Source organism: Acipenser ruthenus, chromosome 45 (assembly GCF_902713425.1).
Source record: "Acipenser ruthenus chromosome 45, fAciRut3.2 maternal haplotype, whole genome shotgun sequence".
NCBI classification, from domain to species: Eukaryota; Metazoa; Chordata; class Actinopteri; order Acipenseriformes; family Acipenseridae; genus Acipenser; species Acipenser ruthenus.
Window position 1 is genome coordinate 4,897,620 of NC_081233.1, and position 132,656 is coordinate 5,030,275.

The 132,656-nt window shown below is 43.1% G+C and overlaps 3 protein-coding genes across 4 annotated transcripts; 2 read left to right on the forward strand and 1 right to left on the reverse strand.

Annotated features, from left to right (window-relative positions):
- Positions 1-5,548: 5,548 nt before the first annotated feature.
- Positions 5,549-25,762, forward strand: LOC117401000 (aquaporin-4). Of its 2 annotated transcripts, XR_009319772.1 has the most exons (6): positions 5,549-5,768; positions 17,533-17,892; positions 19,584-19,748; positions 20,434-20,514; positions 22,436-24,348; positions 24,394-25,762. XR_009319772.1 is itself a non-coding variant. In XM_059013462.1 (5 exons), exons 1-5 carry the CDS (start codon positions 5,754-5,756, stop codon positions 22,649-22,651), a joined length of 837 nt encoding a protein of 278 aa, XP_058869445.1. In that variant the 5' UTR covers positions 5,549-5,753; the 3' UTR covers positions 22,652-25,762. The 2 variants fall into 2 exon arrangements, 1 of the variants encoding a protein (XP_058869445.1); XM_059013462.1 differs by having other exon boundaries at positions 22,436-25,762.
- A 5,690-nt stretch (positions 25,763-31,452) lies between these two features.
- On the forward strand, positions 31,453-42,742 carry LOC131720840 (lens fiber major intrinsic protein-like). Its single transcript, XM_059013021.1, has 4 exons — positions 31,453-31,986; positions 35,534-35,698; positions 36,606-36,686; positions 39,119-42,742. Exons 1-4 carry the CDS (start codon positions 31,627-31,629, stop codon positions 39,302-39,304), a joined length of 792 nt encoding a protein of 263 aa, XP_058869004.1. The 5' UTR covers positions 31,453-31,626; the 3' UTR covers positions 39,305-42,742.
- Positions 42,743-42,929: 187 nt separating this feature from the next.
- LOC117401020 (signal transducer and activator of transcription 5B) lies at positions 42,930-92,825 on the reverse strand. The gene is made up of 21 exons (XM_034001411.3): positions 92,530-92,825; positions 74,892-75,017; positions 63,569-63,713; positions 62,313-62,396; positions 59,759-60,002; positions 59,374-59,480; positions 57,135-57,283; positions 54,092-54,223; positions 53,554-53,727; positions 52,528-52,615; positions 51,464-51,586; positions 50,535-50,627; positions 49,517-49,720; positions 48,975-49,069; positions 48,005-48,141; positions 47,610-47,756; positions 46,780-46,837; positions 45,802-45,948; positions 45,542-45,673; positions 44,960-45,115; positions 42,930-44,196 (listed from the first exon to the last, which is right to left on the reverse strand). Exons 2-21 carry the CDS (start codon positions 75,008-75,010, stop codon positions 44,100-44,102), a joined length of 2,631 nt encoding a protein of 876 aa, XP_033857302.2. The 5' UTR covers positions 75,011-75,017; positions 92,530-92,825; the 3' UTR covers positions 42,930-44,099.
- Positions 92,826-132,656: the final 39,831 nt, after the last annotated feature.

The window sequence follows — 132,656 nt, forward strand, 5'->3', positions numbered from 1 at the left end:
GCATAGCAGGAGGGGGTACTTAGAAACACAGAGAGCCACTCCAATTCAAAGGGAACCTGTTGCTATGGCAATACGCTACTTGAGGTAGCTTTGAAATCTGTAGTTAGAACTAAAACTTTGCAGCTCTCCAGCGCTGTCATTACCAGCACCTTAATAATAATAATTATTTATTTCTTAGCAGACACCCTTATCCAGGGTGACTTTCAATTGTTACAAGATATCACATTATACATTATTTCACATTATACAGATATCACATTATTTTACATACAATTACCCATTTATACAGTTGAGTTTTTACTGGAGCAATCTTGGTGAAGTACCTTGCTCAAGGGTACAGCAGCAGTGTCCCCCACCTGGGATTGAATCCACAACCCTCCGGTCAAGAGTCCAGCGCCCTAACCACTACTCCAGTAATAATGATCACTAGTCTAAACACTCCATTCTCAGCTCTCCAGCATTTGACCCTTCCATATTCTTTTAATGTAATTATTTAATACATCTACATCTTTCATGTAGAATCTGAAGTTCATAAATACAGCACTGTTTTAATTGACTTACTGGCAGAGTTTCCAGTACAGACCCAGCAATCTTCTTGTGTGTGTTTCTGATTCCAGTCCAGCAGGGCAGGTGTTTCACACTCAGCTCGTCTGCGTCCCTCTTAGATTCAGCTGCTCAGAAACTACAAACAAACTCAATGTTATCAGAGCAGCAAAGGCTTTCCTCCCAGCCTGTTTCACAATGTCGTCAAGATGTTTAATGAAGAACCCGGGTATAAATAAATACCTTACTTCTGTATTACAGGATTTTGTGCGCTCCTCAAAAATAAACGCTGAAAACACACCGTGGAGTCGCGTACCAGCGTTTCTCATGCTTTACCGAAACAGAACTGCCCCCAAACCCCCACTGTTAATGACATGGCTAAAATATTGTGTTGTGTGTATGACTGAGCCGTTTCATCTGGCATGCCTTGTATAACTGGCACCCGACGGAAAATGAGCTCCACTGGAATGGGAACAGAGAGGTAAAGCAAAGAATAATACTGTATATACAAATCAAAATATCAATAAAACATAAATACGTTGTACAGTCAGACAATCCTCATATGAAATCTCATTCCATTAATGAAGGTTGGACTGTAACATCAGCTTTTTGATGACAGCAAGAAAACTGCAGTATTGGTTCTGCTTTTGTGCTTCCATTGCACCTTCGTACCACTGTCAGTGGCAACACTTTCACACAGTGGCCTTCGTACCTGATGACTGGTATCACTGTGCAATATTTAATACAAATCCAATGCTATTGCTGAAATGCTGTGGTCTAATAATGACTGGCTGTCACACACACACACACACACACACACACACACACACACTGACACTCTCAGCCCACACTGTGCAGTGATCACAGGTGCACACTTGGGATGTGGAAGAGAGCTTTCTGATTATAATGGGCAGGCTCTTGTGATCCTTGCAGCCTCACAGAGAATTAGCAAGTGAATAGGGCCAGGGGCTGACTGAGCGCATCATTAGAGCAGCCTTTGTTCTGGGAAATCTACTTTCTATTCCCTCCAATATCTCTTCACATTCTCCCTGTTATACACTAGGGGGCAGGGTCTCTAATGCCCTGTCTATTGCCTCATTTCCACTGCCAACGGCGAGCCTCCGAAATCTAAAGAGCGTTTCAGGGCTTTTCTCCAAACCTGGCCAACCTTGGAAATACTTTCCGTGTGTTAAAGGTCACTGGGGGATTGTCCAAATAGAAAGGAAGCTGTTCGAAGGAGAGCACAGCCAAACAAGCAGCCAGGGTTTGTCATTGTGTTTATCATGAATAAAAAAAACAAAAAGCAATGCGGCTTCAGACTTGTGTCCTGAGTGCCGGAGCAGCGTCAGCACTGTTCAATTCAACAAAGTTTTCTGCCTTCGGTGAATACACTAAAGCTTAAAGTAAAACAATGAAGAGACTGTCCCATGTGTGCTTTACCTACATGAAAGGAAATCAGCCACAATGGCAGTGATTTCCCTGCCGGTTTCTTCTCCACACGCACCTCCTGGCTACATGATGACACGCTTCCTTTGTTTGGCTATGTTGAGGATGAGATGCAAACCCTGAGCAGATCGCTGCGCTCAGCCGCTCGGGCGAGTCGTGGAAACTCCCGGTTTTACCTCCCGTCTTCTCCCCGTTTCAGAATGTCCAGTTCCGTTCTCTCACTGCAGCAGCTCAGGAGGACTGAAGGTCTGTGCATCCTGCGATCCCCGAGCCAGTCTGAACTCAACGGGCACCTGGCCAGTAGGGTCCACTGTAGCGCATCGAGGAGAAACAGTCCCTGCATCCCTAACCTAGCATCGGACTGGCACTTTTTCATGACAATGGACTACATAAAAACCTTTGTGATTGTGTGACTCATGTATTCCCAGTAAAGAAATAGTTAATTGTGTTATATGAAGGCAATGATCTGAGAATGGGTTATATCGACACTCATTGTCATGCATTTGTCTCCTCTCAACTACTGCAACTCTCTATATGATGGTCTACCGGCACGCACCATAAACTGACTGCAGCTAGTTCAGAATGCCACTGCCAGGATCCTTACCAGATGTAAAAAAAACATGAACACATCACCCCCCGTCTTACCCAGCTGCAGAATTATTTTCAAAACTCTCCTGCTCACCTACAAGGCCCTTCATCACACAGGTACCTCCTCAACCTGCTGACCCGCTGTGTCCCTGCCCGCAAGCTGAGGTCCCCCAACTCTGGCCTGCTTGTTAGCCCCAAGCAAAAGTGCACCACACTTGGAGAACGCTCGTTTAGCTTCATGGCTCCGACTCTCTGGAAGCCTTGGTATGTGATGCTCCCACCGCCGCTCGCTTTAAATCAACTCTCAAGACCCACCTGTTCTCTCTTGCTTTCCATGATCTTTAAGCCTGGTATCTGCTATTAGCTGCTGTGTTGCTGCTACTATTTCATGTATTCTGCACTTTCCACTGTATTTAATTATTATTATTATTTATTTCTTAGCAGACGCCCTTATCCAGGGCGACTTACAATTGTTACAAGATATCACATTATACATTATTTCACATTATACAGATATCACATTATTTTTTTACATACAATTACCCATTTATACAGTTGGCTTTTTACTGGAGCAATCTAGGTAAAGTACCTTGCTCAAGGGTACAACAGCAGTGTCCCCCACTGGGGATTGAACCCACAACCCTCTGGTCAAGAGTCCAGAGCCCTGACCGCTACTCCACACTGCATAATGCAATTTAATGCATTATGCATTGTTTTTTTACAGTATATCATGTTTTATGCATTTCTCTGTATGTAGAGTAATATGGATTTTCTTGTTGTTACTGCATCGTGTAAAGCACTTTGTGATGGTGGTCCACTATGAAAGGCGCTATATAAAATTGATTGATTGATTGATTGATAAACAGACCTCAGCTTTCAGCCTCACTTTTACTCGTGCCAGTGTACCTCATCATACACAGACTTTTGTCATCTATAACCCTTTATATATATAGAAGTATTGTGTCATTTTCTTTATACACCTCACCAGACTTTCTTCAAATGTAACGACTATCAGCGTGACCACATAGCTTGATTTTTGTTTCATCACTCCACAAAGCCTTTGACCAGAACTCGTATCCATCATTCAAATGCCATTCTGCAAACATTAAGCGATTGTCCTTGAAACATTTTCCTAAGAGTGGCTTTTTCTTTGGCCTGCGACCATTGAGACCTTCACCATGCAATACTCGACCTGTGGTTGACATGGAAACCCCAGTCCCACTTACAGCCAATTCACTTTGAATATCTTTGTCAGTCAATCTCGGATTGTTATTAACCTTCCTCACAATTCTTCGACTTGTTCTTGGTGAAAGAACCTTCTTTCTTCCAGACCGAGGGAGCGTTGTGACAGTACCATGAGTCTTGTACTTCTTGATAATAGAAACAATAGTTGAAATTGGGATACTCAAATACTTGGAAATCTTCTTGTATCCTTCTCCAGCTTTATGACAATAAATAATTTGCTGCCTAAGGTCTTCGGATAGTTCTTTACTTTTTCCCATATTAACTTATTGGTAATGACAGCAGTCATCCTTTGCCTAACCCTGTTATACTCTCTAAGAATGTTCACCTACAATCCAGCATTTTCTACTTTTCTAGAATTAGGTTCTGCATTATCATATTGAAATTTCTAGCACCTTGTAGACAATACTATCAAAGCATCAAAGGGTATGAATAATCTTGAATGAGCATTTTGAGTTTTGCAAAAAAAATTGCTGAAATAAGTAATTGTAGACATCTATTTCTTGTAACTTTTACTACAAAAGATTTTTCCTAAAATTCTTTGTTAAATTTGAGATTTTCCATTGGGGTATGTAAATTTTTGACTACAACGGTGTGCTTCTTTCATTTGTTTTGTGTGCAAGGTAATCAAACATGCAATCTTCAGGTGTGAAAAAGTTATTGCCCCCCCCTAGTTAACTCAAGCCAATTAAAGGGATAATTAGTGTCAGCTGTTTGAGTACTTTGGTTAACAACCAGGCCTGATTTGGGCCAGCCCTGCCCAATATAAATCTGACTAACTTTGGCCCTTACCATCAGAATGAAATTGTCAGCACACAGGTTCTAGAGGCACATCATGCCACGAACAAAATAAATTCCTGAAGACCTCCGGAAAAAAGTTGTTGATGCCTATCAGTCTGGAAAGGGTTACAAAGCCATTTCTAAGGCCCTGGGGCTCCACCGAACCACAGTCAGAGCCATATTGTCCAAATGGAGAAATTTTGGGACAGTAGTGAATCTTCCCAGGAGTGGCCGTCCTGCCAAAATCTCGCCAAGAGCAAGGCATAAAATCATTTATTTTCTCCCTGTTCCCAGGTAGAAGGGTCATCAGGACGGAATACAGTTCTCGGTACACAAATCAGGTTCTCACATAAACAGGGTGTTACAGCCGGCAAGTCCAAACAGTCCAAGTCATACATAGATTTGCAAAGTTCAGGTTTCTCTCTCTCTCGGATTTGTCCAAAATGGGCCTTATTTATGTGAGTTGGCCACAACCTGTAGCTTCACCTGGGATTCTGGTAATTGTAGTTCTCCCAGGTGACCATTTTGTCTCTTGTAGGCGCTCTGGTGCTGGACATTTTGTGCAATCCCCTTAAAATATCTGCCCTCACATATCTCCCATTGATCACCCTGCCCCTTGGTCTATCACAATATATATATATATATATATATATATATATATATATATATATATATATATATATATATATATATATATATATATATGCATTATAAATCATGTATGATTTCACCATTCATCAGTAAGTAATTGACAGAATTCCAGTATCTATGTAGAGATGCCGCCCCGTGCATAGAACATACAACACAATTCTAAACTCTTTTTTTATGTGCAATAGAAGTTCCTGAGTCCATGTTTTTGTAATTTATAAATATTGAATATGTTGTGTGTAGGTTGTCTCTTATTACAACAGAAATGATTTTGCAGCGTGTGCAGTCAGAACTGCAAACGATTACATCTCTGCCACTGTTTGTATAACTGTATAATATGACCATGTTGAGCTCTGCAGGTTAATACACACTGTGTCTTTAAGAACGACAGGGGGGCCTGTAACCCTCCCTCCCGAACCTACTGAAGACAATTCAACCAAGAGCTCAGAGCCCACGTTTCAGAGCCACGACTAACATCATCACTGCTTGACAGGGAGAGAAACAGCATGACACTCAAGGAGGTAAGCTCCTCTTTACAGATATATTGAGTATCCTCAAACATGAGTCTTAATACTCTGTGTGAATGTTGGCTGTGTTCTGTTTGAATTTCACGTATCACCTTGGAAAAACTATTTTTCTTTAGATGACTTCTTATTAAAAACCAAATACAGTTGAGTACTGAAATGTTTGTGGGTTAGCACGTTTTTCCACCACATTTTTTTTCCAGAAAATTGTGGAATGAATGCTGATATTGTGGGAAAAACCTTGACTCCTCTTCAGTTTAGAAAATCATAATGTAAGAGATGACTTGGTGAATTTCTGACAGTTCTATACTGTCTTCATTCAGTATTCCCATTGTAAAAGCATAGCACTAACACAGGTAAGTACAGTACTGTGAAGACCAGAGAGGTGCTGTATAGTAAAGCATGTGAGGGACGAAGCGGATTTCATTTAACTGTTCATACTTTCATGTTTGATACAGCAAGGATATTATTCACAAGTGTGTCAGTAACATTCCTCCCCACGGCTGTCAATTCAAAACCAGAGCTCTCAGTGTGAAGAAAGAGGTTCTGACCGTGATATATATCACCAGTATGGACAGAACAGTATAGCAAGGAAGAGTTTGATGAAAACTGGTATTTAAGACCTATATATCATAAAATGAGGTGTTGGTACCATGGTGTATTCAACTGGCTGGGTCACGGTATGTAGATGGAATATCTTATGTGTTCTTACCATACCGTATTCCTTCAAATTTAAGACGCCCTCGATTTTAAGATGCAGCCCAAATTTCTCACCCTCAGCTTGAGGAAAAAATAAAACATTAAATAAAGATGCATTTGCAAAGATACACCCTCAATTACACATATAAGAAAACGACGTATGGAGGCAGTTTGTGGCCGTCTGCTGTCACACAGAGCATTACAGTGATGAGCTGCTTCTCATTTCCAGTTGTAATTTCTTGCACCTGTTTGTCTCTGTGTTTGTGAACTGTGGTATTGCTTGGCATGTGGGTAAATACGGGGTCTGGTCAGCATTTCCGATCTGTCCAAGCTGGTTCTGTTTGTTAGAAACGCTGAAATTGTAAAAGCTTCTCTTTGAATTCCTCAGGAAGCAAATGGCGATTCTCTGAAAATGGCTGTTTGTTTTGTTTTGTTTTGTTTTTATTTGGTAAAAGTCCACATACATTGTTCATAAAAAGAAAGCAGAATGTTGAATAAAATGTAAAAAGTTCAAACCTTAATAAAACAGATCAGCAGTGAGACCATTTTTACAAAGTCCAAAAATATACATAAAAATTATAAAAATAGATAGATAGTATGTCGACCCAATACCAAGGATGACCCAAAAAATCAACTAAGTCGACTTATTTCCTTTGGGGTTCTGCTGAAATGGAAAGGGTGGAAACCACATTAAAGAAGAAATGACATATTAAAATGGAAAGGTTATAATATGAGTCACATGAGCATTCAGGAAGGCATGGTTTCTTCCATCTGAAGTCTCCTATTAGATAAGAATGTCTTTACCACCTTCTTAAAAACATGCTGTTCAAACTCTTCATATGGTTTGGAAGTGAATTCCATACTGTATGCCAGTTAAATAATAAGTATCCATAGCTGAGCTATTTACCACTGGCACAATAGTTATAAATACTATTCCTAGGAGAAGAACTATGCTGTTCTACTACTCTCTTGACAAGGTTATGTAAATAATTACTTGATAAATTATGAATTTTGAAAACATGATTTGGTTTTAACTGATTGACTCTATCGTTGACATTGAGAAGTCCAATACTAATGAATTCTTTCTGTCCAATATGTGAACCAGAGTCCCTGCCTTTTATAAAGAGAATGACTTTATGTTGTGCCACTTGTAACTTGTAACCATTTTTTAAATTTTCCAAATAAAAAAAATACAGCTTGCCTATACAAAAATTTGAGACAAGTTATTTTTCTTTAGAATCATCTGACATTGTTTCATCCAGGATAACGCCAAGATGTTTAACAGAGCCTTTTCTTTCTGTATATACATTATTGCATGACGTGACAAAGCTCACAGTGTGTTTTCATTAACTCATAGAGCTAAAAAGGATAGCGTCAGTCTTTCCCAAATGCAGTGATAGTTTATTGTCTGTAAGCCATTGACTACATGATTCTAATTCAGAGCTTAATATTTTGCCAGTTTCTTGTGGATCTTTACCTGATACTAATACAGCACTATCATCAGTATCAAGTAGACATCAGGCTGTAACATTTTTGTTCGTCTTTTCTCGGGCAATCAGTCAGGTTCCTGTTTGTGTACGCAGCCCATTTTTAAGAAGAAATCATTTGTTTAAAAAGTGTGTCTTAAATTGGAAGGAATAGGGTACATGTAAAAACGTAAGTGTGTCGTACAGACGAGAGAGAGACGCCTCCATAATTCCACACAATCTGAGACGCTCAATATCAAGTTAGATAACATAAATGCCACGTTTCATGACAATTGAAGAAGCTATTTCCAGATATATGTGTAACAGACATGTGTGTAACAGACGTATGTAACAGATATGTATGTAACAGACGTGTGTAACAGATATGTGTGTAACAGACATGTGTGTAACAGATATGTACGATCTCTTCACTAGATATCCAAGTCAACATTTTCTTAGAATATTTGGTATTTTGTGAACCAATTCTTAATCAAAGATATGCTAGTGGGCTCTCAGAACCAGCTAAAGTTACCTGAGTTAAACTTGAGTTACTTGAGACTCTCATCAGAACTAAAACTAGAAATTAGAAATCTGGGGGTCGTAAAAAAAGGCCTAAAATGTGGCAAATTCATTTATTTTTATTTTTATGAAATGATAAACCAGAATGGAAGAGCAACCGGGATATACAGTAATGCAGTAAACTGTACAGTAAACTGGTTTGCAACAGTTTTTTATTAATATATATATATATATATATATATATATATATATATATATATATATATATATATATATATATATATTTTGTGCAACACATTAGCAATTGTGTGGTATATATAAAAAATAAAAAAATTATATATATATTATTGACTATTTTGACTTAATGTTGTGGTGCATCAATGATCTTAGTACAGTGTTGATGTGGATGAGAACAGTATTTTACGTGTGTGTAAAAGCAAGCAGCTAAAGAAATGATTGTCATTTTAATGTAAAGACGCACACTTCTGTAGCTTTGTATATCGCTGCATGCAAAATAACCAATGGTGTCTGAATATGTCAAGTCGCTGCATTATTGATCATTATTGAGATCCACAATCCTGCACTTCTTATATTGATCGCTTAGTTACTAAATAACAGGAAGAAAAGGTCATTGTGATAAATGAAGCTTCATTATGAACGCACTGCAGCTCATATATTATGTGAAAGAAACAACCTGAACGTTAACCCGCTAGATTTTTTATTTATTTAATATTTTTATAATTAAAGTTGTAAGCTGTAGAAATAATTACCATTCAATATTGCTCTTCTGCCGTCTGGCTAGCAGAGCATTCAGCTTTCTATTTACCTTTCACACGCGTGGGCGTGTCTACTGAGGTACGTAACCACATTGGTCATGTGATATGAAAAGGCGGTCCTAACTCTGCTTTGTGTTCATATATATGCAAAGGCTGGCCCTGGTCCTGCAATTGCAGACCCTGAGCCACATCGAAACAGTGGCCTGAATCTAGGCTGCCCTGGGCTGCTTTAAATCACAAGTGTGAAGGGGGTCCTATTATTTATGTTCCAGACACTAAAAGACTAGTCATGCCTTTGTTTTATCTACAATTGATTACTGTTATGCACTTTTCTCTGGTATCCCAAAACATGTGATGTCTCGCGTACAGCTTATTCAGAACACTCCTGCTAGAACTCTGACTAAACTGACAAAGTGAACATATTGCTCCTGTTTTGGCCTCTTTGCACTGGCTCCCTGTGCAGTATAGAATTGATTTGAAGATGTTGCTTTTAACTTGTAAGGCTCTGAGTGGATTCGCACCCAGTTACTTAGAGGAGTTGTTGACCCGCATACACTCCTAGCCGCACTCTTAGATTTATTCGTACTCTTGGATGCAGGGCTGCTGGTTATTCCACGGTGAACACAGGAGGAAGGGCTTCTGTCAGGGAAGCTGGGTCTCTTACTGTTTTTAAATCAAGATTGAAAACGTATTTTTACAGAATAGCTTTTTTATCTTAGTTTTCCTATTTTATAATTAACTGCATTTTCTTTTTGTCCTTTTAAAAATATATATGCATGATATTTTTTTCTTGTCCTATTTTTACAAACTGGCTTTTTATGTTAGTTTTTCAAATTTTACAATTAAACAATTTTTTTAAATATCAATTTTATAACATTTTTGTTTAGACTTTAGGCTCTTAATTGTTCTATTTCTACAAACTAGTTTTTTTTATCTTTTAGTTTTTCTAATTTTGCAATCAATTTCACATTTGTATCTCCTTTTTAATTTCCGTTTCATCACATTCTGTATTGCGCTGTTTCTAATGTAATAGTTTCATTATTAATTTGCATGTGAAGCGCTTTGGAATCGTTGTGGTGAAAGGCCCTATTGAAATGTGAATTGTTGTTGCTGCTGTTGTAGAATATATCAGCAATATTCAATACATTGACATAATACTCAAAAACAAGAAGCAAAACAAATGGCTAGACTGAAAACACCCATTTGTGTTATTGTGCATAGTTAAATATTGTGTGCATTGAGAACCTGATTATTAAAACACAAGGTTTTTTTTCATTAGATTCTGCTATTTCTCATCACAAAGCAAACAGAAACAGAAGAGGCTGAGTCTGGCAACACACAAGGAGGACAGCACCTTCCTGAGCAGCAAGCCAGTGAGGCTCCACACAGAGCTCAGGGCCATCAATTCATACATCCTAATGAGACTTGCAAAACAATGACATAATCACTTCACTGCTGCATCTCTAATGCTAATGTTATTCATGCAACCAGTTTATTTGTTGATCAAACAACATGTTTTACCCCAACAGTATTTTGCCATTTTTAATACAGAATGCAGTAAAAACCTGACTGCATATAGTAATTGATTTGATGAAGTGGTGATGAGTTTTCGTTCTCTGGTTAATTCATCGATCAGTTGTTAGATATAAAGCACATGAAATAGTGTTGTACAGAAACACTGTGTTCAGATAAAGCTGCTCGTATTCAGTGTGATGCTGATGTTTTGGTGCGGGTCGTTCCTTATCGGGTATGCTTTTGTTTTTAGGATTAATCAGTTGCTTGTTTCAAATACCTGCTTTCTATGTGGTTTTGTTTAGGCTGCAAAGAGAAATGCCCGTTGTGTTTTAAAACAGGGTGAGAAATCCACACAAGCCGAGAGGGAGAATCTGATCATGATAACGACTCCTTAAATAGAATATCATTAAAAATAAAAAAAAGTGGAAGAATAAGGTCCGAACAACGGCTAACAAACAGCATTTGAATAATTATACATTTTGGCTGACAAAATTATTTTAAATAGAAAATGTATTATGAAATCCCAGAAATCTTGTTACTGAGTGATGTCTCGCAGCCCTCAAGGGTGTTATTCATACGAATCGATAAGTTGCAAATGAAAGAGCGCAGCGTGAAATATAAGAGTGATCTTAACTAAGGTTGTTTAGAGTAAGTGTGTGTCATTTTCTGTTTGTCATCACATCCTGGTAATGTGACATTCTAAGCTCTCAGAATCATGTCTAACCTCCAGGTGTGTTAGGTAGAGTGTAACCATTCAAATGTACCGTAGCGTACCTTGAGGTCCAGTGCTGCTTTGAAGTTCTGTTTTACAAAATGAATGTAATGCAGTCATCTCCGTGTATAGGAACACCTCCTAAGAGAATACCCTTGTGGTGAAACTGAATTCCATTGTAAATGGTCTGCCTAAAGGGACAGGAACTTTGCATAAAATAACACCTTTTTGGCACTGATATGATAACGAAACTCAAATTCAAGTAGTTTATTCAATCTTTTCAAAATGGACTTGTCATCGTGAGAGTAATTTAGAGCTGCTGTTGCATTTCTTACCATGTGTCAGGGTGCTGTGTTAATAACATTGTGTTCAAATGAATTCTCATATTCATAATTGCTGTTAGAGTCGCTGCTGCCGTATGTATGGGGTGTTTTGTTAATTTAGTTTGTCAGTTACTTTTATTATTGTAGTTTATTAACAGACGCTTGTCTATTGCTTTTCTCTTACTTATTCTGTTCATTTCAAACTGAGAGCACGGTCACAGCCAGGGAAACTGAGAGCACACTCACAGCCAGGGAAACTGAGAGCACGCTCACAGCCAGGGAAACTGAGAGCACGCTCACAGCCAGGGAAACTGAGAGCACGCTCACATCCAGGGAAAATGAGAGCACGCTCACATCCAGGGAAACTGAGAGCACGCTCACAACCAGGGAAATTGAGAGCACAACGAGAACATGCTCACAGCCAGTGAAACTGAGAACACACTCACAGCCAGGGAAACTAAGAGCACGATCACAGCCAGGAAAACTGAGAGCACACTGAGAGCCAGGGAAACTGAGAGCATGCTCACAGCCAGGGAAACTGAGAGCATGCTCATAGCCAGGGAAACTGAGAGCACACTGAGAGCCAGGGAAACTGAGAGCACGCTCACATCCAGGGAAACTGACAGCACGCTCACAACCAGGGAAATTGAGAGCACAACGAGAACATGCTCACAGCCAGTGAAACTGAGAACACACTCACAGCCAGGGAAACTAAGAGCACGATCACAGCCAGGAAAACTGAGAGCACACTGAGAGCCAGGGAAACTGAGAGCATGCTCACAGCCAGGGAAACTGAGAGCATACTGAGAGCCAGGGAAACAGAGCACGCTCACAACCAGGGAAACTGAGAGCACAATGAGAGCATGCTCACAGCCAGGGAAACTGAGAGCAAGCTCACAGCCAGGGAAACTGAGAGCACGCTCACAACCAGGGAAACTGAGAGCACAATGAGAGCACACCCACAGCCAGGGAAACTGAGAGCACGGTCACAGCCAGGGAAACTGAGAGCACGCTCACAGCCAGGGAAACTGAGAGCACACTGAGAGCCAGGGAAACTGAGAGCACGCTCACAGCCAGCGAAACTGAGAGCACACTCACAGCCAGGGAAACTGAGAGCACACTGAGAGCACACTCACAGCCAGGGAAACTGAGAGCACACTCACAGCCAGGGAAACTGAGAGCACACTCACAGCCAGGGAAACTGAGAGCACACTCACAGCCATGGAAACTGAGAACACGCTCACAGCCAGGGAAACTGAGAGCACACTCACAGCCATGGAAACTGAGAGCACGCTCACAGCCAGGGAAACTGAGAGCACGCTCACAGCCAGGGAAACTGAGAGCACGCTCACAGCCAGGGAAACTATGAGCACGCTCATAGACAGGGAAACTGATGGAGCCACAGAACCCAGAACCACTCGCAATTACAAACACAATCAAATAGTAAGAGAAATGAAAAAGCAATACAAATTACATTTGTGGCTATTACTAATACTAATACTAATGCTAATAATAATAATAATAATAATAATAATGTAATGGTAGGTTCCTGAAACTTGACTCTCACAATGAATTCAAGTTTGCCATACATTACGTTTTAAGATAAAATGTTTGTAAAAGTCTGTAGTGTTTCCGTGCCACACAACCCACATCAATGTGGCTTTCTGTATCTCTAGCAGCAACAGAGAGAAACCCTGCTGTGCTGCTGAGGAGCTGAGCCGCTATTTATAGTGAGGTAAACAACCACAACAAACTGGGCCTAATGTTTAAAACTCTAGGATTGGGTGTGACTTATTAAATGCCTTTATGTCATAACTATATCATAATAAAAACAATGACAATTTCTATGGGTAAATCAAATCGAATTACACAGTTTATTTAATAACACTCATTCTATCATTGCATGATTATAGACAGCAGACAATTATTGCAAATGTTTCTTTAGATAAGAAATATTAGTCAGATTAGTTTATAGGATGCCAGCGTTAAACTGGTCAGATCCCCCGGCACACCGGGAGCGTTCTCTCAAGGCAGGGTCAGGAGGTTCTCATCATGAGTTAAATTCCCAGAGTGGCTCACTTGTATGATGAATACTCCTTATTTTATACCTGCAAAACAACCACACTGTCCTAACCCAATGTATGTGTTCTAAGTTGATTGGCGGTCTATACTAGTCCAATCTCTTATAATTGGGTGAGACAGCTGTTGTTATGCGCTCATCCTGCTCATTCTGTCACTGCTCCACTTGTGTTATTCTTCGCTTAACTGGTTTCAGCTAGCTTCATGGTTAGGCCATGGTGGTCCCACCCAACGTGCATGAACTTCATGACCCATATCTACAGAAAATGTCGCTACAAAACAAACAACAAAGCCCAGTGCCCTCTCCCTGCCATCAACTATCAGAATGCGTGATTAATGCAACAAAATAGCTGCTTCCGAGTTTATTTTACAGATCTGTTTAGGAACCCCTATACGTGTTCATTTGAAAGAGGTCCCAGTTTCTCAGATACCTTTGCAGTTGATCCAGCTGATAAGATAAACATAGTTTACCGGTCGGCCATTTTGAATATATTTGAATCCTCGGTCCTACTTTCAGAATTGTGGTCTGATTTCTGCAGGCACCGTTTCCTTCCTTTCCTCTCACTTCTACTGCAGTTGTTTTTGAGGGTGCTGAAACCTGGAACTCTGTGAACTCAGCTGTGCTAATACGTTATTGCGAGCAAGGGGTTTGCCCAATGTGTGGCTCAGGACTAGGGTTGAATCTGCTCTTAATGTAGGGCTACAGAGTCTAACTCTATTATAGACTAGGTTTTGGGAAATAGTCAAGTCACTTGATGTCATGCATTGGTTTTCTTTGTGCAGGATGTAGTTGGAAAGCCTGTCGGCTTCAGTGATCCCGGGGATGGAGAGCAAACCAAGGCCAGAGATAGAGACAGAGGAGTGTTTAAAATATCCAGGAGCCATGGTCAGCTTTATGAATGAGATCATGAAATCAATCCCAGCTATCCAGAGTGGGATTCGTGTTCAGCTTTCTTAAATTAAACCCTTAAAACCTGAAGCTAATGATCACAGAAAGGTTGCTATGTGAAGATCGCGATTAGGGCCTAATATGTGTAGGTTCTCATTTCCTCTTCCCTTAGCAGCCTAGAGTCTTTGTTAAGATAGAAGACGTTTGCCAAACGGCATTGCTGAGCGGTTTTCACATTAGAATAGTACAGAACTAATCTCTCCAATTCTAGATTATTAAACCATTTCAAATCCCTAATTGTTTGAGCTGTTCAATATCTTACAATGCTGTCATTTTGTGCCTCAATGTTAACCAAATTAGCTACTGAACAGAAACAGGTGAAAAACCCAGAATGACTCATTTAGTCCTTTGAGAGATGTATTTTAGATATTTCTGCTTAAAATTAATGATGCAGATTAATAGACGTGCGTCAAAGTGTTTAAAGTCTCCCATTTACGAATGAGACATGCAGCCCATCAATGGAAAATTACCTATATGGTAACAGTATCCTGGGAGACAGTCAGCATGGTTCTAGGAAAGGGAGATCGTGTCTAACTAACCTGCTTGATTTTTTTGAGAATGCAACATCGACAATGGATAAAAGCATATGACATGGTTTATTTAGATTTCCAGAAAGCTTTAGACAAAGTCCTGCATAAAAGATTAATTCTCAAACTGAACGCAGTAGGGATTCAAGGAAATGCATGCACATGGATTAGGGAGTGGTTAACATGTAGAAAACAGAAAGTACTGATTAGAGGAGAAACCTCAAAATGGAGCGAGGTAACCAGTGGTGTACCACAGGGATCAGTATTAGGTCCTCTGCTATTCCTAATCTACATTAATGATTTAGATTCTGGTATAGTAAGCAAACTTGTTAAATTTGCAGATGACACAAAAATAGGAGGAGTGGCAAACACTGTTGCAGCAGCAAAGGTCATTCAAAATGATCTAGACAGCATTCAGAACTGGGCAGACACATGGCAAATGACATTTAATAGAGAAAAGTGTAAAGTACTGCACGCAGTCAATAAAAATGTGCATTATAAATATCATATGGGAGATACTGAAATTGAAGAAGGAATCTATGAAAAAGACCTAGGAGTTTATGTTGACTCAGAAATGTCTTCATCTAAACAATGTGAGGAAGCTATAACAAAAGGCCAACAAAATGCTCAGATATATTGTGAAAAGTGTTACATTTAAATCAAGGGAAGTAATGTTAAAACTTTACAATGCATTAGTAAAACCTCATCTAGAATATTGTGCTCAGTTCTGGTCACTTTGTTACAAAAAGGATATTGCTGCTCTAGAAAGAGTGCAAAGAAGAGCGACCAGAATTATTCCGGATTTAAAAGGCATGTCATATGCAGACAGGCTAAAAGAATTGAATCTATTCAGTCTTGAACAAAGAAGACTACGCGGTGATCTGATTCAAACATTCAAAATCCTAAAAGGTATAGACAATGTCGACCCAAGGGACTTTTTCGACCTGAAAAAAGAAACAAGGATCAGGGGTCACAAATGGAGATTAGATAAAGGGGCATTCAGAACAGAAAATAGGAGGCACATTTTTACACAGAGAATTGTGAGGGTCTGGAACCAACTCCCCAGTAATGTTGTTGAAGCTGACACCCTGGGATCCTTCAAGAAGCTGCTTGTTGAGATTCTGGGATCAATAAGCTACTAGCATTCAAACGAGCAAGATGGGCCAAATGGCCTCCTCTTGTTTGTAAACGTTCTTATGTTCTTATGTTCAGTGCTTGGGTTCCAGTAGCTGATTGATCTCAATCTTAAAGAATCCCAGTGATTGAATATCAGTCTTCTACCCTCTGTCGTGAGTCTGTGTCTGCTTAATTTCCAGCTGGTTAACTTTCAACTCCTTATACCATTTAAATACTTCAGTTCCTCTTTGTTCTAGGCTAAAGAGTTTCAGTTCTCTCAATTTCCGTAACTTATTCCTTTAAGCTGTGGGATTAGTCTAGTAGCTTTTCATTGGCCTCTCTCCAAGGTATTGAGGGGGGCAGAATTGATTCTGGGTGCATCTCATCAGTGCTTCTCCAACCAACCCAATCCAAGGGCTGAAAGCAATGAGCTACCACGATAGATGAAGAAAGTGAATTTACTGAGAACAGAGAACAAAAAGGGAGGGAGGCGGGTTTGAGCTGAAGTCTTTCAAATCTTAAAAGAGGTTGACAAAGTTAACCCTAACCAATACTTTAAGTGCTGAACAGAAACCAGGAATAGAGGACACAGCTGGAAAAAAAGATTGACACTTCTTCACACTGAGCGTGGTGAAGGTAAGGAATGGGTATTATTATTATTATTATTATTATTTATTTCTTAGCAGACGCCCTTATCCAGGGCGACTTACAATCGCAAGCAAATACAAATACATTCAAGTGTTACAATATAAGTCATACAATAAGAACAAGAAATACAATAATTCTCAAGTGTGACAAGCCATGTTGCTGAGGCTGAATCATTGGGATCCTTTAAGACCAGACTTTACACATTTTTAGATCAATCAGCTACTAGGAACCAGACAAGCACAGATCATTTGCCTTTTTAATTGGTTCCCCACCCTGTCTGGTTGCTTCTCTCTCTTTTTCTCTCTCTCTCTCTCTGTCTCTGTCTCTGTCTCTCTCACCCTCCTCTCTCTCTCTCTTTCTCTCTCTCTCTGTCTCTCGCTCTCTCTCTCAAGTTATTTGATGTCATTGGTGTTGGTGCTGTTCTCCCTATAGGAGTTGAAGAGCCGCCGATTCTGGCGCGCAGTCCTGGCCGAGACCCTCGGCTCTCTGATCTTTGTGATGGCAGCGCTGGGCTCCTCGCTGCCCAGTCCAGGGCAGGGCTGCTCGGTTCCCCTGGTCCAGCCAGCTCTGGCGGTCGGGTTCACAGTGGTGGGGCTGGGTCACTGCTTCGGGGAGATCAGTGGAGCCCAGATGAACCCTGCAGTCACCCTGGCCTTCCTTGCCACCCGCAAACTAGACATTCTCCGAACAGCCTGCTACATCCTGGGCCAGTGTCTGGGAGCCACGCTGGGGGCTGGGATCCTGTACCTCACCCTGCCTCTGAAGTCTGCAGCAGAGTGCTATGTGAACAAGGTGAGTGGGAGAGGGAGGGCTATGAAACACTCGGCAGAGATGTGGAGGTAATTGTTTGGGAGTGCTATGAACACACTGCAGAGATGTGGAGGTAATCATTTGGGAGTGCTATGAACACACTGCAGAGATGTGGAGGTAATCGTTTGGGAGTGCTATGAACACTCGGCAGAGATGTGGAGGTAATCGTTTGGGAGTGCTATGAACACACTGCAGAGATGTGGAGGTAATCGTTTGGGAGTGCTATGAACACTCGGCAGAGATGTGGAGGTAATCGTTTGGGAGTGCTATGAACACACTGCAGAGATGTGGAGCTAATTGTTTGGGAGTGCTATGAACACACTGCAGAGATGTGGAGGTAATCGTTTGGGAGTGCTATGAACACTCTGCAGAGATGTGGAGGTAATCGTTTGGGAGTGCTATGAACACACTGCAGAGATGTGGAGGTAATCGTTTGGGAGTGCTATGAACACTCTGCAGAGATGTGGAGGTAATCGTTTTGGAGTGCTATGAACACACTGCAGAGATGTGGAGGTAATCGTTTGGGAGTGCTATGAACACTCTGCAGAGATGTGGGGGTAATCGTTTGGGAGTGCTATGAACACTCTGCAGAGATGTGGAGGTAATTGTTTGGGAGTGCTATGAACACTGCAGAGATGTGGAGGTAATCGTTTGGGAGTGCTATGAACACTCTGCAGAGATGTGGAGCTAATCGTTTGGGAGTGCTATGAACACTCTGCAGAGATGTGGAGCTAATCGTTTGGGAGTGCTATGAACACTCTGCAGAAATGTGGCGAATTGTTTGATTACCATCGATGGTCAATCCTGTACATTATCCTGGCCATGTTATAAAAATACAAAAAGAAAACCCGCCAAATAGATTATTATACGGTCTCAAAAACCTAATAGTTTAGCTTTTCACTTGTATTCAGAAGCTTACATTACTGTCATTCTGTGCCTCAGTAATTGTTCTATTGTCAGATATAAATGAGAGATTCAGCCTTATAATAAAACAAGAAATTATTACATAACATTATTGAGTAATGGTTTTGTTGCCGTGGTGCACCAGAGGGCAGGGTGTCAATTATTATTATTTATTATTATTATTTATTTCTTAGCAGACGCCCTTATCCAGGGCGACTTACAATCGCAAGCAAATACAAATACATTCAAGTGTTACAATACAAGTAATACAATAAGATCAATGTATCATGCCAACAAAATGGAAATGTGAGCATTGCCCCTCCCTAACTCTGAGCACTACTGACTGTCTTGTATCTCAGACACAATGCAGGACGATATCAGCTGTATTGATATCAGCTGTATTGAATTGTGTCACAGTTACATTCACATTCCAGGGGAGCTGCATGGCTGTGCTGGTCAGCCTCTGTATTGTACTGAAGGGTTATCCCATGTCAATCCTCTGTTGGTGCTTCAACACATTAAAAAGACGTTGGTGCTGTTCCCAGGGCTGATGTAGGTCCTGCAGCACGTGTGTAGCTCATTAAAAAGAAGTGGAAACACAGATGGTATGACTCTTTTAACCAAATAAAGGTTCTGTTGTATTGATATGAGCTTTATTGAATCATGTCTCATTTCTAGTGTTGATATGAGCTTTATTGAATCGTGTCTCATTTCTAGTGTTGATATGAGTTTTATTGAATCGTGTCTCATTTCTATGATTCCTATTCCAGGTGAACTCAGAGGGCAATGCTGGCCAGGCTCTGGGGATGGAAGTCCTTGTCACCTTCCAGCTGGTCTTCACCATCTTCTCTGTGGAGGATCACAGGAGGAGGGAGGTGGGGGAGCCAGGGAACCTGGCCATCGGATTGTCAGTGAGCGCCGGCGTGCTCACGGCGGTGAGACACTGCACTTTACCTTTACTGATTGTACTCTGCACAGCATCTCTGCTTTGTGTAGACTTGCCTCAGATGTATCCAGAGTAACGTGGGTTACTGCATGACTTTGTGACATGCAGTAATAGAATGGAGCTGTGGAGCTAGGCTATGTGTGGTCTGAAGCAAGACTGCTAAAATCATTGTGTTCTGTGCTTGTACCTGAAAGCGTCTAGACTCTATACTACCTTCTGGCCGGGATTAACATCTGTCCATTGTTACAGCATCATCAATTACAGGGGCGGGCCACTGTTGCCGTTTTAGATCCTTACACATCTGTGCAGTTCTGTGCAGCTAACTGCTCCTTACGGCTGCACAGATGCATTCAAGCAGCTGCCTGCATAGATCTTGCAATATATATATATATATATATATATATATATATATATATATATATATATATATATATATATAATATATATACAGTGTATGTGTGTGTGTGTGTGTATATATATATAGTAAAAGAAAGTGCTTGACCGGCAAGATTAATTAAATTAGCTACAACCGCTTATGATAGCAATAAGTGAGAGTTATTGCCTGGAGTTATTTTGTAGTTCTGTACACTTTTACGGTAAGGCATGCTTTTTTCGTCTGTGATTTCCATGGTGTTATGTGGCTCACGGCTCCTTCCTTCTCTCTTATGATTCAGGGTCGTTTCTCCGGAGGCAGCATGAATCCCGCTCGATCCCTGGGCCCTGCGATAATCACCGGGATCTGGGAGCATCACTGGGTAAGAACTGGGAGGCTCTGGGGATACTGGATTTTCTGTGGCCAAAAAATCCTGCAGGAATGTGGGGGGTGAAAACCAAATAGTCCAAACTCTGTCTCTCTCTCACAGGTTATTCATTTGTCGACTGAAAAAACACATCTACGGATTCAATAGTATCTCAATCAATCAACCAACATTTATCTCCGTACAAACTACAACACTGTGCATAAACCGACCATCCCTCTCCCCCGGAATATTTTCCCTTTCAAACAAAATAACTGTAACAAATGTACAGGGTATTCCTGGAATATACCGTTAAATATTTTGTTAATCTGATTGTTAATATCATTTTTCCTTTCTTAAGGCCAATAAAATATAAATATTTCACTTTTTTCAACTTTTAAATAATAGCCAAACCTAAACTCACTGTTGCTTAAAATTGAAATTCAAATAACAATAAAAGTACAAACTAGCATGTTCCCAACTCCGACGTGAACCCCTTTCTACACAGTGGAAGCCCAGGCCGCTCTGCGCCATTCGCAAGAGCAAACTAAAGCTGGATTATTTTACACTGGATAACTTGCATCCCTTTCAGTCCTGGTTCTCCTCCCTCACCCCTCACCCTTTCTCTGTTCAATGGATTTCGTCCCATGCTGGGTGCAGTCCTGGCTGTGTTTTCTCTCACTCTCTCCCTGCCTCTCTCCCTGTCTCAGGTGTACTGGATCAGTCCCATGCTGGGTGCAGTCCTGGCTGTGTTTTCTCTCACTCTCTCCCTGCCTCTCTCCCTGTCTCAGGTGTACTGGATCGTTCCCATGCTGGGTGCAGTCCTGGCTGTGTTTTCTCTCACTCTCTCCCTATCTGTCTCTCTCCCTGTCTCGGGTGTACTGGATCAGTCCCATGCTGGGTGCAGTCCTGGCTGTGTTTTCTCTCACTCTCTCCCTGCCTCTCTCCCTCTCTCAGGTGTACTGGATCAGTCCCATGCTGGGTGCAGTCCTGGCTGTGTTTTCTCTCACCTCTTCCCTGTCTCTCTCTCCCTGTCTCAGGTGTACTGGATCGGTCCCATGCTGGGTGCAGTCCTGGCTGTGTTTTCTCTCACTCTCTCTCCCTGCCTCTCTCCCTGTCTCAGGTGTACTGGATCGGTCCCATGCTGGGTGCAGTCCTGGCTGTGTTTTCTCTCACCTCGTCCCTGTCTCTCTCCCTGTCTCAGGTGTACTGGATCGGTCCCATGCTGGGTGCAGTCCTGGCTGTGTTTTCTCTCACTCTCTCCCTGCCTCTCTCCCTGTCTCAGGTGTACTGGATCGGTCCCATGCTGGGTGCAGTCCTGGCTGTGTTTTCTCTCACCCTCTCCCTGCCTCTCTCCCTGTCTCAGGTGTACTGGATCGGTCCCATGCTGGGTGCAGTCCTAGCTGTGTTTTCTCTCACTCTCTCCCTGCCTCTCTCCCTGTCTCAGGTGTACTGGATCGGTCCCATGCTGGGTGCAGTCCTGGCTGTGTTTTCTCTCACTCTCTCTCCCTGCCTCTCTCCCTGTCTCAGGTGTACTGGATCGGTCCCATGCTGGGTGCAGTCCTGGCTGTGTTTTCTCTCACCTCGTCCCTGTCTCTCTCCCTGTCTCAGGTGTACTGGATCGGTCCCATGCTGGGTGCAGTCCTGGCTGTGTTTTCTCTCACTCTCTCCCTGCCTCTCTCCCTGTCTCAGGTGTACTGGATCGGTCCCATGCTGGGTGCAGTCCTGGCTGTGTTTTCTCTCACCCTCTCCCTGCCTCTCTCCCTGTCTCAGGTGTACTGGATCGGTCCCATGCTGGGTGCAGTCCTAGCTGTGTTTTCTCTCACTCTCTCCCTGCCTCTCTCCCTGTCTCAGGTGTACTGGATCGGTCCCATGCTGGGTGCAGTCCTGGCTGTGTTTTCTCTCACTCTCTCCCTGCCTGTCTCTCTCCCTGTCTCAGGTGTACTGGATCGGTCCAATGCTGGGTGCAGTCCTGGCTGGACTCTCTCATGAGTTCTTCTTCGCAGCCAGCGCGTCTCGCCAGAAGCTGATCGCCTGCCTCACGTGTAAAGACATCGAGATCATGGAGACGGCTAGCGCGTCACGGTCCTCACTGTCCACCGTCACACAGTCCGCCATGCGGGCCAAACACACCAACAAGAATGACCACAACTGACCAGGGACTGACCAAAGCAACCAATAACACACCTGACCCAGTGACTGACCAATGTTACAACCTAAACTTACTAGCAACCAAGCACTGATTAGCACCAGCAACCGTCCAGACATTGAATAAGAATAAGATATCCAGCTGGTTTCACAGACCCTGAATAGCACGAATCTTGGACTGTCCAGTGTTACTTTAGGTGGTGCTAATCAGGATCCAGATGATCAAGTCATTAGTCTGCAAATTTAATTACGTTAAGATTCATATGTTAGTCTCCCAGGGTCTCCCCTGGTAAAGGCACGACCATGTGGTGTGCAGGGTGAGTCACATAGTCAAGGGAGTGCAGGTTCCTGGCTGTGTGGAGTGGCTGGTTTTCACTGGGGTTTCCAGAGGGAGCATCACATTGGCTCTGGTGCTCTTGTGGGTTCGGGAGGCAAAACTGGCAGAGACTGTTTCTCCTCATCATGATACAGCGGACCCTACCAGCCAGGCACCCAGGGAGCTCAGAGCAGACACCTGCAGGGCTGGGGAACACAAGGCCACTTTGTGACTTGGAACTTGGTTTCAGGAGACTAGGTTTCAGGCTTGTTCCTGAAAAAGTGGCTTTGTGTTCCCTCAGCTTAAAGTATAAGTCTGCCATCGCTGTAATTTTAAATTAAAATCAAGGATATTATATAACACAGTTCAGAGACCTCTAATAAAACGTTGTATTCAATATATTTAACTGTTTTTTAAAATACAACAATACTCCACAGATAAAAACAGATGACAACGTAATTTTAATTTAGGTACACATTTTGACTTCTAAAAAGCCGGTGTTTAAAGATGAATATATAAAAATCCTTCACAGGAACTCCACAATAAAGCACCTAAATGCTCCTCACAACACTTGATACAGAATGTCCACTCAACTAAATGATCTATCATTGTAACCAGCATATACACTGACCCGTTACTGAGCAAGCATTGACCAGACCAACTACTGACCAACCCCTGACCAGAGAATGACCAGCAGCAACCAGCAACATAGTGTACCTTTTGTTTCATGAGATTTGTATATAGCCCACAGTGCCTCTAGGTGGCTTAATCATGTAATTGTCTTGGAATGTTTTTGAGAGTGACACCAGGTGGTGGGAAATTGTAAACTGCAATAAGCATCATACACAGAAAGTTTTCATTTTTGTTAGTTCTGAACCATACACTGTAATATTTACTAATATTACATGTTTTATTTATTCATTTTTATTTACAATTTAAGTATTTTTTAATATTTTAGTACAGTACCAGGATAAAATGCAGCGATAATTCTCCCAAGTGCAATGAAAGTATATTTAAACCTACTGTACATTTATAGTGGAATTCAGACTTCCCTGGGATCAAACTCCGAACCTGCTTGGCAACCTAATTTGGAGCAGTGTGATTCACAGTCTTTCTGACGTTGGATTTGAATGAATGCGAGATTCCATAATGAAAATGTTATTAATGCTAGAACTCTAAAAAGGCTTTGGTGTTCCGGGGTCACACTAGATAGGTCTTGTACTGTATTGTATACAGGGCAATGCTAACGGGAGGTTCACTCTAGATATGTATTGTACACAGGACAATGCTCACAGGAGGTTCACTCTAGATCTGTATTGTATACAGGGCAATGCTCACAGGAGGTTCACTCTAGATATGTATTGTACACAGGGCAATGCTCACGGGAGGTTCACTCTAGATCTGTATTGTACACAGGACAATGCTCACAGGAGGTTCACTCTAGATATGTATTGTACACAGGGCAATGCTCACGGGAGGCATACACTTATCAGAGGAATAGACGTAGATTGCAAACTATTTCAGGCCTAAGAAAACTGTACTTTTGTAAAAATGTGCACTAATCTAAATTCACTGCAGCCCTCTAACGGACTACATATCCTGTTTGATCACCCGGTGCGCTCAAAACAGACTCCTGCAGCGTTAGACTTTGTCCTCCAGGGGGCGGTGGCTCACCTTCGCTGTGGAACTCCGGGGCGTGAGAGGTGATTGGCTTGGGGACCCCCGCTGACCTTCAGCTCTCCTGAGCTGTGTGGGGATTTGTTGTGGTGAAGAAGCGTTACTGGCGAAAAACAAGGGCACAATAAACTGAAAAAAATCTAAATATCTGGTGTACGTTCTAAGATAAGAAATGCACTGAAGCTACCATTTTAAATGATTGAATTAGCTTTCAAATGTGTAATAATACCTACTTCAGAAATAAATGAAGAAACAGCTCTAAAATGAAGCTTAAATGTAGTCATGTATAATCACAGAATGTATTTCAATGTTTTATTATGGTATGTGTTTTTATCCCAATGCAAAGTTAATGACTCAAAACAAACAAAGTCTCTTCTGTATCAGATAAAGTGCCAAAGTTCTGGTGCAATGCCGAATAATTGGCATATCAAAAGTATTCTGTGCTTTGTATGGATTTTATGAGCTAGTGTTTAAGTTTTTCAAATGTGTAACTTGAACCTTTATTTTTGTATAAATGTATGTATACCAGAGAACTTAATACAAGAATGACTTTATAGTGGTACAGTGCGCACATGTATTAGAACACCCTATTGCTTCTATAAGTGTGGAGTAGTGGTTAGGGCTCTGGACTCTTGACCGGAGGGTTGTGGGTTCAATCCCAGGTGGGGGACACTGCTGCTGTACCCTTGAGCAAGGTACTTTACCTAGATTGCTCCAGTAAAAACCCAACTGTATAAATGGGTAATTGTATGTAAAAATAATGTGGTATTTTGTAACAATTGTAAGTAGCCCTGATAAGGGCGTCTGCTAAGAAATAAATACAAATAATACAGCAGTGTGCACATGTATTAGAACACCCCATTGCTTCTGTATTAGAACACCCCATTGCTTCTGTATTAGAACACCCCATTGCTTCTGTATTAGAACACCCCATTGCTTCCGTATTAGAACACCCCATTGCTTCTGTATTAGAACACCCCATTGCTTCTGTATTAGAACACCCCATTGCTTCTGTATCAGAACACCCCATTGCTTCTGTATTAGAACACCCCATTGCTTCTGTATCACAGCACCCCATTGCTTCTGTATTAGAACACCCCATTGCTTCTGTATCACAGCACCCCATTGCTTCTGTATTAGAACACCCCGTTGCTTCTGTATTAGAACACCCCATTGCTTCTGTATCAGAACACCCCATTGCTTCTGTATTAGAACACCCCATTGCTTCCGTATTAGAACACCCCATTGCTTCCGTATTAGAACACCCCATTGCTTCTGTATTAGAACACCCCATTGCTTCTGTATCAGAACACCCCATTGCTTCTGTATTAGAACACCCCATTGCTTCTGTATCACAGCACCCCATTGCTTCTGTATTAGAACACCCCATTGCTTCTGTATCAGAACACCCCATTGCTTCTGTATTAGAACACCCCATTGCTTCTGTATCAGAACACCCCATTGCTTCTGTATCACAGCACCCCATTGCTTCTGTATTAGAACACCCCATTGCTTCTGTATTAGAACACCCCATTGCTTCTGTATCACAGCACCCCATTGCTTCTGTATCAGAACACCCCATTGCTTCTGTATTAGAACACCCCATTGCTTCTGTATTAGAACACCCCATTGCTTCCGTATTAGAACACCCCATTGCTTCTGTATTAGAACACCCCATTGCTTCTGTATCAGAACACCCAATTGCTTCTGTATTAGAACACCCCATTGCTTCTGTATCACAGCACCCCATTGCTTCTGTATTAGAACACCCCATTGCTTCTGTATCAGAACACCCCATTGCTTCTGTATTAGAACACCCCATTGCTTCTGTATCAGAACACCCCATTGCTTCTGTATCACAGCACCCCATTGCTTCTGTATCAGAACACCCCATTGCTTCTGTATTAGAACACCCCATTGCTTCTGTATCAGAACACCCCATTGCTTCTGTATTAGAACACCCCATTGCTTCTGTATCAGAACACCCCATTGCTTCTGTAGTTTTGATTTGTTGTGCATGTGAAATCAAACCACTGGAGCTGAACATTTTGGAAAATTGTCAAAATAGGTACATTAGTGATTGTCTAATTTAATTGATGACTTTAATAGGCCACATCTGCAATTAATTAAATATAGTAAGAGAAAAGGAACACAGAGCCACAAATGGTAAAATGCATGAGACTTTTTAGAAGTTGTTTAAGATGGCTAATTAAAGCACAAAGCGGTCTAACATTTTCACACATCAGTGTCTAATTGTTGCTATATCACTATTCTCACCCCCTGAGGTTCAGGTTGGTCTATAAAGGATCTAAATGACACATCTTGAGGTGTTCTAATAAATGTGCACACGACTGTAGGTGGCTCTGACTATTCTGACAAATCCTACTGTGGTGTGTAATAACAGAACTGCTGTGAATAGTTTTAATATATCCTTATAATGTGTGGTTTTGTACATGAGTAACTATAGAGGGTCTTTGTTTAAAAGTTTAAAAAGTTTACTATCTGAAATGACGTTGAAATCACTGCCAAAAAAGTTTTCTTTATTGAATATTCAACAAATAAAATATCTCAAAACAAGCCCTTTTCTATTGTTGAATGCAGCAACACAAGTTTGTGTAACGTTTCTCACATATAGCTGCTCATTCCAAATCGAACTATGAAATGCAAGCAAAAAACCATCAGACTTCAGCAGAAGACCTGTGACACATTACCACTCCCACCAGCAGTTTTAAAGACTGCATTATAAAGAGCACAGCAGTCTCATTGGGGTGTTTTATTATGAAAGCAATAACACACAACAGGGTGTTCAAATATGGGACAAAATCCGCATACCTAGGGGCGTTCAGCAAGAGGTGAAGCCAAGTGCCATTAATAAGCCGAGGTCTGCGAGCATGTGAACACGCGCAGTGTGTGATTGCGCTTGTGAAATGACACCGCCCCCCAGTGCTGCTGTACGCACGTAATCATGTCACCCACGATTTAAGCTAAAAACGATTTGACACTGAAAACAAACTTGCGTGTGCTGCAAACTCGAGGGGAATACATAAGAACATAAGAAAGTTTACAAACTTGCTCGTTTGGTTGTTAGTAGCTTATTGATCCCAGAATTTCATCAAGCAGCTTCTTGAAGGATCCCAGGGTGTCAGCTTCAACAACATTACTGGGGAGTTGGTTCCAGACCCTCACAATTCTCTGTGTAAAAAAGTGCCTCCTATTTTCTGTTCTGAATGCCCCTTTATCTAATCTCCATTTGTGACCCCTGGTCCTTGTTTCTTTTTTTCAGGTCAAAAAAGTCCCCTGGGTTGGGGGGCTCCCGAGTGGCGCATCCAGTAAAAGCACTCACTAGAGTGCAGGATGCGCCCTATAGCCTGGACGTCGCCGGTTCGAGTCCAGGCTATTCCACAGCCGACCGTGGACGGGAGCGCCCAGGGGGCGGCGCTCAATTTGCGCCATGCGGGGGGAGGGAGGTTTAGGTGGAAACATTTTGAAACTCTCTCTCTAATTAGACAGTGCCCCCCCCCCGAGCGTGCACACAACAAAATAAAGGCAAACAACAAAAGTGTGTGTTGCCAGCACTCTCTTTATCTTCAAAAGCCCGTGCGCAGCTGAATCTTTTCAGTTCCAGCGCATCCCTGACAGATTGTATCAGCTGCTCGCTCCAGTAAAGAACTTCTCTGTTAATCCCGCAGGGATCTGATGAGGGATTTAGTTTGCCTGAAACTCGCTGCAGAACAAACGGAACAATACAAACCTCTGCCTAATCAAATCTGCACACAACAAACAGGCACCAGAGAGAGAACAGAAAGGGATAACAGCTACATGTGTTTAAATTATTATCTAGTAAAACCTGCCGGTTTGATGGGACGAGGGGGGCATTGGGAAAATGCAGCTGGGAAAAAATGGTTTTGGTTAGGGTTAGGGTTGGTTTATTAAAGATAAAAGGAATTCAAACACACTTTCATCTATTCAATTATCTTACATTTCATTGCAATTCACAGTCAATTAACCCTAGCAGTCCTCTTCAAAGTGTGTTGGCTGCAGGTATGTAAGTGCATTTCTCTCTCCACACTGAACACCTTCCATAACAATTACAATCCCATTACAATCACACGAAGCTCGCGATGCATCCCGATACATGAGAGGGGCCTGGCGGGCGACTTGTGTGATGCATAAGAAGATCAAATGATCATTTAAGGATGGGACTACTTTGAAAGGAGATAGGGAGAGTGCGTATTTATACTAAATATAAAACACACTTATTCAGGGTGGCAGAATTCTCTACAGTGTCTCTACAGTGAATCTATGGGGGCATGCCTTGTGCTCAGTCTTTCGGGTGGGACGTAATTATAAGTGACTCTGCAGCTGATGCATCGTTCACACACCCTAGTCTCTGTAAGTCGCCTTGGATAAAGACGTCTGCTAAATTAACAAATATGTCCTGTTATGAATACATTCTGTGATTCTGAAGGGCATTCACATCGTTATACAGTGTTATGATTCCTTTATGAATCTGTTATGAATACATTCTGTGATTCTTGTGATTCTGAAGGGCATTCACATTGTTACACAGCGTTATGAATCTGTTATTAATATATTCTGTGATTCTGAAGGGCATTCACATTGTTATGCAGCTTATGAATCCTACATTGTGTTCCCATTGAATCTATCTAATTCTGGTTTGATTTCATTGGCTGTATTTTTCCTTTCTCAAAGAGAATGTGCTTCTGCCAGTTTGGAGGTAACAGTTTAGAGTGTATTACCTGTTTGGTTCTGGTTTTGTAAAAGTCTCTATTACGATACCAAATATCACTTAAATACAGTACCTCCATAGACAGCAGTACTATTAGGGTGCCCAGTTATTGTACCTGTTTATCCCCCCAATTAACAATGAACTTTAACTATAAACGACATCACCGCTCTCTAACTATAAACGACATCACTGCTCTTTAACTATAAATGACATCACCGCTCTCTAACTATACATTACATCACCGCTCTCTAACTATAAACGACATCACCGCTCTCTAACTATAAATTACATCACCGCTCTCTAACTATAAATGACATCACCGCTCTCTAACTATAAATGACATCACCGCTCTCTAACTATAAATGACATCATCACTCTCTAACTATAAATGACATCACCGCTCTCTAACTATAAACGACATCACCGCTCTCTAACTATAAATTACATCACCACTCTCTAACTATAAATTACATCACACAAAAGATACAAAATAATTGAATCTATTCAGTCTTGAACAAAGAAGACTAGCGGTGATCTGATTCAAGCATTCAAAATTCTAAAAGGTATTGACAATGTCGACCCAGGGGACTTTTTCGACCTGAAAAAAGAAACAAGGACCTTCAAGAAGCTGCTTAATGGGATTCTGGGATCAATAAGTTACTAACAACCAAATGAGCAAGATAGGCCCTCAGTTCTAACCACTAGAGCCACACTGCTTCCCTCCCTCCCAGTCCCTCAGTTCTAACCACTAGAGCCACACTGTTTCCCTCCCTCCCGGTCCCTCAGTCCTAAGTACTTTTGCAGCCTCTGGTTGGGTTGTGTGGGGGGCAGGGGGGTGAGGGTGATGGCCTCAGTGGCTTTTCACACACCTACACCTGATCTGTGGACCAGAATGTCCAGCCCTTTAAAGGGGAGGGCACAGACCATATCAGAATATGTTAAAGACACACACACACACACACACACACACACACCTGATCGAATCACCTTCTTCCAGCTGTTGATCAGTTCATTATTTCATGACACCTCTCAGTCCTGGCGTGCTCTGGATCTCTAGGGCTGAACTTGTGCACCCTGATCTAAGCTGTTGCTTTCAAGTTCTAAATAAATGCCTGATGGAGCCGCTTTCACAGAGGAAGAAAGGTTTTGTACATCTGGGAATTGAAACTGAAATTAAGATCCAAGTAGAATCCCTTACCTAACAGTAGGTATCCAAGATTAGCTCTAATCGGAGTCTGTGAAACTAACAGACAGTGAGAGGAGGTTCTGCCATGTGTTGTAGCGAAGGTCAGGATTTGGCAGAACTGCAGGTTAGCTGTACCCTAACAAGAGCTAGATTGTGAGCGAGGAGGAATTCAGCGCACAGAAATACCTCGACTGTTGCCTAGAAGCATACCCAGGGTGTGTTTTGATTGTACATTCGAACAAAACTAAAAGTGTAGGTTTTTTGTTTTTTTTTAATTCACACTTTTGGAGTATCAAATTATTTCCTAATAACAGTTTATGACTGATAACGTGATTAGCACTAGAGAGTTTGAACAGATATATTAATAGCCAGGATGTTTAACAATTCACAAGCATATAAACAGATATCAAATATCAACCCTAAAGCCAGTTAAATTTATTCAAGCCCTCAATACTGCTGAATTAAGACATACTAAACCAAATGTAATATATTCAATGACAAATGTTTCGACTAGAAGTCTTTCTCAACGTCAATTGAAAACTTCAAAACATTAGTCATTGAGGTTATTAGGTTTGAGTATTTCTATATTTGAATCATACTTCAAAATGCCCAATTACAATCCCAAGGTAATTCAAGTAGATAATTGGGTCTAAACTGCAGAAAGAACGAGCTGAAACAGTTGTTCTACTAGTTTATTGCAGTTATGCCTGAGCTAACTAACTAACTGCCCCCTCAAAGTGGGCTGGTGGTGAAGGAAGAGTTAAGTTTTGGGTGATCCTGTTTGCATCCACCCCTCTCCCAGTCCCTCCCCTCGGATTAGCCGTGTCATTTACCCCTGAGCCCCTATAAATCCCCCGGTTAGAGGGACTGACAGTCCACAGGAGATGCTAACCCTTTGTCATTTCATGTTCCTGTTTAAAAAAAATAAAAATAAACTAACACCTCTACAAAATATACATGAAATAACTATCCACAGATATAAGATTATTTGATATTTATTTTGGCCTAGTTAATAGCACAGGTAGTTTAGTTTCGCTGAGCTGGTCGTCCACGATGTGGGAAGTCCGTTCCATGGTGTTTTGGCGGGCGGTTTTTGCCGAGTTCTTCGCCACAATGTTCTTTGTGTTTTTTGGTTTGGGCGCAGCACTGCGCTGGAGTGCGGGCCCCCTGAACGTTCTACACATCGCCTTCTGCTTTGGACTGGCAGCTGCCACTCTGGTCCAGTCGGTGGGTCACATTAGCGGTGGCCACCTCAACCCTGCCGTCACCTTTGCTTACCTGATTGGCTCCCAGGTGTCCCTGTTCCGCGCTTTCTTCTACATCACTGCGCAGCTGCTGGGCGCTGTGGCCGGGGCAGCTGTGCTGTATGGAGTGACACCCAACAACGTGCGCGGGAATCTGGCTCTCAATACGGTACGTCTTGAAATGAATGCTTTACCTTGCTCCTTTTCAATGGTTCCTTTTGAGGGGCTCACAAAGTAATACATCACTCTCCATTTAATACTGTCAGGGTGGAGATATCCAAGCGATGGAAAATCAAACGGGTGTCAACCATACCGGATGCTTTCCTATTGGTGACTTTGAATATCTCCACCCCACCCAATCACAGCTCAGCTCAGCTGCTCAGAAATCAGTCAGAAACTGAGAGGGGTGAAACCTGCTGTATAATTAACAAGGTGCTCCAGTGAAGAACCCCAGTCAAGTACTGTACATGGTGAGTGGTTTATTACAGTATATTGTGAGTCCATGAAAAATAAGCGTTGAAAAGGAGTGAGCCTATCTATAACTACAAAGCACTTAATAATTTAGACCTACTTAAGCAAAAGTAGTTTGAGTTCATTTAAAGTGTGAAGGATCTCCTAATGGATCAATCAATAGCACAACTAATAACAGATAGCCATTCCGAATGAACCAAACAACCCCCCTATACCAGCAAATGCTGAAGGAATCGACCATTCTCCTCTATCCTCTCTTCTGGTTTCCTAGCTTCTCTTTCCACATTTGCTTTTTTTTCCAGCGGCATTCACACCTCTGCAAGGTTAATGTCTGATTCAAAACCAGCACACACACATTCCTCTAATGGGACAGTAAGAGATCCGTCACACTTCAGCACTTGGGCATGGCACACCGATGAAGGCTCTACAAAACGTTTGTCCACTTGAGTTCGTTTTGTTAAGTTTTACCTTTCTGTTGAGCGTTTTGAAGTTGCCCTGTTCACAAAACGTTGAGGATGTTTCTAAGAAATCTTTTTTTTAAATCACATTTTGATTAATTAAATCTGTTAGCAGTTCAAGAAATCTTTTAAAACTGTTTTACAAAAGTTTAGAAGTTTATTCTCAGTCTGAATAATTTAATCTATGATAAATGTTCCTCAAATTTTGTGAAGACCATACACAATTATACATCTATCGAAAGTCTATTCCAAAATAAGAATAAGGTTTTGTTGAAAACACACAAAGGATATGTAACGGGTCACATTTAGTCAATACTAATACATCTTAATTATCTGAGCAGTGGTACAATTTACAAACGTGATTTTCTGTGGACCTCATTTCATGTGGGTCTGTTATGCATGTAATATGCACAGGTCAGTAAATCACTGCTGAGGGAAACCACACCTTAGTTAAAGAGCAGTGTTACTTACATCCACCACTGTCTGACCAGGGCTGTCCAGTGAAGGGCTCTTGAGCCATGTAGGGCTCACTGGGTTTCACAATGTAGCACTTCTGATTTCAAGGGGAGGCTGGACTTGTAGTTTGTGGTAGATGTAATGAACTGGCATCTCAGCCCCTTGGATACACACTGCAAGCCATACGGATCAGAGACGAATGCTGATGTCAGCCACTAGGGGGATATCATCCCAAGAAGCAAGTCGGACTGCAAAAACAAACGGATTTAAACATGTAACCTGTCTAATGACCAGTGCAGTCCAGCGGAGCATTCATTTTCCTTTGTTATTTTTGGTTTTGTTTCGTAATGCTCGTTAGAACTCTCTGGTCATTGATGTTGCTCTGTTTTAGATTTAAAAAACTCTACGCGTTCCCTTTAGTTTCTTAAACACCAAGAATAACCACAGCTGATTTTCATCAAACACATGTTTTTCATCAAACACGATTCTACTATATTTGGGAAAGGTTTTAGTACTGACCCCCAATCGATGAACTTCAAAAATAATGATAAAAAGCTAACACTAGGGGTCCCCGAGTGGCTCCCCTGGTAAAAGCATGGATCGTGTCCCGGCTGTGCAAAGTCACCCGTCTCTTAAACATCTCTTATAAGAACATAAGAAAGTTTACAAACGAGAGGAGGCCATTCAGCCCATCTTGCTCGTTTGGTTGTTAGTAGCTTATTGATCCCAGAATCTCATCAAGCAGCTTCTTGAAGGATCCCAGGGTGTCAGCTTCAACAACATTACTGGGGAGTTGGTTCCAGACCCTCACAATTCTCTGTGTAAAAAAGTGCCTCCTATTTTCTGTTCTGAAATCCCCTTTATCTAATCTCCATTTGAGACCCCTGGTCCAACAAGAGACACCCAACACACAACCTATATTCTCATGCTAGGAAGAGATGAGTACATCTTATTTTTCAGTTTTAATTATTATGTTTTATATTGAAAATATACAATAAGAACTTGCAGGAAATATAAAAAAATAGTTAGAATTATGAACAATTGCAGAATAAAAAATATAACAATATATTCAATTAAGATAATAAGAAGTTAAATACAAAACCCAAACATTAAAAAATGCCTAAAAATGTTTCTTTAAAACAAACGTAACTTTTAATTGTGTACTGATATTCTGCTTATTTAGAAATCTATTTTCGATCATATGTCAATTGTTTATGAAACTAAATATAAGAAACTTCATGAAGGGGAGGCTATTCATTCAGCCCATCAGAGCTTGTCTGGTTCCTGATCTAAAAAATGTGTCAATTTGGGCCTTAAAGTGATTCAGCATCAACAACATGACTATGTAGCCCATTCCTCACCCTCATCACTCTGTGTGAAGAAGTGTCTCCTTCCCTCTGTCCTAAGTCTATCTCCACTTAATTTCCAGCTGTGACCTCTGGTCCTGGTTTCTGTGTTGAGTTCAATTTCTTTCAAGTTTGTAAAGACTTCAATCAAGTCTCCACTAACCTTTCTTTGTTCTCGGCTACACAGATTCAGGTCTTTCAGTTGGCCAGGTAGCAGTTTGCTGGACTCATATAATACAGGGGGATTCATAATTTGCACAGTAGAGACTGTGAAGACTGAGGAACTGCAGGCATCACACCTGTTATATGTGAATAGCCAAACAGTGCGTCACAGTGTCTCTGTGAGACATTTTCCCTTTATTATTATTTATTAGCAGGCGCCCTTATCCAGCGCAACTTACAACTGTTACAAGATATCACATTATTTTTACATACAATTACATTATTTTTTAGACGTTATATTTACATACAATTACCCATTTATACAGTTTTTACTGGAGCAATCTAGGTAAAGTACCTTGCTCAAGGGTACAGCAGCAGTGTCCCCCACCTGGGATTGAACCCACGACCCTCCAGTCAAGAGTCCAGAGCCCTGACCACTACTCCACACTGCTTATCCTCCTCCAGCTTTCACGATGCTCTGACAATGTAGCGTGAATTATGAATACCCTGTATATAGCTGTGATAACACCATCTCAAATGTATTTGCATCAGATGGAAATGACATGACATTAAAATAAGCTGTACCAGTTTAACTAATTGTTTTTTTAACTATATATTATAAAAGGTATAGAGTAGATCGCCGTGTAGGCTGATTCTCACCCACTCCGAGTCAGAGCGGTCAGTGATCTCAGTCCTGGGTAGCAGCTCTGACCCCTCGAGGGGGGGGTCTCATGCAGCCCCCTGTAGGATATTCGATCTATTACGTTCATGATGCACTGTCTCTCTGTCTGTCTCTCTGTCTGTCTCTCTGTCTGTCTCTCAGCTGCACGCCGGGGTCAGTCTTGGCCAGGCCACCACAGTGGAGGTGTTCTTGACCATGCAGCTTGTTGTGTGTATCTTTGCTGTGACAGACGAGAGGAGGAACGGCCGCATGGGCTCTGCTGCGCTGGCCATTGGCTTCTCCGTCACCCTGGGGCATCTTCTGGGGGTAAGAGGAAGCGGGGGTCGATGTTCCTGGGAGTGTGAAGGGGTTCTAGCTGATGAAACAAGTCTGTCCGTAACATCCGTCCTCCACTGCCACACTGTCAATTCAAACGAGTGCTACCACTAGGATGAAATGTATAGAACAGCAGGAACAGAATATTATGCAATATGAAATGGCAATGCGCGTCTCCACATACATGCAAACATGTCATTACAATAGTGTAGCGTGACATACAGATTGACGGACGTACAGGCAGACGCACGCGCCCCTATATTCCCAGAATCGGATATTCTCAATAGCTTATGCTAAATAATGTTAATACCAAGGTGCATGACAATTGGACAAGCGGTTCTCTATATGCAAACATGGATGGACTTATGAACAGACACCCCCGCACCCCCATGCTGAAAATCTGGTATTATCATAAATAATGTTTATACAACATGACAGCTGGATAAGCGGTTCATCAGATATTTCCAAAGTTAAATGACTCCATTTTCAAGTGCTTTCAAGTTACAAAGTGAGAACTAAACATACCTAACTTGCTGCATTTATTTCCAGTTTTGTAACTTTGTAACAGGTGCTTTTACTCCTTTTGAAAGTAATTTACTCCCTGGAGAGAAAATCCTCCCCAAAGTGTCTTTAATAAGACAGTGTTCTAACTGCTGTAGGGATAAAGACATGCTTTCAAACCATGCTGTAAGGTTAGGATGATGCAAAAGCTGTTAGTCAATTAACCAATTTGGATTTGTACTTCCTATCTGTTTTAATTTACTGTTTCAGTTTTCAGTTTTAGTTTGTATCAATGTCTTTCTAAATCAGATGCCCTTGAGTGGTTTTTCTAGACAGGCATTGCATCCCCGTCTCCACTCCCTGTGTGTGTTTGTTGAACGGGCTCTCCCTCTTCCAGATGTACTACACTGGGGCTGGAATGAACCCGGCCAGGTCCTTCGCTCCAGCTGTGCTTGTCAGGAATTTCATCAACCACTGGGTAAGCAAAATCCAGCCTTCCTTCTGCCTGTCTGCTAAACTGCATCACCCAATGCTAGTGCCATTGACCTGTGTAATGGGCTTATGACTAGGGTGCAGCTAGAACTCGGTAGAAGGACTATCATTTTGAGTTGAATAGTTGAGGTAAAAACAGTGGAATAAGCTGACTAGTCACCACTTAAAAAAAAAAAAAAGATAATGTCTGGTGCTCTATTTTGAATGTTTCCTAACACTTTGCAGGCTGTGCACTATATTTTAAAACATCTATTTTTCTAACGTTTTATTACTCTTCCAATAGTAATGGACTGCAAGCGCAACTCCATTTGAAATGGCACGCCTGTCAATCACTTCACTTCACGTGACGTGCAATTAGTTCACTACCAGTTTAACTAAAACCAAGGCAGGACAGCACCCCACCTTAGAAATCTCTGCATAGGCTTCCAGTGCAATACAGGGGTGAGTTTAGAATGGCCTTGCTCCTGCTGATATCTCAGAGCTTCTCTTTCTATATGTCCCTAGCTATGCCCTGTGGTCTCAGGGTCTGGTTTATCGGTGGTGCAGGTCCTCTCTACCCAGGGAGTGGGTGTCTAGCTGTGTCCTGTGGTCTCAGGGTCTGGTTTATCGGGGGAGTGCAGGTCCTCTCTACCCAGGGAGTGGGTGTCTAGCTGTGTCCTGTGGTCTCAGGGTCTGGTTTATCGGGGGAGTGCAGGTCCTCTCTACCCAGGGAGTGGGTGTCTAGCCGTGCCCTGTGGTCTCAGGGTCTGGTTTATCGGGGGAGTGCAGGTCCTCTCTACCCAGGGAGTGGGTGTCTAGCCGTGCCCTGTGGTCTCAGGGTCTGGTTTATCGGGGGAGTGCAGGTCCTCTCTACCCAGGGAGTGGGTGTCTAGCCGTGCCCTGTGGTCTCAGGGTCTGGTTTATCGGGGGAGTGCAGGTCCTCTCTACCCAGGGAGTGGGTGTCTAGCCGTGCCCTGTGGTCTCAGGGTCTGGTTTATCGGGGAGTGCAGGTCCTCTCTACCCAGGGAGTGGGTGTCTAGCTGTGCCCTGTATGAAGACTGTATGAAAATCACTCCTGAGGATTATTCAAATTCCATCTAACAGCAGGTTTATACTTCTGGAGATCATTCAAAAAAGTCTGCTGTTTCTTCCATGGTTTGCCAGACAGTCGCACGACTAGAAAAACTTCAAATCACCCTCAGTGATGCACTTTTGTGTACAGATGTCATAGCGTGCTGGAACATATGACTCAATTAAAAAAAAAAGTGTAATAGTAGTTCCTTAGTACGATGGTTGTAGTTATTTACGTTAAGTTATATGTCATGTGTAGGGCGTTTCTTATTAAAAGAGACATCATTTCACACAGCTAGAGCCGGCAGAGCCACGTAATATATACAACTTCCTTCAGGGCATTCATTTGAACTTTTACTGAAAATATCAAATTCTTACATTTACTAGTCTTCCCTATTGATTAACATTTGGTTTTGGTTGAATAAGTAACAAAAAAACGTTTTGCATACATATTAAAACTCTACATATAATTTAGTATCGCCTAAGGGGATGAAAATGGAATGTAATCCATTCATTATAATTCTGTATATTTCCTTCGTTTGAAGCACGTAAATACGGTTAGCAGTGCAGACAGAACACAAGCTAAATAAAATCATGTCAATAAAATAGGCAACTGCTTGGAATAAGCAGAATGTGGCAATGTGGTCACGCCCTTGTGCATAGTTTATGTCTATATGTTACGTATTGTGTGCAAATGTTGGTGTATAGTCATTGGTACACGGGATATAAACGGGTCTGTGTTTCACGTGTGATTTAAATTGTATATTTGTATTTAGGCACGAGGTTGGCACATCACATCACTTGCATTTAAAGTATTAGTATGTGAACACGGGAAAGTGCACTTTAATTAATTCACGTGCAGTTGTACCGAGATTGAATGATTGACTAGCAATCGAGTCTCGGTAGAGCTGCATAAAAGCAGCATGTTTTCACTCACTCGGGGTTGTGTGTTCGGTGAGTGGAGAACGGGTGTGGAGAAGGAGGTAAAACTAATGAGAAGTAAAATAATAGTAATAAGTGTTCTTACTCACCGTGTTTTTCTGTTTACTGTTTAGTCTGTTTTGTTTATATATTTATTTTGGCGTAAGTGCCGTGTCCTGTTTTTGTGTTCTCTTATTTTATTTATTAAATGCTGAGCACAACCAAGTGTTCAGCTTCACCAACCTCACTGTCTGTTCTGTGTTTCTCCCGGTTTCTGGTCTGATGTCACCCACTGCAGCCGTCTTTGTGACACGGAATAAGAGAAAATCTGTCCTTTTTGCCTCATACTACTGAATATTCCTCCGAGCGCTCTCTTCATGAGGAAAGTCCCATTCGATTGCTCTCAGCTGGTGTTTGCTGTACTAACACACTCTCTCTCCCTTGCAGGTGTACTGGGTGGGCCCGCTGATAGGGGGCGCTCTGGGGGCTCTGATCTATGACTTCCTGCTGTTCCCCCGGATGAGGGGTCTTTCAGAGAGACTGGCCGTGCTCAAGGGGAGTTGTCCCCCAGAGGGTGAGGGGCAGCAGGACACCCGAGGGGACCCCATCGAGCTGAAGACCCAGGCCCTATAGACATGGTCTGCACTGCCTCCCCTTCCCCCCCGATTCACCCCCCCTGGACAGACTGAAGAGGCTAAACCTGGAGACAAGCGCACAGCCTCCCCTTCAGAATACTGTAGAGTACTGAAATAGCGATTCACAAGTTCATGTAGATTTTCTGGCATATTTCCTTCGTTCTGGACCGTGTAAATAAGGCTACCAATGCAAATAAAATCATGTCCCTTTTGCATCCTACTATTGAATATTCCTCTGAGTGTCGACGATACGTCAATGCATGGACATTGAAAATAATGTCATGTCTGTACAGTACACTGAAAGGGAGATATTTTGTGCACAGTTGATCAGGAATGTTTATTTTCAAACCACGACAAGAATATAGACCTTCATATGAATATAAATAGATATACAGTTTGTGCTGAAAAAAAAACAACAGCAATCATTTTTCTCTTCTCTTTCAAGCGTTTCGACGGTTAAAACTGGCAGGCGGATTGATTTGCTTTTGTGTATCCTGTAGCAGCAGTGCTGGTGTTTGGAAAGTAGATCCGGCTGGGAAGAAATAGGTCCGCGATGCTCCTCTTTTTTTTTTTTTTTTTTTTTTTGAAGGACCGAATGAGTGGTGGTGCTGTGGCTTCAGGCTTCTCTCCCGCTGAGGAGAGCTGAGTTTGTGTCTGACTCAGGTCAGGGAATTGTCCTGCGAGAAGGGGTGGAGAGGGGGGTGACTTTACTTCAGTCTTCTGTGTCTTGAAGGCAATATATCTCACGTCCCAAACTCCTTCCCCCAAAATCTGTACTTTAATATTCAACTTTGATTTGAACTGATTTATTTATCGATTCACGTCATGTGACGTCAATCACCATAATTCTGTATTCAAGACCCATCAGTTAGGTCACAGTTTGTGGTTGAATTCTGGAAGGGATTCAGACTTTATCTCCTGGCTCAAGGCCTCAACTCTAAGCACTAGGCCCACCAATGTTTGTAGAAATGTAGGTATAGGGGATTTTGAGGCTGGAGTGAGATGGAAGTTACCAAACTCCCCTTTCTGTAAATATTGCGCTACACCACCTCCAAGTCACAGATTCTGCCTAAACAGGTAACAGGTTGGGACAAACCAATGTACCTGTCCAGCAGGGGGACTTCAGAAACCAATTGGAAGCACTAGAATCTTATTCCACCCCCAACACCCCCACCCACCCCGCACAATGTTTCCATTCGCTGTCTTCAGTCTTTCTCTACTTGATTAATACTTCTTTTGATACTGAGAAAGACGTTTGAACAATGGCTTAATGCGTTTTTATTTTAGTTTCTATATATTATACATAATAATACACAGCACTGAAAAGAACTGAGTTCTATTTATTATCATTATTCTTATTATCAATATTCTTATTTATTATTGATTTATTCGTTTTACTGTCAAGGTTTCAAATTAAGGTTCAAGTAAATAGATCCACTCTTTGGTTTGGGGTTCGAAAAAAAAACTTTGAAAATGGAATTGTTCACTTCCAATTTATATTTCACTGCGTAAAAAACAAAGTGATTAACTTGCGATTGACTGCTCCACAGTGCCACCCTCAGTCTTCAGAGTGCAGTTTTGTACTGGAATGTATTGATTAGCCGTGCTTAACTTGTCTTTTTTAGTGGGAGCCCTTGGTTTTAAAATTAAGAAATCTTTCGAAAGTCCTGTAAACTCTACTTTAAAAAAATGCAAACTTTGCCTGCGATACATCTGCTCTATATTCTATATTTAAAGTGATAGTCAAAGTATGTAATTTAGATTAATGCCAAGCTCTTTTGGTGCAGTTAACGTTTCAATAAACATTCAAGGCTGACCGAATTAAGTCAGGGTGCAGTTCTTAATGATATTTCGGGAGGCATTTTCTTGATACCCCAAGCTGCAGTTCTTTAAATGAGCTGCTATAAGTGGATACTTGTTCATTTTAATTCCTTGACTCCGGTTTATTTTTTAAATTGAGTCATTATCTTCTGTTTTGTTGCTTTCTTTGAATTTAAATAATACAGAATGCATGCATACCAATGTTACACGCAGATATTACTAAGTTTATTATACATTCATTATTATCTTATTGACAGATTTGTTGACCAAACTTTGGGTGCTTGATTTAATAAACTATAAACCACAGGGACATGGCGATAAAGTGGAGTCTGTGATCCAAGATCGATACAGGTAAAATCTGTGTACAGGACTACCTATGATAGGAGACAGCCTGCTGCCTTTAAAATTACACTCACTGGTTTTCTTTATGTTTTAAAGACCAGGACCTCTATTTTAGGTGCAAATGTCTTCATATTTTGCCCAAATTACAATAATTGCATGCAATTCCAAGCATTATTGAATTGGTATATAATTGTGTGATATCTGTGCAAACCTGTTCTTTGTACTGACTTTCTTATTTAGCAAACTTCTTTCTTTTCACTCAGGTGAAGCCTTTTCATCCTGCCTGCAAAACTCTGAGTTCCTTTTTGAATAGGAACCTAGATTTCTGCTAGTTGCAGGTGGGGGCCTATTAACTGTGACACAGGAAGGCAGTGAACTTATAGTACGCTAACATGGGCTTCTAAGGTGAAATAATAAGGGAGTTGACAAACATTTGGCTGGTGCTTCTTTGTCTACATGAGTTCTGTTTGAGAGTTTTGGATAATGGATAAGGGCTTCATCTGAGTCAATGAGAAAAGTCTGCAAAAGATAAATACAAAAGTAGACCTATGAAGTGTTGCTTTGATATCTCTAAACATGTGTGGCAAACAATGCCCTCCTTGTACAGTGGGACTGAGGGAGCAGTCCTTCCCCAGGGTGTTGTGTCACATGGTTATTATTATTATTATTATTATTATTATTTATTTCTTAGCAGACGCCCTTATCCAGGGTGACTCGCAATTGTTACAAGATATCACATTATTTTTTTTACACATTATTTTTTACATACAATTACCCATTTATACAGTTGGGTTTTTACTGGAGCAATTTAGGTAAAGTACCTTGCTCAAGGGTACAGCAGCAGTGTCCCCCACTGGGGATTGAACCCACAACCCTCAGGAGTCCAGAGCCCTAACCACTACTCCACACTGCTTCCCCAATGGTTTATAGACCCAGTACATTATTGAAGATTGTGTAAAAGAACACAGTAAGTGTCCATTTCCCCTCAGTACAGCCACGGTAGTCATCTAGAACACATTTGACATGTACCACTTTTATTTTTACAAGCACGACTTGATTCCAAATGTTGAACTGTGTTTTTAATGACTTCTTCAGGATTCACAAGTGATCTTTCTTATTATTTTCTCATGTCTGTCTTTCTTGTGTTCAACACTTACTGTAACACTGTTCCATTTCCACACCCCTGCTCCTGAATGTTTAGAAGTCTTTAAACTTGTAAACTTCTGGAATGTTACAAATTTTTAAAAAAAGGAAAATAAATCTTGGGAATGTTGTGCCGCGCCATCATTATTAATTATTATTATTATTATTATTATTATTATTATTATTATTATTATTATGATTATGTATTCTCCATATCAGCACAATTGACGTCACCTGCTTTAAAAAAAAAAAATGAATTCCATTCACAACGCTGACATCACAATCAGCCGTGTACCGCAGACACAGTATTCTCTTCAAACCTTTACTTCTTTTTAATGAAATTGACAACAGACTGAATACAGGTTGGTAAGGATTAGCAATCAAATACAGCTGGATGTGTAACTTGTGTTAATAATAAAGCAGTATATAATAGAGTTCTGGATGGTGAGTGTGCCTGTGTGAGGGTTATATCAGCACTCAGTGCTTTCAGCCTCGCTCCGTTCACTTCTACTCATGCTGATATTTGAAGTCTCTCACATGTTAGTCAGTAGTAGTTCTTCTCTCTCACACTCAATGCAGATGTGTCCTGCGCATGAAGCCAATATCTTGAAGGGTTGGGTAAAAGTCAAATGACCTTTATATGGTGGCAAACTTAGGTCACAGGGTGAGGGTGTTTTCCAAAACACTTCCAATATGAAGTCGCTTACATGAAATGGGTATTGGCAGTTTCAGTAGAGGCAGCATCGGATTTAAAATTCATACAAGCTCCCAGGGAAGCTTCATTATATCCACAGTGAAGCCTCAGTGTGGTAACCTCTATGACATCATCATGCTAGACTGGACCAACAGTGGGGCTCTAAAGCACATTTACACAAGATATCGCCTTGGATTTCATGAAGGGTCACTCATTGTGAAGTGATGAGCCTTTCCAAAGTCTTCCCTTTTTAGTGCCTTTGACAGAGATTATTGTATTGTCTTTCCTAATATACCAATGACGAGAGTTCTCCACAAATATATTACTGAAAATATTGGTTGTAACAGTCTGTAACCTGCAGTGCTGAGCTACTTTCACACAGAATGAAATACATTTGTGTACATTTTCTAAAAACTGGAAAATCTGTTTTTAGTGTGAAACAAAAAGTAATACCCAAGTTCTGTAATGTAATAAACGTTTTTTTTTTTTTTTTTTTTATTGAAATTCATTTTTAAAATAATGTAAAAGTTAATACAAAAAGGAAATCCCCTTAATAAACCAGGTTGTGATAGCGGTTCACATTCAGTGATGCAATGTGTTTTATTTACAATGAGAGATGTTCTGCATCCCCGATTAGTCTTGAAGCTCAAGGCACTGTAGATTTGTAGTAATAATGTGAATGCTAGTTTCTTCTCCATGAATGCACTGACGTGTGCTTCTTTATACACAGTTTAGTCTCAGTGCGTCCAAATTGTGCTGCAAAGCCTCGTGATTGGTCCGTGGCGTGGTGATGTCACTGTGGGAGCTGGAAGTTGTCCGTGTCCATACGAGAGGCGTCTCCTCCCAGTAACTCCACAAACTCCCAGTCTGTCGGAGGGGGCAGGTCCAGACTGCTCATCCCATGGGAAAAAATATAGCAAGCATGTCAGCAACATCCCTCCAAATAACCACTATCAGTCTGATAGGAAAGACATGTATCAATCACATAGAATAAGAAATGCAAGGATTAGTTTCATGAAAATTAGATAAGTGGTATTTAATATCTAGATTAGGAAAGCGAATGAGTTTGTATCATGGTACATTATTATTATTATTTATTTCTTAGCAGACGCCCTTATCCTGGGCGACTTACAATTGTCACATTATTTTTACATACAATTACCCATTTATACAGTTGGGTTTTTACTGGAGCAATCTAGGTAAAGTACCTTGCTCAAGGGTACAGCAGCAGTGTCCCCCACCTGGGACTGAACCCACAACCCTCCGGTCAGGAGTCCAGAGCCCTAACCACTACTCCACACTGCTTCAAAATGACTGATCTGTGTAAATGTGACATACAGGTGGATGTGGAGACAGAGACACCTCCATATAGCCATAGTCTAATACTCTCAATAACATGCTAAAGAATGTTCTTCCCAAGTTTCATCACAATTTAATATGCCCTTTTCCAGATATATAGATGCCCTCTAAAAGATCACAGTACTTCTGAAACTTGCTTTATACTGTAGCACTTAGACATTGATGGCATTGGGAAAGACTTCTAGTCAAAGCTTTTGCCAGTACTTGCATTGGGATAATGATTGTGTAAGTTCTGTAAATTGAACCAATTCTCCTGTGTGATTCTCTTATTGCTGAGACCCTGAGCTGACTCACTGGTAGTGTGCCCCTGCCTGCCCCTGCTCAGGGAAGGGCTCCAGGACTCCCTGCATCGTAGGGTTGTTCTGCATGTGGACATCTTGCTGGGGCCCTCCTGGGTATGGGAGCTGGTTATATAGCATGGGGTTCACAAAGGGGTGCTGAAACTGGCCCCTGCAAAGAGAACACAGAAATCAGAGATGCACACCCCCCACCATGCTGTCATTGTAGTGAAACAGCCACCATTATCACATGTAAGAATGTAGGACATACAGACAGACCTTATATTCCCAGATTCTGATAAAGAATTGCATTAGGAAGTTTCATCACAATAAGCGACACTCCAGATATAAGTGTGAAAGACAGACAAACAGCCCCATACACCCCCTGATTCAGGCATGTTCAATCATTTGTGCTAAAGAACGTCTTCAGCCAGTTTCATCACAGTTTGACAAGTGGTTCTCTAGATACGCATGGTGTATCTGGAATCAGCTTTCCTATTTATTCTACAAGTATGTTATCTATGTAAATTCATTGAATTTAGTAACTGTCACCAAGCAACTGCCCAGAGCTCTCATGTGAGTGTTTTACGGGACTCACGGGTGTGTGAAGAAGATGTCGTTGATCTGAGCGAGGTTCATCTGGGTGGGGGGCTCCATGGGGGTCTCGCTGGGCAGGGGTGAGGGGGCTGAGGACACCCCACCATTCCCCATGCGGGACGAGATCGGCTCCCTAAAATACACAGCACGGCAGTCAACACACTGACACACACAAATGAAGGGGTGAGTGCTTCTCTTATCTGTTGAAGGCGGGGGGGTTGAAGGGCGGTGCTGTGTTGAAGGGGTGAGTGCTTCTCTTACCTGTTGAAGGCGGGGGGGTTGAAGGGTCGTGCTGTGTTGAACGGCGTCTGGAGGTTCATCTGAGTCTGGTGGTCCAGGTCACTGGGGAGGGGGGACGGGGTGGAGGGGGCGCCCCCACCATTCCCCATGCGGGATGAACTCTGCTCCCTGAGAAACACAACCAAACACGGGGTCACACAGGCCCGCAGCACCCACAATGCAATTTGTACCATTCAAAGTTAAAATGAACTCATCAAAACTGTAGGTCATCTGCAATAAGCTCTGCGATATCTGGCATCACTAACCTTCACATTCGGTGGTCCTGACTGAATATTTGTTACCGTATCTCATTTTGGACATGCAGAGCCTGATTTAAAGAAACTAATTCTCTGATATCAGCTTTTGTAGGTTTAAACATCCTTTCTGTTTTAAACACTGTACTTGTTCTGGAAACACTCCCTGAATGTTCAGAGCGCTGTGGGTACTTCACTCATGGGGACTCGTGGGGTATTTGCTTTGTGGAATAACTACAGGACTCTATGACTGTTCATGGTGTATCGTCTACGTGAATATTTCAACAAACTCTGCTTAATGTGTATTCAGATGTGACGTATGGTGATGCCCAGTGCATATTCTTAGGTTATTTGCCAATTGTCTGTTTCATGCAGTTTATCATGATAATTAGTGGCAGATAACCAGCATCAGTCCTGAAAGCCTCTGCTGCTATCCATGGCTTTCCATGGCTTTGTTTGCTGTGCTGCTGACAGCACTGGTGGAATATGAAGTGTGACATTGAGAAACACTTCTAGTCAAAATGTTTGTCATTGAATTGAAGTTTATTTGAGTACACTATTTCTAAATGCAGCATTATTGAGAGATGAATAGTCTTGTCGTATGGCTCCTGTGTAAAAGCTCTCATTGGCACAGCACCATGGTGCCATCTCAGCACCAGACAGGGAGCTGCAGGATCCGTTCAACCCCAGCCTCCAGCACACTCACCCTGCCACTTTGGTGTGGATCGTCGCTTGAAGGTACCCATTGTTTTTGTTTGGCATAACTGTGGGGAAAAAACATGTTTAAAAGCATATTTGCAGGAGGTTCAATCATCGTTTCCTATGCGGTAACACTGTAACGCTGCCATGCCTGTGTCTATATGTGCAGGTGTAGCTGGCAGAGTTGGCAGGTCGCATGACTTGAATGGAGGGAGGAAGGCTGTTTAGTTCAGCACTTAGGATTCTCCAGACAAGCTCATAATGTCTCAAAGCCAGGCAGGCAGATACGGAGAACAATGACAATAACTCACTATTGGAGAACACATAACCACTCTGAATAATTGCACAAATAAACAGAAAAATCCAATATGCATTACCATCAATTCATCCATCTCACTTTTTCCTATTAGAAAGATGCACACGTGCATTTGCTTTTTAATGGTATTTTTTCATAGCACTTGTACACATTAAAACTGGCAGACTCTGTTTCATGCTGCACTTCCTGTTGATGGAACCAATCTGGAGCAAGCTGCTTCTGGGACGTCTGAACATTTCATTTCTTTAGACAATGACCTATCCTGAGTGCAATCAAGGGTTGCATTGAAGTATCAATACATATTCTTCTCCAAAAGCTTCAAATAAAACACCATTAAAGCATCAAATTCACCTTACCAGAATGTGTGCGCTTTCATATAGGAAAAGACTAGCACAATTCTAGCAATATATATTAGGTGAGAATGACGTTGTTAGCACCATAGAGAACCCCCCAAACTGGTTTAAAAGCATCCTCTAAGCAGAGCTGCTGTCTGGGAGTACAGTTCATGGCGCTGGCCTCACCCGTGTAGTACTTGTTGAAGGCTTCGTTCTTCGCCCGGTTGGGGTAGACAAACTGAATGAATGTGATGTCCTGAATTCGATCTCCCAGAGACCGGATCTCCAGGTCCTTCTTAGTGAATGGCTGGATATTAAGGATCTGTCGGCTTCCTGTTGGGAAACACAGCTGTGTGTTAATACAACATCGGACAGACAGACGCAGTCCTTACTGGTGAACTGTTTTCACGATCTTCCAAGAAGATGAGTTAATAGAATGCTTTACAATACTTGTTACAAATGCCTCATGTAGCTGTTTAGTTTATTATTCATCTGTTGGTAGGCTTCAGGTATGCCACACGTGTTTCCCTTTGCTAGGCTGCTGAGTTGCTCTGCAGTGTGGGTCTCGGTCAGTGCTGTACCTGTGTCAGTGGTGGTGACGTAGGCGATGGTTATCCCTCCAATCTCAGAGTCACTGAATCTCAGCAGGAAGGTTCCATCCTCGCTCTGCTGCAGCAGCAAGTGCAGGTACTGCTTCCCAATGAAACCGAAAATCAGCCTGCAGGGAGAGCCAATGAGGGATCACAATGGGTAAACAAAGAGTTTGGAGTGCCAATAAGCATGCATAACAGGTAAACAAGGAGAGGATGCGTGACTTATCAGCTAGTGATTTATTTAGCTGGCTGACAGTCGCGCATCCTTATTGAACTCGTGCAGACTGTGACCATCTCCCGAGTTAATTCATTCATTAATTGTTGCTAATCGGGAGATGGTCACTGTATATAAACCTGCAGCTCTCTACCCTGTTTATTTGTTGGGCCAACGCGCCTTTTTGTTTAGTGTGTTTTGTGTTTGTTAAACCTTTTGTTTATTTATTATTTAATAAAATAGCTGAGCGCCGTAGCACTCAATTTCACATCCGCCATCTATTATTTGGTTTCTGATACTTCCTGGTCTGTGACATCACTACCAACACGACACTGCAACAGCACTCGGTCACATGCACACAGCCCATTAGGAGCATGCCAGAATCCCTTATCCTACACACACAGACAGGCAGGCAGGCACACACACACAGGCAGGCACACAGACACACACACACACACACACAGGCTGGCGCACACACACACACAGAGGCAGGTGGACAGAGATACAGAGTTAGACATACTAAAAGAAACGTAGAGAGCAACGACAAGCATTATGACTTTGAGAAAGACTTCTGATCGAAACCAAGTTTCTTTTAGTATTTCTAAATGTAGCACTATTGAGTGTTTAATAATTATGGAAGGGACACAGACTGGAGACAGACAAACAGACACACACACAGAAACACATAGACATACGGACATCTCTGCACAGATCCACAGAGAGACATGCAGGAAGGCTGGTTACCGGTCAGTCCAGTAGTTCTTGAGATGTCTTTTGGTCAGCTCCATTACTCCGTCAAACCACTGCCAGAATGTGAAGCCTCGTCCAGGGAGCACCTCCTGCAACACACACACGCAGAGTCACACACACACAGAGTCACACACAGCATTTGTAAATGTTGTTCAACAGGCGCTTAAAATGTGGATGTGAACTTGATATTTGTTTCAGATGTACTATTACAAAAATGTACCACAGCAAATTTGCAGTGTAGTTTTGTTTTTCCCATGCTTATACTATGTATTTACTGTATAGTATTACGGCTTGCCATGTTTTTAAACATGATTTACTATGCCGTTCTGGGTTTTACTATGGGAAACATTTGATATGGATATTATCGTCATTTACTTCCTATTCATCTGATACAAGCTGACCGATACAAGGGGATAGTGTACGTACAGCACACTTTACATTGTTCCATATATCTGAAGAGCTGCGTGTCCATTTGTCATGAAGCCTGTATCTTGCTGCAGTCACTGCAGTGCGGGGCACATTGTGCTGTACTATACCTTGTTGAACTGGGACCAGGACACCATCCGGTTCTGGAAGTCTCCGCTGATATCTGGCTCGTCGAAGATCTTTTGGGCCAGGAACCGGAAGTTGTCGTTGTCAAGACGACGGGGCGTCTGAACCTCCGACATGAACTTGGTGTTCAGCGTGTCGCACATCTGCTGCCACGAGACCCTGTCAGGAACCACGAAGGGGATTCGGTCCTGCGAGGAGACACAGACAGCAGCAGTCAAGCACTGCAAAGTGTACTACAGCACAGCGAAAGCATGGTGAAGCATATGTGAGCAATCATCCCAGAGCTGTATGGTAAAGTAAAATTGAAGACCATGGCAAATCATGAGAAACGATGGTCAATGTAGAACTATGGGAAAAGCACTGAAAAATGACTGTGCAAATGTACTGTGGTTTTTAGAAGGGTACATTTGCTCTGGGTATTGTATATCACAGTTATCTTCCTCAGTCAGCCCGTCTACTCTCTCTGTCTGTATGTATGTAGAAAAGGTGGGGCTGGCAGCTGAACACGATAATAACTCAATCAATGGAGAAACATTCCAGGATGGCTCCAGAACACATTGATCAGACGCACAGTAAACTGCTTACTGTGCTTTTACCAGGTTAGCCACTCGAGGAGCCCAGAGTCGGCTAAAGATTTGGGGTAGACCGAACAGTCAACTAGTCGAATAGCAAAGTGACAGTCGACCTCACAAACTGATAGTCAAAAATCACATGTCACGTAATTGTGAAGTGATTGCATGTGATTTCAGATGGATGGTAGTGCGATTTTTAAATATAGTGCACAGACAAAGTACTATGAAACATTCACAAACAGAGCACCAGACATTATCAAATACTTCCTTGATTAATTAGGGGCGACTAGTTGATTTATTGAACTGTTTCTAAATCAGCTACTCAGGTTAGTAGTTGTTCTACCCATACTGAAGACTAAAGGAAGCTGTGTGAGCAGCATGGGAACAGCAGCTTGACGGTGCAGCTTGTGGGTGTGTGAATCGTTCTTACCATCTCAGAGAAGGCACAGTCCCACAGTATGGTGGCCAGCGCATTGTTATCCTGACTCCCATGGACAATCACCACAATGGGAAAGGAGATCACCTGAGAGAGATTCAGACACCACGACACCATCAGTGACAGTGCAGGGAAGTTATCAGTCATTTGAAATGTACTGGCCATACAAATAACACATTGTACACCCTGCCTACAGTTTAGAAATGTTTTTATTCACACATCACATCCCTGAGGCTGACAGAGGGGAGAGGAGGGGGAGAGGGAGGAGGGGGAGGAGGAGGGGTGGGGAGGGTGAGGGTGTGTGGGAGGGAGGGGGGAGAGAGAGGGAGAGGGAGGGGGAGAGGGAGGAGGAGGGGGAGGGGGAGAGGGAGGGGGGAGGGAGGAGGGGGAGTGAGGGAGAGGGAGAGGGAGGGGGAGAGGGAGAGGGAGAGGCTGGTCTCTCACCAGGATATTGTCACTGTGTACCCCTGTGGCTGACAGAGGGGAGAGGGGAGAGGAGAGGGAGAGGGAGAGGGAGAGGCTGGTCTCTCACCAGGATATTGTCACTGTGTACCCCTGTGGCTGACAGAGGGGAGAGGAGAGGGAGAGGGAGAGGGAGAGGGAGAGGGAGAGGGAGAGGGAGAGGGAGAGGCTGGTCTCTCACCAGGATATTGTCACTGTGTACCCCTGTGGCTGACAGAGGGGAGAGGAGAGGGAGAGGGAGAGGGAGAGGGAGAGGGAGAGGGAGAGGCTGGTCTCTCACCAGGATATTGTCACTGTGTACCCCTGTGGCTGACAGAGGGGAGAGGAGAGGGAGAGGGAGAGGGAGAGGGAGAGGGAGAGGGAGAGGCTGGTCTCTCACCAGGATATTGTCACTGTGTACCCCTGTGGCTGACAGAGGGGAGAGGGAGAGGGAGAGGGAGGAACAGGGACTGGGCTCTCACCTGGATATTGTAGGCCGTATCGCAGCCTGTAATGTTGATCTCAGATGAGAAAAGCAGGGCGAATTTCTCCTCTGTTACTGACTCTGAGCCCTTCCGGTCTGCACGCTTGATCCTCTTTATTGACTGGAGACACACAAAGGGAGAGATTACCCAAGCTTGAATCTGACATGTTTCATTGTCACTGTGGGTGATTGCATTATACTACCTCAGCATGAAAAGACTGAACCCAAGGGAGATATACAGGTGGCCAGTCCCCTGATCCACAGCTGAGTGTACAGCAAGAATGGTAAGATACTGGAAAATGTATATCGATATCTCTACGATAAATCATCTAAAACTAAAATGGAAAGTGTTGGGGAGTAACAGATTACATGTAATGCGTAACTGTAATCTGATTACATTTTTCAGTAACTTGTAACTGTAACGGTTACTTTTTCAGACAGGTACCGAAATCTATTAACAGATTACATTTTATGTGAAAAAAACAATGTGGTTACTTTTCATTACATTTAAAAAAGGACTACGCTAACGCATGAAATCAGAAAGTGCTTCGACAGTGCAAGTCCAGCCTTACATGTCACATGAACACACTTCTGATCATCCTGCTAGAAGAGAGTCAGAGGAGGGAACGAGGGGGTTCCACAGCTGGATCTTCAAAGGATATTTCCAGCTGCAGCCTGACCAAACCGAGAAACGAAACTGTGCCCCTGATAAGTAATTATTTGTAACTGTAACTAGTAATAATTTTGTTCAAGTAACTTATAATTGTAACTGACTGCTTTTTAAAAATAACTTCCCGAACACTGAAACAGAACCAGCACCATGGCTACCAGCTGTTCCTCTCTCTGCCTGCACACGAGCAATCAGTCCATCCAGGAATGCACAGCTTGGCAGTTTGTTGTAAATTGTTGTGATGAAACAGAAGGAAGTAGTTTTATTATGACACGTTTTTAGAATTCTTTTTAAACAGTGGAATTTCCCACTTGTGTTATAATATTGCTTCTATGAATATTGCTTTGTCTCTGTGTGTTATTCTTAGGAAGCTCCTGGGCTGCAGTACCCACCATGTTCCTGAAGGTGGAGCTGGTGCTCTTTGTAGAAGCGTTGTGATCCAAGATGGCCGAGTTGTTGATGAGCTCCCCCACGTTCTCCCTGAAAAACAAAACAGCCCTGAGCCTCTGCTGGGTGCACTGCTGATGCATTCAGACCAGTGATCCCTTCACAAACTAGCCTTCTTATCAGTGTATTATTATACAAAATAACTGCTTTTCTGTTGTCGTTCTAATTTCAAATTGTATCAGTGTTCCCATAATGTTGTTTTTATTGTTCTTTTTATATGAACAGGCTTTCTTTCTGTTACCAAAACTGTCTTATTACAATGGATTGATTATTAACTTTGTGTAAAGCATATTGGGGCCCATGTGACGTAAGGTGCTATATAAATGTGACTAAATAAATAAATAACTGGAAAAGACTGAAGAGACACATATTAAATACACTGGCCAACACTGTATAAGGCTAACAGCTATATTTGCCTTACATATTTTGATAATGGTTACAAGTTTAAGTGTTTCACTAACATTGAAACATTTAAAACTATTAACACCTCAAATGAAGTTGAACTTTGCACAGAAAAGCCTCTTCTAATCTCTTCTAAGGATAGCAGTGTTTTCAGATCACGCTCCCTCCTGCAACAATGCTGGTTTTCTGTTCCCACAATACAACATTCATTTCAATCACCAGCATTGTTGCAGGAGGGAGTGTGAACTGGATACACTGCCATGTTTAGAAGAAAAAATCTCTTTCCCCTGGCGAATGTTCCAGAGTAAAAGTTGAAAGAAGTAATCCCCTAGCTGGTTTACCTATGATGTGGAGACACAGGTGGATGGATGTACAGACAGACAGACAGACACTCCCCCTATATCTCCAGAATCTTATATTATCAATAACTTATGCAAAATAATGTTAATACCAAATGTCATGACAGTTGGATAAGTGGAGAAATGTGTGAAGCGTAAATATCCCTTCCTCAGGGCGTTTGACCCCCAGTGGCAGACAACTGCATCGCTATTACATTTCAGGACTCTTACGTGAGGGAGCCAGGTTGGGACAGGTTTCTAGCCTGAGATTCTGTGATGATCTGAGCCTTCACCACCGCTGGTTTCCCGGAGTTCATCCTCTCCCCCAGCAGGAACCTCACTGTGGTGGAGAACTTGGACTGGGTCTTAATCACCTGAGGAGGCTGTTTATCCACTAGCAGAGCGCTACAGAGACACAGCAACACACGGTCAGAGGCACCCGCTCCAGCTGAGAACTGACCACACTCATGGTCAAAAGCTGTCTGAGAAGCAGTGAGCAGGCCGCTTGTAACATATGCATTTGAGATTCTAAATTATTCTAAAAATAGAATTTCTATTAAAACAATGGATTCATAAACAGAGCACTACATGATTTATTCAGATGTTTTTAAAGAAGCATCTCGTGGACTATTTATCTCTGATTAATCATTGCTGGTTCTAGCTCTAGTGTGCAGCCCCTGTGTGTGTGTGTGTGTGTGTGTGTGTGTGTGTGAGTGTATCTCTAGTGTGCAGCCCCTCTGTGTGTTTGTCAGTGCTGAAGGTTTCTTACCTCTGTATGAGTGTCTTAAGCAGCAGGGCTAGTTTCTCTTGCTGCTCTCTGAAGGGCTCCGCTCCAGACTCTCTCCCCGCGATGATCATCTCCTGGTTCAGCTGAATGTTGATCGTCAGGAGCTGCTCACAGCTGCAGGACACACACACACAACACAAACCAGTCACACTATCTTCTAAGCTGCAATATCGATGCTGCAGGGCAGTGGTATTAAACCTGCTGAGCTCTCCCTGGGATCTACAGTACTGTGCAAAAGTTTTAGGCAGGTGTGAAAAAATGATGTAAAGTAAGAATGCTTTCAAAAATAGACATGTTAATAGTTTATATTTATCAATTAACAAAATGCAAAGTGAGTGAACAGAAGAAAAATCTACATCAAATCAATATTTGGTGTGACCACCCTTTGCCTTCAAAACCGCATCAATTCTTCTAGGTACACTTGCACACAGTTTTTGAAGGAACTCGGCAGGTAGGTTGGCCCAAACATCTTGGAGAACTAACCACAGTTCTTCTGTGGATTTAGGCAGCCTCAGTTGCTTCTCTCTCTTCATGTAATCCCAGACAGACTCGATGATGTTGAGATCAGGGATCTGTGGGGGCCATACCATCACTTCCAGGACTCCTTGTTCTTCTTTACGCTGAAGATAGTTCTTAATGACTTTCGCTGTATGTTTGGGGTCGTTGTCATGCTGCAGAATAAATTTGGGGCCAATCAGATGCCTCCCTGATGGTATTGCATGATGGATAAGTATCTGCCTGTACTTCTCAGCATTGAGGAGACCATTAATTCTGACCAAATCCCCAACTCCATTTGCAGAAATGCAGCCCCAAACTTGCAAGGAACCTCCACCATGCTTCACTGTTGCCTGCAGACACTCATTCATGTACCGCTCTCCAGCCCTTCGGCGAATAAACTGCCTTCTGCTACAGCCAAATATTTCAAATTTTGACTCATCAGTCCAGAGCACCTGCTGCCATTTTTCTGCACCCCAGTTCCTGTGTTTTCGTGCATAGTTGAGTCGCTTGGCCTTGTTTCCACGTCGGAGGTATGGCTTTTTGGCCGCAAGTCTTCCATGAAGGCCACTTCTGACCAGACTTCTCCGGACAGTAGATGGGTGTACCAGGGTCCCACTGTTTTCTGCCAATTCTGAGCTGATGGCACTGCTGGACATCTTCCGATTGCGAAGGGAACTAAGCATTATGTGTCTTTCATCTGCTGCAGTAAGTTTCCTTGGCCGACCAGTGCGTCTACGGTCCTCAACATTGCCCGTTTCTTTGTGCTTCTTCAAAAGAGCTTGGACAGCACATCTGGAAACCCCTGTCTGCCTTGAAATTTCTGCCTGGGAGAGACCTTGCTGATGCAGTATAACTACTTTGTGTCTTGTTGCTGTGCTCAGTCTTGCCATGGTGTATGACTTTTGACAGTAAACTGTCTTCAGCAACCTCACCTTGTTAGCTGAGTTTGGCTGTTCCTCACCCAGTTTTATTCCTCCTACACAGCTGTTTCTGTTTCAGTTAATGATTGTGTTTCAACCTACATATTGAATTGATGATCATTAGCACCTGTTTGGTATAATTGTTTAATCATACACCTGACTATATGCCTACAAAATCCCTGACTTTGTGCAAGTGTACCTAGAAGAATTGATGCTGTTTTGAAGGCAAAGGGTGGTCACACCAAATATGGATTTGATGTAGATTTTTCTTCTGTTCACTCACTTTGCATTTAGTTAATTGATAAATATAATCTATTAACATGTCTATTTTTGAAAGCATTCTTACTTTACAGCATTTTTTCACACCTGCCTAAAACTTTTGCACAGTACTGTACATGGAAATCGGTCTACATGAGCCTTTATTTTGCAGTTATCTGTATTGCATGATACCACAGAATCAGAGGCTACTGCATGCAGGCTACCAGCACAGCCTTCATACTTGCAGGGCAGAAAAGGGTTAACTTTGAACTTTGTTTTAGCCACCTATCCAAACATCCAAGAACATCACTGTAGTTCTTCATGCACACAGAGATGAATAGAGAAATTCGAGCCGATTTGTTTCCCTATCGCACAGAGATGGATTCCCTGTAAGTGAAGCTTATCATTAAATAAATTACCAGGCTGATAAGATCAATCAAGCCTCAACTCTATGCAAATCTCATTGTGAGACCATTCATTTTGCATTACCAAGAGATCTTCAATGGCAGTGCTGACATTAACCAAACTGTAATTTGCGGGCCAAGAAATAAAAAGGCTTACTGTAGCTTTTGTTTTAAACATGAGTCGTTACTAGCTTTTAAAAAACATGCAAAAGACGAGTCTGGAATCCTTGAAGGTACATGTCCTCATGCTAGTAGTGGATTTCCATAGCTACCACTTCCTAGTTTACCCCTAACTAAACCTGCTTAGGTCGAGCCTAAACAGCAAGTTTATTAGAGTTAGAAGAGAACACTGTGTTCATGCAATCAAATTTACTGTTCCATACACACTGTACTTGTTTGATCAGCTGTCTGGATTCTTTTCTGATTTTAGAGCGATGTCATTGAGAAGTCAAGGCAGAAGAAGCTCCAGGTAGTTATGCAAATCCATCACCCGGAATGGGGAAAAGAGAAATCAGAAGTTCTTCTGGCTGAAGTTGCTGGGCTTTCAAAACAGTTCAAAGCACAAAGCACTGGGCTTTTATAAAACATTCCTTATGGAAAAATTCTTTAACGTCAGGGAGGATTCTTTGATCTTTCAATCTCCATCCTCTCTACACCCAGGGGTTCCACAGCGGGTGAGAGCAACCAGCCCCTGGACAACAAAGACCAGCCCTATAGGTGTCTGCTTTCAGCTCACCGGGTTCCTGGCAAGCTGCGACTGTCTAGCGACAGAGCCAATGCTCCCTGTAGAACCCCAGCAAAGACCGACAACCAGGAACCAGAGCACCAGAGCCAATGCGATGCTCCCTCTGGAAACCTCAGTGAAGACCAGCCACTCCACACAGCCAGGAACCTGCACTCCCCAGACTATGTGACTGATAATATAAAAACATGAAACGCCCTCACCAGTTTTGCAGTGAGGACAGGTTATCACTGAAGGGTGCTCCGATGGTAGAGAGGTGCTGCTGTCGTTTCCAGCTCTGAATGTGCAACTCCACTTGTTGCTGGGTCTGTTCCAGAGTGTGTACTGCCTCCTGGATCAGCTGGATCCGTTTCTGTAGAATACAGCACAAGAGGAACAAGTGAGACACTGAACCAGAGAGCCAGATTACTGCAGGGACAGCTGGGTCCTCCTGTAGGAGAGCTCACACTAAGTATTTATTATAGAGTTTAGAAACAGCTCACAATATCAGGGATTAGTAACCAAAATGTAGTCCCGGATGTTGTGAGCTGTTTTTAAACTATTAGAAATCTTACTCCTACACTGGGGGGGGGGGGGGGGAGGTCACAAATGGAGGGAAGGGGATACAGCACAGGGGAGCAGGGTACAGCACAGGGGAGCTGGGTACAGCACAGGGGAGCAAGGTACAGCACAGGGGAGCAAGGTACAGCACAGGGGAGCTGGGTACAGCACAGGGGAGCTGGGTACAGCACAGGGGAGCTGGGTACAGCACTGGGGAGCAGGGTACAGCACAGGGGAGCAGGGTACAGCACAGGGGAGCAAGATGCAGCACAGGGGAGCAGGGTACAGCACAGGGGAGCTGGGTACAGCACAGGGGAGCAAGGTACAGCACAGGGGAGCAAGGTACAGCACAGGGGAGTAAGGTACAGCACAGGGGAGCAGGGTACTGGGTCTTCTGGTTCAAGTCAATAGGGGAAGCAGCTAATTGATTAATGGCAGAAAAAATATGGTGGAGGGGTGGGACAATTTCACCCTCCAGTTGAAATGACCTAGGAAGCGCAAGACCACCTGAAACTAAAGTAAACCAGGTATCCTTTTGTAAATAGAGATTTGTGCGATAACATGCGAGACACATATTACAAATGGGATAGCATCTTCCAAATACATGGCATATCTCCTAATGAAGTGTTTTCTTCTTTACAGTCACTTTGTCTCATGTTCTATTTCAGTCATCATGTTCTGGCTGTCTAAGTACAGCTGGTACACCAGAGTGTAACCATTAACCTGCCCCCTGAAACACTGTCTCCAGTGAATGTAAGAAATACAACTGGACCATAATGACATTTTAAACATAGGGTGAGAAATGATCACGATAATCTAAATAATCTCAAATTATGTTTGAACTCCTATAAATAGGACTTTCTCCATAGTTATTCTCTTACACATTCTTCTGGGAGCAAAGGAATAATCTCCACTCCTGATTCCTCTCAAATGATGTCTGTAATTACATCACAGGTGCTGACAATTGAAAACAAAGGAAAACCCCAGAAAGCTGACCACATCACTGTCTATTCATAGCACCTCCATCCCTAACTGTTTCATATGAAATATACTGCCTTTTGCCTATCCAACAATAGAACTATTATATCTTGATCAATCGTTGCACAGTTATCACACTGTGAAAGTAGCAGCTGCCTAGGAATAACACAGCTAGTCTCTGATCAGCTGCAGGTGTTAAACTCTGGTGCAACGTGGTCATTTACATTTACGGAACTGAAGCAACCACAATCTTGAACACCGGCCTCTTATCGATCAACAGTAATCATTTTTGTCAAATAATTTATTTTTAATACATTTCCTTTCATAAGTGAAAGCAAAATATAGGGTTTGTGTGAAACGGTTTAGATAGCAAAATAGACACAGTGGAAATGAAAGGTACACGGTGTTCTTTATTGAAGGCTTTCCCTTTGTTTCTCCAGGAACTAGACTGCACTCCCCTGACTGTGTGACTCACCCTGCACACCACGCGGCCGTGCCTTTGCCAGGGCAGACCCTCGGGGACCCCTGCGCTCCCCTGACTGTATGACTCCCCCTGCACACCACGCGGCCGTGCCTTTACCAGGGGAGACCCTCGGGGACCCCTGCGCTCCCCTGACTGTGTGACTCCCCCTGCACACCACGCGCCCGTGCCTTTGCCAGGGCAGACCCTCGGGGACCCCTGCGCTCCCCTGACTGTATGACTCCCCCTGCACACCACGCGGCCGTGCCTTTACCAGGGCAGACCCTCGGGGACCCCTGCGCTCCCCTGACTGTGTGACTCACCCTGCACACCACACGGGCGTGCCTTTACCAGGGCAGACCCTCGGGGACCCCTGCGCTCCCCTGACAGTATGACTCCCCCTGCACACCACAATAGAGATGACAGGAGAGCCAGTGAATGACTCTTTACATACAGGAGCTCACCTCAGCGAATGCTTGGCTCTTGAACTCATCCTGCTGGATTCGGTTCTGCAGGTTGTTGCAGCTCTCAGGTAGGTTCTGATCCAGCATGCTGTTCTGTATCGCCTGGGCTGGGAAACAAGACAAGCAAGACAAGCAAGAGTCCATATCATCGGAGCACTATGAAAAGGAACACCTTTAAAAAACAGTCAGGCAGAGACACGTGTTGGCTAGTGTCTTCTTCAGATGCTTCTGAAGTAGCTAGGAGTTAAAGACGTTGTGGGATCACAAATAAAATTCGACAACATTGTTTTGTTCTCGTTGCAACAAGTGATGAACCAGTGTGGTATAACTCATGATTATGAAGGTTGTGTTGTAGTGCCCTTGGTTAGCACTCCTTGAACGGTACCTTGTAGGGAGTCGTAGTTCTGCTTTTCCCAGTTCATGCTCTCCTGAAGATGGTGAATCTCTTTGCGGCAGTTCTGAACCTCCCCGACCCTTAAAGCCAGCCTCTCGATGGCCCTGTGTCTCTCTCTGTCATCACCCTGCTTCCCTCCTGCAGTTGAGGGTGCAGGCAGAGGGGAGGGGGCTGGCGACAGGGCTGGAGAGCCAGCCTGAGGGAGCTGTCCTGGAACCCCCAGACCTGGGAAGTTCTGCAGAGAGAGACACACTTGAAAACAACATCCAACACAGTGCTGTACATGAACTCAGTGAGAACCGTCAGGAGGGCTGAGCTGACACTGACTCGGAATTGCCTTCATGAGGTATTGATCGGCAGGTATTCAATAAATCGATTCATTAATGTGTTGATTTCAAAACACAAAAAGCAGTCCTTCCCTCACCTGTACAACTGAGTGCCAATCAATGACAATTGACTGAGTGTTTTAAAAGTTTATTGGAAGTGAAATTTCCATTTCTTTACTGCTGTACTGAGGCAGTAAAAATATCAGCGCCCTGGATGAGCAGAAAATTAGTTTCCAAATCGGCTTTTAAAACACAGTGCGGAAGTTAATTGCCACTGATTGGTACGCAATTGTAAAGGTGAGGGAAGGACAGCTTTTCTTTTGAAATCAACACATTTCTGAATGGATTTATTTAATACCTGCTGATCAATACTTCTTAAAGGCAGTTCCGAGTATGAATACCAGCACACTCAGCACTGTCAGTAACACTTTGTATAACTGGTTCCACTATCTAGCTTAAAACCCCACTACAGGACTGTTTACTATGATAGTCCATCATGCTGTTATTACTCAAACCACTGCTTACTGGTGACACTCCAGTCCTGCTCTCAAACAAACTCTTTCAGTGGACTACAATTATTATTTCAGGCAAACAAAGGGTTGAAGTAGGACAGTGATAATGGCAGTGCTGTGACAAGTTCCTCATTCAAATAACTGTATTGAGTTTATATACCTCGCAACATGCCACAGCAAAGTCATTATCCCTTCATTAACTCATTTTGTAAAGCCCCTGACTGCACCACTTCACTTAACGCTTCTCAGTTCATATCAGTGAAGGGGTTTTATATTCTGTTTAAAGAGAAATGAGGATGCAGCATGACTAGACAGGGTGGATTAGGGTTTCATTTCTTGTTTAGCTTTAATTTTACTGCAAAGCATTTCATTATTTTATTCTATTAATCATCAGAAGTCTAGGTTAAAACTATAAGAAACTAAGTCAAGTGTTTGTCTTATGACTTCTTCAGTGTACTGATTAAGAACGGTATGTGTTGGTGCTCTTCTGTCAGTGAGGGATGACAGCAGCCCCTGTGAGAGATACCATCATTGTCTGTTCATGAAAGGCTGAGGGAACACAAAGCCACTTTGTGGCTTGGAACATGGTTTCAGGAGACTAGGTTTCAGGCCTCTGCATGGCACACCAGGGGAGACTTTGGGTTTTATACAGCGAAGTTGCCTCAAACTAGGTCTCCTGGTCTCCTGGAACCATTTCAAGCCTCATGAAAAGTGGCTTTATGTTCCCTCAGCTTAAGGAGAAGTTGGGAAATGTTCAAAGAACACCCTGCAGTGTTTATGAGGATCACATTACATTATCTTTGCTGTATCCTGTATTTTCTCTATTGCAGTGTTAGATTTTAAACCTACTGCCAACTCATACATCATGGGCAGGGCCAGATTAAGTTTAATGGGGGCCCCTCTTTGCATATTCATTTGCTTCCCTTTACTGTTATTGTGTCTAATTATTCAGTCTCAGCTGATCCATATTTTACCTGACTCGATGTTTGCATTAGCGCCAGTTTTGAAAATGAGCATTGGCCACAGCGTTAGTTACTGGCAGTTTCAAATACAAAATGGGAAATGCAAACTGCAGACTCTTTTTGTTTGTTTTTTGGGGACCAAATGAGGCAGGCTGTGTTTTAAGACAAACTAAAAACTTCATGGAAACCCGGTTTAAGAAAGCTGTACGATATCAGGTGAGTCACACAAAGCCAAACTGGAACTCTGACATGTTGGTATTGTATTAAAAATCTGAGGCCCTGGGCTGCAGCCCCTAAAGCCCCTGTGTTAATCCGGCCGTGATCATGGGTGTAAATCAACTGGAGTATACATTTCTAAACTTGTGAGCCTTCGCCAGGATAAAGAGAATTTCTCTTGTAAGGATCGCAGTGTATCCAGATCATGCTGCCTCTTGCACAATAAGCACTCAATTCAAACACAGCACCAGCACTGTTGCAGGAGGATGCACGACCTAGATACACTGAGACGCTTAAAAGAAAACATCGTTCTCCTGGCGAACGATCCGGAGTAAAAGTTTTAAAAAAAGGAATTCCCTAATTGGGATTATGCTGAAAAAATATTGCTGCAATACAGACAACACGGGTATGAATTTCTTCTAAGCACTGCAGGGGGTTCTGGAACACTGAAGAAGGCACTGGCCAAAACATTTGCCTTCTTGACACAGTTTTACCTCGTGCTTGGTCCATAGTCTTTTGAAAGTCTTACCCCCTGGTTCAGGAGGGATCGCTCCCTCTTCAGGATCTCCTGCACTGCCCTGACAAGCTGCAGCGGCTGCATTTGGTACACAGTCTGAAACACACCCACAAACACAAGCACAATAACCCATGAGAACAGCTTGCATCTCAGTGATTAAACATCAACAACATAGCTCAGTGACCCCTTCCATCCCCTCACTACTCCCTGTGTGAAGAAGTGTCTCCTTCCCTCTGTCCTGCACTTTGTCAACTCCTTTTAAGATTTTAGACTTCCATCAATTCCTGTCTGTTCTAAATAAATTCAGTTCCCTTATCTTCACAGCTCATTCCTTTAAGCCCTGGGATTACCTGGCTGCTCTACACTCGACTCTCTCCAGGGCCCCGAGTATCTGTATGACAGGGCATGGAACACAGTACTCTCAGTGCAGTCTCAAAAGTGCATTATAATCTCCCTGGATTTGTATTCCACACTCTATAACCAAGCATTCGATTTGCCTTTTCAAGTGCTTTCCCACACTGTCACAGAGAGACCAGTCAGGAGGCCAGGAAATGGGGACAAAAAAACTAGTCGATTTCCTCCCCAATTTAGAAGAAATCGACAAAGGTCACCAAGCGCCTGTCCAGTAGGGGTCGCTGTAGCACATAATTATTATTTATTTCTTAGCAGACGCCCTTATCCAGGGCGACTTACAATTGTTACAAGATATCCCATTCATTTTACATACAATTACCCATTTATACAGTTGGGTTTTTATTGGAGCAAGCTAGGTAAAGTACCTTACTCAAGGGTACAGCAGCATTGTCCCCCACCTGGGACTGAACCCACGACCCTCCAGTCAAGAGTCCAGAGCCCTAACCAGTACGCCACACTACTGCCCCATTGAGGAGAAACAGTCCTTTATGGTTTTGCCTCCTTAAGCCACTGGAGCCCCACAGCCAATGAGATGTTCCCTTGAATCCCTAGCGAAGACCAGCGTCTTCGCAAAGCCAGGAACCTGCGCTCCCCTGCCTGTGTAACTCACCCTGCACACCACGCAGGCTTGCCTTTACCAGGGGAGACCCTATGCGACCTGAACTGCAATTCAAGCGGTTTCCACAAACCCTGTTCCGGGTACCATTCTCAATGAGACATGTGCTGTTCCAGTGCTGGGATTGGAAGTTCCCTAAACACATCTTGGGTAGCACTCTTTCAAGGACCATGCACACCTTCTTTCCAGCTGTTAGCAGCACACAGAGGTAAGGAAAGCTTTAGCTGGAGTCTCGTACCATGTTGGTGGCAATGTGCTGGAGTCTCATTCTCTCCACTATGTTGTGGTTGTGCTCTGCTAGTCTCCGGAGCTGGTTCATGATGTGAGACAGCAGGATCAGAGCCTTGCCTTCTGTGGTGGGGTCCATCAGGTCCAGGTCATCCCTGCAATGAGAACAGAAGAACATTTACCAACAAGAGGAGGCCCTTTGACCCATCAGTGCTCGTCCGGTTCCTAGTAGCTGATTGAAAACTCAAGTCAGGATCTCAGTGATTCAGCATAGACAATGTGGCTAGATAACCCACTCCATACAGTCTGTGTAAAGAAGTGTCTCCACTGTGTTGTCCTCTGGTCCTGGTTTCGGTGTTGCATTGGATAGGGTTAACTTTGTAAACTCCTTTTAAATTTTTGAATTCTCCTGTTAAAGACTGCAATCCCCTTGTCTAATTCTTATTTCTAAACAGATTCAGTTCCCTCGCTCTTCAGAGCTCCTTCCTTTAAGCCCTGGGGGCTGCTCTTCCTTTATTATTTATTTCTGTAAACTCATCATTACCTATATTGATTTGTACTCTGTACCTTCCGACTGTAAAACTAAATCTAACCAGGTTACAGCCAAGCATTCCAGGTGCGAAAACATGCTGGTATGGTCCAGTGATTGCAATCAATAGCTGTCTTTGTGGGTGGATCAAATATAACCTTTTGGCTCAGTAAAAAGGAGGATATTTGAATATCTACCTTGCTACCCAATCTTGTAAGTTATCGTGCTACTACACAGTTCCGTACCACCCTTTTCTGAAAGAACTGATACATTGTTTTTTTCTATCGGTGACTGTAAAGATGAATGTAGTGTCCTACAGTTTAAACATGTTATCACCATGTATTACAAGTCAAAACGTGACACAAGCGTGGAACATTCGCTACAAAGACACAAATACAATATCACAAAATCATTCATTAAAAACAATCAAGCCAGCTTGTCATGTCGTGGCAAGAAATTGAAAGTTGTACGTCCACTAAAAGAGATGAGACTTTGCCTTACTTTAGTGAAAGAAGGTAACATGGCCAACAAAAGTTTTCAATGACGTCATTAATCACCTAGCAACCGTTCTTCAGAGATGGCGGCCATGTTGGTGAGCTTGTGTGATACAGTGAAAAGATACATATAATTGGTAATCAGGATCCGTATGCCATTTCTGAGCAAGGACGTGCAATTATTTCCAAGCGTTTGTTTACCAGACATAGTAAACTATATGATTAGTACACCCTGGAAGATTTGAGACGCTACAAGGACTGGAATTATGCAACCAGTTTATCTGTGGCTGGGGTAGAGAGGTGAAGACGTGCATCATAAACAACCTCTGTGTCATTACAGCTCGGGTGAGTAACTCTGACCGGTGCTCTTTTTCATTATCTTATTTGTGATACCATGTTACATTTACACACAAATTAATGCAGTAAAAGTAACATACCTAAAATGAAATGTCGCCGTGCCTACTGCAACAGCCAATAACTACACAAGTGTTCAGCGTTTTTCTCATAAAAGCAAAGTGAACTTTTATTTAAGTCTGAAACCGCTTTAAGTGACGGCTTGCCTGGCCACCATCTCGAGACACACGGTAAGGATCACGTGACTTGTAACTTGTCAATCGAAAACGATATAGTTTGTTCACAGCACTGCCTGCCATTTTCCGGACTCCTTGCCGCGTTCGTTTACCGTCTTTATTCAAACTCTCCAGTGCTATTCTGCGTCCTTAACAACTGAACGTCTCTCTTCTTGGGATCTTACTGTAAAACTGATTTTCCTCAGGTCGCATATAATATCAGATTCAAGTAAAACCATTATTTCAAATTTAAATCGCACAAATTCCAACTACAGTATGTGCCTCACCAAGCTGTGGTTACCATAGCAACGCCTTCATAAGGACTCCCTAGGGTGGTGAGTTGCCATGGTAACAAGCAGCTTAGGCTACGTTCCTAAATTCAACGCTGAGAAGCAACAACTCTCAAAATCTTTCTTAAGCTCACCGTTGAGAGCTAGTGACGCGCAGCGTTGTCTCAACGCTGACTCAACGAACTCTCCTACTCTCAGAGCTGGTGAGCTGATCAACAGAGAGATGGCGACACCCACAAAAATTACACCGTGTAACAAATTTTTTTTTTTTTTTGGTTCCTGGGTAGTAAGTGTTATTTCCTAATTGCTTATGCCTCAAAAGTATAGAAAATGGCTATTATTCCCCACAAACTTTGCTTTTGTGACCAGGACAGTGATATTTTGAAATTTACCTATTCCCAATGAGAAAACGGGCAAATTTGTGTCTTTTCGTTCACATAAAGTCAGAAAAAAACAACATATGAATCCAAATTAACATGTATTTATACTAGAGTAATACAAAAATGACTACAAAAGATTTAGAAGTGAGTAGTTTTTCGAGATTTACTATTATACTGTAAATCACTTTCACGAATCAGCCCCCAAATGTAGTCTCCCATCATGTTCTCATTATTCTGTCCTTGGTAGCGGCGTTCAAAGTCCAGTATATCCTGGTGGAAGCGCTCACCTTGCTCCTCCGAGTACGCTCCCATGTTCTCCTTGAATTTATCAAGATGAGCATCAAGGATATGGACTTTGAGGGACATCCTACAGCCCATTGTGCCGTAGTTCTTCACCAGAGTCTCAACCAGCTCCACATAGTTTTCGGCCTTGTGATTGCCCAGGAAGCCCCGAACCACTGCGACAAAGCTGTTCCAAGCCGCTTTCTCCTTACTAGTGAGCTTCTTGGGAATTCATTGCACTCCAGGATCTTCTTTATCTGTGGTCCGACGAAGACACCGGCTTTGACCTTTGCCTCAGACAGCTTAGGGAAGAAGTCTTGAAGGTACTTGAAGGCTGCCGACTCCTTATCTAGAGCTCTGACAAATTGTCTCATAAGGCCCAATTTGATGTGCGTGGTGGCATCAGCACCTTCCGGGGGTCCCAGCCGTACTCATCATACTTCAAGGCGTCCAGCAAGGTCTTGATGCTGTTGTAATCCTCTTTGAGGTGCACCGAGTGAGCCAGGGGAAGAGACGGGTACTTGTTACCATTATGGAGCAGCACGGCTTTGAGGCTCCTGGATGAGCTGTCAATGAAGGACAGTATAACGAGAACATGATGGGAGACTACATTTGGGGTCTGATTCGTGAAAGTGATTTAAGTATAATCGTAAATCTCAAAAAACTACTCACTTCTAAATCTTTTGTAGTCATTTTTGTATTACTTTAGTATAAATACATGTTAATTTGGATTCATATGTTGTTTTTTTCTGACTTTATGTGAACGAAAAGACACAAATTCGCCCGTTTTCTCATTGGAAATAGGTAAATTTCAAAATATCACTCCTGGTCACAAAAGCAAAGTTTGTGGGGAATAATAGCCATTTTCTATACTTTTGAGGCATAAGCAATTAGGAAATAACACTTACTACCCAGGAACAAAAATTGTGTTACATAGTGTTATGAATGGGATTTCACTTTCCTTGCTGGTGAAAGCGAGTTGTGACTTTTAAATAATGAAAGAAGTTATTTACAAACCGCTAACCAAGATCATGTAACAGTCTCTTGACACAGGAGTTGTACCGACAGACTGGAAAATTGCAAACGTAATACCGATCCACAAAAAGGGAGACAAAACCGAACCAGGTAACTACAGACCAATAAGCCTGACTTCTTTTATATGTAAAATTATGGAAACTATAATAAGATCCAAAATGGAAAATTACCTATATGGTAACAATATCCTGGGAGAGAGTCAGCATGGTTTTAGGAAAGGGAGATCGTGTCTAACTAACCTGCTTGACTTTTTTGAGGATGCAACATTGACAATGGATAATTGCAAAGCATATAACATGGTTTATTTAGATTTCCAGAAAGCTTTTGACAAAGTCCCGCATAAAAGATTAAGTCTCAAACTGAACGCAGTAGGGATTCAAGTAAATGCATGCACATGGATTAGGGAGTGGTTAACATGTAGAAAACAGAAAGTACTAATTAGAGGAGAAACCTCAAAATGGAGCGAGGAAACCAGTGGTGTACCACAGGGATCAGTATTAGGTCCTCTGCTATTCCTAATCTACATTAATGATTTAGATTCTAGTATAGTAAGCAAACTTGTTAAATTTGCAGACGACACTAAAATAGGAGGAGTGGCAAACACTGTTGCAGCAGCAAAGGTCATTCAAAATGATCTAGACAGCATTCAGAACTGGGCAGACGCATGGCAAATTACATTTAATAGAGAAAAGTGTAAAGTATTGCATGCAGGCAATAAAAATGTGCATTATAATTATCATATGGGAGATACTGAAATTGAAGAGGGGAACTATGAAAAAGACCTAGGAGTTTATGTTGACTCCATCTATGTCTTCATCTAGACAATGTGGGGAAGCTATAAAAAGGCCAACAAGATGCTCAGATATATTGTGAGAAGTGTTGAATTTAAATCAAGGGAAGTAATGTTAAAACTTTACAATGCATTAGTAAGACCTCACCTAGAATATTGTGTTCAGTTCTGGTCACCTCGTTACAAAAAGGATATTGCTGCTCTAGAAAGAGTGCCAAGAAGAGCAACCAGAATTATCCCATGTTTAAAAGGCATGTCGTATGCAGACAGGCTAAAAGAATTGAATCTATTCAGTCTCTAACAAAGAAGACTACGTGGTGATCTGATTCAAGCATTCAAAATCCTAAAAGGTACAGACAATTTCGACCCAGGGGACTTTTTTTGACCTGAAAAAAGAAACAAGGACCAGGGGTCACAAATGGAGATTAGATAAAGGGGCATTCAGAACAGAAAATAGGAGGCACTTTTTTACACAGAGAATTCTGGAACCAACTCCCCAGTAATGTTGTTGAAGCTGACACCCTGGGATCCTTCAAGAAGCTGCTTGATGAGATTCTGGGATCAGTAAGCTACTAACAACCAAACGAGCAAGATGGGCCGAATGGCCTCCTCTCGTTTGTAAACTTTCTTATGTTCTTAATGTCACTAGCGCTTCTGTGGCCTTTAATGTATCTCTCAAACTAAATAAAAATAATATGCATATAACGGAATTATTGAAATTAACATCCGACTGGAAAGACCTGTCTGTGGCTGGCAGTTACAGCGGAATGGGTGTAGAAGCATGTATGGGGATGAAATGATCGATCCTTCATGATCAATTAGCAAACTGAATTCCTTTGCAATACTACTACAAATCGGTCTATTCACACCTGCGGTAGTGGCACAGAAAGTAACATGCTGGTACTTCCTGTTATTTGTTCAAACACAAAGTTCCACAAGTTTCGTTAGACCCAGCAATTTACTGTTTTAGTACAAAGACGTCTCAACGGTTGGCTGATGTTTATTACAGGTCCTGTTTGAGGTGTTGATGCATACGAAGGACTGAAAGTAAACAGTAAAGCCTCCATGATCTGTAGCTGCCAAGTTTCACTACCACAGCACAAGCAACTTTGCAATGCTGTGCATCATAAAAAAACTGCCATTTACACAGAGTCAGATTAAATCAAACAGTCCCTTGATGTAGCGATATATCCCCAGAGTGACATTTAGCCGTTTGTAGATTTGCAATTTACACACGTGTGTGTCTTGAGAATGATAATGGTACATTCATGTAAGGGAAGGGAGAAGGGGGTTAGTGAATTATTATTATTTGTTCATTTAGCAGACGCCTTTATCCGAGGCAACTTACAGAGACTAGGGTGTGTGAACTGTGCATAAGCTGCAGAGTCACTTACAATTACGTCTCACCTGAAAGACGGAGCACAAGGAGGTTAAGTGACTTGCTCAGGGTCACACAATGAGTCAGTGGCTGAGGTGGGATTTGAACCGGGGACCTCTTGGTTACAAGCCCTTTTCTTTGACCACTGGACCACACAGCCTCCTAGAATTGCAGTGGCAGAGAAGTAATCTGTTTGATGTAAGTCTTCCTAACATGCATACTGTAGCTGAGGGGCATTTCTTCAGGTGGCAGGGTCTCCTAGGCAAGGCTGCCCACTGTCTGTACATTTATGGACAGTCAGTAAAAATAAAAAGCCACATTTTAACACCCCGTAAATCCGTACGTAATATTATGGATCTAAATAAAGGAGGGTTATATATATTTGTGTGGATGAAAGAAATGTAAGTACATAAAATAGATTTTATTTATTTATTTATATATTTAATTTATTATGATGTCAGTGAATAACACAGTGCAAGTCTGGCTTCCCTGCTTGTGGGGTAAACCCTGGCCGCCCTGCCAGCTCAATAACATTAAAGCATAAACACTGCCAATCCATCTGAATTTATTATTATTATTATTTATTTCTTGCAGACGTCTTTATCCAGGGCGACTCACAATTGTTACAAGATATCACATTATTTTTACATACAATTACCCATTTATACAGTTGGGTTTTTACTAGAGCAATCTAGGTAAAGTACCTTGCTCAAGGGTACAGCAACCAGGAGGTCCCCGGTTCAAATCCCACCTCAGCCACTGACTCATTGTGTGACCCTGAGCAAGTCACTTAACCTCCTTGTGCTCCGTCTTTCGGGTGAGACATTGTTGTAAGTGACTCTGCAGCTGATGCATAGTTCACACACCCTAGTCTCTGTAAGTCGCCTTGGATAAAGGCGTCTGCTAAATAAACAAATAATAATAATAATAATAATAATAATAATAATAATAATAATAATAATAATAATAATAATAATTACACTGCAATACACAACAGGGGCGACACTGACTCCAGGTATAAATGAGCATCAATGCCTGGATAGTTCATGAATACCCACTCCATATACCACTGCATTGTAATATGCTCAACAACAAAGGAACAATGCTACACAATATCCTTACCAAGTTTCATAAAAAAAGATTACATCAATTATAAATTCTATATATTGGCTAACTTCACTATAACGAACCCTTCTTATAACAAACACCCGTTTTTAACGATCCCAACAGCAAGAACCGATTTTTTCAATGCAAATTAGCCCTATTAGAACGATCACGTACAGGATCGACCCGGATACAACGATCTCAGTACTGACTGACTCTGAACTTCCTCCACTGTCAAGTGTGTTATTCTCTCAGTGAAGACAAACACCATGGTTGACTAATTCAAAGATAACACTAATTCAAAGATGACCTATTGTAGTACGAATCATGCAAATCGATGCCTGTCCATCTTCTTCACACAAACTGCCAGCAGGAAACGGGCGTGAGGAGCAATCTACACTTCAAGAGAAAGGACATGTCATTACTGTATTCAGCATGTAAGCCAAGGGTACATTCTTTCCTTTTTCATTTCTTTACTGTTTTCTTTAAAACCTACCTGTAGCAGGGCACCCTGCACAGGGGGGAATTAGTGTTGGTGTAATTTATATGTGGAAACGGGTTTGTTTTGTGTGCTTTTTGGAGTTGTTATGATTGATCAAATGATTGTTTACAGACAGGCGCTCGATTGAGACTTGCTGTCTGCTAGGTTTGGTTGAGAGGCAGGGCAGCGAGTGATTGGCTGTGCCGGTCCTCAGTCAGGTGTAGGAGGTTCCTGGAGCGGGACGCCTCGTTCAGTAAGGCTAGCGCTCGCCCTGTGTGGCACCTTTTATTTGTAGTTTTTGTACTGTGTTTTATTTTGCCTTTTGTACAGCTTGCTGTATGTGTCCTCTGTGCGTTACCATGGCTGGTAACGTCACATGACCCCTTTGTTTACTTTCTGTTTTGTGTTTAATAAATCCTGCACGCTTGTGCCCGCGTTTCAACACGAACTCCCATGTCTCTCTGTCTTGCAATGCGGTTACCCACACATGTGACTCGAGTACCTTGTGACAATACCATTTAAATGTTGATCAATGTGAAGGAATCTTCATAAAAGCACTATATAAAACATAAAACTATTAGAGTCTACATTTATAAACAGCTGTGACAGTCGGGTCTTCACAGGGCAGTGCTGTACATGCACAGTGTGCAGGATTTGTATAGCGGAGCTGTGAAGCACAGGCAATGACGCCAAAAATGTGTATTGACAAGATCAGAATGCAGTTATTAATCGGAGATGAAAGCATCGGCACATTGAGATAACGCAATTCCTGTCAATTTCCTACCACGATCAACAGCGCATTTCAAATCTTTAATAAAACAAAGACATACTCTGTACATCAGAGGTTCTCACCCGGGGGCATCACGCTTTCTAGGGAGGCACAGCGATCGTTTTAATAATACAGTAATTGGGGCTTAGGGCCACTGTCTAGAAGTCCAGTGGATTCCGTACAGCAGTATATCCCTGCCGCCGGCTGAGACAGAGCTCAGATGCCTGGATATGAAGTGCTGTGGCAGGATATGAGTCAGAGGGGAGAGAGAGAGGGATCAGTAGAAAAAGTCATTGCAGCCATTCGGGCATTTCCACTCGGGCAAGTGTTAAGATAATATCATCTCTACCCTCTGCCAAATGTGCCTGCTTTCAACACACAGCTTCCTAACAGAGCATTTACAAACACAGAAAGGAACCTGGCCCTGCTGCTGCGGCTGAGCTTTCTGAGATCCCAGCAGATCTCAATCCCAGCAATGATTCCCAGGCCTGACTGTGTGAATGCATGTGGGGTAGCAGGTCTGTGTGTGAATGCATGTGGGGTAGCAGACCTGTGTGTGAATGCATGTGGGGTAGCAGACCTGTGTGTGAATGCATGTGGGGTAGCAGACCTGTGTGTGAATGCATGTGGGGTAGCAGGTCTGTGTGTGAATGCATGTGGGGTAGCAGACCTGTGTGTGAATGCATGTGGGGTAGCAGGCCTGGCTGTGTGAATGCATGTGGGGTAGCAGGTCTGTGTGTGAATGCATGTGGGGTAGCAGACCTGTGTGTGAATGCATGTGGGGTAGCAGGTCTGTGTGTGAATGCATGTGGGGTAGCAGACCTGTGTGTGAATGCATGTGGGGTAGCAGGTCTGTGTGTGAATGCATGTGGGGTAGCAGGCCTGGCTATGTGAATGCATGTGGGGTAGCAAGCCTGTGTGTGAATGCATGTGGGGTAGCAGGTCTGTGTGTGAATGCATGTGGGGTAGCAGGTCTGTGTGTGAATGCATGTGGGGTAACAGGCCTGTGTGTGAATGCATGTGAGGTAGCAGATCTGTGTGTGAATGCATGTGGGGTAGCAGGCCTGGCTATGTGAATGCATGTGGGGTAGCAGGTCTGTGTGTGAATGCATGTGGGGTAGCAGGTCTGTGTGTGAATGCATGTGGGGTAGCAGACCTGTGTGTGAATGCATGTGGGGTAGCAGGTCTGTGTGTGAATGCATGTGGGGTAGCAGGCCTGGCTATGTGAATGCATGTGGGGTAGCAGGCCTGGCTGTGTGAATGCATGTGGGGTAGCAGGTCTGTGTGTGAATGCATGTGAGGTAGCAGGTCTGTGTGTGAATGCATGTGAGGTAGCAGGTCTGTGTGTGAATGCATGTGGGGTAGCAGGTCTGTGTGTGAATGCATGTGAGGTAGCAGGTCTGTGTGTGAATGCATGTGGGGTAGCAGGTCTGTGTGTGAATGCATGTGGGGTAGCAGGTCTGTGTGTGAATGCATGTGGGGTAGCAGGCCTGTGTGTGAATGCATGTGGGGTAGCAGGTCTGTGTGTGAATGCATGTGGGGTAGCAGGTCTGTGTGTGAATGCATGTGGGGTAGCAGGTCTGTGTGTGAATGCATGTGGGGTAGCAGGTCTGTGTGTGAATGCATGTGGGGTAGCAGGTCTGTGTGTGAATGCATGTGGGGTAGCAGGTCTGTGTGTGAATGCATGTGGGGTAGCAGGCCTGTGTGTGAATGCATGTGGGATACATACATACTAGGGGTGGGTTACAGTACTTGAATACTCGAAATAATTATAATTACTCAAGCACTAATTTATTACTTGAGTACTCGAAAAAAAATTAAATAATATCTCTCCATGAATGTAAGTTCAATATATTGTAGAGACCCGGTCAGTTCAGGCTGGCACACTTTTTTGTTTCATCTGGTCCTGTGCATTCACATTATCTGTATTGTTCCGGGGTGGGGCCATACCACTAGTTTCGGTTGTGTGTGTGTGTGTGTGTGTGTGTGTGTGTGTGTGTGTGTGAGACGCTCTTGGGTGGAGACCATGTCACCTAGACGCCCTTGCTCTGCACCCCCATGAGAGTAGTGGTCCTCTCTCTTCTCTGTGTGTGAGGGGACTGATAAAGCCAGAGCCTGTGTGTGTGTGTGTCGAATAGAGCGAGCGAGAAAGTGAGCTAGTTTTTAGGATAGAGACAGGAGGAAGGATTTATTATATTTGTGGTGTGGTCCTGACCCAAACATGGACCCTGTTTAATTAATAAAGTAGTTTTGTTAGCGCCTGAATCCCGTCCCCGTCTTTGAGCCTCAAGACCAGGGGTCGTTACAATATTTTATTCACGTATACCACCTCAACACTGGCCCCGGAAGTCATTTTGACAGTTAGGGTTTTCAAATTGAAATTACTCTGCGTGTCTGAAAGTTATATGGTTGATGACTTTTCCTAAATAAATACCCCAAAGGCATTTGAAAAGCAGGATCACGAAAATAAGGAAGTTATAAGCCAGCCTACCTAGCAACAAAGCTGTAATTTTTACTGACTTTAATACATGTTATATAGACACACACACACACACACACACACACACACACACACACACACACACAATCGTATTGTTATCACTACTGGACCTGGCAGTCATCAATTCCTTTGTTTTGTACAAGGAATGCACCGGAGAAAATATTAGTAGGAGAGATTTTATCTTGAACATTTCGATCATAAAACTGCAAAGCTGCAGGCTGCAGCAGCTCAACCTGGATTCAGTGCTGCACCGAGTAACACACGCAAGAGCTAACACATGTCACTTTCATTTTCACAGTTTATGTACACATACCTGTTTACACACTAGTTTCTTTTGAAATGTTTATTTTATTATAGTTTTTCATTTTTTGAAGTAGTGCTTTATATGTGGTAAGTTAGAAAATAACCCCTTTTATGTTTAATTGTTCATTTAAATTCGGCGTTTCAGCTGTGCAGATGTTTGATATCATGTGCTTGAATAACACTTTGGAGTTGTATGGGATAGTTGTCTTTCATTTTAATATTGATGTTGTTTAAAATGTACCGTCATAATGACTGCCGGCGGTGGTTTTAGGTATGAGTATAACCACGGTGGTTCTAGTGTTAACGTGGTCGTTTTTGTGGAGCATATGTAGAATAATATTGTCTGGCATTAGGTTTGAGTACTTGAAACTTTTAAAGCTTGAGCACTCAAGCTCTAAATCACTCGAAATCCCCCCCCCCAATACATACCATGGTTGCTCCTCCAGCCAGCTGGCCAGGTAGTGCCGCACCTCGATGGGGAAGGTGGGGGGGTACAGGCTGTTCAAGGTTTCAGTCGGCAAGCACTGCACTTTCTTCCACAGCGCCATCTTCAGGCTGGAAAACACACAACGCAAAATCCCTTTTCAATGTGCACTGTAACACAGCATAGTCTAATAGGCTAATGTTAACACCACGTTTCATAAGCAGCTTTCCAGATGTAAGCACAAGTGTGACACGCAGAGGGACAAGTGTATGGACAGACAGGAACTCATGATGTCAGTGAATAAACACAGTGCAAGTCTGGCTTCCCTGCTTGTGGGGTAAACCCTGGCCGCCCTGCCAGCTCAATAACATTAAAGCATAAACACTGCCAATCCATCTGAATAGTGCATCTATATAATAAATACAACAGTCTGTGTTTGGAGAGAGTCTGTATCCTTTATGTTGCTACAGCAAGGCGATCAATCAGGAATACAAATGTAAAAGTCTGTTTGGAATCCTCTGCCTCCGTCTCTCTCAGAGATATTCTGTAACAATCCCAGTTTCCTGTTGCTGTGGTCTGTGCCTGCTTGACGCTGACAATGGGGGCGTTGCACACGAGTGTACGTGGCAAACGTGAGCCGTCTCACGGACGGCTGCGATCACAGTACACCAAAAAACAGATCAAAGCCATCGCAGGGCCTTCTCAGCAGCAGGATGCTTTTAGGATGGCTGGACCTGAGCTAGACCTGGGGCTGAGTTTACACTACAAGAAAAAGACCTAAGCCGCCTCAGAATCAGATTAAAGGTGGCTAGTGTAAATGGGGTAAGAGTGTCTAAATTAAATCACTCAATCACCCCAAAACTTATCTGGAGCGCTGCATGTAGGAATTACTAAATTATGAACAAGAAGAGCTCAGAAAATATTATATACACCCCCTGATTTTGCCATTCCAGGCTTAAATTGAATCACTTTTCCTTTGCATAAAAATGAAAAAAAACAAGGAGGTACAAGTAGAGTATTTGGAATGCTTGGCAGTAAAGGCCGGTACACAATGTGCTGATCAAGTGTCTGACAGATGGGATGTGTGACGGCTTCTCTGCAGCTTTAAAAAGTAGCGGGGTTCTGAAAAATATAGCGTGACGTGTCCCCACATTTTGCTACAAATGTTTAAATGACACACCTGTAAGCTCTGTTCAAAATGTCTGCTCTAGTGCACTGGGGTTTGAGATCTGTCCTCTAAATCACTGCAGGAAGAGTGTCCAGTCCTGCGAGGCGAATTACATCCTTCACGTGCGCAGGGGACGCTCGTCCGGTCCCGCGAGGCGAGGTACATCCTTCACGTGCGCAGGGGACGCTCGTCCGGTCCCGCGAGGCGAGGTACATCCTTCACATGCGCAGGGGACGCTCGTCCGGTCCCGCAAGGCGAGGTACATCCTTCACGTGCGCAGGGGTCGCTCATCCGGTCCCGCGAGGCGAGGTACATCCTTCACGTGCGCAGGGGTCGCTCATCCGGTCCCGCGAGGCGAGTTACATCCTTCACGTGCGCAGGGGACGCTCGTCCGGTCCCGCGAGGCGAGTTACATCCTTCACGTGCGCAGGGGACGCTCGTCCGGTCCCGCGAGGCGAGGTACATCCTTCACGTGCGCAGGGGACGCTCGTCCGGTCCCGCGAGGCAAGTTACATCCTTCACGTGTGCAGGGGACGCTCGTCCGGTCCCGCGAGGTGAGTTACATCCTTCACGTGCGCATGGGACGCTCGTCCGGTCCCGCGAGGTGAGGTACATCCTTCACGTGCGCAGGGGACGCTCGTCCGGTCCCGCGAAGCAAGTTACATCCTTCACGTGCGCAGGGGATGCTCGTCCGGTCCCGCGAGGTGAGTTACATCCTTCACGTGCGCATGGGACGCTCGTCCGGTCCCGCGAGGCGAGGTACATCCTTCACGTGCGCAGGGGACGCTCGTCCGGTCCCGCGAGGCGAGGTACATCCTTCACGTGCGCAGGGGACGCTCGTCCGGTCCCGCGAGGCGAGGTACATCCTTCACGTGCGCAGGGGACGCTCGTCCGGTCCCGCGAGGCGAGGTACATCCTTCACGTGCGCAGGGGACGCTCGTCCGGTCCCGCGAGGCGAGGTACATCCTTCACGTGTGCAGGGGACGCTCGTCTGGTTGTGTAAACAGCACGTTCATCGAGTACGTAGAACTCGCCAAGCGCATCATGTCACAGTGTAACATTAGTTGTTTAGAATACTGTACATCTTATGGAGGCTTTTACACCGGCCACGTAACATGAAACAGGGTCTGAAATAGAATGTGTTCCTATTTCTCTGTGCACGTCCAGCATAAATGCACTTATGTAACCAATGTAAAAATATAGTGGTTTAATATATGAATATGAATATATACATGTGAATACCAATATATAAACATCAGCATGGTAAAAATAATATATATATATTACTGTGTTGAAAATTAAACAGTATATATTTCTTCTACAATAATAAGAATGAGACATTTAAATTTTGAATGGTTGTTTCTGAGTTGCCTACTACAGCACTTAAAAAAAAAACTAACAGAGTTGAAAGGTCACAGCACACTGGCGGGCACCTCTGCAGTGTCCATGAAACAGGGATCAGAAAGATAAAGAAAAGACTTGAAAACAGATATACCTCTTGTTTATCTACAGTTTGCAGGAAATGTTCAACGGCAGCCTGAAGTATTTTGTTAAGCAATGTTTTGTTTTTGAGAATGGGAGTATTATTTTCAACAGACTACTTGGGTACAGTGTAATGTGTGAAAAATAAGTTTTAATCATTTTTAAAGCAGCAAGCCCACTTTTTTATTTTAAAAAAAATTAATTAGCCAGCACTGAAGATCACAACCAGTTTACAGTAACATCTGTGCTCAGCATTTCAGCAGCCGATTAGCAGGTAGAAAGCCAGTGTTCGGGGTCCCCGAATGGCTCACCTGGTAAAAGCACTGCCGAGCGGCATGTAGGTGAGTCATACAACCAGAGATCGCAAGTTCCATTCCTGGTTGTGCGAGGCAGCCGGTCTTCATTGGGGACTCCGGGGGGCGCCGCATGGCTTTGGAGCTCCCAGGGTTGAGGAGGTGAGATCCGGCTTAGACTGTTTCTCCTCACCGCCCTGCAGCGACCCCTACAGGCCAGGCACCGAGTGAGCTTGGGAGCGGAGATTTACTGGGCTGGTCTTTGTCCTCCAGAGGCCGGTAGCCCGCGGACATCCGCTCTCGAGTTCCTGGGTGTAAAAAGACGCCGATCGCCCCAAGGGATCGGAGGACGGAGGACTGTGTGGAGAATCGCCGCCGTGAAGGAGGAAAGTAATAATAATTGGGCATTCCAGATTGGGAGAAAATTAAAAATAATTGGAGATTCTAAATTAAAAACAAAAAAAGTTACTTATATAAGTTACTTATATTACTTATAAAGACGTTGTCATTGCTGTGCGTGTGTCTGGGTGTCAAATGGGAAAGCACGTCACTTTCAACAGTGAAGACGTACAGTAAAGAAAACCAACTGTATGTCTAGCTCCATCCTGCCATACTAAGGGTATGAGGTTAGTGATGACAGACTCGCCCGAAGGCTGCTTAGTTATCTCTGCATCCGCCCATGCCAGAAACACTAATTCATGTTTTTTCATGACACATCCTCGATCTATTATTTTTCCTGTTCTGTGTATTTGTTACTGTTGTGTATACAGTGACGCTACTTCTTAAAGTGGTTTCTAGATGCAAGGTTTTATAAAATGATTGGCACGAAAACTTGGCAGGCTCTTCTTTTAGTAAGTTCTATCTTTGGTATCATTTTGGGGAAGTCATGCTATTAGAATTTACAATGTGAAAAACAACACGTGTAATGGAAGCTGACTTGAGAGAATTGTAGAATACAGTTGTGTACCAAATATGGCTTCAGACTTTAGCAGTCTGCTTGACTTCTTTTCCAAGTTTCACCTTGAATGTTTTGAAGTTATGGATGAATGTATTTAATAAAACGGCAATTACACAACAGTTGAGCGAGTGCAGAATTTCAGTTTTATCAGCTCAGCGTTTTTAGGAACAAGGAAGCTTATGTGCGTGTCGCTGAAACCAAATTTGTGAATTACAGGCCTTTCTGTAAATCTTCATAAAAGAGGGCAGCGAAACTCTATAAATCATCATTTAAATTGTACAACTCAGAACTCAAGCCAGAAACTAATGTGAATAAATGTGCTACTGGTGGAAAAATATGTGACTTCATAACACAAGGCTTTTCTTTCATTTGTTTATTTACAGATTAACTGAAGTGGATCCAATAAGAAAGCAAGAAAATGTACAAACGAGAGGATGCCATTCAGCCCATCGATGCTCGTCCGGTTCCTAGTAGCTGATCTTGAAAGATGCAAATGATTCAGCATCAACAGCTTGACCAAGAGTGTATGGTAAAAGTTGCAAAATCTAGGAAGTTCACTGTGTAGTGTGACAGACAGACACAGAGAGCGAGAGACAGAGAGACAGACAGACAGAGACACACACACAGACAGAGAGAGAGAGAGAGACAGACACAACATAAGCGTCCCCATTTTTTTAATCAGGATCGGAAAGAATCTACAAATATAAATGACAGTCTCAGCAGTCCAGGCACCTGCCGTTATTACGCACTCAATTTAAATTTAATGTGTAAAAATACACATAGCAATTTTGCTGCCCAGCTTGTCTGCCTCCTCTAAAACTTCCACTAACAACTAGAATACAATGTCTTCAGTTACTAGGAAACTGTACACAAGAAAAACCAACAACATTATCCAATCTCTGGCTAGCCGTGTTGTCTTTGCAGACAATCACAGCAAGAATAAGAAAGACTCAAAGCTGCACAGGTTGAAGCGTAACACCCCAGTGCAGCTACAAATGCAACTGGAACCATCGTCAGAGGCAACCGCTAAAAAAAGATGCCTATAATATGAAACAACCTGTTTTATAACTTAGTAATGCATTTTCAAATTGTATTTCTGTATGGGTTTATAGAAGTTTTAACATGTTCAGTGTGCAGGGCAGCAGTGTGGAGTAGTGGCTAGGGCTCTGGACTCTTGACCGGAGGGTTGTGGGTTCACTCCCCAGTGGGGGACACTGATGTTGTATCCTTGAGCAAGGTACTTTACCTAGATTGCTTCAGTAAAAACCCAACTGTATAAATGGGTAATTGTATGTAAACTAATGTGATATTTGTATAATGTGAAATAATGTATAATGTGATCTCTTGTAACAATTGTAAGTCGCCCTGGATAAGGGCGTCTGCTAAGAAATAAATAATAATAATAATAATGTTCACCGAGTTTAAGAATGTAATGTTACAATGTAAGTAACGTAATTAATTTGTCAGTGTGGTACCTCGATAAAAATGCGCTGAGCTGATAAATAACCTTGTAGAACACACGCGTGGCTGTGCAGGAGTTCAAAGTAACAATGCAGTTCAAATGGAATGCTCTTTTTTAATGCCTGTCCCATTACCATAAAATATTGTACAGTATTTATAGAGATTACACATGACTTCGAGGTAATGTTGCATTTTACCGCCTGAAAATACATTTTACTCTCCGAGTATTAAAACGAGAGGGTAAGTTACTCCCAGACCCAAATACTTAACTGGAGCGCTGGACATTGTTGTGTGGAATTGTTATTAAAAGAAACTCTGTGCTCAATCTGTGCCCATCTTGTTTCTGTGCTTTAAAGTGTTGGCTAGGGTGAACTCGGTCAACTTCTTTTCAATATTTTAAAGACTTCAATCTTTGCAGCTGTCTAAAGATTTCTCTATCACCCAGACTCTCGGGTTTCCTGTGATAAAACTAAGAAAATGAGATTAAGGGCTATTTATCATTGAAACATTCTACATGTATCTGTCGGTTAAACTGTTAAGGCTGCTACCCACCAGACGCGATGCGGCAAGCGGAACTGAGCAGCGCTGCGTCAAAATGAACAGACCCTATACTTTGAGGAGTATCACACAACAAGCGACGCGAGAGGGCTACGCAGGAGCGGAGCGAAATAAATAGGATTGAATCTGCACGTCAACTAGGGCATTGAGCAATCAGAGAACAGCTTCAATGCACGTGGTCCAGCAGGGTGAAGCAGTATCCACAATGACGGAGCAATCAGAGAACAGCTTCAATGCACGTGGTCCAGCAGGGGGAAGCAGTATCCACAATGACGGAGCAATCAGAGAACAGCTTCAATGCACGTGGTCCAGCAGGGTGAAGCAGTATCCACAATGACGGAGCAATCATAGAACAGCTTCAATGCACGTGGTCCAGCAGGGTGAAGCAGTATCCACAATGACGGAGCAATCATAGAACAGCTTCAATGCACGTGGTCCAGCAGGGTGAAGCAGTATCCACAATGACGGAGCAATCAGAGAACAGCTTCAATGCACGTGGTCCAGCAGGGGGAAGCAGTATCCACAATGACGGAGGAAACGATAATACCTGTCGTTGAAAAAATACCCAGAGCTTTATGACAAAGGGCATCACAATTATAAAGATTTGAAAGATAATATATGGGAGTCCATTTCGAAGGAACTGGATAAGCCTGGTGTGTATGATTTATTGCCATATGTGTTGAAATACCGTCGGAGAAGACACTCGTAATTTCCACGTCATGTTGACGAATATGTACCAGTCTTGATCATAGTTTTGTCAATAGCAATTTTTAACAGTTGTGTAGATCTGGCAGTTTTCAAACCTGTCACATCGCCTCTGTGTCGCTTCTGGTGTGTATGGTCACGTCGCTGCGAAAGTGTCTCTCACCAATTACAAAATCACATCGCGGCTGGTGTGTTGAAAATACATATGGCCATTTTTCATAAGACTATGGGGTCTCCCAGTGCACCCTGGGAGCACAAATATCAAAGTATCATACTGCAAATAACCTCAATAACACACTTACTATAAATTCTGTTACACAACATTTCAAAAGGGTGCTACAACCCTGACAGGAGAATACAGAGCTCAATTAGGATGAAGAAACATGGCCCTTTCTACAGCAGGGGCAGGTGAGAGCAGCTTGGGATGAAGAAACATGGCCCTTTCTACAGCAGGGGCAGGTGAGAGCAGCTTGGGATGAAGAAACATGGCCCTTTCTACAGCAGGGGCAGGTGAGAGCAGCTTGGGATGAAGAAACATGGCCCTTTCTACAGCAGGGGCAGGTGAGAGCAGCTTGGGATGAAGAAACATGGCCCTTTCTACAGCAGGGGCAGGTGAGAGCAGCTTGGGATGAAGAAACATGGCCCTTTCTACAGCAGGGGCAGGTGAGAGCAGCTTGGGATGAAGAAACATGGCCCTTTCTACAGCAGGGGCAGGTGAGAGCAGCTTGTTTAGCTGCTATTCCTGGTATTCTGTACCTTCACAGTAAAGTCAGGATATCCAAATCCAGCACTGTGGGGCCCACAGTTGTGTATGAATTCTACTGCTTATCTCAAGATTATCAAGGAGGGCCAGTCTTTTCTTGGTGAACTTGGAGAATGGCTAAATGATTCAGCATGTCTTGAGTCATGGTGCTGTAGTATTTACCTCATATTTCATAATTGCTGGAATTAATTTAGTCCACCGTGTTTTAAATGTGAATATACACTTATTTTGCTGTCAGTCTCCCTAATATCCACGCATATGTTTCAAACCCGACACACAAAGAAAAGGTGCACTTAAAAAGATCTGGAATAAATAACTAAAGGTATGAAATACAGGCTTTATATTATTTAAGAAAACAGTTTTTATTTTTTCAAAACCTTTAATAGTTTGGATCAGCACTAAAGTTTATGTAGGCAGGGTAGTGGCAAAACGAAGTACCCTAAAAATCAATAAGGGTGCATTGCAAACAGCTAACAAAGTAAATGGCGTGCTTTCTGTACCCCTGTGTTTGTGACAGTCAGTGTTAACAGTGCATGCTATGAGCAGTGCACAGTAATGTGTCCCTGCGGCACTGCATGGGTTCTGGAGCTCTCTCAGGCTCAAACTGTATCCGAATGAGAATGATAAGAGACCGGAGAGAAGGGTGTGCTTTTTAAATCCACAGTAAAGGCCTCTGAAATGGCATTCTGCTTATTTGTCATTTTTAAAGACGTTTCCTTTAGGGCGGGAATGAACACGTGTTTTTTATATTATTCTTTCACAATTCAGACAAATATTATTTCATTTTAAATTAACTGGAAAACAAAAGTATGATTCATACCTTATTGCAAGCACTTCTGCACAGTACAATGTTATTTATTTCAGATGTCATTTTTGTATCTTTTTGGTACAGATTAGAGAAGTCATTGGACCCATCTGTGCGCATGTTTGAAAACATCTGCTGTTATAAAAGCTTCCCACCATAAAAGCATAGCAAAGTGCAATACAGCATAGTGAAATCATGGTAAAGCAAATGGAAGCATTGTAAAGCCCAGAAAGGTTTGGTAAAGCATATTTTAAAACAAGGCAAACCAAGAGAAATGCATATTAAAACCTTGGGGGAAACTGCAAAAATATTGTGCAAATTCACCATGGTATTTAAAGAAAATTCCAGTTTGAAGCGTCTTGCTGTCTGTGCACGGCAGTCATTAGGGGAAGCAGCTTGCTGGTTTCTTACAGGAAAGAAGGCCTGAAGGCTGAGGGCAGTTTAACTCTCCAGGTGACCATGCTCTGTGAAGGACTGCACACAGGCACTGCATTAACCTGGTGTCGTACCAGATTCAAATGTTACAAAAATACATCTGTTTAGGATTTGAGACCTACGTAGTGAATGGTTGTCTGTGGTGTGGAAATCAGGGAATTATCTTGTTAGCTACAATCCCTTTTCAAATGTCACACCCTCTGTTTTGAGTTCTCTCTGCAACGCTCCCTGGTTCTCTCTGCAGGCTGTGACGAAGCACTGCCCTCTTCCTGTTTTTTTCTCAGTGTGTAACTGTGTGAAAATCTGCCTGCCGTTCACTAACAGAAACACTCGATTCTAACACAACTTCTTCTTATTGTTACATATTAACTCAAAGGTAGAACAAACAACATGTACAAAATGAATTCTTTCAGCCACTATTGGGAGCTGGTTTCCAATTCTTATTTCCTTTTTAAATCACATTTCTTCGATTTATTTTAGTTTGAGCTCTGCACGGTTCACAGCCATGTCTACTGAAGACTCTTCTCTCTCCTCTCAAGGGCTCTTTGCATTGGCAGTATGATAAGAGGGTGTGATTAATCTGATTATTAGTCCCTCCTTCAACAGCTGTGTGAGGCTCTCTGCTTGTATGTGTTCATTGGCAGATTTTCTGTTTCTATTCCTGCACTCTGGTGTTTTCATTTATAGCTTAAGAACATAAGAAGAAGATAAGAAAGTTTACAAACGAGAGGAGGCCATTTGGCCCATCTTGCTCATTTGGTTGTTAGTAGCTTATTGATCCCAGAATCTCATCAAGCAGCTTCTTGAAGGATCCCAGGGTGTCAGCTTCAACAACATTACTGGGGAGTTGGTTCCAGACCCTCACAATTCTCTGTGTAAAACAAGTCCCTCCTATTTTCTGTACTGAAGGCCCCTTTATCTAATCTCCTTTTGTGACCCCTGGTCCTTGTTTCTTTTTTCAGGTCGAAAAAGTTCCCTGGGTCGACATTGTCAATACCTTTTAGAATTTTTAATGCTTGAATAAAATCGCAGCGTAGTCTTCTTTGTTCAATAGCCTTTTAAACTCAGCATAATTCTGGTCGTTAATTCTAGAGCAGCAATATCCTTTTTGTAACAAGGTGACCACAATATTCTAGATGAGGTCTTACTAATGCATTGTAAAGTCTTAACATTACTTCCCTTGATTTAAATTCAACACTTTTCACTATATATCCAAGCATCTTGTTGTCTAGAAGAAGACATTTCTGAGTCAATATAAACTCCTAGGTCTTTTTCATAGATTCCTTCTTCAATTTCAGTATCTCCCATATGATATTTATAATGCACATTTTTATTACCTGCATGCAGTACATTACACTTTTCTCTATTAAATGCCATTTGCCATGTGTCTGCCCAGTTCTGAATGCTGTCTAGATCATTTTGAATGACCTTTGCTGCTGCAACAGTGTTTGCCACTCCTCCTATTTTTGTGTCGTCTGCAAATTTAACAAGTTTGCTTACTATACCAGAATCTAAATCATTAATGTAGATTAGGAATAGCAGAGGACCTAATACTGATCCCTGCGGTACTCTGCTGGTCGCCTTGCTCCAATTCCTCTCACAGCGGTATTGCATGACTTCGGTCTCAATAAAATATCTGGGTTTTGAAATGAAACATTTGAAAAGGCTCTTCCCTACACTCACTTTATTAAGAGCTGTACCTGATATCGGGGTGGACCCCCGTGTGCCCTGATCTCTCTGTCTGTTCCCTCTGTCCTTCACTGTGTGCAGTCACAGCTCTCTCTCTAGGCTTTCCCTTTGCCATTGCTGATCCACAATGATGACTCCTGGAGCATGACTGTCCTTGCTGCTGTGACACAATGTGCTCCCACCAGCACACCTCTTTCCAAGTCCGTTAGATCTTTCCTGTTTGCAATTGTGCTCCAGAGATCACATGATCAACCTAATTTGCATCTCTAATTCTGGGCGATGTCAAATCCAATCGGGTAGACAGGGCATTGTGGAGTAGTGGTTAGGGCTCTGGACTCTTGACCGGAGGGTCGTGGGTTCAATCCCCTGTGGGGGACACTGCTGTTGTACCCTTGAGAAAGGTACTTTACCTAGATTGCACCAGTAAAAACCTGTATAAATGGGTAATTTTATGTGAAATAATGTATAATGTGATATCTTGTAACAATTGTAAGTCGCCCTGGATAAGGGCGTCTGCTAAGAAATAATTTATAATAAGACGGTACCCTGGGGTGCGTTGTACCCGGGTCTCTCTCGTTCATTTTACTGCATGTCATGAAAACATTCCTCATGGCTCCCACACAACCGGTAAACATAAAAATAGCACAGGTGGACACTCCAACAGCTAACCCACCAAAAGCAGAAGACAAGTTAGGCAAAGATACACAGGCTTAGCAGCAGAACCCGTCCTAATGATCTTCAGTCAGTGACGCATCATTTCAGACAACTTTATTAGGATTGTACTATAATGCTGCCTTACAAATGCTACAGTAATACAGCAGGTTAACCTACTACATACAGTAGATCTCTTCTCAATGCAATAGCGACAGGGTGTTTTCATTTAGTGGGATCTGTGTTTTGATCAGCAACACAGAATACTAGTTTCAATGCCTGCATTTTTTAGCAGAGATAAGCGACTGCAGCAGGACAGCCTACTTATTCTACAAGTGGGTTTGTTTCAACAAGTCATTTCATTTTCAAATGTTTCAGGTAAGTGAAGAAGCCTTTTAACACTATTATCATTTGTAACAAAGTTGGGATCTTGCTTGTGCAATGTCCTGTGAACTGCAGACCTCAATCCAATAATGTTTTAATCTGGTGGATTTGCAGGGGGTACTCCAGGGTACTGCATTCAGTCTCATATGAAATGGTGTGTGTGACAGACAGGGTCTCTCCAGACACCCCCAGAAATTCCTTTAACTAGACAAGTGGCTCTCAAGACATGTGGAGACAGACAGACAGACAGACAGACTCCACATCCCCCCAGACTGAAGTGTTACAGAGCCCCCGGCTCATTACCTTTGCTGTCCGTATCGCAGCAATATATTTTTCAACACAATCCTGATTTACTGTGGAATGTTCACCAGGAGAAAGATCATTTTTCCTCATCGCAGTGTATCCAGATCACATTCCCTCCTGCAACAATGCTGGTGGTTGAAATGAGTAGGAACAGAAAACCAGCATTGTTTCAGGAGGTAGTTAATAACTCAAACTAAAGAAGGTTCTGGGCAAGTTTCATCCTGACTGCATTCGTGGTGTTCCAGATTTATGCAAAACTCAATTTTACCGTGGAGGAAATTGCTCATAAAATATGCACAAAATCAGTATTTCTTCTTGGTTTTGAAAGCAGCACAGGTGAGCTGGCATTATAATCTGGGAGTTGTGTAGAGACCAAAACAGGTCTGGCAGGTTTGGACCTGCAGGTGATCTGGAATAAATGCCAGTCTCCTCTTCAAAATAAAACCCTGTAATGCAGTACCAGGATAATGCAGTAGTTTCCAAACAGACTGTCAAGACTAATATCGACTTGTTCTTGCTCTTATTGTATTACTTGTATTGTAACACTTGAAATGTATTTGCTTACGATTGTAAGTCGCCCTGGATAAGGGCGTCTGCTAAGAAATAAATAATAATAATAATAATAATAATCGAACAGGCAGTGAAAACACTGCCCCACCCAGTCACACTGGAGCTGCTGATGTGAGGAGGAGCGCAATTACTGTATATCACATGTGTGTGCAGGGAAAATTACACCGAGATGTCATTAGGTACACAAATGAGTGAAGTATATGGACTCCTTGTGTTCTCAAGATGTAAAAACTGGTAATGAAATCAAGAGAACTGCTTATTCAATTGTCATGAAACTTGGTGGTAACATTATTTTGTGTAAGTAATTGTGACAATACCATTGGGCACATACGTAGCTCTAACTCTTTACAGTCGTTATCTATCTCAGTTATTACTATGTGATTATGGTGCAAAGTCTGAAACAATTCGGACAATTCTTTTGGCACAAGAGCTATAATCCCTGAATTATGTTTATGTAAGTAGTGTGACAAGGCAGGGAAGGGGTTAATATCCTCCATGCCAGAAATGTATATTTGTTTAATAATTGTTTAATTAGCATTTATTGTTTAATTATCACCTGCACCTGGCTGCCATTGTAAGTTAGAGCCAGGTGCAGGGTTTTTATAGAGAGCAAGCAGTCTTCTTGAGGCTGCTGTTGCTGTGTGAAGGAACCCGATTGAAAGTGTGCTCAATCGTATCAGGAAAAGGTACTGTGTATAGTCCTTTTGTGTATTATTTCTTAAAAATGGTCTGCTTTGTATTGTTTTGTAGTCAGGGTGTTCCTATGTGTAGTAAGCACTCCAAAAACGCTTTAAAAATTCAAATTGTGGGTCTGGGTCTGAATTAAAAGGGGCAAATGAACCGAGAGTGAGCCCAGTTTACAGCAGCTTCGCATCACATTGCTTAGTTTTTCCCCCGTTGTGTTGTTTGCAATCATTGTCAGTGGTTTAGGTTGCAATTCCTCAGATATTGTGGGGTTTTGTTGATAAGTCACGGGTGAGTTAAGGAGCTGCTCTTCAGTTCTGTTTGCCTGCCACTGGCATGTCTAATGTCAAAATGTTTTAATAGCAGTAAGCGCCAGCAAAAGAAACTTGATCCATACATATTATAATATATAGTTTTTTAAATACGCAATAAAACGTTGCAGTACTCAAAACTTTGTAATTTAATAAATGTAATACAGTAATATCGTACAAGCAGTACATAAGGCAAAGCAACAAAAACATCGTGGACTTACTTGACTGATGAATCTTGAGTGATGTCAAGCATTTCGTTTTGTCGTATCATGAGCAATTAAAAAAGCAATTTTGTTTTGGTCCTCCCTGTTTTAAATTCCATGAATTTAAAAAAAACTACAACGTACTGTATGGAAATCGGAACTGAAGCGAGTAGCCACACGTGACCCACAACCTGCCTGGCAGACACGTCAAGATTAAATCTAATTATGAGTGGCAGAGGCTAGCCGCAAACTTGCATCGTGTAGCCAATACAAATACAGTAAAACTTGACAGACAGGGTGATTGCAGGTGGAAGACACACAGAAGCCCACCCATTTTGAGGCTACATTAGCCAATAGCAATGCAGTAGACCCTGGAAAGCATGACGTAGACTTTTCTGAATCGTTACACCCTTTAGTAGTTGGTCTTCATTTTCAGTGTTGATTTTTAAGAATCGCACAAAATATATCATTCAACACTGAAGTAAAGGATTTATTTTGAGCAGACTAAGGCTGAAAAAAAACATACAGATATAACCTTGTAATTAATATGAAGCCCTGTAATCATTGAATCATCGGATTCTGCTGAGTCAACTCTGCGGTTTGAACAATCGCCCCTCCCAACTTTTAGCTGAAAGTAAAATATTCACCATTAATTTCTGGTTTTTAATGACCAAAAATAATGCCTGAGTGGAAATATCGAGGCTCACGTAACACAGCAGCCTGGTAGTGGTTCTGTGCATTACTGATTAATGCTACCTCTGCGATAATGCTTGTGTAGGGTTGACATGTACTCTCTATTGTTTTGTCTAGGTTACAGTATTTGCACTGTTCAGATTATTGTTTTAATGTTATTAGTGTAGAATTAATACAGCATAAAGTAATTATTAGTTGGTAGTCTGTTTTGTAGTGTGCAGCTAATGCTACTGTAGCTTTAACTGGAAGACCTTCCGCACTGTGATGTGGCTGCTGAACTGTTTTGAGTTAGGTTGTGTCTTGGACTAGGGAGAGAGATCGTTACCATGGGGCACTCGTCTCATTGGCTCTGGTACTCCTGTGGGTTAGGGAGGCAAAACCGTCATGGAATGTTTGTCCTCATCGCACTATAGTGAACTCTACTGGTCAAGTGCCTGGTGAGCTCAAAGCGGACACCTGCAGGCTGGCCTTTGTCCACTAAGGGCAGACAGCTCCCATCTGCTGTGGAGCTCCTGGGTGTAAAGAGGTGATTGGCTCGGGGATCGGAGGACGCACACTGACCTTCAGTTCTCCTGAGCTGTTTTAGGCACTGCTGCACTGAGGGAATTGGACATTCTAAATTGGGGAGGAAATCTGAGAAAATAATTGGGCCCTCTAAAGAAAAAGAACAGTAAAATCAAGGTTTTTAGCGTTGAGAATAATGAATGCATGAAATAGGTTACCAGGAAGCAACACGCAGTGCTGTCTTACAGGCCTGTAATGATAATGCCTGTAGGTGTTTCCTGAGAAATGGACTGTCAGGCAGCTTTACAGAAATACTGCTGTGACTAAGGCCATGCCTCATGTTTCATTTCTCTTTTGCTTTCTGGCAAATAAAAGATGTCACATACAACCTCCTGCAAGCTGCATTCAGGAGAGGGTTCAGTTGGGCTCAGCCTACCCCATATAAAACACATTGTTAGTGTCAATCTGAAGAAGAACATGGGATTCTGCAGTTTTAAGCAATGTAGTTGTAAGCATAGTTTGACCTCTGTATAATGCAGTCGTTCTGAGTGCTTCTGATCTCAAATGCTGTGAGCTCAGGGGCTGCTCTTCAGCTCTAGCACATCAATACCATACATCCCACGGCTGCAAATTCAAACTGAGAGCGATCAGGAAAAAGCTGAAGACTGTGATGTATACCACAGTATGTACATAATAGTATAGAATACAAAATAGCAATCAAATGGTTAGTCATGATTTGCAGTTATTATACATGCAAAACTGTGTGTGACTTACTGATGTACAGAGAGACAGACGCACACCCCCTTACAGATGTACAGAGAGACAGACGCACACCCCCTTACAGATGTACAGAGAGACAGACGCACACCCCCTTACAGATGTACAGAGAGACAGACGCACACCCCCTTACAGATGGAGAGATATACAGCCACACAGAACCCCCCCCCCCCCCCCCCCCCCCCCCCCATCATATCTGATATCCTCCACTACATCCCCCAGCTATAACTTGTACATAAGATACGATGCTGAAGCTGGCTTCTTATTTGCATACAGCCAGTGTAACACAAATTGACGAAGTAACTGGGGTATTTCAGGGGTTAAATCAGGCCACTGATTTCAATGTTGATTCACACAGAGGGGAAACCCCTCCACATCCCCCATGTGAATTTATCCAGGCCCAAAATGGATTTTGAAACAAAAACAGCCCAGATTTTTGTATGATTTTTGTCTGAAAATCTGTTTTGGGCCGGTATAAATACATATGGGGGACGTAGAGGGGATCCCTCTCTGTGTGAATCAACTTTGAAATAATTAGCCCAAAGCGATTTTACCCTTGAAATACCACAGCTGCTTATTCAATTAGTGTTACATTTGCTGTATGCGAATAGGAAGCTGGCCGAATAAGATGCCAACTTATGCATAGTTACATAAGATCACGTTGCATGAGGGATGACAAAGCGGTTAAGCTGACACAAAATAAATAGAATCGCCAGCCTGAGGCCTCATTACTACAAGTAATACCCATCCATGCCGCGGGAACAAAGCTAGGCTATGTTAATGAACTATTCGGTATTTTCCGCAGGCAGAAGAATAGGGAAAATAACAACTAATGCAGAATTATTATTTTTTACTGGCGTAATAACAGCATCTATAAAAAAAATATGACAACTTTAGAAACCGCAGAACAATTGGATTCACACGAGTGTAAATATCCACAGCTCTGATAAAATAAAAATTTGAATACTTTTCTTTTTTTGCGGTGGTATACAGTATCAAGACGTATTCAAATTATATCAAACGGCATCTCAGATATAGACTCGCGGTCAGACTGTGACAAATGAGATACACTGTTTACAGACTTTAGTTACAGGCGTGTGACTCGCCTGTCGTTTTATAAATGAATAGCATTGCTGCGTTTGATGTCGTTATTAAAATTCATATCTGAAACGGACCCTACAGCTTTATGCAATGCGTATTTACCAAAGTGTGTTTTGAAGTGCAATTAATTTGCATCCATTTTGACAAAGTCCAATACACATTTTTATATCAATAAAACTATCCCAAGCCTTAAGAAAAGTGTGTTCTGTAATAAAACTAGGCTGTGTCGGATTTGAGGTTCGCTCGCGGTGTGTTGCGTGTGTTTTACTCCACCAGGATTTGACTAATACTTCCATAAAGAACACGCGCACACTCCACGCGTGTTTACGACCCACACAGAGCACTGTCTGACAAGCGTGTTTGTGTTTTTTTTCATCTTTCCCCACTGGGCGGAACACACTTTTTACTTCATAAGTTTGTTTTAGTTTTTGCTTACATATAGACATTCTTAACTGTAGTAGTAGTAGTAGTCGTAGTCGTAGTGGTAATAATAATAATAATAATAATAATAATAATAATAATAATAATAATAATAATAATATTATCATTCACAAAACACAGTTTTAAGACTGTCAAGTCCTCGGCCCCGTATAGGTTCCTTACGTACTGTTCTCGTTTTGGTTTTGCTGGCTGTAGACTTTGTGCTGTCGCTTCATTTTGTGTAATCATTTAGACAACATTCCCGATAATGAGATATTTCAACGCGTACATTTTATATCTGTATGAATGGCTGCTCATTGGTATGCATTTGACTGGCACGGTGCCATTCATTTCAATGTTTACCCTAACAACATAAACATTATTAAACCTGTCCTTTATAATATATAAACACTACAAATAAGTTACGCAGGCTGACCACAATTACTTAAAAACATTCTACAATTTGAAACGGTTTTGTTTTTTATCTGACGTGAATTGTCACTGTCAGCATTTAATAAACCGAATGACGATTCCACCTTCAGAAAATGTATATAAATGCGTCAGTGTGCCATTTTTAGTACCGTACTGTGATAAATAACATTTAACAATTGTAATGGTGTGAGTTTGTACTGTACATGTACTGTACTCAATACAGAGCTGCGATGTTTTTTAGTATTAATTTAATGTTAAGCAGCCAGTAAAAACAAAGTAACTTCAGGTCTTACCTCAAAGCAGTGAGGGTTGATTTTGTTCGCCTCCTCTCCTGTTCACCGAGGAAGGTCGTTCTTTAACACGTCGCGTCCTTCCGCCACATTAGCACTTATATGTGTTCATGTTTGCAGTTCAGCGATTATATGGTGGTGTTTGTTGAAAGTATTTAGAATATCGGATTCTCCGACGCGGAGGTTAAAAAAAAAACCCCAAACAAACACAAGTTTTGAAGATAGCTGAGAACGAAATGGTGTCTGCTTCTTGTAAGACTGAAGCGTAATATTTCCTGCTCAAGTGTGCATTCTCTTGATTTCGGTTTCGTCTTGATTGGCTGAGGAGTTCAGTCGCTTAACCCTGACTGCACCGGGCGCTTATGAGTATTACAACAACGTGAAAAAAAAAAATCAACTTTCTCGCAGGAACATCAAAACTCGTTTGGTTCGAGAGTGGGGGGCATTCCTGTACCCGAACAGGTTCAGAAGAGGTTTTTTTTAGTCGACTGTTTAGTCCTAGCTGCTAAAAAGAATGTAGGTGAGAACCCCACCTGTGCTAGAATGGTTCTAGTACTTTTCTAGAATGATTCTAGTACTTTTCTAGAATGGTATAGCTAAGTTATTGTAGAATTGAGCAGGTGGATTGAAACGCGAATGGGTCGGCCCGTTTAGGAATTCTCATTTGGGTCAAGTGTTTTTCCAAAAAGACAAAACAACAAGATGGATTCATTCAACCTGAGAGTACTGCATTACTTTACTTTAAAAAGGGCTACACTGTTTTGCGGTATAAGCTTTTATGTGTGTAAGCTAATTGTGTGTTTAAAATCCTATTTGTTGATTTGACTCGTGTCCAAACTTAGTAGTAGTAGTCATAATAATAATTTACAACTAACTGTACATACAAATCGGTCATTGCATTGAGGGTTCTGGTGAAAGGCTGTGTGGTCCAGTGGTTAAAGAAAAGGGCTTATAACAGAAAAGGGCTTATAACCAGGAGATCCCCGGTTCAAATCCCACCTCAGCCACTGACTCATTGTGTGACCCTGAGCAAGTCACTTAACCTTCTTGTGCTCCGTCTTTCGGGTGAGATGTAGTTGTAAGTGACTCTGCAGCTGATGCATAGTTCACACACCCTAGTCTCTGTAAGTCGCCTTGGATAAAGGCGTCTGCTATTTAAACAAATAATAATAACAAAACAGTAAACCACAAGAGCATCTCATGTCGCACAACCCTGAGAACAAATGACTGGTTTATATTGTTTGGAGTATTTTAAGTTGTTGTAAGCCTGCAGTGGGTAGGCTTTATCTTGAGAGAGAGGAACACAATTCAACGTAAGAATGATATATACAACGGTGGATAATGACCAATAAGTACAGTATTTTGTCCAACCAATACATACAATTTCAGCAAAAGGCCACTAGAGGGTGTAAATCCCAGGACTGTCCTATTTTACACCACATGCCCTCCAGAAATGCTACCCAGTGTATTTATTTACCCTGTGTATTGCCTGTGCTATTCAGATATAATTCTGTACATCATATTATTTCAAAGCACATTTCTGACACACAGACATTTCAGATAGCTGTATCAAATCAATAACAGGGTCTGTTATATACAGTGCCTTGCGAAAGTATTCGGCCCCCTTGAACTTTGCGACCTTTTGCCACATTTCAGGCTTCAAACATAAAGATATGAAACTGTAATTTTTTGTGAAGAATCAACAACAAGTGGGACACAATCATGAAGTGGAACGAAATTTATTGGATATTTCAAACTTTTTTAACAAATAAAAAACTGAAAAATTGGGCGTGCAAAATTATTCAGCCCCCTTAAGTTAATACTTTGTAGCGCCACCTTTTGCTGCGATTACAGCTGTAAGTCGCTTGGGGTATGTCTCTATCAGTTTTGCACATCGAGAGACTGAAATTTTTGCCCATTCCTCCTTGCAAAACAGCTCGAGCTCAGTGAGGTTGGATGGAGAGCATTTGTGAACAGCAGTTTTCAGTTCTTTCCACAGATTCTCGATTGGATTCAGGTCTGGACTTTGACTTGGCCATTCTAACACCTGGATATGTTTATTTGTGAACCATTCCATTGTAGATTTTGCTTTATGTTTTGGATCATTGTCTTGTTGGAAGACAAATCTCCGTCCCAGTCTCAGGTCTTTTGCAGACTCCATCAGGTTTTCTTCCATAATGGTCCTGTATTTGGCTCCATCCATCTTCCCATCAATTTTAACCATCTTCCCTGTCCCTGCTGAAGAAAAGCAGGCCCAAACCATGATGCTGCCACCACCATGTTTGACAGTGGGGATGGTGTGTTCAGGGTGATGAGCTGTGTTGCTTTTACGCCAAACATAAGGTTTTGCATTGTTGCCAAAAAGTTTGATTTTGGTTTCATCTGACCAGAGCACCTTCTTCCACATGTTTGGTGTGTCTCCCAGGTGGCTTGTGGCAAACTGTAAACGACACTTTTTATTGATATCTTTAAGAAATGGCTTTCTTCTTGCCACTCTTCCATAAAGGCCAGATTTGTGCAGTATACGACTGATTGTTGTCCTATGGACAGAGTCTCCCACCTCAGCTGTAGATCTCTGCAGTTCATCCAGAGTGATCATGGGCCTCTTGGCTGCATCTCTGATCAGTCTTCTCCTTGTATGAGCTGAAAGTTTAGAGGGACGGCCAGGTCTTGGTAGATTTGCAGTGGTCTGATACTCCTTCCATTTCAATATTATCGCTTGCACAGTGCTCCTTGGGATGTTTAAAGCTTGGGAAATCTTTTTGTATCCAAATCCGGCTTTAAACTTCTCCACAACAGTATCTCGGACCTGCCTGGTGTGTTCCTTGTTCTTCATGATGCTCTCTGCGCTTTAAACGGACCCCTGAGACTATCACAGTGCAGGTGCATTTATACGGAGACTTGATTACACACAGGTGGATTCTATTTATCATCATTAGTCATTTAGGTCAACATTGGATCATTCAGAGATCCTCACTGAACTTCTGGAGAGAGTTTGCTGCACTGAAAGTAAAGGGGCTGAATAATTTTGCACGCCCAATTTTTCAGTTTTTTATTTGTTAAAAAAGTTTGAAATATCCAATACATTTCGTTCCACTTCATGATTGTGTCCCACTTGTTGTTGATTCTTCACAAAAAATTACAGTTTCATATCTTTATGTTTGAAGCCTGAAATGTGGCAAAAGGTCGCAAAGTTCAAGGAGGCCGAATACTTTCGCAAGGCACTGTAATCTAACCCTATATTGGACCAATGTCCTTTCTCTATATCTGCCTTTAGCTGGCTTTTTAGCTGCTCTGAACTTGTCTGGAGACTCCTTGTTACCAGGACTGGACAGCCTTCCTCGTTCCATGCAAATCATGTTATACAATGTGACCTTTTAATTCTGCCAGCCCTGGATTTAACTAGCAGAGATTTGGTGGGGCGGAGTTGAAAGGTCATATTGTCACATGATTTGAATGGCATATGGAAGGCTTCTTTCAAGCCAGGTAAATGCAGATTTAGCAAAAATATAGCTTCATTCTTTCTCTTTAAAAACGAAGCTGTTTCTGTTCTAACTAGTGAAACTGTATCAGTGGTGTGAGGCATTAGGAAGAGTGGGAGAAAGAGCATATTGCCTAAGAGATGCAAGTTAAATCTAGAATGAGGAAGTGTATTTCAGTGGCACTAACAACGACTGTTACCCCAAGTTTCAATATCGAGATTACTGGTGGCTTCAATTGCAGAAAAAAAGGAGTTCCTTGTCTGAAGCTGTACTAGCTTAAAGTTCAAAAGACGAACAAAATAATTCCAGTTAATCTTACCAATGTATAATTTAAAATATATAATTGTATTTCGGCACAGGGATTGCACAATCACTTCACGTGCAGATATAACGTGTATTAATGTGAACATGGGGAGTGCACAGATTAGTTCACGTGCAGATGTACAGAGATTCCAATTGAATGATTGATTAGCAATCGAGTCTCGGTACAGCTGCATAAAAGGTGCAGTGTTTCACTCGCTCTGGGTTGTGTGTTCGTGAGTGGAGAACGGGTGTGGAGAGGAGGTAAAATAATAAATATAACAATTGCTACTGGTGCAATACCACCTCAGCACGGGCCTTGTGTGTTTAGTGTTTGTCCACTGGATTTGTCTATTTGTTTTGCCACCGCGTCGTTTTGTTTGTTCAGTGTTCTGTGTTTTGCTCAAACCTTTTATTTTGATTTATTAAGCTGAGTGCCGTAGCGACTCTGTTTCAACCTCAGCATGGCTTGTTTTGTGTTTCTGTTCCGGGTCTGACGTCCCTGCTCAAGCCATCCCGTTCCCAGACCCGTAACACAAAAATGATTTATGGAATTATTTTGTTAGATACAATCATTTAAGAGAAAATTGATGCAACTCATTTGTATTCATTTATGATAAAAATAGAAATAATAAACATATATCAAAATATTAGAAACAAAAAATAAATCTAAAATAAATAATATATAACATAAAAAATAAGCCATTTAATAAATAGCTGAAACTTATAAAACCACCAGAAATACTGCAGCATTGTTTTAATAATTTCCCTTCAATCAAACTGTAAAGATAAAATTCATACCACCAAGATTACAAAATTCTGATCTTTGTCCTATGAATATCTGAGCTCATCCCTCAAAGGTTATCAAGTTTGACAATAATTGCTTGAACTAATGACATAGGATTGAAAACCATCAGGAAATGTGTGGAAAAAACACACCCTAAGCAAATATCTAGAAGTGTTCCAAAAACCCCTGCAGTGTTTACAAGAAACTCTACCGTTGCTGTGTCCCGTGTGGTTGAGCAGGGTGAGTCCCCGAGGGTCTCCCTTGTTAAAGGCATGGCCGCGTGGTGTGCAGGGTGAGTCACAGTCAGGGGAGCGCAGGGGTCCCTATGGATCTCCCCTGGTAAAGGCACGGCCACTTGGTGTGCAAGGGGAGTCACACAGACAGGGTAGCGCAGGGGTCCCCGAGGGTCTCCCCTGGTAAAAGTATGGCTGCTTGGTGTGCAGGGGTCCCCGAGGGTCTCCCCTGGTAAAGGCACGACCATGTGGTGTGCAGGGTGAGTCACACAGTCAGGGGAGCGCAGGGGTCCCCGAGGGTCTCCCCTGGTAAAGGCACGACCATGTGGTGTGCGAGGGGAGTCACACAGTCAGGGGAGCGCAGGGGTCCCCGAGGGTCTCCCCTGGTAAAGGCATGCCTACGTGGTGTTCAGGGGGAGTCACACAGTCAGGGGAGCGCAGGGGTCCCCGAGGGTCTCCCCTGGTAAAGGCACGACCATGTGGTGTGCGAGGGGAGTCACACAGGCAGGGGAGTGCAGGGGTCCCCGAGGGTCTCCCCTGGTAAAGGCATGACCATGTGGTGTGCAGGGTGAGTCACACAGTCAGGAGAGTACTGGTGCAGATAAGGTCTGGCTGTGTAATGCTTACGTCTTAAGTTAAGTCATAACAAATTGTTATACAGCACAGCACTGAGCTCTTATCTCCTCTCCAACCTAGTTGGGCTAACCCTAGGGCTTAAAGGAATAAGAAGAATTAGGGGGGCTTTGAAGGGTTTCACAGCTGGAAATGAAGTGGACTTTGAGGGAAGGAGTGTATGGAATGGGTCACTGGGATCCTTTAAGACCCGACTTTTTTGGGACCAATCAGCTACTAGGAGCTGGCCGAGCACTGATGGGCAGACTGGCCTATTCTCCGTGTGATCTGGAGGCACTGCGATGTTTACAATAAGAAATATTTCTCCTGACAAATGTTCCTGAGAGTTTAAAAGAACTAGCGCCCTAGTTGATTTATTTTTGTGTGAAGAAAAAAATAGCAAAATAATCATGAATGTTGAAAATATTTTTGTTTATGATGTGGACACCACGGGACACAGCAAAGGCAATGTAATGAGTTTCTTGTAAATGCTGCAGGGGGTTCTGGAACACTTCAAGATGTTTGCTTAGGGTGTGTTTATTTTTCACACTACATATTTCCTGCTTGTTTTCAATCCTATGTTGTAAAGTTCAAGCAATTATTGTCAAACTTTATAACCTTCAAGGAATGAGCTCTAATATTCATAGGCCTGTGACTGTGTGACTCACCCTGCACACCACACAGCAGTGCCACTATCAGGGGAGACACTCGGGGACCCCTGCGCTCCCCTGACTGTGTGACTCACCCTGCACACCACACAGCAGTGCCACTATCAGGGGAGACACTCGGGGACCCCTGCACTCCCCTGACTGTGACTCACCCTGCACACCACACAGCAGTGCCACTATCAGGGGAGACACTCGGGGACCCCTGCACTCCCCTGACTGTGTGACTCACCCTGCACACCACGCGGCCGTGCCTTTACCAGGGGAGACCCTCGGGGACCCCTGCGCTCCCCTGACTGTGTGACTCACCCTGCACACCACACAGCAGTGCCACTATCAGGGGAGACACTCGGGGAGGGGGGGGGGGAGGGTCGTCTAACAGAAGTAGATTGGAGTAAAATAGAGAAAACATGGCAAAGGATGGCTTTTTTTTTAAATGTAGTACTAGAGTCACAAAACAATTACATCCCAAAATCTAAATCTAAAACAAAATGGCCAAAATGGTTTAATAGATCAATTAAAAAAAAAAAAAAAAAAAAAAACCATTCGGAGAATAAAGGCACTTTACAGAGCGTTTAAAAGGGACCAAGAACAAAGTACACAGAAAGAGTACTTGGAACTGCAAACACAAGTCAAAAAGGAAGTTAGAAAGGCCAAGAGAGAGATGGAAATCAATATTGCTAAGGGGGCTAAAACCAATTCCAAAATGTTTTTCCAATATTATAACAGCAAGAGAACATTCAAAGAGGAGGTTAAATGTCTAAGAGACACAAATGGCAAAATCATAGATGAAGAAAAAAAAAACAGCAAATATATTAAATGATTACTTGTCACAGGTTTTTACAAAGGAGGACACGGACAACATGCCCCACATGTCGACCTGTTCCTATCCAGTTTTAAATAACTTTAGCATAACAGAGGCAGAAGTGTTAAAGGGACTGGGAGCTCTTAAAATAAACAAATCCCCTGGGCCGGATGAGATCCTCCCAATAGTACTCAAAGAAATGAAAGAAGTTATTTACAAACCGCTAACCAAGATCATGCAACAGTCTCTTGACACAGGGGTTGTACCGACAGACTGGAAAATAGCAAACGTAATACCAATCCACAAAAAGGGAGACAAAACCGAACCAGGTAACTACAGACCAATAAGCCTGACTTCTATTATATGTAAACTTATGGAAACTATAATAAGATCCAAAATGGAAAATTACCTATATGGTAACAATATCCTGGGAGACAGTCAGCATGGTTTTAGCAAATGGAGATCGTGTCTAACTAATCTGCTTGATTTTTTGGAGGATGCAACATCGACAATGGATGATTGCAAAGCATATGACATGGTTTATTTAGATTACCAGAAAGCTTTAAATAAATACCATATGGGAGATAATGATCCTAACTAAGGGTTAAATTAACGTTCTTCCTCTTCCTCCGCCACTGCCCAGACTCTGACATGATCAATAACTTGCTAAATAATATTAATACCAAGTTTCATGACATTTGAATAAGTGGTTCTCCAGATATATGCAACACTGTGAAGTGTGACATGCAGACGGACGGATGGATGGACAGACAGACACCCCCTGCACCTGATTCTCAAGAACTTATTCTAAATAATGTGAATATTAAGATGATATTTGGATAAGCATTTCTCTAGTGTTGAAATGTGTGCAGTGTGACACACGTACGTGCGACCGCCTGCCCTGCACCCCCTCCGCAGAGAGGTTCACCTGCAACTGGAGATAACAGAGTGGCAGAGTTAGAATCCCCACAATGCAGAATTGACTTGGAGAGTCCAGCACAGTGCAGACTAATCCCAGAGCGGAGTTTTTAAATCTTAAAATGGTGTTTTTTTTTAAATACCCCAGTTTTCTGATGAATTCACAGTTTTATCCTACACAGTTTCGTTGCAGCACTTCTTACAGAAGGAAACTGCCAAGGTAGCAAAGGACTAAGACAGTTCTCTTTTTTTTGTTTTTTGTTTTGTCACATTACCAGTTTCATTTTCGTATTTTGACAGTGACACCCACAATTATGCAACTCGGCGAACGTTCCAAAATCTGTTGTTTTATATCTGTCCAAAACAGTGTTGGGGAAGTTACCTTTTAAAAAGAAAACTGTAAATAGATAGTTAGTTGCAAATATTTTTTTTTTTATCTGTTACAGTTTATATTTCACAGAGACTGAAGATCCAGCTATGGAAACAACTAGTTCCCTCCTCTGATGCCATTTGCTAGCGAGATTATTATTATTATTATTATTTATTTCTTAGCAGACGCCCTTATCCAGGGCGACTTACAATCGTAAGCAAAAACATTTCAAGCGTTACAATACAAGTAATACAATAAGAGCAAGAAATACAATAACTTTTGTTCAAGTAAAGTACAAGTTTGACAAACCACAATTCAATAATACAGCAGGTAATAGTGATAGTTACATCAGGATATGATTAAATAGTGATAGTTACATCAGGATGTGATTAAATACAAAGTACTACAGGTTAAAAACTTGGCAGATTACAGTATTCTGAAGTACAGGATTAAATGCAGTAAAATAGGGGCTGATAAGAGCAAAATAAAGCACATTTACATGAAGGGTGATAGTGTCCCAGGATACAAACAGAGGAGTTCTACAGGTGCTCTTTGAAGAGGTGAGTCTTAAGGAGGCGCCGGAATGTGGTCAGGGACTGGGCAGTCCAGACATCTGTAGGAAGGTCATTCCACCACTGCGGAGCAAGGGTGGAGAAGGAGCGGGCTTTGGAGGCAGGGGAGCGTAGCGGTGGTAGAGCTAGTCTTCTAGTGCAGGCGGAGCGGAGAAGTCGAGTGGGGGTGTAGGGAGAGATGAGGGTCTGGAGGTAGCTGGGTGCAGACTGGTCAAGGCATCTGTAGGCTAGTACAAGAGTCTTGAACTGGATGCGAGCGGTGATCGGGAGCCAGTGGAGCGAGCGGAGTAGTGGAGTAGCGTGGGCGAAGCGAGGCAGAGAGAACACCAGGCGGGCAGCAGAGTTCTGGATGAGCTGGAGCGGACGGGTGGCGGACGCAGGGAGGCCAGCCAGGAGGGAGTTGCAGTAGTCTAGGCGGGAGAGTACCAGGGCCTGGACCAGGAGCTGGGTAGCATAGTTGGTGAGGAAGGGTCGGATTCTTCGGATGTTGCTCAGGAAGAATCGGCAAGTGCGTGCCAGAGTGGAGATGTGCTGGGAATAAGAGAGGCAGGGGTCCAGGGTGACTCCAAGGTTCTTAGCTGAGGAAGAGGGAGAGAGTGTGGTAGATTCAAGAGGAACAGAGATGGAGAGATCAGAGGAGGGGGAGGAGGAGGGAAAGAAAAGGAGGTCAGAGATGATGTGAAAAGTGCGTTCATGTGACATGTAAGGTCTGACTTGCACTGCTGAAGAGCTTTCTCGTATCCATGTTATACATGAGAAGTAGTCCTGTTTTAAAATGCAATTAAAAGTAACTATGTTCTTTTTTTTTTAGATAACATTTCCACATTTCCTTACCGCTCTGAAAAACTATTAGTTCCAAGTTACTGAAAAATGTAATCAGATTACAGTGGTGTGTTCTATGTAACGTGTTACTCCCTAACAGTATGTCTGTACAAAGTTCCTTTCCACATGATAAAGCCCTCTAAAGTTACAATCGTTTGCCTTCTGCTGCTGGCCTGGCCACTTTATTAGGACCTGTACCTAATAATGGGTTCAGCCCCCGATTTCCCTGCTAGACTCCACAAGGTGCTGGAAGGTGTGTCTAGGGATCTGTTCAGTCATTAATATATCAGTTGCTGAAGAGAGGTAGGCAGAGGATTGTGAAGAGCTCATGCCAAACATGCTCAGGTGGACTGAGATCCGGGGATTGTGGTGGTTGTGGAAGACGCCTGAAGTCCTCAAATTCCCACAGAATAGTGGTTTATTTTCCAGTGTAATATAGGGACCCAGGCTATACCAGGAGAACACGCCCCCCACCAGGGTATACCAGGAGAGCACGCCCCCCACCGGGGTATACCAGGAGAACACGCCCCCCACCAGGGTATACCAGGAGAACACGCCCCCCACCAGGGTATACCAGGAGAACACACCCCACACCAGGGTATACCAGGAGAACACGCCCCACACCAGGGTATACCAGGAGAACACACCCCACACCAGGGATTACCAGGAGAACACGCCCCACACCAGGGATTACCAGGAGAACACGCCCCACACCAAGGTATACCAGGAGAGCACGCCCCACACCAGGGTGTACCAGGAGAACACGCCCCACACCAGGGTGTACCAGGAGAACACGCCCCTCACCAGGGTATACCAGGAGAACACGCCCCACATCAGGGTATACCAGGAGAACACGCCCCACACCAGGGTATACCAGGAGAACACACCCCACACCAGGGATTACCAGGAGAGCACGCCCCACACCAAGGTATACCAGGAGAGCACGCCCCACACCAGGGTGTACCAGGAGAACACGCCCCACACCAGGGTGTACCAGGAGAACACGCCCCTCACCAGGGTATACCAGGAGAACACGCCCCACATCAGGGTATACCAGGAGAACACGCCCCCCACCAGGGTGTATTATTATTATTATTATTATTATTTATTTCTTAGCAGACGCCCTTAGCCAGGGCGACTTACAATTGTTACAAGATATCACATTATTTTTACATACAATTACATTATTTTTTACACATTATTTTTACATACAATTACCCATTTATACAGTTGGGTTTTTACTGGAGCAATCTAGGTAAAGTACCTTGTTCAAGGGTACAGCAGCAGTGTCCCCAACCAGGGACTGAACCCACGACCCTCCGGTCAAGAGTCCAGAGCCCTAACCACTACTCCACACTGCTGCTGGTGTACCAGGAGAACACGCCCCCCACCAGGGTATACCAGGAGAAGACGCCCCACACCAGGGTGTACCAGGAGAACACGCCCCCCACCAGGGTATACCAGGAGAGCACGCCCCACACCAGGGTATACCAGGAGAACACTCCCCACACCAGGGTGTACCAGGAGAACACTCCCCACACCAGGGTATACCAGGAGAACACGCCCCCCCACCAGGGTATACCAGGAGAACACGCCCCACACCAGGGTATACCAGGAGAACACGCCCCACACCAGGGTATACCAGGAGAACACGCCCCACACCAGGGTATACCAGGAGAGCATGCCCCCCACCGGGGTATACCAGGAGAACACGCCCCACACCAGGGGCATGCCAAATCCGATCAGGCAGACAGATCCTGATAATGTGGCCAGACAGTGTATATTTACTGTGGTAAACTTTTTAAAATCCTAATGGTTCTAAACTGTAGTCCTAAGTGATGTTGTTATTGTTACCTATCATTTGAGTACTGTATTCTAACTGCATACATATTATAACTGGTATTTGTCTGAAGCCCAAAATGCATTATTTCTACTGCTAGTAGTTTGGTATTTTGTATCAGTGTTTGAAATCACTCACAAAGAGCCTGCTAGCCTGTAAAAAATACATATTTCAAATGTAAAGGTGGATTCCGGTATACATAGTATAGTATTTTGATGTTTTCTATGTAGAAATAAGCCAAATGTAGTTGTTATGGGGTACTTGCGTTGCATTTTAAACGTTTTAAATATTTCTAGACAAAAAGATGACGGTGTATTTTCTAGGCAGAAAAAACCCCACTGTAAGAGATAAACTGCATTTGGTCTCGTCAGAGACAAACAGCGCATTGACGCGACTGCTACTTGCTGTTGTTTCCGGATAATTTCGTAACTGTGCACCACACCTTGACTTTAAAGGCAAGGCTGTGACAACAAACCTACTTGAGAAACGCGCCCAACAGCCAATAAAATCGCTAGAATATGAGAAGGCAGGATAAATCTCATTAATCAGACCAATCTGGACCCTGAGAGGGCGGACCTAGCGGCTTGGAAAAGTGCAGTCATTTCTAAATACCAGCGGCGTGATTTCCAGTAAACTGGTTGCGAGCCGAGTTTCCGGCGCCGGCGCCAATGCTCTCGCAGTGTGGTTTATTATGAATAATGTTTTGGAATGCAATACATACGTGAATCGAATAACTGTCACGTTTTCACTGTTTCGTATTTGAACACTCGTAGCTCAAGATAAGGTACCGTGGAGCTAGACAAAAACAGAAAAACCTGCCATAACACTGTCAATAAGGTGAAAGGCTGTCACAGCCAGCCAGGGGGCACTCATTCAGTTTGTGTGAGGTTTTTGTTTTTTTATTTGAGGAATGGAGGGGGCTGTAGGTTTTTTTGTGTGAAAAATACGTTTTTGAAATGGCAAATAATATATATGTTATGTATGTATGTTTGTCATTTTTTTTTACATTTCCAGAAAAGTATCAAATGCATACTTCAGGAATACAGACAGATGGTACATTATCTCTGTTATCAAATGCAAACAGCCACAAAAGTGAAACTGAGCATAAATAAATATTCTCCCAGAGGATAATAATAATAATCAATAAGAGATAACAGAAAAAGAGAAATATGGCAATGATGAATGGATCTGTGCCGGGTTACACCCAGCCCCTGTGTGTGTTTGGTTTAGTTTGTGTTATTTTGTATGGTCTGGTGTGTTACTATTGTTTAAAATGGATGTGTGCTTTAGGTCATCAGGGAAGGATATATTTCCTTCCCTGCCAAAGCAGTTCACGTACAGAATGTGCCTGGGCCTGATTGAAAGCAATCGAGCCCAGGCACAGCTGCATGAAAGAGGCAGGGATCTCTCACTCAGGGTGGGGTGTTCAGAGAAAGAACTGGAGAGAGGCGTGAGTGACACACAAACAATTGCTACTCGTGCTGGATTTGGCCCAGCACGATACTTGTTTTGTTTGTTGAAATATTTATAATTAAAACGCACAACAGCGCTTCATACCTCGCAGTACTGTGTGCGTCTCCTTCCTGGTCATCAGCACAATCTATCCATGACAGGGTCACAGAACCGCTGGTGAATTTATTACAGAATCAATGGATATTGTGCTTATAATGTGTAATTACATTAGCTAATCCAAATAGCATGTGTTTTAATGTTTCATACATTCAGGTGGTTCTCGAAGGCTGGAACAATTGGCAGGAGTTTTACAGCATGTAGCCTTACGAATTATATAATGAAATGTTAGGTAATACAGATACAAACTCATTAGCAGCTTTTAATGGAACAGGGGTTGGTTCAAGCACTCCAGTTCTAAGACAAATTAAATCTGAACATCATATAAATGCATTTTTAGATAAAAATGAAATTATATCACTTCAGATTCTTAAAGAAATTGAAGATGTCTGAATGGATTTCTATGTATTATACAAGCAGTTCCACTAAACGTGATCCACTTCACTGAATGGATTTCTATGTATTTTATAATGTTATGCTTTTATAATTAGCGAAGAGCACACACACACACAGAGTGCAGCGGTTTTGTGTCCGTCCCCCCCCGATTTCCTCCTGCTACACAGGGGTTTTGTCCCCAATGTCCGCCTGCTACACAGGGGTTCTGTCTCCCTGATGTCCTCCTGCTATACAGGGGTTTTGTCTCCATGATGTCCTCCTGCTACACAGGGGTTTTGTCTCCATGATGTCCTCCTGCTACACAGGGGTTTTGTCCCCGATGTCCGCCTGCTACACTGGGGTTCTGTCCCCGATGTCCTCCTGCTACACAGGGGTTCTGTCCCCGATGTCCTCCTGCTATACAGGGGTTCTGTCTCCCTGATTTCCTCCTGCTATACAGGAGGGTTTGTCTCTCCCCAGCACTGTGGCACACATTTGCAGTGATAAAGTAAACTTATATTTTAGGTACAATTAAAACATATTTTAAATGTTGAAACTTGTCTCGACTCATGTATCCATGTATGGTTTTAGCTATTCACCGTAACAGTGATACAACCCGTGTTTCCTAATGTGCTACACTTCACCCCCTTTTTATTGAGTTACAGTCCTTTGTTTCCGAACTTGCCAATATGTATCCCCGTCCGGCTTTTACTCTTTGAGCATGTTTGATTCAGGGCGTTATCTGTGAATATTTAAGAACATGGAATTATCTTCATTCTTTATGAGCAGATTGTTTTTTTTAATGTCCATATCATAGTCACATACCTGAGCTATTTATAGATATTTGACTGTTTTAACGTATGTATTAAAATTGCCATCCACAAGGAGCTTTTATTTTGAAGTAAATGTGCGATGCTCCTACCGGAAGTTGCTTATTGTTGTTGCTAGCTTCACACAGCTGACGGACAGATGGAATAATTTTAGACGGAAAATATTCAATCCGACCACATCAAGCCTTTTGATTTTTGCATGGGTATGCTAATTAGGTACCCACTGAATTTGTATAATATTCCTCACACTGTCGAGTATGAGGAATGTTATGCAAATGAAGTGGGTACCTAATTAACATACCCATGCAAAAATCGAAAGGGTTGCTGTATTTTGTAAAGTGGTTTTGCCTGTTTCAAAGTGTCCTAATGGAGATGGGAACCTAATTCAAACAGGCTACAAAACTTCCAGAAAGCTTTTGACAAAGTCCCGCGTAAAAAATTAATCCTCAAACTGAACGCAGTAGGGATTCAAGGAAATACATGCACAGGGATTAGGGAGTGGTTAACATGTAGAAAACAGAAAGTACTGATTAGAGGAGAAACCTCAAAATGGAGCGAGGTAACCAGTGGTGTACCACAGGGATCAGTATTAGGTCCTCTGCTATTCCTAATCTACATTAATGATTTAGATTCTGGTATAGTAAGCAAACTTGTTAAATTTGCAGACGACACAAAAATAGGAGGAGTGGCAAACACTGTTGCAGCAGCAAAGGTCATTCAAAATGATCTAGACAGCATTCAGAACTGGGCAGACAGATGGCAAATTACATTTAATAGAGAAAAGTGTAAGGTACTGCACGCAGGCAATAAAAATGTGCATTATAAATATTATATGGGAGATACTGAAATTGAAGAAGGAATCTATGAAAAAGACCTAGGAGTTTGTGTTGACTCAGAAATGTCTTCAACTAGACAATGTGGGGAAGCTATAAAAAAGGCCAACAAGATGCTCGGATATATGGTGAAAACTGTTGAATTTAAATTAAGGGAAGTAATGTTAAAACTTTACAATGCATTAGTAAGACCTCATCTAGAATATTGTGTTCAGTTCTGGTCACCTCGTTACAAAAAGGATATTGCTGCTCTAGAAAGAGTGCAAAGAAGAGCAACCAGATTTATCCCGGGTTCAAAAGGCATGTCGTATGCAGACAGGCTAAAAATTGAATCTGTTCAGTCTTGAACAAAGAAGACCACGCAGTGATCTGATTCAAGCATTCAAAATCCTAAAAGGTATTGACAATGTCGACCCAGGGAACTTTTTCGACCTGAAAAAAGAAACAAGGACCAGGGGTCACAAAAGGAGATTAGATAAAGGGGCCTTCAGTACAGAAAATAGGAGGGACTTGTTTTACACAGAGAATTGTGAGGGTCTGGAACCAACTCCCCAGTAATGTTGTTGAAGCTGACACCCTGGGATCCTTCAAGAAGCTGCTTGATGAGATTCTGGGATCAATAAGCTACTAACAACCAAACGAGCAAGATGGGCCAAATGGCCTCCTCTTGTTTGTAAACTTTCTTATGTTCTTAATAAAAAGGGTGTCATGTGAGCGGAGTGACCCTTTGACTGTACTAGTGATGGAGCCCGAAGCGCTTCAAGCGTTTTTGGTAATCCAGTGAAGGCAACGCCCAGCCTGGAAAGCTTATTGTGTAATTTTTGCTTTGTGTTTATTTTGTGTTTGAAACCTTTTTGTTTGGCCCTCGTGCCGGTTTATTTTGTATTTTTGTTTATTAAAAACTTTATTTTTGAAATTTATACTGTCTCTGAGTCTCAAACCTCGGTCAATCCTGTCACAACCACAAACAAAGGACTAGTTTAAAACAGTTTCTAACAGATTAGGTTAAGATAGTCTGTAAAATGCTTAAATGTGACGCAGTATAGAATGTGATAGATTTGGGTGAGTTTCCCCCCTTATGAAGGTGTGTGATAGCAGGGTGGATCCATACTGATTGGAAGAGAGTATAAGAAATGGGGTGGAAATGCTAATATATTCATAGTATTTAATGTTTTTGTTTGAATCGTCAGTCAATTCTTTGATTTGACTCCACGGACGTCTGTGTTATGATACAAACATATACGTTTGGGGATGCTGTGACCTGCGCGTCTTTGCTTGCTTGTATCTATGTTTATACGATTGTATTAACATAATTTATATATATTGTGATAGATTCGCAACTCACTTGGGTTCGTTGCCCCTTTAAAACCAGACCCAGGACACCAGAATTGAATTTTATGCGCTGACGCGCTATTTTAATAATCATACAAAAACAAAATAAACACAAAACAACACCTAGCTCCTTCGGAGTGCTAACTAAAACTTCCACGAGCACCCTGACTATAAAGTGGGACGGCTAAGCCGTTTCCCCACAACACAAAACAAAACACACAGTATTTTCACACTTGACGACTGCTTGGAAGCAGAGCACCTTCTCTGCCTCCCTCTCCTCAGCAGCCCTGTGCAGACTGACTGCACCTCTTATATACCCTGCACCTGGTCCTAATTTACAATCACTACCAGGTGCAGGGGATCATTAACAATAAAACACTTAACCAATTAAATAAAACAATTAACCAAACTAAGGTTTTTTCCTCTGGGAGATGTAGCCCCATTCCCCCAGGACTACACTATCTCACACTTCCTCCCCTTTGTCTTTACAAGACACCGGCCATTTAACGGCCATCTCCCCCCCACCCTTAAAAGACCACCCACCCTCAAGTCCCAAGTCTTTGGTTTTCGCCCTCTTCAAAAGGCGTGCTTGAGGGTGGGTCGGTCCTTCCTCCGGCACACTCGGGAAGGGACCACGCACCAGCAAGAAGGGACCAGGACGGCTTGTCCTGGGTGACCGAAACGCAGGCCTTTGACCAGGAGCGAGCTGTGACAGGCAGAAGTGGGTCGCTCGGGACCGGCGCAGAGACATCCGAGACCCCGAGGGGAACAAAGTGGAAGGAAGGGGGAGCGCACGCGACGTCTGACGCCCACGGCGTGACGTCTCAGGTTCCGGGAGGAGCGGAGTTGGGGACCGTGCACACAGTTGTGCCTGGCAGTGCTGCGACCTGGGCATAAGGTCGAGTGGAGGGAGGTCGGGGCATTCCGGACTGGTGTCCACGTAGCTGGAGCATGGGACCGCACTTGACAGCGCCGGAGTAACTACCCCGGGCTGTTGCTGAGGCCGTGATGGAGGTGTGTTGCTCATCTCCTCCCCCTTGACTGCAGCCGGTGGTTCCTGTGACAGCTCCACCCCCTCTGGCTCTCGGGATGGTAGCTCCACCCCCTCTAGGGCTGCAGCCAACGGTGCCTTTCTTGCCTGCTCCCACTTTTGGAGCAGCAGCACCAGCTCGGTTGGCTCTGGATCCGGCAGTCCCAGCTCCAGTCTCCACTTTTCTGTCTGCTCCTTTTGAGCAGCGGTATTCTGGTTGATCTTTGCAATCAACTCCTCAATGGTTTCCATTCCTAGGGTCGTAGGGGCGCCCACACTTTCTGACACCATATGTGATAGATTCGCAACTTACTTGTGTTCGTTGCCCCTTTAAAACCAGACCCAGGACACCAGAATTGAATTTTATGCGCTGACGCGCTATTTTAATAATCATACAAAAACAAAATAAACACAAAACAACACCTAGCTCCTTCGGAGCGCTAACTAAAACTTCCACGAGCACCCTGACTATAAAGTGGGACGGCTAAGCCGTTTCCCCACAACACAAAACAAAACACACAGTATTTTCACACTTGACGACTGCTTGGAAGCAGAGCACCTTCTCTGCCTCCCTCTCCTCAGCAGCCCTGTGCAGACTGACTGCACCTCTTATATACCCTGCACCTGGTCCTAATTTACAATCACTACCAGGTGCAGGGGATCATTAACAATAAAACACTTAAACAATTAAATAAAACAATTAACCAAACTAAGGTTTTTTCCTCTGGGAGATGTAGCCCCATTCCCCCAGGACTACACTATCTCACTATATATATATATATATACATACATATATATAAAGTACTTTTGATTTAAAAAATAATTTGTCAGATTTATTTCCCTATAGTTTTTGGTGCCGAATTCCTGGGATTCCTGAGAAACTTCCTGAAACAATCATTGGTTGTAAAGATTAATTTTCGTCATTTTTATGACCGGTTCCATTATCACCATCTTGATCGGGTGAGTCACTCTTTGAATAATCACATATATAATAATGGAAAAAGGAAAGTGAAAGTAATCAGATATAAGGGTCGAGTGTGCCCAGGGAAAGAATTCCCAGCAGGGAATCCCAGACGGAAAAGAAAATCCAATAGTGGCTTTCTAAGTGACAGGGACTTCCAGGAATTCACAAACAGAAATAAATATTAAAACTGAGTCGGGGAATAAAGAAAAATGTGTAAATCCTAACACAAGTCTATATACGACTTATAAACTCCTAGAGTGAAGTCGGATTTGAGACAGTCAGGTGACCTAAAATAAATAAATAAATAATCTCAACAATAAGGCAAATAGAGTTCCGTAATTTAAATCCTAGTACGTGAGTCCTTCCAGCAGACTAGGTAAACAATTTAAATCCTAGTACGTGAGTCCTTCCAGCAGACTAGGTAAACAATTTAAATCCTAGTACGTGAGTCCTTCCGGCAGACTAGGTAAACAATTTAAATCCTAGTACGTGAGTCCTTCCGGTAGACTAGGTAAACAATTTAAATCCTAGTATGTGAGTCCTTCCAGCAGACTAGGTAAACAATTTAAATCCTAGTACGTGAGTCCTTCCAGCAGACTAGGTAAACAATTTAAATCCTAGTACGTGAGTCCTTCCAGCAGACTAGGTAAACAATTTAAATCCTAGTACGTGAGTCCTTCCAGCAGACTAGGTAAACAATTTAAATCCTAGTACGTGAGTCCTTCCAGTAGACTAGGTGCATATTTGAAGTCTGGACAGTCATAGACTAAAATATTTAATTACTGAGAAATCAGTCTGAACTGTAGAACCAACATCACAGTATTATAGAAAGAACAGTGTGCAGTGAGCATGGCCAATATACCAGCGCATTGTGAACAAACGCTAATGAAAATAAATTAAATATTAAATGAAACAAAAGAAAAAGGAAATGATCTGTTCAAGCGTAAAACTGAACAGGAACTGTCCACTTGGTGGCAGGAATCAGGCAGAAGAACCAAAAAAAAACAACTTGAGTAGAAAATGTGTTTTCTGGAAAAGGCAAAGACTCAATTAACCACTGTGGAGAAAGAAACATAAATACAAAGGACAATGTTAATATCTAAAAATAGAAAGGAATAGAATTCAATTTAAAACCCTCCAATATATGGAGTCCAAAGAATAAAGATGCTCAATGTAATATTTCACATTTTTGTGTGCATCGGTATAATGTAATATAATACCACAAGTAATACAAAGCCTTGGCATTTTTTAATTTTTACATTTAGTTTTTACATTCTGAAATGCATTTTTGAATAGAGTTCTTTTGCATTTAAAATTGATGCATGAAATATGTCAAGAAATAATCCCGTGATATAGCGAAACCAGGCCTGGGACAAAACTAGGTTAAAAAGTAAAATGAACCAAAACAAATATTGTAAGCTGTGTTGTAGTAATTGGACAGACACAAACGGTTTAAAGACTAAAAGAGAAAATGTAATTCGAAGTCAGCTGCCTGTACAGGGTGATAATATAGGGGGGGGGGCTCCGAAAGACCAATCGGAAACACTGCAACATGCTGCTGTAATTCTACACATCATCCCTGGAGCTCCGAGCGCAGGTGCAAGAACTATAGCCATGTTAGAGGAACACATGTTTGAGGGAGAAGACTGTCTCCTGGTAGTCTGGGCAAACTGAAAACTAACAGCAGTGACTAAAACCCAACAAAATTAAGATAACTTTCTGGTTTAAAATGAATTGTAAGAATAACATTGAAAGTTAAATAATTGAAACTGTAATAAGGGACAGTTTCTGAAGTTGCAATCAATGTAACAAATGGAAAACAATAGAAAAAGTAAGAAGGGAGTTCCCTAAACAGAAATGCACAGTATAAAACTGCATAACAGTGTCTACTACACCTGGTCATTCTCTTTACAGGAAAACGGAGACCATATGGGACCCCCCTAACGACTAAGACCCAGTGCATCCAGCGTGGGCAGTATGTACAACTGCAGCTCCAGCAGGCGCCAGGACAGTCAAAGGGTTGGCTCTGATAAAAATATGGAAATTGCCTAAACAAGACTAATATCCAGAGCCCAGGTATGTCCAGGTAGGTGGGAGCATAACTCTGCAGTGTCCTGGGGACAGACTTGCAGAACTGACTCACAGCCACTTTTACAGTGTGACACACACAGGGCAACACAGGATTACTCCTACTGGTGAACTGCAAAACTGCACCTATTTGATCACGAGCTGTGATAATGCCTCTGAAGGACATTGGGACAGCACAGACAGCTTGATGGAATATCTGTGTGCCTGAGTAATTCAAGAACAACAGCTTGCAGTGTATTAAATATTAAATCAAGTCTCTCTCTCTGCACATGATGAGGGCAAAACCACAGAGACAGGACGATTTAGTTTAAAGTTGAAATGTTTAAGTGGATTCATCTACTAGACACTGATGATTTCAAATGTTTTTCAAAATGATTTTGGATGATATAAACATGGTATTGATAATTATATGTATAATTCTAATGCATTAACTGTTGTGTCTAATCAACATGGCATACAGTATATTAACATTAAACTGAAAGGGGAAATTAATAATCTAAAGGGATTATAAAGAAAAGAAATCGCTGTGCAAGTGGATGAAGGTAAAAACAACTTGGAAGATACAACCATTAACATGATTGTGGCAATGTGCCCCGCCCCTGTGTGCATGTGTGTGTTATATGTTGTATGTTACGTGTTGTGTGTAAATGTTGGTGTATAGTCATTGGTACACGGGATATAAACGGGTCTGTGTAACACAAGTATTTAAATTGTTAATTGTATTTAGGCACGGGATTGCACATCACTGCACGTGCATTTAAAGTATAGTATGTGAGCACGGGGTTGCACAGAATTAATTCACGTGCTGGGATTCAAGTGAATAATTAATTAGTAATTGAATCCCAGCACAACAGTATATATAGATGCACATTTCTTTCACTCGGGGTTGGGTGTTCTAGAGTGGAGAACGGGTGAGAGAGAAGGAGAACGTAAAATTAAGGAAAATAATAATAAGTGTTTGTACTCACCGTGTTTGTTTGTCTCTCCGTGCACCGTTTGTTAAGTGTTAGTGCGTTTTGTTTGTCTGTTTTATTTTGGCGTAAAGTGCCGTGTCCTGTTTTGAGTTCTGTTTAAACCTTTTACTTTGTTAATAAACGCTGAGTGCTACCATTTGCACTCGGCTTCTCATCACCACCGTCTGTCTGTGTATTCCTTTCTGGTCTGACGCCACCCACTCCGGCTGTCTTTGTGACAGTGATACAGTATGGTTGCTAGAGTTTAACAGAATACCTTGTTACCGCTTCTTTCTTAATGCTAGATTTTCTTAATTGTTTAGTTTATGTATATAGTTAAGGATGGCAAAGGGGTTCCTTGTGAGTAGGGAACTATGGAAAACATGGTACACTGGTTTTGCAGTTACAAAGCATTTGTTTTAGCAGTTGTTTTAAGTGTCGCTCTTTTTGCTCAAGAGAGAAGTGAGGCATGAAAGATCAAATGTATCACTATAAAAGAACAAAATTCTAGGCATTGAGCCAAACAGAAGACTTCCAGCGGGGTGAGTGTGTGTCTCCATAGTGATATGATTCATAAAGCATGCTGTTATGAAAGCAACACTCATGTGGTATGTGAATGTTCTGCAATTACTCCCATTAATCATAATATCACCACTGAATTGGAAAACTATCCCTGGGAAGAATGGGGAAAAAGCAATACAAGTAGGGAAATTCCAGCGATACATAATGAGCAATTATAGTGAAATGAAGTAAAGCGAACCTACATGTCAAACTCCCCCTGGATTCTGTGTTGCCCTGATTCATAGAGCTCAGATAGGTGATGTGTGTATATACCTGAGCCTGAAGCAGAGGAATCTGAAATCTCAGCTTGGTGGGATGACACGCATTTGGAATCGTACTCTGTCTTGTTCTCACAGGTACATAAGCTGGTTAAGATGGCCTTGCAACAAGCAGAAGAGAAATTGCTTAAAGCAAAGTTTGACGTCGATCTCACAAACCTGAAGCCACAGTACTGAAGATTATGTATGGGATAATGTACACCAGAGCCGTCGCGAGGGAGAAGGAACGGCAGCATATGAGGGATGCATCAGAACGGCATAACCCAATGGTTAACGTGTGAGCTTACACCCTCAAGGACTCTCGTGCCTAGTGAAGGCAGGGCAGGATCTACCACTTTAGGACCTGGAGAAAGTATACGGCGTAGCCCAGCTAGCCCCAGTACAAATATATAATGTTAAAACTTTACAATGCATTAGTAAGACATCACCTGCAATATTGTGTTCAGTTCTGGTCACCTCGTTACAAAAAGGATATTGCTGCTCTAGAAAGAGTGCAAAGAAGAGCAAGCAGAATTATCCCGGGTTTAAAAGGCATGTCGTATGCAGACAGGCTAAAAGAATTGAATCTATTCAGTCTTGAACTAAGAAAACTACATGGTGCTCTGCAGAGTAGCCACCACCGCTTCAGATAGCCTTAGCGCTCTCCAGCGGTCCCTTTCAGGGCCAGACCTATAACTGGAATCTGGCAGGTACTGGATGCCAGAGAGAGTCTCCTGCCTGACTGAGGAGATCCAGGCGAAGCGGGATCTCCCAGGGCTGGCCTCGTAAGAGCTGGCATAGTCGAGAACCATGTTCTCCTGGGTCACCGAGGGACCACTAGGAGAACTGTCACCTTCTCTAACCGGACCTTCTCCAAGAAGGCTGGGAGCAACGGTATTGGTGGGAATGCATAAAGGAGCATTCTGGGTCATTTGTGTGGAGGTGGGAGGATATCCTCCAACATCTCGGGGCCGCTGAGCACGTGTGAGACACCGTCAGATGACGGTGTCTGTCACGCTTCAGGTGTAATATAACACAATGAGCCGTGGCCATCCAAACCCACAGTCTTGGGAACCGTACTAAGGGGATCTTCGATCCCTGTTGAACAGGGAGAGACAACCCTGAATAGCTGTGTGGCAGAGCAGAGCTCTGCCCTTGGAAATACTGGCAGGGATGGAGTTAAATTCTCCTCCCTGCCCAGGTTGATTGCGTCAGGTGGGAGCAATCGAACAATTAATTATTCAATTAGTCACCAGCCACCTGGCATAAAAGGAGTCCTCAGCCTCCCAGTAGGGAGAGTTCTAGAAGGAGAGGAAGCAAGAGTGTTTTTCTGTGTGTGCTGTGTTCTGTTTTTTTTTTTTTTTTTTTTTTAAAGTTCAAAAATAAAGCTTTTAATATACAAAATAAACCGGCACGAGGGCCAAACAAAAGGTTTCTAAAACACAAACAATTAACACAAAACGAAACTTACAACAAAATAAGGCTTCCAGGCTGGGCGTTACCTTCACTGGATTGCTGATGGTGAGGCCCAGCCTTGCCAGATGCTGTGTCACCACTGTCGTGTGAGCCACTGTTCCCTCCCGCGACTGAGCACAGATTAGCCATAGTCTAGATAGTTTAGTACTCTGATCTCCTGCAATGCAAGGGGGCCAGGATAGCGTGTATGCACTTTGAAAACGTACGTGGGGCTAGGGAGAGGCTGAACAGCAGCACGGAGAACTCGTAAAACTTCCCTGAAGGTGAAGCGGAGATACTTCCTGTGCACTGGACGAATGGGAACGTGGATACACATCCCGTAAGTCCACGGTGGTAAACCAGTCGCCTTGTCGGACGGACTGGAGAATGTGACGATGAGTCAGCATTTGGAACCTCCTTTCCTTTAGGAATCTCAGGTCTAAGATGGGGCGGAAACCGCCGTCCTTCCTGGGTACTACAAAATATCTCCTGGCGGTCTGTGGAGGGGCTCGGTTTCCCGTCGCCGCTGAGGCCTGTAGGCAGTGCCTCAGGTCACTCAGCGGGGCTGCGGGAGCAGGGTCTTCATGAGCACGCCATTTCCAGGTATGCGGTGAGAATATTGTGATAGCTAGGCGAGTCCCTGCGCTTCCACTGCATAAGCCCTCTTTAGGTGTGTCTCCGTAACCCTACATTGAGGGTTAGGGCACACTGGGCCTCTGGGCAATCCACCCACCGGAGGAGCCTTAACTAAGGCTGCGACGGTGGAGTTAACCAGCATAGAGCTGGGCAACGGTGGTAAACTAGACTCGGAAGAAACCTCTGAGCTCGGTTCTGTTAGGGCCAATGGTGCTGGTTCCCCTTCTCCCTCCATCTCAGTGGAGAAGGAGTCATCCCAGGAGGCCGTGTCCTCCTCCGCCATCAATGGCTACGATTCAGCCTGGGCTCCCGTGGGAGGCTCAGTGGCCGGGGCTGGTGCAGGTAGCAGCGGGCCTTGGCCCTGTATTGGTACCGCAGGAACTTGCTGCCTAGACAGAAGCTCAAGGACCTGTGTCATCTGCTCCTTCAAGTAAATAATGTCCCTCGCTTGTTTCAAACGCTTCAGCCTTGGGGGCGGGGAAGCGGCTGTGAGGTCTAGGCGCAGAAGCCTGAGCACAGGGTATCTCCTGCGAGGGGCTCTGTGAGAGATGAAGGAGCGGGGGGTGGGGCCCCAAGTGCTGCTGATGACTCCTGGGCTTCCTGGGCATGTTGGGCTCCCAAGCACTGCATTCAGAGCGAATGCTTGTCCTGGAGTGGCAAGTTCACACCGCACGATGTGCATGGGTGGAGCCACTGGATGCTCGACATGGTGCTTGTTAATGTTGTGCGTGAACTGGAGCTATGCTCGCCAAGTGCACCGAGCAATATCGCCAAGTGCGGCCCAAGCACAGCAAGCACTAGAGTGCTGTGCACAATTGGCTCTGTGCGCACCGAGTGACACACACCGTGCGCACTGCCGGGACTAGCTCGCTGGAGCTGTGAGCACCGAGGGTACCAGGCATCAAGTGCACCGGGAACTCTAGCGTAGCACGGTGCACACCGAGTGTATTAAACACCGGGCGTACCAGGTGTACCGAGCGTCTTTACTTAGTATCGCACGTACTGAGTGCAATAAGCACCGGGCGCGGAGGGTGCACTGAGCTCTGTTTATACCAAGCACTGGGGCGTTAAGCGCCGCGTGTCGTGCGTGACAAGTGAGCAAAGCTCCAGGGGCACCGGGTGTATTGTACCGTGTATCATGTACACTACGTGCACCGAACACTGTGTGTATCGTGCACCGTGCAGCACCGGGTGCACCGAGCACTGTGCGTATCAGGCACTGATTGTACCGTGTATCATGTACACTACGTGCACCGAACACTGTGTGTATCGTGCACCGTGCACCGTTTACCGTGCGGCACCGTGCATTCGTGCACTAGCGCTGTAGCGGCCGGCACCGAGCACTATGCGCACCGGGTACCATAAGCACTGTGCGCTTGTGCATTGGCGCTGTCGCAGTCGGCCAATCACTGTGTGCACCGTGCACCGTTGGAACCGAGCACCATGCGCACAGAGTACCATAGCACTACGTGCACCGCGTACAGTGCAGCACATGCGTTCTTGCAGTATTGTTTAGCAGTGGGCAGAAAGGCGAAAGGCTCAGCCTTTTCAAAAAAATTCTGTTGAAAAATATATTGCTGTGATCTGGACAACAAGGGAAACAGCAAAGATAAAATAATGTGTTTCTTGTAAACACTGCAGAGGGTTCTGAGAACACTAATTCAAACATATCATTAATGCTGACTTAAATCTCTGCTTCTCTATACAGTATTCCAAGAATTTCACAAGGGGTGGTAAAAATAGTTTCAGCGAGTTAAGCAGTACAGTGTTTCATAAGCAGGTCAGCAAGTCAGACTAAACAATAATGCATTTCTGTTGCTGGGGTGTTAATTGCATCTAAAGGCTGTCCCCTCCATTTTTACAACATCTAAATAAACACGTTATTCACTGTATAGGTTTCAATTCTATTGCTGTGAATGAAACACGTCATAACAAACAAGGTCTGGTACTGCTCTAGCTTAAAGAAAGTTATCAGTTTGCCTTGCCTTCCAGAAAGTCTGTAAGTGCTTTACTTCCTCCACCTTTTCACTCCAGCACTGTCTTCAGGGTCAAAGCATTTTACTGGCATTGCCCAGGTGAAAAGAACCAAGAAGTGCAAGACAATCTGAAGACATGTCTTGCAAACAGATGTCTTTAATTCAGGTAGTACCTGATATCACGTTTTAAAATGAAAATGTCTGTTTGCTACATCATGTGTTTCTTTCCAAACTGCACCTTTGAGAGTATATATTGAATGGCTGTATTTATTGAATGGCTGTATATATTGAATGGCTGTATATTTTGAATGGCTGTATATATTGAATGGCTGTATTTATTGAATGGCTGTATATTTTGAATGGCTGTATATATTGAATGGCTGTATATGTTGAATGGCTGTATATTTTGAATGGCTGTATATATTGAATGGATGTATATATTGAATGGAGGTATATATTGAATGGAGGTATATTTTGAAAAGCTGTATATATTGAATAGCTGTATATTTTGAATGGCTGTATATATTGAATGGCTGTATATTTTGAATGGCTGTATATATTGAATGGCTGTATATATTGAATGGAGGTATATATTGAATGGATGTATATATTGAATGGATGTATATATTGAATGGAGGTATATATTGAATGGCTGTATATTTTGAATGGCTGTATATATTGAATGGCTGTATATATTGAATGGATGTATATATTGAATGGATGTATATATTGAATGGAGGTATATATTGAATGGAGGTATATTTTGAAAGGCTGTATATATTGAATAGCTGTATATTTTGAATGGCTGTATATATTGAATGGATGTGCATGATGGAGACCATTTATGGAACTATTTTCTACAATCTCTCTAAGAGACAAATGGTAATTTATTTGAAGCTGTTGGAGAATAATATTTATAAAACGCTCCTTGCAGATACTGCTCCAGTAAAAACCCAACTGTATAAATGGGTAATTGTATGTAGAAATAATGTGATATCTTGTAACAATTGTAAGTCGCCCTGGATAAGGGCGTCTGCTAAGAAATAAATAATAATATATAAATGCGAGCCATTGCACCAGGCTTCTGGGAGTTTTTCCTACAAGCACCTCGCATGGTGAGATGCGTTTCTTCCATGGAAGTACAGTATGGAAAACAGTACAGAGACCTTCGCCAGTGTCACTGTTTACAGCTATGCAAAAAATACCATTCAAAGTCAAATACACGTTTCACATATGAGACAATGTGAGATCTCCGAGTTAACGGTAAAACGTATTAGATGACATGTACGGTACTGGGATTCTTTTGTTATATGTACTTTAAGCAAATCTATGCATTGTGACAACATTTTCCAACTGTGGCACCAATCTTACCGTTGTAACCTCGTCCCATTAGCTACATGCGCAGGCCTCGATTTCACCCTCTTTTTGGAAATCTTAACCACCTGAGACACCTCGGGGCACAAGCCGTATTGCAGCGCACGCATACAGCATGTCTGTGTTTTATTAACGGTAATTTCGGAGAAAAAGACAAACACGCAAGAAGAGTGGAGTGGGTGAAACACGGGACGCGCAGGGAATGGCTCTAGTGTAGAGCACGATGGGATCGGGTTATTTTGAAGCCATTTCATCTACAGCTCTGGCCAAAGGTTTTGCGTCACCCTATATTATGAACTGATTTTGCTTCATAAAGTCGAATGAAACCAGCTGAATAATGTGACGTTTACATTTTGAATTACCGCTTGACATTTCGAAATCTAACATGAAATACTACTGTACTACTATTATGGCTTCCGGTAGACTTTTTTTGCGCTATCATTTTGTAATTTCTTTGATTACAAGATGTGAAATAAATTAGGTTCATATGTTGTTTTTTTTTTGTTTGTTTTTTTTAAAGGATGTCTTAATCCTAAAATTCTAGGAAATACAACACGTTTGGCCATTGCTGTAGACTCCAAAACGCACCGCCACCAGCCTCCGTAAATAATGATTTTGGGAGAGGCATTTAGCTTACCATCTTTTCGATAAAAATGTGATTTTAATGGTCATGCCATCGCACAAGTTCAGTGGTGCCTGTAATGACAGGTGTTACTGACTGCAATTATTATGCTGCCATCTAGTGGACATGTGAAGCAAGCTTTAGTTGAGTAAAGTGAACTGGGCGGTTGAAAGTCTGTGTCGCACCTCTTTATAAAGTAACAAACATCGCAGCATGAAAGGACATTTGTAGCAGATAAGGCTGAAATTGACTTAATAAATGTGTTTATTTTGAAAAAAATAATAAAAAATCTCCCAAAACTGTATGACCACCTTGTTGATGGTATGGAGATAGAATTAAGAGGGGGTTGTGAGCGATGACATGTGAAGGGGATAGATACTGCGGATATGAACATGAAAGGGCACCAAGTGTAAAAAGAAACACACATGTTTAACCAGGTGTGTTTCTCAGGATTTAACTCGCATCATTTGTCTTAAATTTAACCAAAAAAATGTTTTGTTTTCCAGTTTTAGCTTATAATACATAAATATTTACAGAAACATACTGTAGCAAAGCACCGTTGTCAGGTTGTGTCGAAGAACGAGACAGACACGCTGATTTAAACTGTTGAACTCTGTTTAATTTATAAACAGACAGCAGCTCCTCAAATGGAAACATCCTCTCTGGCTCTTCACACAGCAGGAACGAACTACTCCCCACTCCTGCAGCCTCTTCCACTGCTGACGGTGACACACCACAAAGAACCCGCTGCTATGACATAACAGCATCACTCAGCCATAACAATAACACCACCATTAATCCTTTGTGGTCCGTTTATTCAGCGCCTGTCAGACACGTCGGGTCTAATTTATTTTCACACGCGCTGTTTATTTTACACGCGCTGTTTAAAAGTTGTTTTTTTTTCACAGTAAAACAGGTTTAAAAGGCACTGCATATCACCAGCCCCACCCCAGCCCTTGTTTGCTGTATTTTTCACATACCTCTTCATAGTAGTGCATACTGATAAATCATCTCCTGATCACTCGTTTTATCACCAAACTCCTCAATAATGCGATCCAAGTCATTATTTTATTACTATAACATCTCAGAAAGCTCTGCAAATGCCCATGATTTTCTTTGAGCGCTGGATGTGGAAGCAGCTATCTTGTTTGTTTATGTCCGTGTTATGTCTGTGGTGAAGGGACGATGCGTATTCCTCAGTTCCGCCTCCATTTTTATTCTCAGCCATTGAAAGCTTTTCTCGGCTAATTCCGGAGAAAAACCGACTAGGGACATGATGTCGGACAAGCCCTAGAGCATGACAAATCCTGAGGACAGATTCTCATGAGATCCCAGCACGCCCATGACAAATCCTGAGGACAGATTCTCATGAGATCCCAGCGTGCCCATGACAAATCCTGAGGACAGATTCTCATGAGATCCCAGCGTGTCCATGACAAATCCTGAGGACAGACCTCATGAGATCCCAGCGTGCCCATGACAAATCCTGAGGACAGACCCATTCTCATGAGATCCCAGCGTGCCCATGACAAATCCTGAGGACAGACCCATTCTCATGAGATCCCATAGTGCCCATGACAAATCGCGCTGTCCACTGACATATACGAGTCAGACAAAATCACTCATACAAAATCTATACTAGGAAGACATGGAATTCCAGATGAAATAAAGTCTGACAATGAGCCACAATTTACAAGTGAGGAATACAAGAAATTTGCAAGAGAGTGGGAATTCAAACACACAACTGTATCACCTCGAAATCCACAAGCTAATGGCTTAACAGAGAAGACTGTACAGACAGTGAAACGACTACTGGAGAAATCCAGAATGGATGGGAGTGATCTGTACCTCAGAGTTCTAGAATATCACAACATTGCCACTGGAGAATGTGGCTCCCCAGGCCAGCTTATGAATAAGAGGCTTCAATCTAAACTACCATGCTTTAAAAGACTGCTAATACCCACAATACACAAAACACCAGGAGACATCAAACAGCTGGAAGGACAGAGATGAAAGCAGACATTGTTCTTTTATAAACATGGGAAGGATCTGCCCACACTCAGGGGATGCTGTTCAAGCTCAAAGCTACATAGACGGGACGTGGAATGAAGCTGTTGTGAAGGACTTTGCAGAAACGCCTCGTTCATACTTTGTAGAGACACCAGAACATAAAGCTCTGAGACGCAACCGCAGACACCCAATGAGAATCAGAGAGGAAGCACAGGAAGTCAGCTGACAGGTGGAGTCCTGAGTGAGCTGCAAGTGAGAAAGGAAGGATCCACAACAGCCAGGGACAGAAAGGAACAGCTCCACCAGTAACTGAGCAGATCCCATCTGAAGACCAGACTGGGGTCTCAGCAACACTCAGAACAGATACACCACAGAAAGGAACAGCTCCACCAGTAACTGAGCAGATCTCATCTGAAGATCAGGCTGGGGTCTCAGAAACACTCAGAACAGGTACACCACAGAAAGGAACAGCTCCACCAGTAACTGAGCAGATCCCATCTGAAGACCAGGCTGGAGTCTCAGAAACACTCAGAACAGGTACACCACAGAAAGGAACAGCTCCACCAGTAACTGAGCAGATCCCATCTGAAGATCAGGCTGGGGTCTCAGCAACACTCAGTACAGATACACCACAGAAAGGAACAGCTCCACCAGTAACTGAGCAGATCCCATCTGAAGACCAGGCTGGGGTCTCAGCAACACTCAGAACAGATACACCACAGAAAGGAACAGCTCCACCAGTAACTGAGCAGATCCCATCTGAAGATCAGGCTGGGGTCTCAGCAACACTCAGAACAGATACACCACAGAAAGGAACAGCTCCACCAGTAACTGAGCAGATCCCATCTGAAGATCAGGCTGGGGTCTCAGCAACACTCAGAACAGATACACCACAGAAAGGAACAGCTCCACCAGTAACTGAGCAGATCCCATCTGAAGATCAGGCTGGGGTCTCAGCAACACTCAGAACAGATACACCACAGAAAGGAACAGCTCCACCAGTAACTGAGCCGATCCCATCTGAAGATCAGGCTGGGGTCTCAGGAGAACTCAGAACTGATACACCACAAAAAGGAACAGCTCCACCAGTAACTGAGCAGATCCCATCTGAAGACCAGGCTGGGGTCTCAGCAGCACTCAGAACAGATACACCACAGAAAGGAACAGCTCCACCAGTAACTGAGCAGATCCCATCTGAAGATCAGGCTGGGGACTCGGCAACACTCAGAACAGATACACCACAGAAAGGAACAGCTCCACCAGTAACTGAGCAGATCCCATCTGAAGATCAGGCTGGGGACTCAGCAACACTCAGAACAGATACACCACAGAAAGGAACAGCTCCACCAGTAACTGAGCAGATCCCATCTGAAGACCAGGCTGGGGTCTCAGCAGCACTCAGAACAGATACACCACAGAAAGGAACAGCTCCACCAGTAACTGAGCAGATCCCATCTGAAGACCAGGCTGGGGTCTCAGCAACACTCAGAACAGATACACCACAGAAAGGAACAGCTCCACCAGTAACTGAGCAGATCCCATCTGAAGACCAGGCTGGGGTCTCAGCAGAACTCAGAACAGATACACCACAGAAAGGAACAGCTCCACCAGTAACTGAGCAGATCCCATCTGAAGATCAGGCTGGGGTCTCAGCAGAACTCAGAACAGATACACCACAGAAAGGAACAGCTCCACCAGTAACTGAGCAGATCCCATCTGAAGATCAGGCTGGGGACTCAGCAACACTCAGAACAGATACACCACAGAAAGGAACAGCTCCACCAGTAACTGAGCAGATCCCATCTGAAGACCAGGCTGGGGTCTCAGCAGCACTCAGAACAGGTACACCACAGAAAGGAACAGCTCCACCAGTAACTGAGCAGATCCCATCTGAAGACCAGACTGGGGTCTCAGCAACACTCAGAACAGATACACCACAGAAAGGAACAGCTCCACCAGTAACTGAGCAGATCCCATCTGAAGATCAGGCTGGGGTCTCAGAAACACTCAGAACAGGTACACCACAGAAAGGAACAGCTCCACCAGTAACTGAGCAGATCCCATCTGAAGACCAGGCTGGAGTCTCAGAAACACTCAGAACAGGTACACCACAGAAAGGAACAGCTCCACCAGTAACTGAGCAGATCCCATCTGAAGATCAGGCTGGGGTCTCAGCAACACTCAGTACAGATACACCACAGAAAGGAACAGCTCCACCAGTAACTGAGCAGATCCCATCTGAAGACCAGGCTGGGGTCTCAGCAACACTCAGAACAGATACACCACAGAAAGGAACAGCTCCACCAGTAACTGAGCAGATCCCATCTGAAGATCAGGCTGGGGTCTCAGCAACACTCAGAACAGATACACCACAGAAAGGAACAGCTCCACCAGTAACTGAGCAGATCCCATCTGAAGATCAGGCTGGGGTCTCAGCAACACTCAGAACAGATACACCACAGAAAGCAACAGCTCCACCAGTAACTGAGCAGATCCCATCTGAAGATCAGGCTGGGGTCTCAGCAACACTCAGAACAGATACACCACAGAAAGGAACAGCTCCACCAGTAACTGAGCCGATCCCATCTGAAGATCAGGCTGGGGTCTCAGGAGAACTCAGAACTGATACACCACAAAAAGGAACAGCTCCACCAGTAACTGAGCAGATCCCATCTGAAGACCAGGCTGGGGTCTCAGCAGCACTCAGAACAGATACACCACAGAAAGGAACAGCTCCACCAGTAACTGAGCAGATCCCATCTGAAGATCAGGCTGGGGACTCAGCAACACTCAGAACAGATACACCACAGAAAGGAACAGCTCCACCAGTAACTGAGCAGATCCCATCTGAAGACCAGGCTGGGGTCTCAGCAGCACTCAGAACAGATACACCACAGAAAGGAACAGCTCCACCAGTAACTGAGCAGATCCCATCTGAAGATCAGGCTGGGGACTCAGCAACACTCAGAACAGATACACCACAGAAAGGAACAGCTCCACCAGTAACTGAGCAGATCCCATCTGAAGACCAGGCTGGGGTCTCAGCAGCACTCAGAACAGATACACCACAGAAAGGAACAGCTCCACCAGTAACTGAGCAGATCCCATCTGAAGACCAGACTGGGGTCTCAGCAACACTCAGAACAGATACACCACAGAAAGGAACAGCTCCACCAGTAACTGAGCAGATCCCATCTGAAGACCAGGCTGGGGTCTCAGCAGCACTCAGAACAGATACACCACAGAAAGGAACAGCTCCACCAGTAACTGAGCAGATCCCATCTGAAGACCAGGCTGGGGTCTCAGCAACACTCAGAACAGGTACACCACAGAAACGAACAGCTCCACCAGTAACTGAGCAGATCCCATCTGAAGATCAGGCTGGGGTCTCAGCAACACTCAGAACAGATACACCACAGAAAGGAACAGCTCCACCAGTAACTGAGCAGATCCCATCTGAAGATCAGACTGGGGTCTCAGCAGAACTCAGAACAGATACACCACAGAAAGGAACAGCTCCACCAGTAACTGAGCAGATCCCATCTGAAGATCAGGTTGGGGTCTCAGCAGAACTCAGAACAGATACACCACAGAAAGGAACAGCTCCACCAGTAACTGAGCAGATCCCATCTGAAGATCAGACTGGGGTCTCAGCAACACTCAGAACAGATACACCACAGAAAGGAACAGCTCCACCAGTATCTGAGCAGATCCCATCTGAAGACCAGGCTGGGGTCTCAGCAACACTCAGAACAGGTACACCACAGAAACGAACAGCTCCACCAGTAACTGAGCAGATCCCATCTGAAGATCAGGCTGGGGTCTCAGCAACACTCAGAACAGATACACCACAGAAAGGAACAGCTCCACCAGTAACTGAGCAGATCCCATCTGAAGATCAGACTGGGGTCTCAGCAACACTCAGAACAGATACACCACAGAAAGGAACAGCTCCACCAGTAACTGAGCAGATCCCATCTGAAGATCAGACTGGGGTCTCAGCAACACTCAGAACAGATACACCACAGAAAGGAACAGCTCCACCAGTAACTGAGCAGATCCCATCTGAAGACCAGGCTGGGGTCTCAGCAACACTCAGGACAGATACACCACAGAAAGGAACAGCTCCACCAGTAACTGAGCAGATCCCATCTGAAGATCAGGCTGGGGTCTCAGCAACACTCAGAACAGATACACCACAGAAAGGAACAGCTCCACCAGTAACTGAGCAGATCCCATCTGAAGATCAGGCTGGGGTCTCAGCAACACTCAGAACAGATACACCACAGAAAGGAACAGCTCCACCAGTAACTGAGCAGATCCCATCTGAAGATCAGACTGGGGTCTCAGCAACACTCAGAACAGATACATCACAGAAAGGAACAGCTCCACCAGTAACTGAGCAGATCCCATCTGAAGACCAGGCTGGGGTCTCAACAACACTCAGAACAGATACACCACAGAAAGGAACAGCTCCACCAGTAACTGAGCAGATCCCATCTGAAGATCAGACTGGGATCTCAGCAACACTCAGAACAGATACACCACAGAAAGGAACAGCTCCACCAGTAACTGAGCAGATCCCATCTGAAGATCAGGCTGGGGTCTCAGCAACACTCAGAACAGATACACCACAGAAAGGAACAGCTCCACCAGTAACTGAGCAGATCCCATCTGAAGATCAGACTGGGGTCTCAGCAACACTCAGAACAGATACACCACAGAAAGGAACAGCTCCACCAGTAACTGAGCAGATCCCATCTGAAGACCAGGCTGGGGTCTCAGGAGAACTCAGAACAGATACACCACAGAAAGGAACAGCTCCACCAGTAACTGAGCAGATCCCATCTGAAGATCAGACTGGGGTCTCAGCAGAACTCAGAACAGATACACCACAGAAAGGAACAGCTCCACCAGTAACTGAGCCGATCCCATCTGAAGATCAGGCTGGGGTCTCAGGAGAACTCAGAACTGATACACCACAAAAAGGAACAGCTCCACCAGTAACTGAGCAGATCCCATCTGAAGACCAGGCTGGGGTCTCAGCAGCACTCAGAACAGATACACCACAGAAAGGAACAGCTCCACCAGTAACTGAGCAGATCCCATCTGAAGATCAGGCTGGGGACTCAGCAACACTCAGAACAGATACACCACAGAAAGGAACAGCTCCACCAGTAACTGAGCAGATCCCATCTGAAGACCAGGCTGGGGTCTCAGCAGCACTCAGAACAGATACACCACAGAAAGGAACAGCTCCACCAGTAACTGAGCAGATCCCATCTGAAGATCAGGCTGGGGACTCAGCAACACTCAGAACAGATACACCACAGAAAGGAACAGCTCCACCAGTAACTGAGCAGATCCCATCTGAAGACCAGGCTGGGGTCTCAGCAGCACTCAGAACAGATACACCACAGAAAGGAACAGCTCCACCAGTAACTGAGCAGATCCCATCTGAAGACCAGACTGGGGTCTCAGCAACACTCAGAACAGATACACCACAGAAAGGAACAGCTCCACCAGTAACTGAGCAGATCCCATCTGAAGACCAGGCTGGGGTCTCAGCAGCACTCAGAACAGATACACCACAGAAAGGAACAGCTCCACCAGTAACTGAGCAGATCCCATCTGAAGACCAGGCTGGGGTCTCAGCAACACTCAGAACAGGTACACCACAGAAACGAACAGCTCCACCAGTAACTGAGCAGATCCCATCTGAAGATCAGGCTGGGGTCTCAGCAACACTCAGAACAGATACACCACAGAAAGGAACAGCTCCACCAGTAACTGAGCAGATCCCATCTGAAGATCAGACTGGGGTCTCAGCAGAACTCAGAACAGATACACCACAGAAAGGAACAGCTCCACCAGTAACTGAGCAGATCCCATCTGAAGATCAGGTTGGGGTCTCAGCAGAACTCAGAACAGATACACCACAGAAAGGAACAGCTCCACCAGTAACTGAGCAGATCCCATCTGAAGATCAGACTGGGGTCTCAGCAACACTCAGAACAGATACACCACAGAAAGGAACAGCTCCACCAGTATCTGAGCAGATCCCATCTGAAGACCAGGCTGGGGTCTCAGCAACACTCAGAACAGGTACACCACAGAAACGAACAGCTCCACCAGTAACTGAGCAGATCCCATCTGAAGATCAGGCTGGGGTCTCAGCAACACTCAGAACAGATACACCACAGAAAGGAACAGCTCCACCAGTAACTGAGCAGATCCCATCTGAAGATCAGACTGGGGTCTCAGCAACACTCAGAACAGATACACCACAGAAAGGAACAGCTCCACCAGTAACTGAGCAGATCCCATCTGAAGATCAGACTGGGGTCTCAGCAACACTCAGAACAGATACACCACAGAAAGGAACAGCTCCACCAGTAACTGAGCAGATCCCATCTGAAGACCAGGCTGGGGTCTCAGCAACACTCAGGACAGATACACCACAGAAAGGAACAGCTCCACCAGTAACTGAGCAGATCCCATCTGAAGATCAGGCTGGGGTCTCAGCAACACTCAGAACAGATACACCACAGAAAGGAACAGCTCCACCAGTAACTGAGCAGATCCCATCTGAAGATCAGGCTGGGGTCTCAGCAACACTCAGAACAGATACACCACAGAAAGGAACAGCTCCACCAGTAACTGAGCAGATCCCATCTGAAGATCAGACTGGGGTCTCAGCAACACTCAGAACAGATACATCACAGAAAGGAACAGCTCCACCAGTAACTGAGCAGATCCCATCTGAAGACCAGGCTGGGGTCTCAACAACACTCAGAACAGATACACCACAGAAAGGAACAGCTCCACCAGTAACTGAGCAGATCCCATCTGAAGATCAGACTGGGATCTCAGCAACACTCAGAACAGATACACCACAGAAAGGAACAGCTCCACCAGTAACTGAGCAGATCCCATCTGAAGATCAGGCTGGGGTCTCAGCAACACTCAGAACAGATACACCACAGAAAGGAACAGCTCCACCAGTAACTGAGCAGATCCCATCTGAAGATCAGACTGGGGTCTCAGCAACACTCAGAACAGATACACCACAGAAAGGAACAGCTCCACCAGTAACTGAGCAGATCCCATCTGAAGACCAGGCTGGGGTCTCAGGAGAACTCAGAACAGATACACCACAGAAAGGAACAGCTCCACCAGTAACTGAGCAGATCCCATCTGAAGACCAGGCTGGGGTCTCAGCAACACTCAGAACAGATACACCACAGAAAGGAACAGCTCCACCAGTAACTGAGCAGATCCCATCTGAAGATCAGGCTGGGGACTCAGCAACACTCAGAACAGGTACACCACAGAAAGGAACAGCTCCACCAGTAACTGAGCAGATCCCATCTGAAGACCAGGCTGGGGTCTCAGCAACACTCAGGACATCAAGTAGAAGAGAAATCCAGAATTTTAAATACATGTTCGCTGTGTGTTTCTTTCTAATCTGCACATACGATTTATAGAATTATTGTGTTACCTACAGCCCCGATGTACTGTGCTATTAACTATCCACAAGGGGGCAGTGCTGTATAGGAGTTATCCATGAGGCAGCAAGTTCACTTTTCAATAGAAAGACAACAGACCTGTTGCAAAATCGCCACTCTAGTTTACCGTCCCCATTTTTCCTATTGACGGCAATGCAAAGCCAGCTTCAATATTAAAAACCTAATCAAAATACTGTGGTAAGAGTTTGTTTGAAGAAATTCAGTATTAAATTCAGGCTAAAAGAATTGAATCTATTCAGTCCTGAACAAAGAAGACTACGCGGCGATCTGATTCAAGCATTGTTGACCCAGGGGACTTTTTTGACCTGAAAAAAGAAACAAGGGCTAGGGGTCACAAATGGAGATTAGATAAAGGAGCATTCAAAACAGAAAATAGGAGGCACTTTTTTACACAGAGAATTGTGAGGGTCTGGAACCAACTCCCCAGTAATGTTGTTGAAGCCGACACCCTGGGATCCTTCAAGAAGCTGCTCGATGAGATTCTGGGATCAATAAGATACTAACAACCAAACGAGCAAGATGGGCTGAATGGCCTCCTCTTACTTCAATTTAAGCACAGCAATAGTATAAAGCATTGTGAAAGCATGGTACAAAAAACGGGTAAGCATTGCAGAGCACAGAGAGCTATGGTAAAGCATATTTAAACATGGTAAACTACGGTAAATGCATAGTATAACCATGGGAAGAGCACGAAGAAAAATGCAAAACGACCAGGAATGTTACTGTGGTAAACTCTTCAAACTGACATTAATAAAGAGCTTTCATTTGACTCGCTTGAGCGCGTATTAACGGAGTTAGCCGTCAGGGGGCGATGTTGTCAGTACAATCTGAGGGTCAGGGTCAGGGTCAGGTTAATAATGAAGTTGAGTCTGAACTCCACGGCTGTTACATATTTACCACTCTTACTCATACTTCTGAAATTCAAACTAGGAACTATTTTACTAAGAATATGTTAATTTAGCAGCATTACTACACGGTTAGAAACACAGTCGGGGTCATTACGGATGTATTACACTTATTTTTAAGGAATGTACGTTTGTACAGAAAATATTATTATTATTATTATTATTATTATTATTATTATTATTATTATTATTATTATTATTATTATTATTTGGATAGCAGTGACAACATACTCCACCGTCCACCTTTTAAAACAGAGGTTAAAACGAGGTCATTAAGACACGGCCATGCCATGCTTTCAACGTGTTTGAAAATGACGTGTTTTACGCTTCATGATGCTTTGGCAACGCTTCGTGTTATTTTACTTTTAAATGGGGAGCCATACAGCTGTGAATACCCGGTGTACTACACGGAGTAAGCGCTGTGTATGAGCAGGTCCTGGTAAGGGGTGGTGTTCAGGGCAGACACGCCGTGGGTCTTGTGTCTGGAGAGATGTCAGTGATGACTCTCTCATGGGTGCACTTCATTTATAGACCTATTTTTAGACCTGTTCCCGTGACTCGACGACGACCTTTCGCTTGGATACTGCAGGCTCTCGCACGGCTCGCTTTCAATTCCCTTTTTTCGTACCAAGTCGTTTAAGTTATCATACAAACCTGTACAGGTAGCTGCCAGCGGGACGACTTTGCATTTGGACATGTTGTTTTAAGCAGGCTACGCAATACATTAGGGCTACTCAATAACTATGTTTGGATAATAAGGGGATTATTTTGATATCCATGTAATTCGCGTTTTGTGTTTAATCCTCTTCGTTTCCTCCCTTTCTCTAAACTTAGGGAGAATATTTTTTTATTTTTTATTTTTTTCTGCAAACTTCTCTGCTTGCTTCTGTTTTTGGTTCATAACCCTCCTGTTCGGTATTTCGTTCAGTCTGTTATGTTTCAGTTTATATTGACCTGGTGTACTGTTAGAAAGCGGTTCATCGTCAGAATTTGGTACACGTACCAAAGCGTGGCCCGTGTGACGTCAGAAAGCGGTACATTGTCACATTGAAAGTGGTACAGTGTCAGATTTTGGTACAGGTGCAATCAATTGCGATCTGATGGGTGTCTCCCCATTGCTACAGAGGTGCATTAACCATTCATTATACATTGTGTTTGTTTTGCAAACATAAACTGGAAACAGACAATCGATTTCTCTAAAATGAAAAAAAAGAAATGTGAAGTCCACCGCAAAGTATTGAAAAGAAAAACTCGACTGCCGCGGTAGCCCTAGCTAAGGATAGAAATACAGCGGAAACGGTGCTGCCCCAAAGCCACGAAAATGCATATCATGATACAACAGTAAAAACTCAATGCAGAAACACAATTCACTATAATGCACGCTGATTAGTTATAGGTGTGATGCGGTCGTTTCAATGCATCTGT

What these genes read in the sequence shown, in the direction of transcription:
- LOC131720840 (XM_059013021.1), top strand. Translation starts at nt 31,627, where the DNA reads ATGTGGGAAGTCCGTTCCATGGTGTTTTGGCGGGCGGTTTTTGCCGAG. An exon ending in GGAATCTGGCTCTCAATACG is followed by an intron (nt 31,987 to 35,533) that starts GTACGTCTTGAA and finishes TCTGTCTCTCAG; the next exon opens with CTGCACGCCGGGGTCAGTCT. An exon ending in CCCTGGGGCATCTTCTGGGG is followed by an intron (nt 35,699 to 36,605) that starts GTAAGAGGAAGC and finishes TCCCTCTTCCAG; the next exon opens with ATGTACTACACTGGGGCTGG.
- LOC117401000 (XM_059013462.1), top strand. An exon ending in GCGCCGGCGTGCTCACGGCG is followed by an intron (nt 19,749 to 20,433) that starts GTGAGACACTGC and finishes CTTATGATTCAG; the next exon opens with GGTCGTTTCTCCGGAGGCAG. An exon ending in GGATCTGGGAGCATCACTGG is followed by an intron (nt 20,515 to 22,435) that starts GTAAGAACTGGG and finishes TCCCTGTCTCAG; the next exon opens with GTGTACTGGATCGGTCCAAT.
- LOC117401020 (XM_034001411.3), bottom strand. Translation starts at nt 75,010, where the DNA reads ATGGCGCTGTGGAAGAAAGTGCAGTGCTTGCCGACTGAAACCTTGAAC. An exon ending in ATACGGCCTACAATATCCAG is followed by an intron (nt 50,628 to 51,463) that starts GTGAGAGCCCAG and finishes AATCTCTCTCAG; the next exon opens with GTGATCTCCTTTCCCATTGT. An exon ending in CGTCACCACCACTGACACAG is followed by an intron (nt 47,757 to 48,004) that starts GTACAGCACTGA and finishes GTTTCCCAACAG; the next exon opens with GAAGCCGACAGATCCTTAAT.